At 42.0% G+C, this 142,459-nt stretch overlaps 10 protein-coding genes and 1 long non-coding RNA gene across 12 annotated transcripts; 7 read left to right on the top strand and 4 right to left on the bottom strand.

Moving 5' to 3' along the window:
* The first annotated feature begins 2,544 nt into the window (after positions 1–2,544).
* LOC134455734 (galectin-3-binding protein A-like) lies at positions 2,545–7,520 on the top strand. The gene is made up of 6 exons (XM_063206986.1): positions 2,545–3,159; positions 3,470–3,585; positions 4,074–4,277; positions 4,501–4,632; positions 5,453–5,756; positions 5,872–7,520. Exons 2-6 carry the CDS (start codon positions 3,492–3,494, stop codon positions 6,911–6,913), a joined length of 1,776 nt encoding a protein of 591 aa, XP_063063056.1. The 5' UTR covers positions 2,545–3,159; positions 3,470–3,491; the 3' UTR covers positions 6,914–7,520.
* Positions 7,521–37,041: 29,521 nt separating this feature from the next.
* Positions 37,042–64,663, bottom strand: rbbp8 (retinoblastoma binding protein 8). 2 transcript variants are annotated; one of them, XM_063206983.1, is made up of 19 exons: positions 64,579–64,663; positions 54,713–54,841; positions 53,348–53,390; positions 51,102–51,197; positions 50,511–50,623; positions 50,075–50,147; positions 49,718–49,872; positions 45,939–46,028; positions 45,434–45,498; positions 45,149–45,228; positions 44,012–44,384; positions 43,543–43,654; positions 43,182–43,252; positions 42,684–42,774; positions 42,362–42,583; positions 41,491–41,551; positions 39,380–39,470; positions 38,619–38,760; positions 37,042–37,300 (listed from the first exon to the last, which is right to left on the bottom strand). In XM_063206983.1, exons 2-19 carry the CDS (start codon positions 54,837–54,839, stop codon positions 37,212–37,214), a joined length of 2,094 nt encoding a protein of 697 aa, XP_063063053.1. In that variant the 5' UTR covers positions 54,840–54,841; positions 64,579–64,663; the 3' UTR covers positions 37,042–37,211. The 2 variants fall into 2 exon arrangements, with proteins under 2 accessions (XP_063063053.1, XP_063063054.1); XM_063206984.1 differs by lacking the exon at positions 64,579–64,663 and adding an exon at positions 56,592–56,683.
* Positions 64,664–65,240: 577 nt separating this feature from the next.
* On the top strand, positions 65,241–76,898 carry esco1 (establishment of sister chromatid cohesion N-acetyltransferase 1). The gene is made up of 10 exons (XM_063206975.1): positions 65,241–65,300; positions 66,316–69,946; positions 70,223–70,307; positions 70,565–70,637; positions 71,719–71,824; positions 72,142–72,288; positions 72,531–72,620; positions 72,975–73,118; positions 74,129–74,313; positions 75,346–76,898. The coding sequence occupies exons 2-10, from the start codon at positions 66,317–66,319 to the stop codon at positions 75,491–75,493; spliced, it is 4,608 nt and encodes a 1,535-aa protein (XP_063063045.1). The 5' UTR covers positions 65,241–65,300; position 66,316; the 3' UTR covers positions 75,494–76,898.
* Positions 76,899–76,967: 69 nt separating this feature from the next.
* LOC134455740 (membrane-spanning 4-domains subfamily A member 4A-like) lies at positions 76,968–79,702 on the bottom strand. Its single transcript, XM_063206994.1, has 7 exons — positions 79,647–79,702; positions 79,189–79,326; positions 78,783–78,893; positions 78,572–78,628; positions 78,175–78,309; positions 77,746–77,865; positions 76,968–77,513 (listed from the first exon to the last, which is right to left on the bottom strand). The coding sequence occupies exons 2-7, from the start codon at positions 79,300–79,302 to the stop codon at positions 77,403–77,405; spliced, it is 648 nt and encodes a 215-aa protein (XP_063063064.1). The 5' UTR covers positions 79,303–79,326; positions 79,647–79,702; the 3' UTR covers positions 76,968–77,402.
* An 8,235-nt stretch (positions 79,703–87,937) lies between these two features.
* LOC134455743 (uncharacterized) lies at positions 87,938–91,756 on the bottom strand. Its single transcript, XR_010036152.1, has 5 exons — positions 91,626–91,756; positions 90,898–91,007; positions 90,027–90,109; positions 89,350–89,448; positions 87,938–88,115 (listed from the first exon to the last, which is right to left on the bottom strand). It is a non-coding gene; the product is annotated as an uncharacterized LOC134455743 (long non-coding RNA).
* Positions 91,757–93,953: 2,197 nt separating this feature from the next.
* LOC134455739 (CDK5 and ABL1 enzyme substrate 1-like) lies at positions 93,954–100,911 on the top strand. The gene is made up of 6 exons (XM_063206993.1): positions 93,954–94,165; positions 97,951–98,107; positions 99,112–99,245; positions 99,749–99,855; positions 100,057–100,264; positions 100,722–100,911. Exons 2-6 carry the CDS (start codon positions 97,993–97,995, stop codon positions 100,860–100,862), a joined length of 705 nt encoding a protein of 234 aa, XP_063063063.1. The 5' UTR covers positions 93,954–94,165; positions 97,951–97,992; the 3' UTR covers positions 100,863–100,911.
* A 1,090-nt stretch (positions 100,912–102,001) lies between these two features.
* LOC134455738 (transmembrane protein 241) lies at positions 102,002–109,131 on the bottom strand. The gene is made up of 15 exons (XM_063206992.1): positions 108,906–109,131; positions 108,474–108,520; positions 108,273–108,350; positions 107,703–107,784; positions 106,378–106,455; positions 105,766–105,791; positions 105,533–105,584; positions 105,239–105,287; positions 105,067–105,106; positions 104,882–104,917; positions 104,754–104,788; positions 104,553–104,622; positions 103,961–104,054; positions 103,599–103,663; positions 102,002–103,006 (listed from the first exon to the last, which is right to left on the bottom strand). Exons 1-15 carry the CDS (start codon positions 108,975–108,977, stop codon positions 102,952–102,954), a joined length of 879 nt encoding a protein of 292 aa, XP_063063062.1. The 5' UTR covers positions 108,978–109,131; the 3' UTR covers positions 102,002–102,951.
* Positions 109,132–113,427: 4,296 nt separating this feature from the next.
* On the top strand, positions 113,428–122,462 carry riok3 (RIO kinase 3 (yeast)). Its single transcript, XM_063206987.1, has 13 exons — positions 113,428–113,799; positions 114,179–114,291; positions 115,598–115,740; positions 117,115–117,222; positions 117,521–117,630; positions 118,206–118,349; positions 118,841–118,968; positions 119,167–119,349; positions 119,682–119,841; positions 120,250–120,330; positions 120,549–120,638; positions 120,934–121,041; positions 121,641–122,462. The coding sequence occupies exons 1-13, from the start codon at positions 113,767–113,769 to the stop codon at positions 121,752–121,754; spliced, it is 1,515 nt and encodes a 504-aa protein (XP_063063057.1). The 5' UTR covers positions 113,428–113,766; the 3' UTR covers positions 121,755–122,462.
* A 2,539-nt stretch (positions 122,463–125,001) lies between these two features.
* zgc:163022 (putative ferric-chelate reductase 1) lies at positions 125,002–132,058 on the top strand. Its single transcript, XM_063206286.1, has 15 exons — positions 125,002–125,218; positions 125,443–125,576; positions 125,770–125,867; positions 125,970–126,081; positions 126,748–126,942; positions 127,329–127,430; positions 127,567–127,708; positions 128,174–128,287; positions 128,889–129,004; positions 129,326–129,412; positions 129,988–130,079; positions 130,582–130,640; positions 131,283–131,420; positions 131,561–131,586; positions 131,758–132,058. Exons 1-15 carry the CDS (start codon positions 125,002–125,004, stop codon positions 131,845–131,847), a joined length of 1,722 nt encoding a protein of 573 aa, XP_063062356.1. The 3' UTR covers positions 131,848–132,058.
* A 157-nt stretch (positions 132,059–132,215) lies between these two features.
* Positions 132,216–141,478, top strand: eif1b (eukaryotic translation initiation factor 1B). Its single transcript, XM_063206995.1, has 4 exons — positions 132,216–132,479; positions 133,426–133,589; positions 134,126–134,227; positions 139,472–141,478. Exons 1-4 carry the CDS (start codon positions 132,449–132,451, stop codon positions 139,514–139,516), a joined length of 342 nt encoding a protein of 113 aa, XP_063063065.1. The 5' UTR covers positions 132,216–132,448; the 3' UTR covers positions 139,517–141,478.
* On the top strand, positions 134,234–138,273 carry LOC134455733 (E3 SUMO-protein ligase ZBED1-like). The gene is made up of 2 exons (XM_063206985.1): positions 134,234–135,824; positions 136,555–138,273. The coding sequence occupies exons 1-2, from the start codon at positions 134,592–134,594 to the stop codon at positions 137,116–137,118; spliced, it is 1,797 nt and encodes a 598-aa protein (XP_063063055.1). The 5' UTR covers positions 134,234–134,591; the 3' UTR covers positions 137,119–138,273.
* Positions 141,479–142,459: the final 981 nt, after the last annotated feature.

Here is a 142,459-nt window from a genome sequence, read left to right as displayed (position 1 = left end):
GAAATGAGTTCTCAAACTCAAACCACACCCTGACCAGTCCAATTCCTTGTATTAATGATCTTACCTACCGTTTTGTTGTTCGCCCTCAATACATCTGAGATAGCCACACCTTCATCCCAGAGAATGGTTTAATAATTGCATGTTCTTGCCATTCATAAAACTCTGGTCAATTTACACACTATGCTTCCACATTAACGCCCTAGTCAGGGGTTCTGGGAGGAGATTACTCATGCCATGAGACAACATGACCAATCAGTGAACAGAGGAGGGTGAATGATGACTCATTACATATATGAACACAGATCCATGGAATTCAGGGGTACAGGAAGTCTGTTGGTGACATGATTCACATAGAACTAGAATAATAGTTGTAGACGGAGGCTTTCTTTTTGCTAGAGACTAACACAGAACCACAACAAGCAATGATGACGTAAAAATGTATTAAAATAATTATATTTACCTTTACTGCACTTTCTGTGTTCAACGCTCACTTCCTGGAACTAGTTTGGAACTAGGTCAATGGTGATCCGTGTGTCAAGGGCTCCATTAGCCGCCATCTTTGTGTAAAAATGGAACATGGAGGGCAATGGGATTAGCCCAATTCTTACTTCTATGGCTCTGTTCGAGCAGATCACACGTCACGCTCAAAAGTTATTCCTTGGGTTAATTCAAACTTAAACAGAGTTCACTCCTCCCACCAGTGATCGTTTTTCAATTCAGTCGATCCAGAGTCAGACCCTCTGTGCGAATTAAATACAAACCAGGCTATGGTATGCAAGTCCGGGCTATGTCATAATTCTCAACTTATAAGACCTGTTTGGAACACCAAGGCTGCTTTGGTTTTTAAAAGAAGGTGCTTTTTTATGGTTACCATTGTGAATTGTATTCATTTAACAATTGAATAAACAAATATTTTATAATTGAATAACTATAATTCATAAGTAGGCTACTTATATAGTACACTGAGGAATAAAAAAAAATTGAGGTCTGGTCAATTGGTGGAATTTGGTGGTCTGGTCAATCGGTGGGGAGTAGGGGAATTCAGGATGAGAGTGTTTTTGCTGATATTTTTATACACTGACTTTATTAATCAATCATTTGGACAATAAATTAATTGTTTTATGTTTTAACGTTGTTGATCATATGCTATAATTCTATCAAACACGAGCTATCTATTAAAAATAGTGGGTTGACTATTATTTTGTTTGTAGATACCGGTATTTTGTTGTCCGTTGTCTGTAGATACTTCCCATTATGTACGTTACTTAAACCTTATGGCTGCAAATACTAGTGGGTGGGACTGTATATTGGTACTTATTTCACTCAATTCTTTCTAACTGCAGGTCTGTCTTCCCCAAATCTAGTTTTGTTTGGGGGAATTAATGTGTAATAACTGGTGTTTATTGTCTACAGTGCCAAAGAGCAGAAATCCCTTAAATTCAAACCAACAAACTTTGAAGATATTTACAAAAAATGTACCGTCTTGTACTGTACGTGTTTTCCCCACCCACATAAAATGGAACAAGATAGGCCTACCAAGATTCCTTTAGTGTTTACCTTTCAGGCGGCATGTAGGAGGTCAGTGACACCAACCAGAATCAACAATTTACCATTTGGTCATTACATAAGCCAGGGTATGTACATGGCCGTAGCCAGGAGTTTGGAATAAGCGAGGTCCATAGTGCGCGCGCAGCGCGCCGACATTACATTAGGTGCACTGTGTAGGATGGTGCCCAGAGTATCTACTGCAACTATGCTGCATTGAAAATGTGCTGCCTACTGCCAATTTTGGTCTTTTCATGAATATTTGCTAAATAATTAAGTAATATTATCCCCTTTTTCATGTTTGAAAAGTGCAATTTTCCCAGTCATTATGAATACTTAGAATTTGATGGTGGTGCAAAGTATTCATGAAAAAGGTAACATTTGTGAATGGGTAACATCAATTCTGGAAATAAACTACAAAAAATATTACACAGTACACGCTAAAAGGACTACGGCATTTTTATAATTTACTGTATTTTGAAAATGCTTTCCCATTCACAACTTTGATATTTTCATGATTTTTTACTAGAAGAAACTAACAAAAGTAGAGAAAAGTATGGAAGTATGGAAATTCAGAATGGATTATGGATTATGGCATACTCAGAAATAGATGACGATGATGAATAGAAACGATGACACTTGTGTGTGGGCAGCATACATTCTGGAAATAAACTACTACAACTCTACCTTTAAGTAATATTGATATTGATCAATTGGCATAAAGTCAGTATATGATATAGCCTGTATGCTGCAGGATGGCCGAGGAAATCGATTGTTTACTGATGACCAGTTAATTTTGCAACTACTGTTTGTTGACGTTCATTGCCGAGTCAGGGAAATTCATGTGACATACGCATAGGCTACTGGTGGAAAGTGCAGAAAGAGACCTTTCCAATGGTACCACACACTCACCCATACACAAAAGCTATGTAGCTTGAATAAAAATGTTAATCGAAACGTGTATGCAAAAACTGACATTAAAAAATATATTATTTTCTCTAAAAATTAGGGAGGCCCGGACCTCCCTTACCTCATATGTGGCTACGGCCATGGCTATGTGGATGTTTGGTTTAAAGGTCTTCCCAACATCTGAACTGCTGCCTCTGTGACCTGTAACGTCAAACAAGAAGCTTCCTGCTTTGGCAAACTTAAGTGGGTCATCAATAATCATTTTAAAAATCTTGTTTTTAACAGGCTGAGGAGACATGGAGCTTAGTCTGAAGTGTTTATGTCCGGAATGCAGTTTGTAGTATATTACACTATAAAGGAGGTTAGTAATGGTAGTAACAGAATTAATAGAATATCTTGAAATCATAAAAATTCTAAGAATTCTAAAATTAAAAATTAAGTTTCTGATTGACCCACACAAGGTGACTTATCAGGGCAACATTATGTTTACTTTAGCTTTTAATGTCAGCAGTTTCTGTTCATGTTTGGATTGTGTGGTTTCATTTTCCCAAAGTCTTTGTCCCTGCACAGGTCTTGACACATCCTCTGACACTTGTGGTTTACTAGGAAATGAAACTAAAGGCAAACGCTGGGGATGGGCTTCTCCTTTCCCCTTACTTAAGGAGCAGCACCCACAGTGACTTTAGACTTTGCTGCATTCTGGAGGTAAGCCATCTCGTCTAGATCAGTCATTTAATTTCTATGTCCATACTTTAATTCCATGGAGTGTTACAATTCTGGAATTTGGAATTTCTCCTTCCCTAACAATGTTTTTGTGTTAGCAACTGTATTTTTTATATTACCGTGTTCCATTTTTTATTTAATTATTGGTACCCTTCACATCACATTCACTGCCTTGTGCCACTGACTGACAATGAGATTTCTCAAGTGGCAAGCATGAATATACTGTGGTGTCGCAACATCTGTAGTATATTGCTTTGGTTTTCAGCTGTATGTTTGTGTTTGTTTTGCACAGGGAGTGTACATTGCCATTTAAAATGCCGACTGCACCTAGCCAACTGTTTGGGCTCATAGTGGCTTTCTGCCTGCTGTTTAGTGAGCTGGAGTCAATGAGCCTGGATTGGTTAGACAGTGAGTATTTGCTATTTTTTAAATGGAAAATCATCTTTTTGACAGTTAATCAGATACTGCCTTTTTTCACAGTATATTTAACATCTGACTGACAGTACAAATGTTCCACAGATTAAATCATCCATACTTACTGTCCGTCTGTTTGTCTGTGCTCTTTACCAGCCACAGACATGGCAAAATGAATAGCTTTGTATTGTAAAGTTTGGTTCACATACACACGTGCTCCCTCTCACATGGGAATTGTTTTGCTGCTAAGCTTATATGGGAATGTCAATGCAACTCATAATTACTCGTTTGTTTGTTCTTGTGTCATAGAATTATTTATTTATCTACTATATACTTAGTTTTGTGAAGTTATATATATAATATTTGTTCCTTTCAATTTTTGAGAAGCACATAGAGCTGCCACATGTATGAAATGTGTTATATACTGTAAATAACAATTCCTCGTCTTTCCTCTCCTCTGCTATGACCCGTCTTATCTGCAGTTGGGCGTCGGCCAGCTCAGGAGGGTGATGTGCGTCTGGTGGGGGGTAAGGGGCCATCGGAGGGCCGGGTGGAGGTGTTCCACGCCGGCAGCTGGGGGACAGTGTGTGACGACAACTGGGGCATGGAGGAGGCTCGAGTGGTGTGTGCTCAGCTGGGGTTCCGTGGTGCCCTCTCCGCAGAAGCAGGAGGGAAGTTCCCAGCAGGTTAGTCATTGTTAACAACTTATCATAACTAAGAATTTGCTACTGTGTTTAAAAACACACTCCTAAACCAGCCTACATTTCCAATGACCTTCACCACATCTCTGTATGTGGATTTGTTCAGTTAAACAAGTAGCTACATTTCAGTCACATTTAGAAATGTTATTTTACCTCTTTGGAAGAAGTCTTTGCTAAATAACCTCCGTAATGTGTGTATATTTCTCAGGCTCTGGAAGTGTATGGCTGGATGACCTTGGATGCAAAGGCAGTGAGAAGTCGTTGAGTAGCTGCACGTTCAAGGACTGGGGTGTGACTGACTGCTCCCATGCAGAGGATGCTGGCGTGGTGTGTGACGTCGGTAAGCTCACACTCTCTCACACTCTCTCTCACACTCACTCTCACTCACTCACTCACTCAAGTAGAAAGTAAACAAGAAAAAGTCAATATGTCAGCTATTTACAGCAAATATGTACGTCATGGCATGGATTTATTGAAGACCAAAAGTCAGTAATCATCTATTGTCTTCCAAAAAACTGTTTTGCAAATATAATGTAATAGAGTAGGCATTAGAGCAGCACTAGGTAACATTTTCAAGTCAATTAATCACCTTCACGAGGCAGCCAATGCACCCTTTATAGGGCAAGTGACTATATTTGATCACCTCTGATTACTTGCACACCTATCACAAATGCCCATGCCATGCCGCTCTATAAGGGTGTACACCCAAGTGAGTTATATCAAATTAATCAGGAGAAATCAGGCTTTCGGGCAGATAGTGACATCTTGACCAATCAGCAGTGGCCTGGAGCCTGGCAAACGTTTTTTTCACTCGGGAGCTGAAATTTGTGTGCCCTATAAAGGGTTAAACAAGTCATTAATGGGTGAGCAAAGACTTCCCTGGACACTTACTGTACGTGGTCTGTGGGCTGGCACTTGCAAAATCTTGACTGACATTGCGACCTGATAGAAACATTGTAAAATAAACTTGCCTTGAGAAAATCTAACCTCCAAATGTGTTGTTTCGTTTATAAGAAAATCTGACTTCACACAGCTCAGTATCATCACATTTGCTCACGTAGCCTAGCTCAGTATGATCACATTTGTATTGACTCTCAGGCAGGCACAGCCTAGCCAGTCTTTAACCATGCCATGACACTGTCTCTTGTCTATTCTTACAGATCCGGCTTTAAACACCTCCAAAAGTTACTCAATGGACCACAGCATTGAGCTGTCTGACCAGATGGGAGAGCTGTTTGACAGTGGCACAGGCTGTGATGTCACCCTCACGTTTGGCTACCCAGCAGACGATTCACTAGAACTAGAAACACAGGAGGGACAAAGTCCTGATGAAAACATCAACAAGGAGAGCATGTGTGTTCATAGCCTGGTTCTCTCGCTCTTCCCAAAAATTGTCATTTCAAACTCAAGCCATGACATGCAGATCAGCTCAAAGTGCCAGCATTACGTTCGAGACTTTGTACGGTATGCTCTATCATTTTACGACCAATTGGCACCAAAGTCATTTCTGTTTAAAAAAAATGTTTACAGTTGGAACCATGTTGTCTATTCTGATGAATTTTTACACCACTACCAACAGGTACCTCTACACGCGCAAGATAACGGTCAACTCTGGCTCCATGCAGTGCCTTCATCAACTGGCTTCAGAGTTTGGTGCAGAGCGCCTGATCGAGGACATAGGACGCCTCTTTGTGCCCCTGTTGCCTGAAGATTCCTCTTTTCGCACACAGTTGGCACTGTTCAAGTATGCAGGCTTGGTTGGTGATAATCAGCTTCGTGAAAACGTGTTGCGCTACTTGGGCTGGAACATGGAGCCGCTGGTGTCTTCAGCCCAGTGGAAGAATGCACCACAGGCCCTCGTGAAGGGTCTGCTGGTCCGCTCAGACCTGGTGGTCCCAGATGAGGCCTGGTTGCTGGGGGCACTGGATGCCTGGATGCTGGAACAAGGAGAATCGTTGAAGCTTGAGCATCAAGCAGCTCTGCTGGCCCACCTGCGTTTCCCCATGATGACCACAGAGAAACTCTATGAGCTGCCCTTCATCTCTCGCCTCTACACCAGCCACAAAGATCTCTTCCAAAATGGCATGCTGCTGGGGTTCCAGTTCCATGCTCTGGACTTTTCTACACTGACCAGACACATGGATAACCAGAGTGAGCAGCTTCAGCCTAGAATCTACACTGCCAGTCCCTGGAGCGCCAGCTTCAATATCACCAATCTGTCTCGGTATAACAGATACAACTACCACCATTACAATGGACAATATGAGGAGCATTTTGGGGGGAAAAAGACCTTCAACACTCCACTACCTCTTACATCCACGCTGTCCTCCAAATACATTTCCTGGGTTGCTGAAATCTTTTCAATGGATCGCAAGTGCCGTAACTACGGTTACAAACATTGTGAGGATTTCTCTGTGCGACTGCAAAGGACTGATGGTCGTGGTGGGTCTTTCAAGTTCAGCAACCAACTGCTGCTAGCCTGTGGAGGAAGCCATGTCTTCCACGTGCAAGAGCTAAAAACTGGAGAGGCTACGATCTCAACCAACAGCTCAGGCATTCCTGCGCCTTGTCCCAATGACCTCACCTATCAATTCATTGTTCGCCCTCAGTACGGCGTTTAACCCTAATATCAATCATCTGATTTGCAAATCCTGTGTTGAATAATTTTATGAGCATGAGCATTTTATAATTTTACTACGAGCATTGTATATGTGTATATTTTAAAATCAACAACCAAATAAGGTTTCTTTTTTTACATCTTCAGATAGGCCTAAGTTTTTTTTTCCAGATTATGTTTAGCTTTGGAATAAATTATTTTAATGATTTAATGATTTTAGTGCATTTTTATGATTTGTCAAATTATTTTTACATGCATAGTTAAATACACATGTTGCAGAGTCATTCTTTATGGATTTTATTTTTTTTGCTTTACCTTGTCTTACCATTGACTATAGTATTAATTGGCAAAGTAATAAACCCTGAATATAAACTCTGAATTTTAGTCTTTTTGTTATTGTTATTTGTTTTTGTTGATATCAATTCAATTAATATTGAAGGAAAAATGTGTACCAGTAATGCTTTCAGTAGTTTATTCTAGAAATGTATGCTTCTTGAAAGTATGCTCCAAACACGCTTTTCATGCATTCGTATGGCATTAAGAGTGTGCTTGAGTACACTTCTATAACATTTTATTGTTACTAGAAGTTCAATAAAAGTATATTAACTTCATGCTTCTTTGGACTACATTGGAACACTTTAAGTCTGTAAAAAGTATATCATATTAAGTATTGTAAATATATAACAGGTATGCTTGAAGTATATTTACAGTGCACTCCCAAGTACATAACATGATATAAATGTAATACTACAATCCATGCTGGTCCTCAGAGCTTGTACATTACACACAGCCACAGTGTAGTGTTACAGTATCCATGCCTAGCACGACTGACATTTACAATCATTGCATTGTTACAGAGATTTCAGATACACATTTCACTTTATTTCAATCTTGCTCTATCTTCACTTGAATGGATCATTACTGGTGACTCTTTAATCTTTGTTTGAACAACTAGTTCCAACTTGCCTCCCAACATGGTATCATGGGAAGTGTGAGCCTATATATACCAGAACATATACGTGACCATCATAATGACGGTGGGTACCACTTTAAATTTTAAAAACCCCTACAATAAACACAGAATATAACAATGAGTAATATTTTCATGCAAACCAAAAATATTCCTTCAAGATAAATGGCTTTCTGTTTGAGAAATGTAGCTCCAAGAAGTGCATTGCATGATGGGACATGCATGATGGTGCATGATGGGTAAATGCACTTTGTGTAAGCACACTTTGAAGATATTTGGGTGAAGTACAATCATGGTGCACTTAGAAAAAGTGTACTTGCAATATGTTAAAGCGCACTATTGAAAATCACACTTCAAAGACATTTGGGTGAAGTGTAATCATATTGCACTTTAAAAAAAAGTACAATTGCAATATGTTATTAAAAAATACACTTTAAGTAAGTTCACTATTAGAACACTATTAGTATATTCCTCTAAATACACTTTAGCCAAACATCTTCGAAGTCCACTTGAAGTATGGTTCGCTAAGTGTACTTTCTTTGAGAGCAACTTAATTACATCTAATTTTAAGTACACTTTAAATAAGCATATTGTAAACATACTTTTTCTTAGCACAAAAAGCACGAGTGCACTTTTAACATGCTAAGTACACTTCAGTCATGCTTTTATTGTACTAAATTGAACCACTTTTTCACCTGGGACAATTGCAGAACACATGCATACTCATGTTCCGGCTAGGTGTTGAAATGGAGAGCAGAACAGTAACATGCAAAGTAATGCTCATGCCAAATATATAAAACGATAGTGTTTAAAATGGGTAAATGTGTTGCAAAAGAGCCTCAGCAAACAAGTTGAAAATAAATCCACTCACCATCACTAGAACCCAGAAATTAAAGACAAAGGTGTGTGAGAGGGATTGTGCTCTGCAATGACACATTACGTTTTGTGTGTGAACACAGAAAAGGCCTTCACTGTCTGTATTTTCGCGTCATCAATGGTGGTAAACAAATGTTGTGTGTATAATGAAATACTGTCTTGAAATAATGTTATCATTGGCTATTCTGCTTCCAACCACTGTGTCTCGCTTTAAATGTATGAAAAGTGACAAAATATGTGTAATATGGAAAGTGACAAACTGTTGCACCCAACACTTATTACCCTAGTATGTACACAAATCTATAGTAAAGGGCACTGGGGCTTAAATGTCACAACATTTAAAGGAAGTGAAAGTGAATTGACACTGAAATGGATGAAAACTTTTGTATCCTTCTTGTTTTCCATGTTCAACTTCAGTTGACCAAGACTAAGCAGCCCCCTGCCCCCTTAAAATATCTGGTCAGTTTGGGTGTTTCTTCATGTTTGACTGTTTTTGTCTGACACTGCTTTTTTCACTTCTGTGTGCTTCTTCCTTTTTCTTTGCTACTGTTTTTTCACCTCAGCCAGTTGAACCTGTTGCAACTACATGTTCGCTTTTGTTCTCTAGTTTTGATACATTTCCTCTTCTGTCTGCTGCCTCATTGTAAAGCTGTTTTTAGCAATGTCATTGGCAATTCTGCTTCCAACCAGTGAGTCTAGCTGTAAATGAAATGACAAAACATCTGCTCAACTACAACTGTTGCAACCAACACTTATAACATATTCCTTGTAAGGGGCAATTGCACACCGGGGCTTAAATGTCACAACATTTAAAGGAAGTGAAAGTGAATTGACACTGACATGGACAGTCAAATGGATGAAAGCATTTTTATCTTATCCATGTTTAACTTCACTTAACCCCCCTCTAAGCATCTGGTCAATCTCAAACCGAACTCAAGATTCGGTTCGTATCATAGCTTTTGACCTAAGTGTAACAGTGCCGAGAGGTGGACACTAGTTTAAGCGATCAATTAGATTAACTCAACTTTGATCAAGATACACACAGGTTGGAGGGTATGGAACGACAGAGACGTGGGTTCAGCCATAACCAATATTAGTCTTTATTTTCCTCTGTTTTTCTCAAACATAACTGTTAAAAAGCACAGACACATGCACGCACGCACGCACGCACGCACGCACGCACGCACGCACGCACGCACGCACGCACGCACGCACGCACACACACACACACACACACACACACACACACACACACACACACACCCACACACACACTTCACTGGTGGTACTGCACCCTGGTAGAGGTTTCTTTAAACCAAATACAGATACGCTGATAGAAAACAATAAACTTAACAAAAAGACACAGCAAACCAAAATGAAATCACCGCAAACAAAATTAAATCACAGCAACCCTAAATGAAAACACAAAATCAAAATTACAGCGCACCAAGTTGGATGAGGAAGGCCCAAATTAGCTGGGTGAGTTTTCAGTCACCAAGCCTAAGCACTGCAGTCCCTGGACAGGTGAAGCGCAGCAAGCTGCAGCCAAGTGTCATGCACCTGGCTTCCAACACATAAGCACACAGGATTCAACCAGTCACCACGAACAGCAGAAGGGAACCATGGGGAGGACAAAACGGCAACCTCTGGTTTCAGCATTGGAGGTCACATGGGCCCTAGTGGGAATGAAAATATGAATTTACTTGACCGAAACATCTAACTATTAAAAGTTGGAGGAATAGGAAATGGGAGCCTACCATGTCGCTGGCAACCATAGTCGTGAAGGAGAGGCATCTGCCACCAACAGAACGACTTCACACAGCAAACAGTCTTGCGATACATGCTGTAAGCCAATCACAACATCAAAACAATGCCTCACTACAAATATCGAATGCACGGGTGAGGATTTTGCAAATTCACTTAAGACAAGTAGCGAGCGCATCAGAGGGAATTATGGAGCTCAACTGCTAGGCAGTTAGCAAACAGCCAGGGCTGTAGCAGTGGCCAAACAAATACCTCAGTCTGAGGCACAATGGAGGATTTGGGAGCAGAGCCACGGAGGAGTGTCCTCCGGGACACAGCAAGGAGGACTGAAGCGGCCAGAGCCGCGGCCTTGTATGTTCCTCTCCACCAACCCAGGAGCATGTGCTCACCTGGTTTTATACAGGTGTGGCTCCTAATTGCCCAATCACAACCCAGTTGAGACAGGGCTAAGGGAAAGTCACCAAATTGCCACTTCATTTAAAACACTCAGGAGGAGCAGACACAGTCACAGTAGCCGGGTTAACAGTACTACTGCTACATAAGGTTTGATACACCCCACGTGTAGCGTGCCAATAAATCACACATGCAGCTCCGGTAAATGTACACACTACACTGACTTTATTAACTGTGCCACTCACTCATACAGGTGTCGCCACCTAGTGACGCTTCAAGGAATACAGATAATAAGTGTGATAATGCCACCACTCTATATCCCCCTTCTTCTAGATAAAGTAACTATGCTGCACACAACATATTATATAACCTGAACTAAGGCATGTAACAGATCAGGACTAAAACAGATAAAAAAATCATCTGACCAAGCTGCCTATCTCAGAACATAAGATAACACCTAACATAGACGTTAAGGGCAGTAAGAGCAAGTAAGACAGTTCAGTTAAACAAAAAAACACATGGATAACATTTTCACATTTTCTTTTTTCACTCTAGGGACTGACAATGTCCCCATAGCGTTGATTGGGCTGGCTGACTCTGCCTGCTCGTGTCACACCAACTGTCTTTCAACTGGGCCAGCAGTATTAACCACTGATGTGGTAGGAGGTGGAGGTGGAGTGTTGGTGTCATTCTCTCCATCAGGTGCCGGAGAGGTGGAGGTCAGTGGCACGTCCTCTTCAGGGGTGGGTCCTCATCTACCCGGAGGAGATGTTGCCTGTTCCTGATGTAGCTCTTCCCTTGTGATGCTATCACATAGCTATCAGGCTGCTGGGCTGGGCCTTCCACTCTTGCCACTTGATCAAAACCATGTTCAGTCTGCAATCTGACTGTTTGACCTGGCTTAAGTGCAGGGAGACGGTGAGTATTGCGGTCATGATACATTTTCCCCCTCGTTCTGTGTTTGGTGATGGTGGCAGTCATGTTGACTTGGATGGTGGGTCTGAGCATGGGTCTGGCAGGAAGGTCCTAGTACGCCTAGACATCAGGCGTTGAGCAGAAGATGGGAGTCCCTCACGGGGAATGTTGCGAGTGTGCAGAATGGCTGCTTGAATATCTGAGCCATCACGGTGGCACTTCTCCAACAGGTGCTTGGCAGATCTCACCGCACGCTCAACAAGGCCGTTAGATTGCGGATAGTAGGGACTGCTGCGGATGTGTTTAAAGTCCCATGATTGTGAAAAGTCTGCAAAGTCCCTTCCAGTGAACTGGGTCCCATTATCAGTCATGAGGGTGTGGGGCCCACCATGTGTTGCAAAGTGTCGCTTCAGCTTCCCAATGACAGTGTTGCTGGTCATGTTGGGGAGGTAATCCAGCTCGAACCACCCTGAGTACGAGTTCACTAGGACTAAATGCATTTTGCCACGCCACTCGAATATATCAGCTGCAGTGAATGACCATGGCAGTTCAGGAATGTCATGGAGTTGCATTGGCTCCTTTGCGTGGTGAGCTGTCAAAGCTTTGCATGCAGTACAGAGAGACACTTCCCTTTCGATGTTGGAGTACATTGAGGGCCAGTACATAGACTCTCGAGCTCTGCGTTTGACGGCTTCCATTCCGGGATGGCCTTGGTGTAACTGGCCAATGTAGAACTTTTGCAGTGCTGCAGGTATCAAACCTTTGTCCCCGTAGGAGCAACCCGTCATCCAATGTCAGCTCCTCTTTCATGGAGAAGAATGGTCGCAGCAGCTGTGGCAGTTCCTTGGAGGTGCTGGGCCAGCCGTGTAAGATGACTTCACAGAGCTGTTGACAGGTGATGTCGCTCTTGACTGCATCTCGTAATTAATCTGTGTGACGTGAGGAGAGAACCTGGACCATCATCACCTCTAGTAAGTCATCAGTAAGCGGGGGCTCAGACTCAGGTAAGTGTGCTCGTGACAGCGCGTCTGCCACATACAGCTCTTTGCCTCGCATGTACATCACATCCAGGTCGTAGAGCTGCAATTTTAGCATCATACCCTGCAGGCGTGGTGATGCGGTGTGCAGTGGCTTTCTCAGAATGGTTACAAGGGGCTGGTGATCTGTTTCAGCAGTAACAGGGCGGCCATGTAAGCCATGACATTTTTTAGTTGCAAACTACCAGGGCTAACATTTCCTTTTCAATCTGAGCATACCTAGACTCAGTCGGTGTGAGGGCACGGGATGCGAATGCTACTGGCCGCCCTTGTTGGAGGCACACTGCCCCGAGACCATGTTGGGAGGCGTCTGCTGATATGACTACTGGCTTTGAGGTGTCAAAGAACTGCAGCACAGGGGGATTGGTCAGCGCCTGTTTCAGTTTTCTGAACGCTGCATCATGGGCATCATGCCAGTGCCACTCCACGACGTGGAGTATCAGCTGTCTCAAGGGGCCCGTCACGTCACTGTACTGGGGAATGAATTTGGATAAATAGTTGGTCATGCCCAGAAACTGCTGTAGTGTCTGTTTATCCATCTTGCAGACAGTTTGGACCTTTTCAGGATCTGGCTTAACCCCATCAGCAGTTAACAGGTGGCCAACATACTGCACAGAGTTGCCCCTGAATTTGTATTTCTCAAGATTGAGCTTCAGGTTGATGTTACGAATCCTGTTCATCACCTGTGTCAAGCATTCATTGTGTTCTTGTAATGTGCGTCCCCAGATGAGGATGCCATCTACCACAATCTTGCACGGTTGTCTGGCAAATAGCTGTTCCATCTTGTTCTGGAAGACCTGTGCATATGCCATATGGCATTTCCAGCCATGAAGTGACATGAATGTTGTGAGCTTTGAGAAGGCATGGTCAAGGGGTATTTGCCAAAATCCACATTTGGCATCTAAGATGCTAAATATTTTTGCCTCAGGCATGTCTGCGATGATTTGCTCGATGGATTTGAGGGGATGGCGGGGTCTGAGGAGGGCCTGGTTCAGATGCACTGGGTCTATGCAGATCCGCACTGTGCCGTCTTTTTTCTTTGCTGCAACCATGGCAGACACCCATTCTGTTGCTTCATTTTCTGGTGTAATGACACCAAGAGCAGTCATTCGATCCAGCTCCGCCTTGACCTTATCTTTCATGGCAATGGGGATCCTGCGTGGAGCGCATATTGTGGGGGCAACAGTGTCATCCAGTCTCATGTGATATACCCCAGGCAGTTTGCCTATGACATTGGTGTCAAACAGGTCCTGGTATTGCAGTCTTTCTGGAGCTTCTTGTTGCAGCGTGTGGACATCTGGTCCAAGCTGTATGAGGCCTAGAGCAACACTGTCTTCCAACCCCAGTATGGGTTTCATCACATCACATCCCTGTTCACCACATGAAACTTGAACTGTCCCTGTGTACACTGCAGTGTCACAGTGCCATCTGTTTTGATTGTCTCGCCTCCATAAGCCACGAGATTGACCTTTTCATATGGATCCACACGCACTGTGTGGTCCACAGCATGTGGCATTTTCCTGGGCAGCACATTACATTTGGCGCCAGTGTCCACTTTCACCCTCAGTTCTGCATTTCCATTTTTCATTTCCAGCGTGGCAAAGATTTCCCCCTTCTGTTCGCTTGTGAGTATTGTGTCACAGTAAAAAGTATCAACCACCTGATTGTCTGTCTCGGTGGTCAGTTCAGTTGCTCTTCGCCTGTACTGAGAGGGGGCTGTGTGGCGAGCCGTGCCCTGCACTGGTGCAGAGCGACAACACTTAGCAAAGTGGTTCAGTTTTCCACAGTTATTGCATATCTTATTGAGAGCATAGCATTTACTGCAGTCAGGTGAGTGTTGGCCATTGCCATTGCCACAGAGAGCCTTCTGAATTGAGCACACATCAGTTGTTTCCTTTCGGGGTTCTTTGGAACTTTTTTCGGATTGTTCATGAAGCAAACACATGCTAATGGCCAATTCGAGGGTGAGCTTCTGTTCACGTAACAGTTGTTTGCGGAGGGTATCGTTTTGTATTCCACAGACGATGCGGTCCCTTATCAAGTCATCACGGAGCGCGCCAAACTCGCATTTCTTTGCCAGTATTTTTAACGTGGAGACATATGCCTGTATTGACTCATTTCCCTGGCTAGCAGTGTTAAAAGCGTGTCTGTCCATAATTATGTTTTTTGCTGGTAAGCACAACTCAAGAAACTTTTTCAGTAGATCATCTGGCTTCTCCTGGCTTTCCCCTTCTCCACACACAAAGGATTCCGACTTCTCCGCAGCCTCCGGTCCGGCTAGGTTCAGTAGCGTGTTAGCTTATAGCTTGAACTTTCTTGGACTTGTCCGAGAGTCCTGCGTTGCAGTAGATTGTTCCTTCTCAAATCTGCGCCAGTTGCCGGCAATATGTTCATCAAACACAAGTGGATCGATACGGCGGAGTCCTTGAGCCATAATTAACCGTTTCCGACACCATGTAGCGTGCCAATAAATCACACATGCAGCTCCGGTAAATGTGCACACTAGACTGACTTTATTAACTGTGCCACTCACTCATACAGGTGTCGCCACCTAGTGACGCTTCAAGGAACACAGATACTAAAAGTGATCGTGCCACCACTCTACACCCCAGGATTTTAAAAATGTATCTTTTTGATGATTTTTTATTGATGGAAAGTTACAAGGCTACTATGATTTTTTTTAATGAAGTTTAAGCTTGGAAGCACCATCACATCATATCATGTGGTAGTATAACCAGAGACTGTCTATTATGAATTAAAAGAATCTTTGGTATAACCACTGAAGAGATTGAGCAGTTAGTAAAACCATTTTTGCACGGGACATTAAAAAAGCAGTGTTGACTGTGACATGCTGTCTGTTGGCCGTCAGTGGCATGTTGTGGCACAGACGTTTAAAATAATGAAAATTGCATTTGTGAAAGACTTTTTTATCCTCATCAAAAAATATTGTGTGCAGCTGATGTGTTATCTGATTAGGACAATATACACATAGTTAAGTGCAATGTGTGTTTTATAATGTAATGTGTGTTTTATACAGCATATGCGCGCACGCAGACACACAGTTGATTGTAGCACAGACGTTTAAAAAGGGAAAGTGTGACGACCTACCAAGACAGAGGGGTACAGTTCACGCTCGGGCAGGAGGGGAAGTCATTCACGAGACCCAAACAAATTCCTAATAAAGTGATGAATGACCACCAGTGGGTTACACATGAATGGTTAAAATGCAATGCGAAGTAAGGGGACAGGTGATCAGACCAACCATGCCAAAGGACAGGGGATAGCCAGCGCTTGAAAGGACGCACAACCACAACGTATTTTACGAGTCACACCACGGTGACCAATGCGCACCACGCGCAAATTGCCATATTAAGGCGAAGTGCCAAGTCCTGTGGTTGACTAAAGCTGGCAAACCACCATCTTAACTAAAACGCCAACGCCCCCAGTTAAAGTTTAAAGCTGCAGTATCCATTATTACATTTGGTCATCCTAATCAAAAACATTGTGGGCAATATTGTAGGCTACATATGGAGTCCTATGTAGTAAAATGCAATATGTGTTTCACACTGCATTAAATCATTGCTCTACTGGGCCACCATATATAGCATATCCACACACTATGGGGTGCCGTTTGTAAAGCTAACTGTGCTAAAACTTTCATCAGCATTTTGTCACATTTAGCTTAAAACAGTGTTATAAAAATGGTGTGAATTTTTCAGACTCCCATTTTTACACATTTAGAACAATAAAAGTTAAATCTAAATAATGTATACAAATGTTAAATATAAATCTAAATAATATATAAAAATGTTAAATCTAAATGTCAAATCTATATAATAAATCTAAATCTAAATCTAAATATTACATCTAAATGTTAAATCTAAATGTTATATCTAAATCTAAATGATAAATCTAAATGTTATATCTAAATGTTAAATCTAAATGTTAAATCTAAAAAATCTAAATAATACATATAAATGTTAAATATAAACTTAAATCTAAATATGAAATCTAAATCTAAATGTTAAATCTAAATGTTACATCTAAATATTTAGATTTAGACTTAAAGAAACACTATGCAACTTTTTCATAGTCATGAAATGGCTTGGAACTCAAGGTTTTGCTTGACTGACCCGTTATGGCGAAAATGGCAATATTTCCATCACCGCCTAGTGCTCCTGCTCCGAAACAGCACTTGCAGTTTTGCCTGGCGGCGCCGCGCCTTCTGTTGTTGTGGAGTTTGCGGCCGCTAGGGGCGTCTAGATTTCTATGCTGTATGAGCGGAACGAGACCCATTCGTGTGCTAACAAAGCAGCAGCAGCTCGCTGAAAGCTGGCTACTGGCTAGCTGATTGTAAAATATCACGCCGGCATGCAGCGAAATCAACGAATGGGACTGCAAATAAATCACGAGCTAATTGAGATGAAAGGTTTGGACCGGCAAAAAAAATCGCTTGTGTGAACATTGGAAAAGGGCTTCAAACCGGAGAGAGCCGAATGTCAAAAGAGCAAAGATGTGGATTTTGTCATTCATTCACTGCACTGGGATTTATGCATTAGCATTCTCAAAGCCCACACCACCTCGTTTAGTTTACAAAGTTACACAAATGTATACGAGTTGAAATCTGATGTCGCACATTTTACTTGATGTCAAAGGACACAATCAGTCGGACTCGAGCGAGGCTAAATTAAAAAAAATATATGTAGTTGCCGATCAGGATGAGACAAAACGTGATCTCAAGCCGGCTTATGGATGTCCACTTTCACTTTCAACACCACACAAGATAAAAATGCGTCTTGTCACCTCTAATGTACAGGTAACATATAGTTACTGGAAATGTGAAATAAAGACGGGGATATCTGCCGGGAACAAGTGGATCAAATAATATTAATCTGAAGGAAGTGCAAACATGATTGCAGTTGTGTGAAGTGAATAGACGAAGCGGCGAAATCATAAGGAAGGGGGAGAATCGCACATATGATAAAGCCTCTTAGAAGTGGAGAGAGCTGAATGCAAGGCTAATTACAGAAGACAAAGAAGTTTAATTCGCGCATAATCTCGAAGCCAATGTCTGTCTAATTTAGTTCAATGCAGATTTTCGGCAGAACCACTAGAGGCCGCCATAAGGTTGTTTATATCGGCGTGTTTACATGTCAAAGTTGCATAGGATATCTTTAACATTTAGATAAGTTAAGTAACAAACACAAAAATGTTAAATCTAAATGTTAAATCTAAATGTTAAATCTAAATATCAATATTCAGATTTAACATTTACATTTGACATTTAGATTTAACATTTAGGTTTAGATTTAACATTTAAATTTAGATTTATTATTTAGATTTAACATTTAGATTTAACATTTAGATATATTATTTAAATGTAGATTTAACATTTAGATATAAAACTTAGATTTAAAATTTAGATTTAACATTTAAATTTAGATTTAATATTTAGATTTAACATTTAGATTTAGATTGAACATTTAGATTTAACATTTAGATTCAATATTTAGATTTAATATTTATATTTAATATTTATATTTAACATTTAGATTTATATTTAACATTTAGATTTAACATTTATTGTTCTAAATGTGTAAAAAGGGGAGTCTGAAAAATTCACACCGTTTTAAAAACACTGTTTTAAGCTAAATGTGACAAAATGTTGATGGAATTTCAGCTAAATGTGACAAAATGATGCTGAAATGTTCAGCACAGTCAGCTTTACAAACGGCGCCCCATAATACACGCATGCACACACTTTATTTATTATTATACAGTCTATACTGTATAAAATACACACGAAAGGAAAACTCAAAAGCATAATGTACTGTAATGTACAGTAAAGACTGACGATACAGTAAAGACTCCAGAGGGAGCAATCTATAGAATCAGTAGCTTACTCAGGCGAGACAGCAGCAGAACAGCCTGCAGCAAGAATGCAAAACTGACAAGACTATTATATGGCTGTTGTGTAAAGTACAGTAAGGATGCAAAATATCCTGCTTTTCATATTCCATGACACATCCGCTTACTTATTATCCATACATACAGTAAACAAACAGGTTCTTTCAAAGACATTTAAATATCCATATATGAAATGTTCATAAACACCGCACACTGGATACTGTTCTTTTTTCTCTTTATTTTTATAGCGAACAACTCGTTTTGCCTAGTGCGTCTTCAAGAGCGAACCTGAAGACGCATAGGCGAAACACATTGTTCGCTACAAAAAAATAAAGAGAAAAAAAGAACAGTATCCAGTGTGCTGTGTTAATGAATTTTTCATATTGATCACCTTTTCCTGCACCTGGACAGCTGAAGGGTTGTGCACAAGGACTTTGGCATTTAAATTGCCATATACATACTGTACAGATAATAGGTATCCATCTATCTAATAGCTATCTATCACTGCTGAGTCAACTAAGAAATATATTGTTGACTCTTGAATGTCCTTGACAGATGCAAGGAAACATGGGGGTAGGAAAGCACGCCACAGTGATTTCTGAATATTGATTCATTGATCAAATATTTTGTTGGTACTTCAAAATACAACCAAGGGTGAAAGTTATTTAATTCGTCAATTACGGAAGCCAACATGCAGCACTTCAAGTCAAATCAAGTGAGATTTTATTGTCAGTTTCTTCATATGCACATGCCCACAGATCATACAAGGGAATTAAAATTACGTTTCTCTCTATATACCATGAAAGGACATACATAGACATACACAGGACTGACATTTACAGACTGATAGACCAGTGATGAACCAATAACAGTAAAGTGATGAAGTAATGAATAATACAGTATATCACCAAAGTGAGTAGGCTACATTCCTGCAGTTTTGGCAAATTTGTGAGTATATCTTTTCATAGGAAAGCATAAAAAATGTCATTTTGACACAATGTTTAGTGACCTTTTAACAACATATTTAAAGCGATGGTTCGGAGTAGAATCACCCTAATGCCATTTGAACCGTGACACCCATCCACCTTTACACCCGAAGTGTTTTCTGCCGCAGGCTTACATCAACAGAGTTGCCGTGTTATTCGATGTTTATTCCGAATAATTTGAAACTTTTTTTTTAAAAACTTTTTACATAGTCCAGGAGTTTATTAGTAACAACACACGAGACAATTAGCTTTTCTGCTGCTAAACATCCGTCGACGTCACTTCCTCCAGCTGGGACTTTGTTGATGGAAACAAAGAAAATGGAATCTTGTACGTGAGTCCGGAAGGCGGAAAACTCAAAAAGACAGCTTGCGCTACAACTAGAAATTAACCACTTCGGATTTAAATTTTACCACGTTTAATAAATAGAAGACGATGCCACACTCGTGCATATATCCTGGCTGTGGACTAAAACACAAACCTTACAATAAAGAAAATATTATGCCATGCTGTGGACAGTCCCAGCTGGAGGAAGTGACGTCGACGGATGTTTAGCAGCAGAAAAGCTAATCGTCTCGTGTGTTGTTACTAATAAACTCCTGGACTATGTACAAAGTTTCAAATTCAACTTTTTGTGAGTACAAACCACATTTGTTATACTGTAGAAGTTTGGTGTCATGACATGTTATTTTTGTGGGGAAAGTGTGGAGACGGTGCCCAGGATCCATATGCGCTTGAGTCAAGCTATCCGGAATAAACATCGAATAACACGGCAACTCTGTTGATGTAAGCCTGCGGCAGAAAATACTTCGGGTGTAAAGGTGGATGGGTGTCACGGTTCAAATGGCATTAGGGTGATTCTACTCCGAACCATCGCTTTAACCGCTTAAATTTCTTGTTCACTCAGAAAAAAAACAAAATACAGCCATTAATGTTTGAACATGTACCCACAAAAGTGAGTACACCCCAGATTGAAATCCGGTAGAGAAGGGGCCGTGTTGGCTCGAATCGTCTCGAAATGAAAAGGGATTAAAAGGGAGGTCATCGGTGTGCGTTTCAACCTTTCTTTTCATTGAACTTTTACATTTTGAGTGTGCACCTGGCTTAAATAGATTGATGTGATTGATGAGATTTGAACGCAATCCTATGGAGAATATCATGATCTGCTTCAGTAGTCACAGTGCATGTTGACATGCATGTTTCTTTTAGGTGTATTTCAGATTGCCAATGTTGACAGCATTCATGCATCCCCAAACCATGTCAGTCCCACTACCATGCTTGGCTATTGAGAGGATTCACTTTTTTGTAAAACTCACTTGTTTACCACCACACATGCTTGACACCATCTAAAGCAAATTTGTTTATCTTGGTCTCAAGAGAGATGAACAGACCAAGGATATGGATCACTGGAACCATGTCATGTGATCTGAAGAGACCAAGATTAACAAATTCCCCTTCTCTACCGGATTTTAATCTGGGGTGTACTCACTTTTGTGGGTACATGTTCAAACATTAATGGCTGTATTTTGTTTTTTTCTGAGTGAACAAGAAATTTAAGCGGTTAAATATGTTGTTAAAAGGTCACTAAACATTGTGTCAAAGTGATTTTTTTATGCTTTCCTATGAAAAGATATACTCACAAATCTGCCAAAATTACAGGGGTGTATTCACTCTTGTGATATACTGTAACTGAGCATTTAACATTGATGGACCAGTGAGTGACATTGATGGACAGTGATAAATCAGTAACAATAAGTGATAGAGTATAAATAACAATGTAACATTTAACATATAGGGGAAAGGAATAAAATACATAATAATAACAACAATAATAATAGTAAAACACAAAATAAGTCATTGAACATCTAACAGCTAACTTAACATCTATATTAGTATGTTGTTTGCAACTGTACGGGGTATTTCATTCTGGATTTACGGTACATACTACAACATAGGCTCACAATGTCCCATTGAACCTCATAAAGCCAAGCTCATTCAGGATCTCCATGTTTTAGTTCATTACTTTGTAAATATTAATGAGAAGATCAAATTTGGCAATTTGGCCACAGTTTGAATGAGCAGCATAGTTGCAATACCTACTTTGGCCACCATGCTACACAGTGCACCTTTAAAAAATAATTTAGCTTATTAATAAAAGCAGCACTTGGAATGTTTTTTTTTCTTTTTTCGTTTGTTTTTTTTGACAATTTCTGGTGCAAGAAACCACATGCTGAGGAAGAAAATGGTTTTGTAATTTTGTTACCATATACTGTACCGGTTCAGTTAAGTCAGGAGGGGTGTCATGCCTAATTACTCCAGGCCTTGCCGGTGCATTGGTTCTGGGTATTGTAGAACACTGGATGAGGAAGAGAACTCACACACCTGCATCGGCAACTCTTGGTGTGCGAGTTCTCTCTCTCATTCAGTGTTCTACATATACTGTACCGAAAATATATTACCATACAGTATACTGCGTTGTGACCCCAAAACCGAGTTATGTACCAAACTGCCATTTTTGTATACTGTTAACCAGAGGCGATTCCTCTTTGAGTACAAGGGAGGCGCAGCCTCCTGTCCAAAATCACGGAGAATCGTATGTAAACTAATGCTTTACACGACTTAATAACATTGCTATTTCAAACCCAGGTTCATAGAAAATGCATGTGCTCAACTTAGATATGAAACCAATCTGTGATAGGATCCCGAGACTCGCACGAGTTTTTTTTTCGCTCGTGACAACGCAAGCGAGTCGAGTCTCAATGGACTTCAATGGCATGTTGAATTGTATGCTTTTCCAATGGCAAAATGCTAAACGGTCATTGGCTATTGCCGTGAAATTTTTTTGATTTTGAGACTGAGCCTCACTGGGAGTCAATGGAGAAGAGAGAGGAGGGGGGAGGGACCGGAGACTGGAGCTCCGACTTGTGATTGGGTGGAACCCCGTATCAGTAGGCTACTGTAGTTGATTTCATTTCGAAATGCGGTCGGATATGTTATTAATTTGACTGAGAAGTTTCGTCGTGGTAACTAGTGGGGAAGCTATTCATTGCGGTGTAGGGTCCTACTCCAGTTTTGTGTACATATTTCTTGTAAACTAGTGTTGCGAATAAAGTCTTAATAGTGGCATTATTAGTCCTTATCCTTTTCAATCTCCCAATTCAAAAGTTGAGGTTAACTTGCCTACTTTTCGTTAGGGCTAGCTTGCAAGAAAGCTAAGAAAGCTATGCAAAATGCCAAGCATTGTGGATTAAATTCTGGCGAATTCCAGTCGTCCTTATGAGGAGAAAATGAATATCAAGGAGCAGAGCAGAGCACTGCCTAATATTGACTTGGTGAAAAAGGTAGGGAAGAACAACCGTTTCTTTTGAGCTTTCGTGGTGTCTGATCAACTGGTTAACTGTCCCGTGATAGGCGAGTCCTTGTTTCCTACTGTGTTGGCAATGTCTGGTAAATAATTAAAGATTTTGCGACCTCTTAAGCCGTGCACCCAGTAATGAACAAAGACATCGAAGGCAAACTCAATCACATCATTATGTGGCAGAGGTAGGCCTAATGATGATAATAACAATAATAATAATAATAATAGTAATAATAATAATAATAAAAAAAAAAACATTTCCCTATGAATAGGCTACAAGGGGGATAATGATTAACAAATTTGTTTCAACAAGAGTCCTTTAGTGTGTGAGGCCATATGTGGCTCAGGAGGACAATGTAAGATGTGTGTGTCAAAATTGACCCCCCCCCCCCCCCCCCCCCCCACCCCCCCCCCCTTTTTTTTTTTTTTTTGCGTTCTGGACATATTGTAATTGAACAGCCTCCCCTGTTTGACAGACTACCAGCCGCCACTGCTGTTACACCCCTAATGAACTTAGATCTTTAAAATGCACTCAATCCATAACAGAGGCGATTCCTCTTTGAGTACAAGGGAGGCGCCGCCTCCTGTCCAAAATCACGGAGAATAGTATGTAAACTAATGCTTTACACAACTTAATAACATTGCTACTTCAGACCCAGCTCCATAGAAAATACATGTGCTCAACTTAGAGATGAAACCAATCTGTTATAAGATCCCGAGGCTCGCACGAGTTTTTTTTCCGCTCATGACAACGCAAGCGAGTCGAGTCTCAATGGACTTCAATGGCATGTGGGATTGTACGATTTTTCAATGGCAAAATGCTAAACGGTCATTGGCTATTGCCGTAAATTTTTTTTGATTTTGAGACTGAGCCTCACTGGGAGTGAATGGAGAAGAGAGAGGAGGGGGGAGGGACCGGAGACTGGAGCTCCGACTTGTGATTGGGTGAACCCCGTGTCAGTAGGCTACAGTAGTTGATTTCATTTCGAAATGCGGATATGTTATTAATTTGACTGAGAAGTTTCGTCGTGGTAACCAGTGGGGAAGCTATTCATTGCGGTGTACTCCAGTTTTGTGTACATATTCTTGTAAACCTAGTGACACTAGTGTTGCGAATAAAGTCTTAATAGTGGCATGTCCTTATCCTTTTTAATCTCCCAATTCAAAAGTTGAAGTTGCCTACTTTTCGTTAGGGCTAGCTTGCAAGAAAGCTAGAGAGCTATGCAAAATGCCAAGCATTGTGGATTAAATTCTGGCGAATTCCAGTCGTCCTTATGAGGAGAAAATGAATATCAAGGAGCAGAGCAGAGCACTGCCTAATATTGACTTGGTGAAAAAGGTAGGGAAGAACAACCTTTTCTTTTGAGCTTTCGTGATGTCTTCTCAACTGGTTAACTGCCAAGTCCCGTGAGTGGCGAGTCCTTGTTTCCTACTGTGTTGGCAATGTCTGGTAAATAATTAAAGATTTTGCGACCTCTAGTGGTAAGTTAAACCGTGCACCCAGTAATGAGTAAAGACAACGAAGGCAAACTAAATCACATCATTATGTGGCGGAGGTAGGCCTAATGATAATAATAATAATAATAAAAACATTTCCCTATGAATAGGCTACAAGGGGGATAATGATTAATGATTAACAAATTTGTTTCAACAAGAGTCCTTTAGTGTGTGAGGCCATATGTGGCTCAGGACCGATGTAAGATGTGTGTCAACCCCCCCCCCCCTTATTTTTGCGTTCTGGACATATTGTAATTGAACAGCCTCCCCTGTTTGACAGACTACCAGCCGCCACTGATCCATAACTACTATAACTACAAACTAAAACAAACCGTGGGGACTGGATGGGCTGTCTTAGATGATGTACCTCTTCTGCTGTTGAGCCTAGAGCTCCCCGTGACGCCTCTGATCTCCATGCTTTCTCTTCTTCACTTCCTGGAACACCTGCCCATCCTTCTGCTTCCTCCAGCTCACACGGATGTTCTCCCTCAGTTGCCTCTCCCCCATCCCCTGTTTAAGCCTCCATTTAATCTGTGGGGGAAAGGTACAGTGTAGAGGGACATTTAGATTCTAAACAGGGGCTTTATAAAGCCCCACAGTGTGTGTGTGTGTGTGTGTGTGTGTGTGTGTGTGTGTGTGTGTGTGTGTGTGTGTGTGTGTGTGTGTGTGTGTGTGTGTGTGTGGGGTGCTTGGTTGCCATTGGAGGGCATATTTCCTTTTTTAATACTAAAGGGGGGGGGGCAGGCTTATGATGAGGTCGGTGTTGTTTATTAAAACAAAAATTGAGAACCACTGATTTAGATTGTACTGTATGTACACTGAGGAAGGCTCTTGCAGCCAAAACGTCTGTCAGTCCCTGCAATGTTTGAATAAAAAGAAAAGAAGAAGAAAGAAGAAAAAAACTGAGTGTGATCCATTTCCTAACTACTTGATTACTCCAGAGAGGCACCAACAAGACGGAAGAGCGCAGTGTGTGGAAGATAACATACTGTAATAGCAAATGCTGTTATATACTGTAATTGCAAATGAGATCGTGAGCATTGAATGATCAATGATGTCCAGACTTGCATCACAAGGCCACAAGACAACCCCCCCACCCCCCATGGTTGGGCAGGAGGTGCTCACCTGCTGTAGCATGTCGTCCTGAAACTCTTTGGTGTTGTAAGGCACTCTAGAGTCAAACTCAAGCCGCACTTTCACAATCTTGATGCTCGTCCCTGGCATTTGGAAGAGAGGAGCAAAACGGTTATTTTGCCACAGTCTGACACATTCAAGGCATATGATTGTAAGCAGGTTTTACACATCAGTAGTAGATCTTAATCTCTCCCATGCAAAAGCATGCACGCACATGCGCGTGAGCGCACACACACACACACACACACACACACACACACACACACACACACACACACACACACACACACACACACACACACACACACACACACACACACACCTATTTTTTTTACTGTTGTTTGTTAGCCATTCCACAATGTTTCCAGTATTCACTTCGTTGTTGAACCTGCATAATCATCATACAGTCACAAGCAAAACACAGCAGTGTGTGTGTGTGTGTGTGTGTGTGTGTGTGTGTGTGTGTGTGTGTGTGTGTGTGTGTGTGTGTGTGTGTGTCTGTACATCTATATGCTCAGTAAAAATGTGCCGATTCCTCAAAGAACCCTCCTTAGCATGTTTTTGGGGGACCTCAAAGACTTCCTGAGAAACCCAACGGTTCTCTGAAGAACCCAATAGTTCTTGGATTAACCCCAAGATTCTGCAAAGAACCCACTTCTACAGTGGCAATCGAAGGGGTTCTCCAGATTGCCACGGTGGAGGAGCCCCTAAAGGTTCTCTGAGGAACCTTCTATCTAGAAAAAATGGAGCTTGCGGTAGTTCTTGCCAGGAAGACTCAAGTCACGTGCACATTTTGCGGAGCCAATCAGCGGTCGTCATTTCCTACCTTTGACCTACTCCAAAGACTGTCTACCTCCTGCCAATTTCTATTGTCAACTATATAAACATTAAATCGTTTAAAGATGGCCTCTCAACGTCATTTAATTAATATTGCCGTGTTCCCAATTGTTATTGAATGTGTTACGCGTTGGTCCTGTTTTAAAAAACGTTCTGGTTGCTTTGTTTCAAGACGTTTTTGCAAGCTGGCAAGGTGGCTTGTGGAGAAACGAGAGAGTGTTCCGTGTTTCTCGTGGAAATGCGTCTCTGATTAGCTCACTCCTCCTGCTCTCAAAGAAACGCGTCTCTGATTGGCTCAGTCCTCCTGTTCTTGGAGAGAATGTAATGGAAAACAGAGTCGCCACTTCCCCGGGTGGTACTGCACTATAGGGGCGCCAACGGAGGCGTGCAGGCTCCATTCAGGGCTTTGCTCTTTCGACAGCGACCCCTAGGCGAGCTGCAGGCACGGAGCAACCGGAGTGAGCAGGCTTTATGTATGAGGCTTTGTGCTGTGTGTGCACCTGAGAGTAGCAACCAGCTGATAGCTAAGCTAAGCTATGTTTCGGGCCACCAGACGTTGCTTGTTTTGAAAACAAGCAGAAAAAGATTACTCGACATCATGTTTTTAGATAAATGGGTCGATATAAACCTTTGCGGGCAACGCCTTCTTTCGACGTGACGAAACACAGAAAGGCTTTCGTGATTCGCTCCTTTCTCTGCATTATTTATGTAAATTGGGAAACACCGGGAAACACAGCCAGGAGAGTTGACGCACCGCTATGAGAGCCTTGCAAGTGAGTTTAACTTGGGGTGACCGTCCGATCTTCGAAAGGAGTGAGTAAAACTGAGTTTTATCGGAAGTTGGCCTTTAAAACTAACTCCTCTCTCTGAGTCTTTCTGGCTGAACTTGGGGTTCTTCCAAGCACCATCAGAGAACCGGTAACACTTTACTTGACGCCGGTGTCATATGCATGTCATTACAGTGTCATAACAGTTATGCACGTGTCATAAACATTATGCCCATGTCATAAACATTTTATGACTGTTGGCCTTAAGTGACATTCGGTTATGGCAAAGACAAGGTTGCCATAACCGAATGTCACTTAAGGCCAGGCCAACAGTCATAAAATGTTTGACATGGACATAATGTTTATGACTTATCTATGACTGTGTCATGACACTAGCAAATGATGGTTCTTTAGGTGGGTATGTTGACGTACTGTATCTTTCATTTTTACAATGTGGGGAGGAAAAGCCTACTCACTGGAGAAGCAGAAGGAAGGGAGCCGGTTGGAGCAGTCCTGTGTCTCCCACCCACCGCTGCTCTCCAGAGTCTGCTGGGAAGCCACACACCTCCTCTCTGACCTCAGGTACTGCAGCTTGGGGGACAGCCAGTTGATGTATTGGTGGTCCTGGACCTTGGTACCATCCGCCCACTGCCAGCCTGTCCCGTACGGGTTCATCCACACGTAGGTGGTTCCTATGGATCTCCTCAGGTAGTTCTTCTCCTCCTGGTTCTTCACAGTAGCCAAGAGGCCGTGATTGGCTTGGCAGTGCCTCTGAGCTTCAAGCCAATTGCTGCCATGTCGAATGTAGTCAAAGCCATAGGATTTAGTTTGACTCGCTGTAAAATGGCAAATCATATTAACCCATTTTAGCCTGATGACTCATATACGTATGTTGTTTGCCCTTTGATGCTTGGAGACACATATACGCTGCATTCAGGCTCTTGAGATTTTAGCTTTTTAAATAAAAATGTGGGTATGTTACAGCGAAATGAACACATTCTAATGCAAGATGAGCGTCTTAGGGTTTAAATGCAATCATGTTTCATGTTTTTATGTGCATCAGAGGCTAAGATATGTAGGTTTTTATAGGCTGAGGGCAACTTTCCCAACAAGGGCTTAGTTCAGGTGTTGCAGGTGCTTTAGGCATCAATGGCTTAAAGTGTTTATGAAACGAAAACAAACGGTCATTCCCATTAAAGCCTTGTTTTTTCTGATAGCATCGATGAGACTTTGAACCCAATCATCCCGGAGGAACTTGTGAAAATGGCAACTCAAAGTGTGAATTCTGTGAAATTTGGTGTGACTAATGAGCTGGGCTGTGACATCATAGAGGGGAGTCCCTGGTTTGCTAGTATGGCGATCTGAGAAAAAAACACACATCTGATGGACCCACATCTTATAAAGGAACCAAAATTCTGATACAAACATCAGCGTGTCGAAAAACCACACATCCAACCTCATGAGAAAAAAAAAACAGCAGCACAAATCTATTTCAGAGGCACTGATACATCTGCAGAAAGTGACATGTCTGACAGGCGAAGTGATGATTGTTGACATAGCCTGACAGTTCGTTTTGTTTATGGTTACGGTTGCTAAGGGCGCTTTGCCATGACCCACAGATGACATGGCGTGTGTATTTGTTGACAAATGGGGGGCATTTTGATTCAATTGCGCGATATAGTGTGATTGAAATGCATGTAGGCTACATGCAAAAATATCATCAACTAGAGAAAAAATGGAGGTATTAGGCTGTTGGAAAAACGCCCTATATAGCCTGAGTCCTCAGCATATTTTTAGCGTTTATCATTATTATTATTTTTTGTGCTCAAAGTCACAGGCGTCGCGTGTCCTTCAGCCGGACTCTGAGGACGAGGTGTGTCCAAATGTCAGCCACACATGCACCACAATACTAAAAACAAACAATCAACGCTTCAAAGTAGGCCTACGCTATGTGCATCTCTGTTTTATTCGCTAAGCGCAGTACCCCAATCTGTGAGTTGGCTGTCCTCGACTGAGAGCACCACGCTGATGTGCATGGATATCCTCGCCAAAACCAATTTATTGACCAAGTTGAATGGCAATCAATAGAAAGTGCATATTCCGAGAGCATTCGCATCGGTTTGGCATGTAATGTGCATTACCCTTTCCTGAAAACAACATACAAAGCAGATGGACAAGGTAAAACGAGTAGCCTAAAGCAAAGCAGTGCACACACCTGTCTTCGTGCCCGAGAAGTTACAGGGGCAGTTTCAGTCTGCACGCCGGCGATGTCAATTGTTGGAACTGCTTGAGGCAATAGCATTCTCTTCAGTCCAACCATGCCCGCGACCTCCACATTTGTGGTGAAGCACAAGGGGTGGAAATGTGCCGAGCACAACAGACAGTGTTGGGCAAGCTACTTGTAAAATGTAGTGAGCTAAGCTATCAGCTACTCAACCATAAAATAAGCTTCACTACACTAAAGCTACCACCATCAGAAATGTAGTGAGCTAAGCTTCAAAAATGTGGAAATGTAGTTCACTACACCAGAAGCTACATTTTCCCGACATATTGTCGGCTTGGTTTAAAATAACAGATAGGCCTACCTTCATTAAACAAAACTTTATTGATCTCATTATACTTAATTGATATTTATTATACATTCAGTGTGTTTTAAATATCATTATAGGACACAGGATAGGGTGACCCCAAGTCCAAGGGGGGACATGGATATGTTTTTGAGGGACAGTGTGGGGCACTCCCTGTGTGACTGCCTAGATCTCGGGAAAGAGAGTGTTTTTTTCTTCAAGCAACAAAATGTAGCTTTTGTGGAAGCTACGTCGCTACTTGAGACAAAAGATAGCTTAACTACAGGGAAGTTACTCGATACATAAAGTAGTGACGCTACGACCAAGCTACTGGGGAATGTAGTTAAACTAGTAGCTTGTAGCTTGTAGCGAAGCTACTGCCCATCACTGACAACAGTGACCACGAGCTTGCTTCAAAACCATGCATTGGATCCACAGAGCCCTAGCTTGATTTAGCCTCCTCCTTGTCGGCCACAGTTCCATCATTCTTCACAGAAGGGAACTTGTGCAAAGATATTCCTTCTGTCAAGTAGCCATTTTTGCAGCTGGCACCGTTCGGCCCTCCAGCAACACACTGCTTGACACTGTGCTTTGTTTTGGTACTAGCCGCCATTGATCTGAACAAGGTGGAATGAGGTGAACTCACCCCTTCTATGTCACGCATATCATTTGCATAAAATTTGCATGTCACCAAAAAAACACTTTTTGGGAACGTTTTAACATGACTTTTAGGACAAAATATCACCCAGACAATATCCCATTTTATTCACAAGGCTTAGAACTTTCAGAATCTGTCCTGGAAATGGTCAAATTCCTTTACTTTGTTTTCGTTTCATAAACACTTTAAGGTTGGTACATTGACATTAGAGTTCTCAACGGGCCTGAAAATGTCAACCCGACCCTACCCGGCCCGTGGCTTTTAAAGCCCGAGCCCGATGTTACCCGACACATCACTAGAATTATCTAACCGAACCCGGCTCGAGGCCCGAAGTCGGGGGTCGAGTTTCCCCACGTTATCCTATGGAGAATGACGGGTTGTGGTGGGTCTTTAAGTGCACTTATGTGCAGTAAATTGCATAACCCACTTAAAAACCTAGTGAAAAGATATTTTCCACAATAGAAACATAATATGAAATGGGGAAACGTTCTTGCTATTTAAGCAGAATCATCCACAGCGCGATTTCAATAGCCTCTTCACGGCAACAACAATCTATCCACCTTTTGTTTTGACGTCTAAATGTAGGCTTACTACATTTCCACCCCGTGTATCTGATTAAATGTAGGCTACGTGAAGTTGCCCCTCCCTCCTTGTTTGTTCATATGCGTGGATGAGACGGAAAGCCTGGCTGTGCCAAACATTGTTTAAAACTTTCATAAAATTTTGGTCGGCACACAAGTTTTTGGACATACTAATTTCTAGTGGCACCTGGGCTACGGTTGGTGCATTGATCAGCCATGTAGCAAATAAGACAGATATCCTAGGTGAGAGGATGATCTTCCTCGGCTGGCGAGCGCTCCGCATGTGTGTGCGCGTGTTTCCTGCCCTCCCAAGACCCGACAGTTGGTTACAAGTCAATTTGAGCACGAAAACAGCAAAGACAAGGTGATATTTCATTCACGCTCAAAATAAAACATTTACTGAGGGGATTTTCAACCAGACCGCAGCGCGAGCAGACAGTCAGTGTGAAAAGCCAAGTCTACCGGCACCTTCGCTGCCGCTCGCTTACCTTCGGTGCACGAGCCATTTAAATAGTGAAGTGGCATATCGCAACAGCACATGCGGATTATCCAAATTATATGCAACAAAGTCGCCAACAAAGCGTGGATTTAACGTTTAATACGCATTTGCCAACGTTGTGTGAATACGGGGAAAGGATAACCGAATTGGAAAGCCACTGTCCTTTCTAGTATAGCCTATGTAGAAGACCGCTTCGGTTTCGTTTCACCTCATGGGGAAAACATAATTCCCATGCACTGCATTTGCTGAGACTACTAAGCAATAAAGTTCGCGATCAAACTAAAAATATTGGTTGTTGTCATTACAGCATTTAATATGCTACTATGGCTGTTGTTTAAAATAGTCATTGGATTGCCAACCGTCCCTTGTATTAAGAAACAAAAGTAGGCTATGGTTCCATGAGCTGACATGGGACTCAATATCGTTAAAATTGCATCTAAGAACTTTTTTCCCGTTTTTATTAGTTTGCGTAATTGTAGCCAATGTAGTTTTTCTGTGCGTTCCGGGACCTCTTTCCAACTCATCATCGCTGTGATGTGATGTTTGTTTTGCGTTCTGGTAGTGATTTACAAATTAAGCACTGCGTGCAAGGTTGCATGCAGCAGCCTGCCAGACCTTCGTTACGCAGGCCTACATATATTTAGATAGATAGGTCTAGCTTTACTGACCCATCAAGGGGAAATTCGCCATGATTCACGGTAAACAGCAGAACTGATTTTTTTTTTTTCACTGGGCGGAAAAGATTGAGCCCGCGGACCGAACCGACCCGAGCCATATGCTTATATTTTCGACCCGAACCCGGCCCGAACCCAAAAGGCCCGTCGGGTTTGTCGGGCTGACCCGACCCGTTGAGAACTCTACATGACATTACCTTCACCTGAGCATGCATTTTGTTTAAAATGACAAAATAGGACATATAGCCAACAGATGTCTACAGGCATACAGTGGTTGATATCCCTTACAACATGTGAAACACATTTCCATTAATACTTACGTATGCAGGCAGTGTGTGTGTGTGTGTGTGTGTGTGTGTGTGTGTGTGTATCTGTGTGTGCATTTTTAAATCAAGCTTTAGAACTCACCCTTTCGACAGATAGAATATAGCTGCTTAGAACGGGGTGAGTGACCAACCCAGTCTCCATTCGGCCCATAGATCACCATATTATAGTCACTGTTGTTAATGAAGGAATCAAATTCCTGGGCCCAGTCGTGAGCTTTGTTGTGCAGGCCAATCCAAACCCTGCTACTAATGTTGAGCACAAAGCCAAGCTCGTTCAGGATCTCCATGTCTTCTTCGTCAGTGATGGTGGCGATGTCGGTGTACCTCTCCCTGCAGTAGGCCTTGGCCTCAGACCACGTCATCTCCTCTGGCACATAGTGGAATTTGCACGAGACGAACGTCAAAGCTGTGAAGGACAGACAGATATTTGGAAAGGGAAATTTGTTTAGTTGGTTTATTGCCAATTAACTATGCAATTCTGGCTATTGCAAGGCCAAAAGAGGTGTAATTGCACACACACACCACATTTTCATGTTACAAAAAAAGAAAGAAAACACTTTACAAAATCAAGATTTGTGTCGACAAGGGAAAAAAGTTTTGTCTGTTTTTCTGAAGTTGCCTGGTTATCACCAGACCTAAATCACAGGTGTCTTTCAGATCATAACGATTGTGCAAAGTAGCATGGGATTTCCCAGGCTAATTCTGAAGTAGCCTACATCACAATAACAACAATGCAAACGGTACACCAACTGGTCATGTAAAGTGTTGACACAGTAAGGGGTAGACATATATACAGCGCCGCCAGTTAGTATTGGCACCCCTTAATTTTATTTACAAAATGTGCAATATATCCAGAAATTAATGGAAATATAAACAACTTTTACCAACAGGATCATTTAATTGAAGGTCCAAAGATATAGCAAAGTATTTTTTTCCAAATGAATTTTGTAATTTCAAGCAAAAACATGAAAAAGGGCATTTCCATGAATATTGGCACCCCTCCTTAACGGGTTGGTTTCACACCATTAGACAGCAATAGCAGCCTCCAAAGGTTTTGGTATTCATCTATGATCTTCTTGCACTTCTCTGGTGGCATTTTGATGTGTGCATTTGGGTGTCTGCTTTGGGTTTTTGTCTTGCTGGAGTGAACACGATCTTCACCTCAAACCAAGTGTTCTTGCACATGCTTACACATTTTCCTGTAAATGATGATACCTGTGATGCCTGTCATGATACGTGTGCATCATTGGGGTGACATAATATTATGGATCTGACACCATGCTTGATTTTTGGTAGGGTGTCCTTTTCCTTAAAGACTTGTGCAGAAAATGCAAACTTGCTGTGTGTGCATCACTGAAAAGTTGTACTTTTGCTTCATCTGACCTTAAAATATTCTTAAAAGGGCTGTGCTTTCCCTGTATTATCTTATATAGACTTCAGGTGTTCCCTTTTATGACTTTCATGAAGCAATGTAGTCTACCTTTGCGTCCAACCAAAAACGAATACTTCGTGTAATGTTTAACTTGTGGTGCTTATTGAAAAAAAAAACTACCCAAAACAGTTCAAAGTTGACCTTCAGATCCGTAGATGTTAGACCCTGTGTTTTGTCATTATTTGCACCGACTTCCACAGACTTCTATCATAATTTCTTCCCTTACCCCCACATCCAAGGATGTTCTTTACAGCTCCCTGTTTGGCAGATTTCTGAATAACACAACACAGTGTTGGAAATGGTATACCAGGGTCTTTTGAGATGACCTTTTATTATTTGGAGGTCTTGTTTTTGCAAATAATAGTATTTATGGTGTCCTCAGGCAGCTCGTCTCTATTCACATTTCGCACAAGAATTAACAGGGGGCTATTTAATACACAAATATAAAAATCCTTGCCTAATTCAGGTCTTATGGGCAAAAGCAATTTGTGAAAGGTGATTCCCATTTGTTATCTACCATATTTGAGTCAAATTAGGTTTCCACAATGGTATCCAGTAAAGGGTGCCAATACCAGTGATTCCAGGAGCTTTACCTTCAATTTTTCCCTCTCATAGTTTAGTATTTAATGCTGTTGATCATTTTTACATTTAGTATCAACCACAAGCTAGCTACAGAAAAATCATGGTTGACCTTATTATTTGTTGTCTGGATACATGTCCCCTAATGTGCTTAAACTTCAAGGGTACCAATACTAACTGGCGGCACTGTAAATGTATAAACTACAAACTACTTTATTGCATACATATACATATAGTTCCTGTCCCAAAAAAAATAGAACATCAAAGAGAAAGTAGATTTATTTCCATAATTCCATCAATAATGTTAAACTGTCATAGATAACAGATTCATTGCTCACATTTTGAACTATTCCAATAATTCATTTGTTTATTCTTACATATTTTGGGTTTCCAGCTCACAAAACCATCACAAAATTAGAATAGTGATGAAATCACAATTTTCTTCAGAAAAAAGAAAGAAATTCACATCAAATCAGTTGAAATTTGGTACTGTTTTTTCTTTTTTGAACTGGTGACCCAGTTCCCTCTTGATTACACCCCGTAGATTTCCATGTCACTATTGTGGTGCTTTGGTGTTATGAGCATTCTAAGTCAGCAGTTATAACATCCCATTGATTTTCAATGGGGTTTTATTTATGGTGACAATGCCCATACCACCAAAGCACCAAAACGTGTCGTGGAAATCTAAGCAATATAATCAAGAGGGAGCTGTAGGTCACCAATCAAAAAAGAAAAAACAGCGGACAGCAAAGCATCAAGGATATCTGGGCTTCCATAACTCCCATGCAATTCCACTGCCATTGACTTCAAATGTTAAACGCATCATGACAGTGATTAAGGCAAAGATATTCCTAACCAGGACAGGTGTTGAACATTCACATGTAATTTAGAAAGTACCAAATTTCAACTGATTTGATGGGACACAAATTTCTTTCTTTGGTGATCACAATATTCTAATTTTGTGAAATCCTCAATTTAAGTTTTTTTTTGGAACTGGAAGTCCAAAATATGTAAGAATAAACAAATCAATTATTGGAATAGTTTAATGTCAGCCATGAACCTATACTCGATGAAAGTTAAACACAATTGATGGAATTATGGAAAGAAATAAACTTTTTTATTATACTTAACATTTTTTAAACAGGAATTGTACATGAAGGGTATCAGCAAAGATAGTAAATAACACATTGGGAAACAATCCAGGGATGAATATATGTACAAATAAAAATACAGACAGGTAGACACAGGTGCGCCACTAGACATCTTGGCCCAAATAAAAGACAACAAAATCTATCAAAGAAACTTACTGATAAGAAGGAGGAGATAAATATAACACCTCTTCATAGTCAGCTCACTGAAGGTTTCTGGCCTAAAGGTGCAACAGAAAAAAGGGCAGAATTACCATTTACACCATCTTTTATTGTCGTCCAATGTACAACTTACATTGTTACGTTATTGCAATTTTATAACTTACAAAGGTTTAAATTAAAAGAACATACCCACAAAATGCATTCCTCCACCATACGGCCTATATTCCCATCCTCATTCAAGTCCAAAATAAGAAGCTGACAAAAAAATGAAGAACCAACAAGAAAATCCAAAAAGGTCTCACATACCTGTAGTGAATCCACACTGTGAAATGGTGAGCCGATGTACTGAGTCACTCTCCTGAACTTTGATCCCATGCTGGTGAACTTTTGCATCTTTTCCTGTACATCCCACTAGTGGTGAGAGATCATAACTCTTTATTACTACCACAGCGTGTCAGCAGGAGATTAGTCCATACTCCAAGATGCAAAATCGGTAAGATTTTATTGTTAGGGCTGCAGAATATGCAAAACATGTTGCTTGGCTCAAAACAGATGTCAAACCTGTCCACTGTTTTTTTCAAAGATATTTTTGGACTGTATTCATGTTAGTACCGTGAGATACAGGAAAGTAAGTGGGGAGAGAGAAACGGGAAAAGGCAAACAAAGGACCCGGGCTGGACTCGAACCCGGGATGCCGGTGTAACAATGCAGTGCCCTACTGCTTGAGCCTCAACAGGGCCTCCCGCATTCTTAAAAAGACACTTCCTTCAACAAGAAAATAACATACAGCCAGGAGGTGTGAACAAGTGTGAATATCCTTTTGCAGGCTTTTAAACAATAGTCGACAGGAATTTTGTACCGTTCCCCCTAATGGAACTTATTCATTCATTGCCTAATAGGACTTATTCATTCAATGTCGAGAGACCAGTTGGTCCTTCTGTGACGCACGCACGCACGCACGCACGCACGCACATAAAAGCTCAATAAGCTTTGGCTCGACCAAAACATTTTATAACACGCAGTACTTTGCCAAAAAAAAAAAAAAAAACACTAGCAAAAATGCCAGATTAAATATTCATTCAGTTTATTCAAAAACAACATTTTAATCTACAAAACAGATGAAATTCTTTAGGGAAAAAGTGCAAACTAAACATGAAAGGCATTTGTTCAAGACGGCAAAGTTGAGTGTGTGTCTCGCCTCTGAACCATTTGTGTTCCTTTTTTCCCCTTGCCATCTTCAGTCCTTGGACTTTGGGGAGAACATGGCCACGTAGGGCCTCCGTCTCCTCAGCCGCAGGTCCGGCTCTTTGTCCTCCTTGATGTAGCCTGGAGGAAGCAGTGTGCATTGCATTAAAGTGCTGCCATTTCCAGCAAAACATTTGCTCTTTTTTTTTTCTTTTTTTTTAAAGGCTATTTGCCTTTATTAGGATAGGGCAATTCAAAGAAAGATGGGTTAAGTTGGGAAATGACAGGCTGGATTCGAACCTTGGTCCTCATGGGCAATGATGTGCATACAAGTACGTACATAGAATAGAACAGAATAGAATACACTTTATTGTCATGCCAGCATGAAAATTGCCTTTGGTCTCACTGAATAAAAACACAAATAGACAAAAACACACATACAAATCGTTGCATCCACCCCCTCCAACCATCCACATCATATACTTAAGGACCCTCTCGAAAACGAGATTTTTATCTCAAGAGGCTATCCTCCAATAAAGAAATTTGAAATACAAGTCATGTAGTAGTTCCAGACCCTACACCTCAAGCTTTTCCATTGCTTTTCTATTGACCATGGACATTGCATTAGGTATAAAATAATATTTGTAGAAGTTGTTGATCTGTAGCACCCCCTGAGGGCAGTAGTTCAAATTCAGAGTAAAGAGAATGGGTAGAATCATCTAAAATGTTCAGTTTTCCTGTCAACTGCAGACCCTGTATAGACTGTCCTGTATGTTTTGGGGTCTTCCTATGATCTTTCCTGACATTGTCACCACTCTGGACAGCCTATTCTTATTGAATAGGGTGAGGTGGCCATACCAAACAGAAATGTTATGGGTAAGGACACTCTCTACATATATAATATGTCCTCTCCAAAATGTTGCAGCTTACTCCAAAAAACAACATTTGATTGGCCTTTGATGGAGAAGACGGCAAGATACTTACCTGACTCTTGCCATCTGATAAGCCCAGATGATGTAAATCAGGTTAGCAAGATACAGCTCTAAGTTTGAATTAGGCCAGTGTTTTTCAACGGGGGCGGTACAGCCCCACAGGGGGCGTTGGGGGGCCCTAGGGGGGCGTTGAACAGGATACAGTTGAGAGTGGGCGGTACTTAGTTATCATTGGGGGCATTATCCATTTGTTTTTTTGGATAAGGGGAGCGTTAGCAGGCTTATGATGAATTAGAGGGGGCGTTGGGAGGCTTAGGATGAGGCACAGGGGGCATTAGTTCAAAAAAAGAGAACCAATGAAGGCTATTAGGCTTACATATGTCCTCTCCAAAATGTTGCAGCCGACTCCAAAAAACAACATTTGATTGGCCTTTAAGGGAGAAGAAAGCAATATACAGCTCTAAGTTTGAAATGATCAAACTTAAATACTAAGTGATTATGATCCTCTCAGACTTGCACGTCTTTACCTCGTTCGACACACGTCTGCGTTGACGGGAATCCCACCTCCCAGAAGTTCTCTGGGGTGGAGGGAGGGATGTAGCGGAAGCGGTGGCGGGAGCAGGAGGCCAGCTTCTTCTCCCGCTCCTCTTCAGGGAGATCAGCGTAGTACTGCAACCAACACCACAGAACACGGTCAGATCCATACATACACATACAGTAAGCACGGTGATGGGCTATAAAACCAAGACATTTGGAATAGTATATGGGCCCTGGATTATGGCTTCTGAACCCAGGTTTCCAACCTCTGTACTCAACATTAAAAAGGTACACTGTGTAAGATTTTTAGCTGTTAATTTCTAGAATTCATGCTGCCCATTCACTAATGTTACCTTTTTCATGAATACTTACCACCACCATCAAATTCTAAGTATTCATTATGACTGGAAAAATTGCACGTTTCATACATGAAAAGGGGGATCTTCACCATGGTCCGCCAATTTGAATTTCCAGAAATAGCCATTTTTAGCTGCAAAAATGACTGTACTTGGGCCATATTAGAAAATATTAGTTTATTACTTCGTAAACTTTCATGAAAAGATCAAATGTGGCGATAGGTAACCCAGTTTCCATGCGCAGCATAGTTGCAGTACCTTTTTTGACCATTTCCTGCACAGTGTACCTTTAAAATAAAATTGAGCTTGTTATAAGGTGAAAACAGGATGATGAAGCATTGTCTGACATCTGATAAGCTTATCATGTGTAACTGGACTGGATGAACTGCACTTACGATTTCACACTCTTTACAGGTGTGGCCCTTGAGTTTCCTGCGCTCCTCTCTATTGCGCACCACGTCCACAAATGCATAGCCAGGCTCCCCCCTGCAGATCACAAAGGGAACTGATCAAGACCAAGTCTGGACACTGGACTGACAGACACACAGACTTCAGGAACAAAGATGATAGATTCCAGCTTCACAAAGGAAAAGATGTGCAACATTTCTGCAGGACTCATTCAAAGTCATACCATAGGTTCCAATTACACTACTCTCCAAAAGAGTTGTCGCCTATCCATCTGTTTGGAATAACAGCTAATAACCTGACTTTCAATTAATCACTTGGCTTCAGAAGTCACTCATATGAAAGCTACAACCCTCCCGAATGAAAATGTATGTACAAAAATAAATTTCATGCACCAAAGAAAGATTGACCCTTTATTGAACACAGACAGGGCAGATTTTCACAAGACAAAAGTTTTGTCGCCTATCGAACATAATGTGAAAATGAGCAGTCACTTCAAAACACTTCAAACACGCAGATCGGGTGTCATACTTGATCACTGATTCACTCACACCTCTCCAGAAAATCAACTTTGGCCTTAGGTGTATGTTTAGGGTTATTGTAATCATGGAAAGCAACACAATGAAAATCAATGGAGTTCAATGAGAGATGGTGACAGATTTGCTATTCGTAGAGCAATACATTTTTAACTTCATGATGTAATCAATGATAAAAGCCCTCACACACCAGCAGCATGCATGCAGCTCCACATAAGAGCTGTATCCCTCCCATGTTTGACTTTAGGCACCAAGTATTTTTTTCCAAATTCTTCACCTTTAACACCAAAGAAGTTTCTCCCACTGTCCTGTCTCAAAAAAGCCAGCCAAGAGTATGTCAGGCCTAATTCTGACAAAAATGAAGGCTAATGGGACTCAGACTCATAAGTCAAGATCCCAAGATCAACCATTTTAGAACTGATAGCATCAAAACTATATGGTGTTGGAGATGAAGAATATGAAAAAAGAGAAATGGTGCATAAAGTGAAACATGGTATGGATACAGCTCTTATGAGGAGCTGCATGCATGCTGCAGGTGTTTGAGGGCTTTTATCATTGATTAAATCATGAAGCTAAAAATGTATTGCTCTACGAATAGCGAATATGTCACCATCTCTCATTGAACTCCATTGATTTTCATTGTGTTGCTTTCCATGATTACAATGACCCTAAACATACACCTTAGGCCAAAGTTGATTTTCTGGAGAGGTGTGAGTGAATCAGTGATTAAGTATGACACCCGATCTGCGTGTTTGAAGTGTTTTGAAGTGACTTATCTGCTCATTTTCACATTATGTTCGATACGCGACAAAACGTTTGTCTTGTGAAAATCTGCCCTGTCTGTGTTCAATAAAGGGTCAATCTTTCTTTGGTGCATGAAATTTATTTTTGTACATACATTTTAATTCGGGAGGGTTGTAGCTTTCATATGAGTGACTTCTGAAGCAAAGTGCTTAATTGAAAATCGGGTTATTATGTATCTGGGATGTGTTCCTCAAGACTGGCTGAAAGTGGACAAATACTTAATGAACATTCTGTTGGTGGCCAGCAAAAAAGCTATCACAAGGAAATGGCTACAACCAGAAAGCCCAACACTTGGAATGTGGAGAGACATTGTGGTGGAAATATATAAGATGGAACAAATCACAGCCTATGTTAACCAGAAAATGGAACTCTTCTTAGAGCGATGGTTGAAATGGTATTTCTTTGCTCCAGCCAAGTGGCCTAACAGCCCAATTTTATAACTATGACTTCATAATGTAAAATGTATCCTATTGTATGAATATGTAAGTGACAAACTCCCTGTATGTACATAGTTCTGTTCTCAATGTGTGTTGTTTCCCACTTCCCTTTCCCTAAAAAAAAAACAATAAAATATAAATTAAAAAAAAAAAAAGAAAATCGGGTTATTAGCTGTTATTCCAAACAGATGGATAGGCGACAACTCTTTTGGAGAGTAGTGTAGACTCTATCAAACTGACAAGATTGTTAGTGAAATCACTCGTTTGACAGGTGGAATAAGGCTGAACTTAACCAAACTGTGAGCCTGTGAATGTCCACCTTACCTTTTATGAGGAATTCCTTTAGCATTTGCACCGGCTTCAGTTGCACGTGTACAGTGCTTTTCTGAAAACACACAAACATGAAGATTGTTAGTGGCAATCCTACACAGATTTACCAACTGTAGGCTTTGGCAATAGAACCAAATGGTAAAGGTTCAATTCATCTGTGAAAAGGTATTCATATACCACATCATCATGCAACAACAACAGCCCTCGACGTCGCAAGACAACACTGACAATAGAAGTTTCATTCAATAGCTTGCAAAAGCTAGGTCATTTTCTCGTTTGCAATCGGGATGTTGAATGGGGAAAAGTCAGCAAAAAGGTCGCTCTGCCTAGGCTAGAAAATTTTATTGTTTTCTCCACAGAGAACAGAGACGGGAGTTTGGATAATGAAATGGACCCATAGATAAGCAGGTACCATTGTGTGCAGAAGTGCTGACCGTATAAAAAAAATGAACAACATAATGATGACACAACTACCTCTGGTTATCTACCATCTGTGGACCACCATAATATTACACATATTTTCATGGTAGATTTTGATTTTAACTTTGATTGTTTTAATTTTATTCCATTTTTCATTATATTTTCTCATTTTTTAAATATTTTATTTTTGAACTGCCTCTGTGCATACATGGGTTCTAAATTTTTGTTTTCTCCTGACTGCGCAAAACTAGCTGCGCACAACTCAACCACTGATCGTTGGAAACGCTGTCTGTCAAAAAATTAGCTCACGTGGTTGGCTGCCAGTGTCTTGCCCCTCCTCACAACATCGTGTTTACAAACACTGTGAACCCATGTATAAAATACACTACAAACTGGCCTTGCCTTGTCTGACTGACACCAGAGAGTCATTCTAGTTTAAACTCACCATGTCCACCCATCTCTTCATCATCCTCCTCCTCCTCCTCCTCTTCCTCCAGCTGTTCTTCAGCGTCTTCATCCTCCTGGTGCTTGTGTTTAGAGCCATTGTGCTCCTCCTCCTCTTCCTCCTCTTCCCGGAAGCTGTGGTCCGGGGGACACGACTCGTACTCACCGTAGGCAGTCTTGTCAAAGATCTCCGCCAGGCTGTCATTCGCCTTCAGACCAATACCTGCATTTATATAATACACCAAATTAACAATGCCGTTATAACCAGTTTAAACAAAGAAAGAAAGAAAGATTTTTTTTTAAAAGAAGGGAAGGGTATTCACCCGATTTCTCGTGTCCGTTCCTGGCTCGCATCAGCATGCTGTGACTAAGGAAGGTGCAGTCTGTGTCCACAGTCTCCATCTCCCCTCTCATCTATAAGTGGTTGGACACACACACGCACACGCACGCGCACACACACACACACACATTCTCAATGACAATTCTCAAATGGTACTAGGACAGTCAAAACGGTCACTATTTTTGGTGAGCGGTCGCACCAAGCAACAAGCGATCCTAAGTTAAGGCGCAGACGCCAACTTTCTTTGTTTCCTTACCACAATTCTCAAATGGTGAAACTGATGTTTAAAATGATCAATTGATAACCATGCCATTATTATACTGCTCAATAAAGGGAAGCAAGTGTATAATGTAAACAATGAGTTTACCCCTTAAATCTAAAATTTTCATAATTTTTCTCTCTTTTCTCTTGTTTGTTGTACTACTATGGCTTCGTTGAACAGTATGATTGAATTGAATGTGAGCAATGGGGTCTTGTGTACCTCGTGTGGAGGAGGGCTGTCAGTGTCATACTGAGAGAGTGAGGCTCCAGGGTCTACACTCCAGCTCGGCTCTTTTGAAACAAACATAAACAAACAAACATATAAATCATGTCCATTTACCCATCATAAGCACTGCTTTGACTTTTGGCTTTTAATTAAAAGATACTATACATAGATGTATTCATGTCATACGTGTACACAGCGATATATCATTTAAAACATCATGTATTCATCATGTGTAATGATCGTTTTAATGCAACAATTATTGAGTCAGTAGTACAACATATTCATGTTGAGGGCAACATCATTTTTTGGAAAAAGTTGCATCCTCAAGGCATGCTGCCAGTGTGAGTTGTAGTACCTGTGGCGTCCTGCAGAGGGCTCTTGGAGCGTGCGCAGGGGTTGGGCTGCAGTACTGAGGTCTGCTCTGAGTCAGGATGATGTGCCTCTCGGCTCCTCTTCAACACGGGAGCCTGACAGCACACAGTATAAGATCATATGTGATTTACAGCACCAGGCAAGTAATAACCAGCACTTGTGTGTGAACACACTCTAAATAGGAATACATCTCTATGAGCTGTCAATGACAAATAAAATAAAATAAATATTTTCTAGGTTAAAAGCGCTGTAAAAATCACGTTATTTTCAGCTGATAGCGATCCAATTTTATACAAAACCACCAACAAATCCTAAACTTCCGTAAAGTTAATGTTTTACAAGACACGCATGCACACATTTTATTTACTTCATTTTGATTCCACATTACAAGTAAATATACAAATATCTCTCTCGCACGCACGCACGCGCACACACACAGAGTTACTAAGTACCTGTATGCTGGGCTGTTTGAAGAGGGCGCTGTCGTCCTTCACTTCCCGTGTAGCTCTGCAGGTGGGCTGCCGTGTTGTTGTTGTTGTTGGTGGTGGTGGTGGGGGGGCGAGACGTGGCCTCCTCTCCTGCCTCTCCTCTGGGGACAGGTCCAGTGGACGCTCACCCCCCTCCCCCTCCCCGTCATCTCCCAGGTCCGCCTGCCTGCCGCTGGGGCTCGTCTTAGCCTTCCTCTTGAGGGGTTCAGAGGGGGCGTTGCGGGAGGTTTGGAGAGGGGCGATGCGAGGAATGGCGGCCGATGATGTGTGGTGGTGCCGGTGCGAGAGCGGGATCTTACACAGCAGGGACGGGGAGGTAGTGTCTGGTTTGATAGGGCTGTAGTAGGTAGAGGCACAGAAAACAAGTGCTTTGATGAACTGTAGCACACAGAGTGCATAAACCAATATGAAAAAAACCCATCAAAACATAGTATCTGTAGCTGACGTATGTATTACTAAAATTACATTTGCATCATGGGGCAGCCATGGCTAAGTGGTTAGAGCCTTTAGTTCAGAGAGTTGCAGGTTCAAATCCCACCCTTACCAACACTTTCATCCATGGCTGAACTACCCTTGAGCTGCAAGGTTCCTAACCCCAAATTGCTTCAGGGACTTAAAGTAATACCTTGCACCTGAATATCTGGAAGTTGCTTTGGATAAAAAAACGTAAGCTAAGTGTAATGTAATGTCATTTTATTTCATGTCTGGGCTGAAAGGGCTGTAGTGGTGGCACACAGAACAGGTGCAGCTGGTACACCTGGAGCAAATAAGAGCTGTTCTGTTAACCTACAGTGCACAGTGCATTAAGATAAAACAATTACACGAAACACATGATGAAGACATATCATACAAACAGAGAGATTCAGAAACAATCTATGAGGTTCAGACCGATTGTTTTTGCTATCAGTCTGACTGTAGCAGAGAAGAGGCAATTTCAAAATCTCGCTTTTTTTAGTGGTGATACCGTTTGCTCTACTGTGTCTCAGGTTACATGCGAATATGGGAAAAAAACAAAGTTGTACAACAAATCTGTTGCTGTAATTAAGTATTTATTACTAAAATGACATTTGCATCTTTTTACTGTATGTATTAGACACTTACTGTGTTCGGCCTGATGCTTCTGGAGATGTCTTCTGACTGGAGTCTAAGCCAGAGACACAACTCAGTACACTTTGAGAGTCCTGCACACACACACACACACACACGCACGCACGGACACACACAGGTACACCCACAGGCACACACAAACACATTTTTCAATCCCCAAGCTCCAACTAAACAACGGGAATAATACAACAGAAGCTACAGCAAGGAAGAGTAAAAGTAAGGGGAAATGAAACTGCCCCTTGTTTTTTCCACCCACAGGTTCAGCTGCACTTTACACACCTCTTGGCTGATGTCCATAGCACAGGTCTCTGCAACCACAGCTCTTCCGTTGACCAATGAACCGACTTCTCAACACACACACACACACACACACACACACACACACACACACACACACACACACACACACACACACACACACACACACACACACACACACACACACACACACACACACACACACACACACCAATTAAAATGCAAATCAGTGTTTCCACACCAACCATTGTGAAAATTTTCCACCCTCCATTTCACAATTAATCATTGATCTCCTGACTCACTGTACCCTGAATGCAAACAAAACCCCCGGCTGAGGCTGCACGTGTATGATCAACAATTTTCACACGCTATAAGACACTTACATTCAAATCTTCCACAAAATAAGGAAACAAACATAATGCATGGATTGTATAACCAATAGAACCTAAAAGAACACTTCTAGCACTCTAGGGCACAAAATATGCTCAAGTATGTTAGCCAAAAGGAGGGCTAAAGTGTACTGTACTTGTAGTGGGGTTTACATCCATCTCGCACGTCTCTGGCACCAGGACTCCTTTGCCATAGCTGTGTGGCAGAGGCAGAGAGGACGGCAATCCTACAGCACCGGGACACAAACAAATAACAATGACTGCGGTTACATACTGGAAATATTCAAATCATAAACAGTATATTGGCAGTATTTGGTTTGCGCACCACTCTGAATAAACACTGAATTCATTCCAAATGTGTCTGTTTTCCAGAAATATTGCAACACCAACCACACACATCGCCCCTCCACACATGTAAACAGAATATTCCTTGGTTGAAAAGGAAAACTGAGAGAAGGGGGCACACCTTGCATCAAACTGTTTTCTTTATTTTTGTGCACAGACGCGTTTTGGCGTGTGCCTTCCTCAGTGTGCAACTAGGATTTTATTTGGGCCAGCACCCTCAAAATTAATCAAGAAACCTGAGTGATGCCTGCTACCTGCCATACTTGAAAAGGAAAACTGACAATATTCCTTTTGAATTGAATCCATAACTTAATACTAAATGCATGTAACTGCACTCAGTGATGCATTGTGCTTTCATTGTTAACATTGCATTTGTGTCGCTTTTCTGCAAGAGATACTGATAAATGGTTATGGAAATCATAGGGCAGACATGCGTGTAGCTACATGTCATTTGTATCCACAACACTACTTTGATTAATTCTGGACGGGCGCTCTCTGAAAAGCCTTAATATTCCATGCCGTTTGCCGTTTCTTTCAGTCTCTTTTTTTTTCTTACACCACACCGACCTTATTTACCCAGCTGCCTCACTGCACACACAATACAATATGACCCCATTTTGTGTGTGCCACACTGTTTAAAGCAATACTAAGTAGCTTTTGTTTTGGTCTCCGTCAGTCACGCTTCAGGTTTAGCTCTCCTAGAGAACTACATACAGTATATCACGAAAGTGAATACACCCCTCACAGTTTTGCAGATTTTTGAGTATATCTTTTCATAGGAAAGCATTACAGAAATTTCACTTTGACACAATGATTAGTGACCTTTTAGCAACATATTTAATCGCTTAAATTTCTTGTTCACTCAGAAAAAAACTAAATACAGCCATGAATGTTTGAACATGTACTCACAAAAGTGAGTACACCCCAGATTAAAATCCGGTAGAGAAGGGGCTGTGTTGGCTCGAATCGTCTCGAATTGAAACGAAATGAAAAGGGATGAAAAGGGAGGTCATCAGTGTGCGTTTCAACCTTTCTTTGCATTGAACTTTTACATTTTGAGTCTGCATCTGGCTTAAATAGATTGGTGTGAGATTTGAATGCAATCCTATGGAGAATATCAGGATCTGCTTCAGTAGTCACAGTGCATGTTGACATGCATGTTTCTTTTAGGTGTATTTCAGATTACCAATGTTGACAGCATTCATGCATCCCCAAACCATGTCAGTCCCACTACCATGCTTGGCTTTTGATAGGATAGACTGTTTTTGTAAAACTCACTTGTTTACCACCACACATGCTTGACACCATCTAAAGTATATTTGTTTATCTTGGTCTCTTCAGATCACACGACATGGTTCCAGTCATCCATATCCTTGGTCTGTTCATCTCTCTTGAGACCAAGATAAACAAATTTGCTTTAGATGGTGTCAAGCATGTGTGGTGGTAAACAAGTGAGTTTTACAAAAAAGGTATATCCTCTCCATATCCAAGCATGGTAGTGGGACTGACATGGTTTGGGGATGTATGAATGCTGTCAACATTGGCAATCTGAAATACACCTAAAAGAAACATGCATGTCATCATGCACTGTGACTACTGAAGCAGATCCTGATATTCTCCATAGGATTGCATTCAAATCTCACACCAATCTATTTAAGACAGATGCAGACTCAAAATGTAAAAGTTCAATGCAAAGAAAGGTTGAAATGCACACTGATGACCTCCCTTTTCATTTCGTTTCAATTCGAGACGATTTGAGCCAACACAGCCCCTTCCCTACCGGATTTTAATCTGGGGTGTACTCACTTTTGTGAGTACATGTTCAAACATTCATGGCTGTATTTAGTTTTTTTCTGAGTGAACAAGAAATTTAAGCTGTTAAATATGTTGCTAAAAGGTCACTAATCATTGTGTCAAAGTGACATTTCTGTAATGCTTTCCTATGAAAAGATATACTCAAAAATCTGCAAAACTGTGAGAGGTGTATTCACTTTCGTGATATACTGTAGAGGCTCACTAAACTTGCACTACTACTAATTACTACAGCCCATGTACGGTTACAAAGCCAATTCAGATTTTTTTTTCACTCTTAAAGTTGTATTGAGCCAGCCATATCAGAGACAAAAAAACTCTAGCAAAAGTGGAGATGTTTAAAAAAAAAAAAAAAACCTCCCGTTAGCAGTTAGCAGTTCAGGTAAATTGGGCCGGATAAGCATTGGGTGTCTCATTTCTTTTAATTCTACAGACCAAACTGGGAACACTGATGATGGGCTAGACCCGAAACGTTTGTCACCCGTCTGTCGGTTTTATTTCCTTTTTTTCGGCTTTGTTTAATACAGTTTTTGATTTTGCATTCAGCTCCAGTGTGCGACTCCTTTCTTCCTTTTCATTATACTGCTCTTGGAATTACGCACCGAGCGATACGCACAGGATAAGACATTGGCGCGGACGCCACCCCACCATTACAATTCTACAGACCAACCACCACAAATGTACTGAAATTGTTGCAACATTACTACTCTATCTGTTTAAAGTCATTTGAATAGCATAACACTTTTTTGATGGGCAGGGGGAACCCTCATATGGAGAGTGACAGAAGAAAGTAAATTTTCAGTCTTGTCAAAATAAGAAATCGTCTAGATAAAATAAGGCTGATACCGTTTTCAGATGTGATAAAAACTGGAAAAACAAATATGTTTTTAGGTTTGAATATGTGCCTTAAATCTGGAAAAACATAGTTGTGGCAACATTGTGATGTTTAAATACCTAAAAATGCCAAAAAACCCACCGGCCCATTTTAGCTGAACATGTTAAAAATGCTGAAAATGGGCCGCCCTTTTCAGGTAATTTGGGCCGTTTTTTCTATGGGAATTACCATTCATATTTTTTTCACAAAAACAAAAACAAAGTGTGACCATTATTGAAGATGGAGGTGTCAGGGGAGCTCTTTTAATGAAGTTGTGATATTTTTTTGGAAACAGATGTGTTGAAAACAAAAAAAGGAAAAATATTAAAATCATCACTAATTTTGTTTTTATTTTGTGCAATTCTTAATTTCACCATTGAAATGAATAGGTGGCCCATTTTACCTGAATGCATTTTTTCCATCCAGGATGACACACATGACACTAAAACTTCTGAAAATGTGTAATTTGTACATTAATCACCTTGTTTTCGTTATGATATGGAAAACTATGAGTCACTTTATGCAATCAAACTAAACTTTGGGTAATGTATTGATGTTCTTCCTCAGATTTCATCCGTCTTTCTGAATTTGCCAAAAAGTGGCCCAATTTACCTGAATGCACCCTATATAAACAGAGATAAAAGGAGACTTGAATGGCACTCTCCTTACCGCGCACAGGCTTAACATATTTATGACAGCTGTCAGCAGCATATTTATGCGTATTTGCCTATGATGTGAAGGAAAATATTTTGCTAAGCGTAGAGAAGAAAAAATGTTCGTTTATCAAAATACCCGGGTATGTATAAACAGGCCCCATAGTAAGGCTTAAGGTCTTCCGCTATTGCTTGTTGTATTGAGCCTGCACTACACTTCTTGCTGCCTTACCCTTGGAGCCCTGGGAAAGAGGCCTCTCAGCGTAGCGCACGTGGCTGTGCTCCCTCCTCCTCTTCATCTTGCTGATGGCGGGCAGCGTCACAGAGTGCAGCGGGGAGTCAGGGATCACACCGTCCTCTGCCTCCGACGACAGGGCCTGTGGAGAACTAGACACGCACGCACACACAGACACGCACGCACGCATACACAGACACGCACACACAGACACACAAACACACACACACACACACAGAAGGGGGGGGGGTCAAGTAATCATGAATGATGACATCTCAACAGGGCCCACACCATATTGGGATTGGATACCTGCATTTAACTTTCTTCTATGTGAACAATGACCATCAGACTCACTTGCTTTCCTGAAGACGTTCTAACCGGAGATTAAGCTTCTTGTTTTCTTCCTGAAGGGAGTCTCTCTCCGCTCCTGAGACAGACAGACAGACAGACAGACAGACAGACAGACAGACAGACAGACAGACAGACAGACAGACAGACAGACAGACATTTCAATGTAGACAACTCTGGGAATACAATCTGAAGTGGTCCAATTCAGTACAAGACACTGATACTGAAAGCAGAAAGGAATACCTCAAGTGACTTCACACCAGAGAACGTTTGCATTTCAGTAATCACACTAATCTCTCTCACACACACACACAGACACACACACGGCTATGCTACAAAACTAAAGCAGAAGACAAAACTACTCAGTTTTGCTTTTACTCCATTTTGCTGCGGTCTGATTTGAACTACTTTCTCCACAGCTGAGTCAATGTGAACAGCTCACTGAGTTCTGAGAGGAGCTGCTGGTTCTGTTTGCAGATGGTCTCGAATTCCATCTGCTTCTTCTTCATGTGCTTCTCCGTCACGGCACAACGATCACACAGCCCTGCCCGCAACCTGCAGAAAACACAAGAGGAGAGGACAGAGAGAGAGAGAGGAGAGAGAGAGATAGAGAGAGATAAGAGAGAGAGAGAGCACATGAGAGAGAAAAAGAAAAAACACGAGAGCGCGAGAGAGAGAGAGAGAGAGAGAGAGAGAGAGAGAGAGAGAGAGAGAGAGAGAGAGAGAGAGAGAGAGAGAGAGAGAGCAAGAGAGAGAGCGCGAGAAAGAGAAAAAGAGAATGAGAGAGACAGAATGAGGGAGAATGAGAGAGAGAGAGAGAATGAGGGACAAAGCAAGAGAGAGAGGATGTCAAAGAGATTAGCAGACAATTGCAATAGGGCAGGTGAGGTACAAAAAAGATGGATAGTGTGGCAGCATTAAAAAAAATGTCCGATCACACAGACAATACTGGCTACGGTGACTGAGTCACACAACTACCGTACTCATAGTACTGTCTAAAACCCGTCAAGGTGTTTACTCAGTAAAGTCACACCTGTCCTCCAGGACCTTCACATTGTCCTGCAGTGTCTTCTGCTGCTCTCTCAGCAACTGGTTCTTATTGTAGAACTCTTCCAATCTCTGGGCATCCCTGCAATGGGAACAAGAGCAATCAGACATGGCAACCTGGCGCCCTGGTCATTGCTAGATAGATACACACATGATGTTGTGTGTTTGGCGCCACCCACAGGCAGTGCAAAACACTGCACACAGACAGACAGACGGACAGACAGACTCATTATATCCCCGAAACGCGGAGCGTCGGGGATGTAATGGTTTTGCGTGCGCCGCGTCCGCCGCGTCCGCCGCGTCCGCCGCCGCGTAAGGTCTTTCGTGTTAACGCGATAACTTTTGAACGGATGTTTGGATTTGACCCAGATTTTTTGGGTGTATGCTCTAGGGCAGGTTCATGAACTGATTTGAGTTTGGAGGTCAACACTTTCAAGATGGCTGAATTCAAGATGGCCGAATTTTTGTTTGGTCCATAACTTCTGACCGGGTGGATGGATTTGTCCCAGATTTGGTGTGTGAATGCTCTAGGGTAGGTTCATGAACTGCTTCGAGTTGGGAGGTCAACACTTTCAAGATGGCTGAATTCAAGATGGCCGAATTTTTGTTTGGTCCATAACTTCTGACCGGGTGGATGGATTTGTCCCAGATTTGGTGTGTGAATGCTCTAGGGTAGGTTCATGAACTGATTCGAGTTTGAAGTCAACACTTTCAAGATGGCCGAATTATTGTTTGGCCCATAACTACTGACCGGGTGGATGGATTTGTCCCAGATTTTGTGTGTGAATGCTCTAGGGTAGGTTCATGAACTGATTCGAGTTTGGAAGACAACACTTTCAAAATGGCGGAATTTTCATTTGGCCCATAACTTCTGACTGGGAGGATTGATTTGCCCGGTAACACCTTATTTTAATGGTTCACCATTTCAGTGAATCTACCATATTAGGTACAGTGTAATAACCAATGTAACAATATTTGATACCATGTAATACTAGTGTAATACCAGTGTAACAATATGCAATATCAGGTACAGTGTAATAACGAGTGTAACAGTATGCAATACCATGTAATATAGTGTAATACCAGTGTAACAATATGCAATACCATGTAATACCACGTACACACAAACACATGATGTAAGTTTAAAAAATGGCGGTGTTACACTGGTATTACATTGTATTAAATATTGTTACACTGGTTATTACACTGCACCTAATGTGGTATATCCACTGAACCATTACAACAGTATTACCATTTGCCCCATTTTTTGCTTCATTTTCACAATAGTCGTTTGGTTTTAAGCCTTTGCACGTCATGTCACGTCTGCATGCATCATATACGTTTACAAAATGGTGGACGGGAGTGGTAGGAATGATGGGGGACTGGAAGCGTCGCGTTTCGGGGATATACCTTAAGCAGTCGAAGGCGACTGCACAGGCAGTCTAGTTGGCATTGAAAACATTCACAGGCAAATATCTACTGTATTTACTGCAATGTCAAAACATCGGAAGGCTCTGTCTTTGATCCCAAACAAGGTAAGACCCATGTCCTCCAAAAACAAACTAGTTTGCTAGTTGGACCAATAGGTGCATATGGTCGTTGCATATGACTCAAAATATAAATGTCAATCCTTTTCAGAAAGACAAACAGGAATAGGAGACATATTCTGTTTGACAAAACAGTAAAAACAATATGTTTGTTACAGAAGGTTTCAGAAGAGACAAACAAGGTTGCATGTCTATTTCAAGGAGAAAGACAAAAACAACCCTTAAGGTTAAGCTTTTAAGGTCAGAAGAGATGAGACAGGTAGCTCTTCCACTGAACCGTGGCAGGAGCCCTTTAGCTTCTGCTTGGTGTGAAAGGGGGCCTTTGTCCATGATCCATCCCAGCCCCAGACACCTGAAACCCCAAACAACACACTGGGCTGAGGGGAGTCAGCTGGAACGGTAGACTTCGGACGGAACCAACGAAAAACACTTTGCACAGCCAAGCGGAAAGCTTCGCTCCAAATGGGGTAAACTTAACTATAATGTCAAGGTCTGTGGGAGACATCCAGCCAAAACCTGAATAACACCCACAAGTAATAAGCATATAATTTGATAAAAGAGTGTGTTGGCCTGAGCCAAATGGAGTTGACACCACAGAGAAGTCACACAGCATTACATTTTTGCACATTTTGCCGAGATTCTCTGAGCTACAATGAGGCACTTCAAAAACACTTAGGCAACTTACAAGCATCTCTCTTTCTTCAGTTTGGTCACTTTTGCCTGAAGACCTGTGAAGAGGACAAAACTAGGCAGTTAGAGTACATCGTAGAAACATGTTTATAACAATAAAACATGCCAACATAATAAACCTGCACATGTTCATCATCATTTCTAGATATTTCCCTACATCCCTAGAGCAAGTAATTTCACTAAATACTGTTTTCACAGACAAAAATAGCTCAAAACATCATTGGCAGTCTGCCATTTCCATTCATATTTTGATGTTCTGCTTTGCCTCATACCTCTAGAAGAGGAACAAAGCTTTACTATTTATCTATTAACAAGTCTGTATCTGGCTCCAGTTATGGCCGCAAGCTCACATAGCACAGACTGAAGAAATATTTAATGTGGCAGTTTTGGTAGTTTTTTTTTTTTTAAATACTGTATGTTGTAAAATGTTTTGGAGTGTCTATCACATGTGAGTGAGTGAGTGAGTGAGTGTGCCCCGACTCCCTAGACCTACAGGTGTTGCTGTAATCCAGCAGCAATCCGATTATCCACCTCCACTATTCTGTCCCTATCAATGGCCATGAGTGACCACGGCCACTGCTTGTTGGCCAACCTGCGAGCAGACAGCACTCTGGCTTTGAAAATCTTCGACAACCTCACACAGAAACCAAAATCACATCGGTGAACTACCCTGCCAGCCGTCCTGAATGAGGCGATTGTGAGGGGGGGATGTTTGAATGAGCGACGATATTCAGTAGCCATTTTTTTCCTGTAAAGAACTACGGAGCTGCGGACGAGGCTAAAGAAAGGGGCCTCCTCTTTCACCAAATCCATTAGGGAGCTGCTTGGAGATACCCCCACCCCTCTCAGTCTAAACAATGATCGTTCTGTGCTCTGCAAAAGGGCGGAATTCTGAACCGAGTTGAAGGTTTAGTCAGTTGCGTTATTTTCTGGGTATACACATGTTCCTCTCTATGTTGAGGGGAAAAAAGCTTCTTTTCTACGGTTTCATTTCATTCTACACATACAATATGCTATCTTTTACCAGATGAATTCAGATATCAAATATGGAAACCTCCCTTGCTTTATTGAAGGAACCATCTCAGCGACTATAGACTAAATTGTTATTTGACAATTTTGGCACTGGCATTTTTGTGAGCAGCCAGTCTCATTTTGTCAATTTGGGTGTGCTGAATTCCAATTTTGCTTAATATTGGGGTTGCTGAATTATCATTGTTTAATTTGTGAAACAACACGACCTCTGATAACCTCAATGCAATTAAAAAACTTGGGCCAGTCGTCCTATGCATGTCAATTTTGGTGGACATAATGGAGTGCACAGCAATGCTATGCAGCAATATTGTGTTGATTAAATGGTCACCTTGAAGCGCACTGTCGTGGCACTCCTTCACTCGGGCCCACAGCTCCTGAAACAGATCAGCTGAATCGGAGGAGAGCACTCCACTGCTGCCTGGACTGCCCCCACTCAGGCCCGGACTACTCATCATGTCTAGAGGAGAAGAGAAGGGGGGTTGAGATGGAGAGTAGGAGGAGGAGGAGGAAGAGGAAGAGAAGAAGGAGGAGGGGGAAGTGGAGGAAGAGAAAAGAGAAGGAGAAGATGATGACGAGATGAAGATATGGAATGGCCAGGGTGAAAAAGAAAGACAAGGAAGGTGAAGACAATAAAGTCAAGAGAAGAGAAAGAGAAAGACGAATAATTTACATCAGAACAGATCAGACAGAAATGAGAATTCAAGTCTGAAACTACAATATTGGGAAAAAAGGGTGGACAATACATTTCTAAAATGATCTCCTGGTTAAGGCTACTTAAATACGAGGGGCATTTGAATTTTTGTATCCCGTCATTTATCCAAGAGAATTTCTTTTTTCGTTAATTATTTAACAAAATCAACCACATCTTAACATCTGAATCTGTGACTTCCCTCTCTTTGTCATTTATGGGTTCCCACATACATGGTCGCCCTCTTAACCACACACGCACCTACTGTACACACCAAAATCCCCAATCCAGGATAACCACAGCTCTGGGTCTGCAGATTTAGATCAGCCCTTGGGCTACCAAACCTAGCTCTGCTGTGCTTTCTCTAACACAGTCTTTCTCAAACTTTTACTGAGCAAGGACCACTTTGCCCCCCCCCCCCAAAAAAAAAACTCTTCAGGGACCACCTGTCAACTGCACTGGCACTTGATGGGTGCTAATTTCAATGCAGATCACTCACTTTTTATTCACATTATTGTGGTGAAACTAAGACTTCAGCTATGTCTAGTTTTGTTATAATGTTACAAATATAGCTTACTGCTAGCTTGTCTTGGAAAAGAAGAAATCTCCTCTCAGCTCGGTCGTGGACCACACTTTGAGAATCACTGCTCCATTTATGAGCAATTATGAGAATATACTGCAGAAAAACTAAAAAAATGGTCTTGTCTAGACATGTGCATGTGTTAACACTTCTAAGTTTTACAAATATGCAAATAATATCAAAGAATGCTGAGGCCCAAAAATATGCTCATTTGTTTACTGGCAGAAAAAGAGTATCAGTTTTGATCCAAAAGCCTGATTTGCTGTGTCCCTTTGGGAGAATGCATGGGTTGAAACCTGACTCCTCACCTGTGCCATAAAGCTATATTTTTCACAGCATTCTGACTATTCCATTCCCATCTACAGTATATAGTATCACATCTCACATGCTAGTCTCGATCTTGTCATGGCCTGCCAAACACCAAAATGAGAACAGTTCGCAAAATGACATCCAAATTAATTCATAGCCTGCAGTGGTGGAAAGTGAAAACCTAGATCTGAACCTGCATTAAATCCTCACAATTGTGTTGTACAGAGTTGTTAAGCAACAACTAATCATTCATTCATCTCAGTTCATCAATACTGTTATAAAGATCTTATCGGAGTTAAGTCTGCAGTGCCTCAACTGAGCAGCTAGCCCAGTTAGTACTGAGGACCAAAGCCATGGCTGAGGCTTCCCAGGGACTCTGCTTCTTAAAGCATGTTGGCTGCCTGGCATCCATAGCAGTAAAAAAAAAGGTGGACATGATTGACAACAGAGAACCTGCCTGCGATTCCAGCACCACACAGCTGAGCTGACAGGGCACACCAATCAATGTCCAGTATGTATCGATCCCAAAATGGTGCGTTGTACTACAACTGCCACTAAAAAGCAAGCCCTGAAGGCATCTCCTTTTGCCACCACCCCGAGTCTGACATCCACCACATTCCTGGTACTCACCTATGAGTAGGAGGACTCAGTCAGATGGAGGAGGAGGAAAAACAATCCCAACCGGGTATACAGTAGAGGACAGCAGGCAGTGCAGTGTGTTTCTTTCTGTCTTCAATCCCTCTGCATACCTCTGATCCCATACACTGCAGTGTGTGTCTTTCATCTGACTGGCAGGGCAGGTTATAGCACCCTGCTCACTACTGGGACCTGGGACCATACCACACCACACCACACCGCTCAGGCTGGCTCAGACAACTGGTCCGACGGGTTTCTCTCCCCATCTGAGGGGAAACCGGTCTTGCCGGTCCCTCCCTGTCCTGTTTCAAAGGCCAGGCAGGCAAGCAGGCAGGCAGGCAGGCAGGCAGGCAGGCAGGCACGCAGCAGCAGCATGTCACAGCCTGGTACTGAGGGAGAGGCCTTCAGCATAGCACAGCAGCGCCTATCACTCCTATGGCCCACATTAAAGACAACACGGCCTGTGCAGCACCACATATGCCTTTTGTCTGTCTTCATTTAGGTGCATAGTGGTGAAGAAGAGACATGACACTTTGATGACAAAGCATCTTCCTCAGAGTTCATGAGAATGCTCTCCTTTATTCTATGCTCCTACAGCTTTTCGGACACTTACTCACTCGCGCGCAATCCATTCACTCATCCTTCACGTACCCACTCGTCCCATTTCATTGTCAGACACAGACACAGACACACAAAAGAGGTACCGGTACGTGAAAGGGCCCTATTACCGCACCCGATGATTAAATCTGTTTGGGCTTGTGGATACACACACAGGGCTCATCTATTACAAAGACAAAAGAAAAGAAGAGATTCAGCCCTCAGATTAACAAGTCATAGCCTGAAGGGGTGAAAAATCCCCATTGCCGCTCCTCGTACCTGGAGGGTAAGGAATCAGGAGAAGAGTGGATTGATGACGGGACTGACACTGTCGCCCGCCCCCCTGACGAAAAAATCTATTTATAGTCATTTTTAAGGTGTGTCGCAGGCATCAATCTGCACCCCACTTCTCAGCCAGCACCTGCACCGACACATTGGGACGCTTTCATCCAAAGCAACTTCGTTATTTTACAGGGTATTGGTTACAGTCCCTGGAGCAATGTGGGGTTAGGTCGGTACCTTGCTCAAGGGCACTTCAGCCATGGACGGAGGTGTATGGAGAGGTAAGGGTGGGATTTGAACCTGCAACCACAGAGACTCTGAGACTGAACCCCATTCCACCCCTTAGCCCTTTGCCTTTCCCCTTCCCCTCCGTTTCGCGCTCTCACGCAGGGGTAGTGCTGTCCCAATTCACGCTTAGACAGAGGGGAAGGGGTGAGGAGAAGGGCTTTCTACCCCTTCAAACTGAGATTTTCTGAAGGCACACTTCAAACGGAGGGGTAAGATGATTTCTCCGAATGCATTGCGAATGCATTTAAAAAGATGCGGCATCCACAAAGCACACAAACATAAGTATTTTTCACCGTAATTTATGGCTGTACAGTTGTAATAATTGTTGCAATGTACTAAGTTTAACATTGTCCCAATGTGTAATAGTCATTTTCTCCATGAAACGCACATCTTTAAGGTCCAACTAATGCATGGAAGTTGTGAAGGAATTGCGAGGGTCTTCGGTCTTGCGTTTCAAGCCCTACCCCTTACTGCTTCGTTTTAAGGGACGAGGGGCAAGGGGAAGGGGTAAAAAAATAGAAATGGGATTCTCTGCTGCAATCCTCTGATATTAAGACCACCTCCCTAACCATTAGGCCATGGCTGCCTCCCACCAGGCTTGGTACAGGCTTAAAGCTTAATCATTTCTACCTATTTTCTTAACTGCTCTTTCACTAGCTTTCTCCCATGCCGCTTACTCAAACCTGCTTTCAGACACTATAAGAACGCTACTAGATCATTAGTGAATGATTGATTCTCATGCAAGCGCTGCTTTGAATGCACAAATATCACTTTATGACCAGACACACATTAACGCAGGCAGGTAATGCAAATTTTGTGATGATTGAGAGATCACTCAAGTCAATTCTGTACTGCTCAATATGAGTTCTTTTACACTTGGGAATAGAAACACACACACAAAGCAGCAGGGATTAAAGCAAAAAAAAGTCATCTGACTGAACTTTTTTACCGGTTATGCACCCGATTGAGTATCACTCCGTAACCCAACGAAAACCAGCTCTGCCCTCATAATGAAACATACACTGGTTTTATGCAAGGAATGGTGCCAGAGCCAGCACTAGGCATAGGCAGAAAGGGCAGTCGCCTAGAGCAGAATAGGCCTATGTCTTGAAGGCGTCAGTAATACCAAAAAGTGCCACAAAATCAGAACTTCAACCAACATAAAACTTAACACTTCACATTAACAATGAATATTCATTATACACTCAGTAGGCCTATATACACACTCAGTATGAATGTACCTGTAGGTACTAGATCAGATGTGCTCAATCAGATGTAGGCCTACAATGCTATGTTTACAGATGTCAATTTCTAAAAAAAATTTAGAGATTTTTTTAAGTAAAGAGGGAAAGGGGCAGGCCTATTTTGGTTATTTCCTCTTATTTCTACCCATTGTTTATGAATTGTTCACAACATTGTGCAGAATGGATTCACAATGAGTGTTGCTTCAAAATGGTCTAGCTGATATCACAGAATTAATGACTTGGAATTGCAATGCGTTGATACAGTGATCCCGTTGTGTGTTTTTTTTGTAGTAGTAAGCTATATTTTGTCTTTCACATCAGAATGGGCAAACACTGTTCTGGTGAAAGCACTGGTGCGCATAGCTTGCAGTTGTATTTCTGACATTTAAAGAAATACACTGGTCATAGCAATCAGAGGGACAAACTAGTTGTTCGTTATTTGTATGTTTTTCACTATTCATCCTGTTACAAATAACTTGTTGTTGTTTACAAACAGGGTGCGGTAGTCTACCCCTTGTGTTCTACCGTTTTGAAAACCTATGGCTACCGTCCGGTACTTTTTTTGCTTGTCGATGTGCGGTGCCAGGCAGACGCTTACCAAAACGTCCCCGATTCCTACACGCACTCGTGTTCTCTTCTACAAGCTGACACGACGCAGTCACAGACATACGTCTATTGTTGTTAACAATGTATTGTTAACAAAAGTAACACACTTTCCAAAGCTTGTCGCGCAACTTTCCACTCGAATCAAGACAAATCACCCACCTATCAGTCCTGAGTGCGCAGTGCGCAAATAACTGAACTCAAACGAAGCGGCGTATAGTCCGAGAAGATGGGCACAGACGTTGAGCCACTCAAAAACAAGCACATACACAACTGTTGCTGCACACTATTCCAGTTAGCAAAAATAGCATCACACAGTAGCCTACAACAAGCCTTGAAAGTGAAACAAACACCGAAACGGCATTTATTGACCATGAGTCCACCCATCAGAACACTGCTTCCCAGAACAAGACGTGGCATAAAATATTGGCTCTGCCAGGGATAGCATCCGTGACCCCTGTAAAATGCAACCCATTTTTAACTTATTTCTTAAATATATATCGGCAACAACAAAATTAATATGCTACGATTACAGATGAGACTGTAAATGATCCGTTGTCAGAAAGACAACTAGAGTCAAACGCGCTAAACTTTGAGTATGAAAGCATGGTAGCCTATTACGCATGGTATATCCTAGCTAGCTGCCAATGATAGCCGTCCCATTGACTATGAATAATGTTAGTAAAAGTCACAATGCTTAAAAGGAAAACCCTTCATGAAAAGGACATCATGCGCAGTCGAAGTAAACTATTATTTTTTTCTAACTATCTGCCACGGCAGGTACAATGATGATTGAAACGTACGTCCTACCTTCTTCCAGCTATATTCCATGCATATGCATTATTAGCCCATATTGGAATATCAGTCCAACTCCTTTAATGATTGACATCGCAGTTTAAAGACATAGTATTACACTTATTTTCTTTTCTTTTCTGCCATCAGCAACAATGTTGGCTATTTGTTTTTTTAATCTCTCGCGCTGCGCCGCAACCGAATTGTTGACAGCTCGTGTACTTTTTTTTTTTTGGAACACGGAAGAACAGGGGATGGCTCAAAACTACTGAGTGAATCTGTTATGACACCACCGGTGGTGGAGTGTATAACTAAATCCGTACACCAAGCACCTCTCTCCCCTTCTCATGACCAGGAGTGCTCTCGATTTGAGTTCAGTTGGAAAGTAAAAATTGTAAATTAATTGACATGAATTATAAGGACGGAAATCCGTCCAAACGAAAATCCAGTTGACGGAAATCCGTCATAGCGACGGAAAACTTTAATCCCTGAAGCAGTCACTGTTCTTGCACCAGAGGAGAGACTGTGCTTAAAAGTGAGAGACAAGGGTGAAGCAAGGTAAACAGAATCCCATGGCAGCATATCACGCGAAATGCAAAATCAAAAAGACAGGTGTGCCTGTAAACCACTTCATCTTCAGTCAAGAGTATACCGTGAAATCATGCGCATGGATCCCTTCCAATCGGACACTGGAGACAGTATTCTGGCTAATAATAATCATAATAGGCTAATAAAGTTAAACTAAGATTGAAAATGGAAAAAAAATGTGCCAAAATGAGGGGGTAAAGCTGACAACACGTCAAGTCATTTTCTTTCTATTATTACATGGCATGAATTAACTAAATTGACAAGGTTAACATTCTATTTCACACCATGAAAAGATTTCAAGTTTGCGGATATGTTGACTGGATTGTGTGGCTCATATTTTGCCCTGCTCAACTTGGCTGCAATAATAACTGATTATGGCTAAGCAAGCACGAGTCTTTGATGTTCTGTTATTGTGGCTGATATGATTACCTTTAATCCTTTCTGTGGTAAATAACGGTACCAGATGCAGTGAATATACAAGAGAGATTTCGTGAGGTGAGGTTCTACTTCATGAGGGACACTCCACAGCACGACAAGCGGTGACTTGTTGGGTGGGGCATAACCAAAAACATACTTTTGGGACAAGCCTGTGCCAGCCAAAGGCATTTCAAAAACAGTGGATTCAAGGTTTCATTGTCTTGTCTACATTTCACCCGGATGTGACCAACCTAACAATTAGAACACTGATGCAAAATTATACAGGATGTACACTAGACATTTTTTTCCTATAAACTCACAATTAACAAGACAACAAATATCCTGAAGCATGAACCCAATCTTTCACATGATGGAATACAGTCACATTCATCCATAGATTCTAATATTTTCAGTACAATAGCCTTTCCCCATTTCAGACTAGCACAACAAAGCAAAAGTGGATTTTCAATACTATGGAATCTTCACTCATCTCATGTGATTCTGTGCCTTTTACGTCTATTTTGCTCTTAATATTATATTTAGTGTGACTTTCGCAAACACACACAACACACACACTCACACACACACACACACACACACACACACACACAACATTAAACTGAATGGGGGAATGTATGCTACGTAAATTTAGTCAATATGTTTTCCACAAACATACTGTATTTTATGACAAATATATCCTGACAAACTGGATTTTCTTTCAAAGAAATTCGTGGTATGATTTGACAGCTCATGTCTTGAGAACTCACCTAGTGGTGAACTCCACAAACATTTATCCTCCGTGAGCGTCACCTAGTGTGAAAATTAGGCTACTACAGCAACCCATGTTTGCAGTGAAATTAATGGTTATATGGCTTATCCTTTTGTTGGTTTGGTTTGGTTTGGTTTATTTATGGATATATTCTGCAGTTACAAACGGTCGCAGAAAAGACTAACTTAAATGACAGGCATGACCATACTTATAGCTTGTTGCTGCTAATTCTTAACAGGTAATAACCAAACCAAACAGTCACTCCAAATACCGCAGTACTGTATGTCTTTCTTTATATATATATATATATATATATATATATATATATATATATATATATATATGTGTGTGTGTGTGTGTGTGTGTGTGTGTGTGTGTGTGTGTGTACACACACACACACACACACACACACACACACACACACACACATATTAGAAGAACAAAATGCCTAAAGACACAACCTCTAGTATTACACTATGTAAACAGATCTGTTATCTTGTTGTTACCACAGACCTGTATTAACCTAGACTGGCAATGGGCGGTTCTAGCCAGTGGCAGCTTTTCGGATTGACAGGGCGCAGCCATCTTTGCCTTTTTCGCGCCCTGTGGGCGCCTCCCACAGACGTAGCCCCGCCTAGTGGAGACTATCGCAGCTGTGACCCATAGGAATGCATACGATTTCAAACGGTGATTACAACGTTATCAAAGTGGGTTTCAATCATTTTTTGTAAGATTTTGACAAGTCGTAACGTCTAAATTCTCACTCCACTAATGAAATAACCCTCACTACCTCCAAACGGTTTTTATTAGAGAGAGCCTGAAGCTGAGCGGTCTTGCCAGATCGGGCGGTTTCCCGCCCAATCGGGGCCGTTGAGGAAAGCGGTCTGTGGGTAAAAATGGACGAAAATAATCAGTATTATCTGGCAACCCTGAAGCCGACTGTTTTCGTTGCCGCTTATGCAGGTTTGTGGATATTTGTGACACTGAATCGCGCCATGCTTACGTTGTGTAAAGCTTATTTTATGTACTTAACTCAGATGTAATGACAACTGTGTATATAGGTATGTATATTTCTTAAATAAGCCGTACGTTTTCAGTGAAGCTACCGGTAACTGTGCTATTATTAATACCCCCCCCCAAGGACGCTGAAGGTAACCTAGCAACAACACGGCACAGCACATTGCAGCTGTGAAAATAAGGAGCCACTTGAGAGCGAGACTTTTCTAGAACATTAATCTATACTAGAGCTATTGTTCTAAAGACGTTACACATGGCCTGGCCCAACTTAACTAGTGAACCAGTGTTGCAAAAAAAATATTTTTTTAAAAACCCATCGGTGCATGACGTCATTACGTAATTACGGGAGTCTCCACCAAGATGGCAGACTACGATTCTGAGGCTCTGAGAAATCCGAAAATTTCGAGGGGCATTGGGAGGGAAAGTGGAAAACAGCGATCCTAGCGGTTACGTTCCAAACACCAGGGTAATCCTATTGAAACTCCCATAGACAAGTTTTTTAAAAAATCCCACAAAGATATGACTTGGAACTATAACACCAGACACATTTTTCAGCGTACACAATAGCATGAACTACTACCTGTGAAAATCTTAAGTCATTTTTTGCCCTTTTAAGAAAAATAGAAATTGTGCCAATCTGGTCGGAAACGGACTACAGCTCCCAGCATGCTGTGCTCGCGCCTCGTTGACAACACAGAGAAACAAATGAACGCGAATGAACGCAAGTTCTTCGCATATCTTCACATTCTTGTAATCCTATGAGTTCCACATTGTCTTCTTATTACACATATATACACGCGATCATTTTGGTATGGTTTTAAATTCTCTAGTAGATATGATGGCTTCTGTGGTGACGAGTAACCACCTCTCTGGCTCATGTTTGGCTATGCTAATTTGGCTATGGTAATTACATGGAGTAAACAAGCCACACATGCCAGTCAGTGTAGTTCTGTATTAGCTTTTTAAAGAATATTAAAATCAGCTCAGATCAGTGAAAAACCGAACATTTTACCACCTGATTCGATAAAACGGGCCAACATGCCCATCATATGATTGCCACTACTTCTACTTCGTCGTCAGGGCCGAGATGTAATTTTTCAAAGAAAAAAAACATTTATTTGTTGCAGGGGGTTGGAACGTTGCCAGCAGGGGGCGATGAGATTACTTTCCCTCCCTATTGCCAGTCTAGGTTAATATAGATCTGTTATTGTTACAGCCTCTTCCTCCTCGAAGCTGTTTTGCTACCATGTCAAGCTGAAGAGCTACCAGCCGCTGAACTTCATACAGGATAAAACTAAAGACCAAATAGCCAACTTGAGGTTATACCCAGCCGAAATATACGACACGCATTATTACATGTCAAAATATAAAACGGTTATATTACCTGAATACTGTTAAAGTTTGATAGCTCAGCTACATCTTCACCTTCCACAAAAGTTTCATAGTGCGCGCGCCATAGTGCATTGTGGGAAGCAAACATGACAATATCCGGTTCCTCGAGACTGTTTTAAAGGGCTGAGTGAGGTGTAAACATCAAAATGTACCGTGTCAACAAGTTCTCTCAAGATTTTTTTGTAGATATACTGTAGCAGACTTCGAGCCAGCAGCAGATAATTTACTTTGCAACAAATACATTGGATTGCGGTATACTTTTATTGTCTAACTGCATACAACCACAGATACTCTAGGGCTGTGATACAACTCAGTTGTTACAGAGAGGTTCTATGGTTGTAACGTGCCATTACAGAATATCCCTAATACCTATGATATTTTAGGTGTAATAACTCATGCACGTGTGGCAGTTATTTGCAACAAAAGATTGCAAGTGTATAGGGTGCATAGGGTGCACTAACAGCTTGTTCCGTTTGTTGTAACAATAATAGTGGTGACTGACCACCCAGTCCTCAAGCACAAAAGTAATTCAGTCATTTTTTTGTTGATTACTAGGTGGAATATCTATTATCATCATCCAAAAAAGAGAGAAAGGGAAAAAAACAACGAGCTTTTTTTTCTCTTCACTTCCCTCTGCCTGTCTAGCTCCCGGAAGTACAGCCAAACTTTACAGAAGAAAACAGCTGTGGTTGGGGAGTAGAAGTAATCGATTAAGTGAGTTTCTATTACAAATAATTTGTTTGCCTGCAAATGATGATAATTATGCGAGCTGTAATGTGTACCGCTATACATTGGACATCACCAATAAATCGTAACTGCCAATCGAGTTCCTTATTTCTTCTTTGATATCTGGCTTGCTAGTTGTCTGTTCTCTGCCAAGCTAGCCGATGAACAGTTACGTGGAAAAATCCAGTAGTGATCTGTCAACAACCATACAAAACAGTTGTATGATAAATGCATTTGTTAGATGAGTGTACATATCATATATCATTCAACAGCCCGCAACTGATCATGAATAAATATTCAAGCGTTCTGATTTGTGATGATTGTAGTTTTGAATGATAATTAGCGGATATCTAGCTAGCTAGCAACAAGCGGAGCTAGTCTGCGAAAACGGACCCTTTGAGCAAGATAAGTGGCCGGTGAAAATATTCATAGAAAACAAAGGTGACTGTACACACAGCGTGACATCGATTGTGCATAGTATAACTGTCAAAAGATCAATTGCTCATCATCCCGGCTGACTTGAGTAGCATGTTATTTTTGTCGGATCACACCGCTGCACCAACCAATCAATCAACCGGTCACAACATTCGCTGGCCTGGTATCAACTACATTACATTTCTGTCTGTATAAGTTGAAAGTCGGTATATTTCAGGCAACCTTGATAATGTTTTTTGGTAAGCAAGATTTTGAAAAGCATTTGTAGAGTTAGTAAGAAGACCACTGGCTTTCCAAAGGTTGGGACAGGCCTTCTGTTTACATATGACGTGCGTTTTGGATGCCTTGTTGCAACGATATTTTATCTCCGTGCACTGTCCACTTTTCTTCCAATTTGTCATTGGAAACTTGCTAGTAGTGTAGATTTCACATGTTCAGCTATGCCCCCTAGTTCATAGCTGTCACATCCATGTGTGAATACCCTTGTTCCATGTGAACTGTCTGCTTATAGATGAATAATGAATGCATATATTAACATTTTCTCCCATGCTTTTTTGTCTCGTCACAGAATGCCAGCTTATAAAAGAAGAGTTCAGTCGGCTGAAGACCAAACGAAAAAGATTAAGCTGGATCAGCAGTCAGGAACGGGGACGACAGAGCAGAGCAATGTTCTTGAGACGCCACGCAGGTCGCAGCGAGCAGCAGCATCCCAGAAGAAAAAGACTGAGGATCATCAGCAGCAGCAGTCCACGAAATCACCTGCTGGAGAAGACTGCGGTAATGCAAGCCCCCGTCCACCAGGCAAGCGCAGGGGACCACCAAAGGGTTTCAAAAGGCGGAAACAGTCAAAACCCGTAGCAGCAGAAGAGGAAGAGGGAGGTAAATCAAAACCAGCAAATTCGAAGGACACAGAAACATCTGCACAAAACCGAGAGGCGATCCCACGAAAAAGAACCAGGAGGAAGTCCGGCAAGGAAAAGAAGGACGGCGAGGGCGAAGTGGTAAAGCGCCGTCCGGTGGGTCGCCCTCCATCAAACGGGCTAGCAGCGGGCTACAAGAAAAAGTACAAACCAAAGGAAACAGATATATCCGTCAGGTTGGAATCTACAGGTTTACAGTTGATACTCGACCTCATACAGATAGATCATAATTATGGCAAATCCTCCAAACTGACTGCTTTGAAACCCCAGCCAGTGAAGGCTATAGTCTCTGCACACGAGAGATACGAGAGCGAGGGTATTGGGAAGCCCAAGCAGGAAGCCATATCGGAGCATAAACCAGTGGAGCCTAAGCCGATACAAGGCGATACAACAGCCGTAACAGACGCGCCACGGCCCAGTAAATATGAACCAGAAACTAAAGAGCCAGCTGCTGTGGCTTGTGGTGAGAATGGCGAGAAGGTGGAACATCCTGAAAAGGTGGGTGGTGAAAAGGACACAAAACTGATTGCAGTTAGTGATAAGACTGTGGTTGCACATCCAGAAGAGTATCAAGTTGAAAAGATGGATGTTGCAAAAGATGAACAGCCGACTGCTGTTAGTGATAATGTAAAGGTTCCACATCCTGAAGAAGATAAAGTTGAAAAGCTGGATGATGCAAAGGATAATCACTCAACTTCTATTAGTGACAAGACAGAGGTTTCACATCTGGAAGAAGGTCATATTGAACAGTTGGATGCTACAAAGTTGGATGAACAGCAGACAGCGGTCAATGACAAAGCAGAGGTGTTACATGCAGAGGACGGCTTAGATGAAAAGGACCATAAGGGTGAAAAAGAAGCACTTCCTGCTGTAGGTGACAATGCTGAGATTACGCTACAATCAGAGGAAGTGTCACATTCAGAAGGACTTACACATCCACAAGAAGCTCCACATCTAGAAGTTGCACATTCAACTGAGATTCCACATCCAGTACTAGAACAAAATAAAGAGAATGCTGGTGTAAAGAAAGAACCACCGCGCACTGCTGTAGCTGACAAAGTGCAGATATTTCATCAAATATATGCAGTCCATATGAGTAAGACTGCAGACTTACTGAAGGCCTTCCCATTGTCTACCACAAAGGTGACAGAGCAGAGTGGAGATAACCAGCAAAGGCAAGATGCAGTCCCTCCTCTCGCTACTATAGAGCACAGTGAAGGTGTTCAAGAAAAGCATGAGGAGATACCCCCTGTCCCTACCAACGAACATGGTGAAGATAACCACCAGGAAATTCCTCCTCTCCCCACCAGTGAGCACAGTGAAGATAACGGACAAAAGGCAGAGGAAGCTCCTCCTCCGCACTCCACCAGTGAACACAGTGAAGATATCAAGAGAATATATGAGGACATCTCCCCTGCGGCTAGCCCTGTTGCTGAATCGGATGGAGTGGATCAGGGCAACTTTACTCCCCTTTGCTATACCTCTTCTGTCACTACCAGTGAGCACCTTCAGGATAGCCAAGAAAAGCATGAGGAAGCCCCTCCTGCCGCTGTCGGCGAATCAGACGGACCATTACAAGACAGTATATGCATCGCAGAACACTCAGAAACAGTCCTCGAAGAGTCTACTGTGTGTATTGACCCTCCCAGTTCAGCTGAGGTGACAGCCGTCAGCACATGCAGTGTTGCTGATCTTCCTCCAATGGAAACAGATAACAAGTCCCCCTCGCAAGAGCTGGAGTGTCACCCAGACAGACAGCAAGGGATGCTGGACAGTGACAACATGGACGTCGATCATCCTCCAATGGAAACCGATAGCCATTCCCCCTCGCCGGAACTGGAGTGTCAGCCGGACGCACAACAAGTGATGCTGGTCAGCGACTTCATGGAGATCGAGATCGAGAACTGCGTGGTGGAGGTGGAGAGCGAGAACCAGCCAGAGAGCTCGGCCGATAGCCAGCTGGACGCACAGGACAAGGTGGCGCTCGGACTGCTGAGCTCTGCGACAGCTTCCCAGGCCGTGGCGGCGGCCGGCTCGGGGAGCTCAGTCAGCGGACTCAGCCTGGTGGCTAAGAAGCAGGCCATGAATCCCCAGGCCCGGACCAAAGCCCGGCTAGCCGCACAGGCAGAGGCCAAGGCGGCCGCCTCCAAGAGGGCTTCACACAAGCAGCTGAACCTGCTGGCCTTGTGCGAGGAGATAGCCGACGATATTGCGTCGGACGAGGCGCTCATCAAAGAGAAGAAAGAGAAAGAAAGGGAAAGGTTAAAGGGAGGAGATGCTGTCCAGACCCCAGTTACAGCAGCACTGCCAGCGCCAGCACCATCACCATCACCATGCTCAGCAGCGGCTCCAGGAGATGGTACCGGAAAGACCATCACGTCGCCTGCAACGCCGAAAGATAATGAGCCCGAGATCAAGAACGGAGAAGCGGTTAAGTTCCCGGTCGCCTCCGTGGAGCCAACACGGACTCCCGCTACCGCTGAACCAGACCAGAAGCTCCCAGAGCCAGTGAGTCAGCCTCAGTCTCAGCCTCAACCTCCGCCTCCACCTCAGCCTCAATCTCAATCTCAGCCTCAGCCTCCGCCAGAGCCAGAGACGCCCAAGAGGAGGTTCTTCCTGAGCCAGGTGTCCGTGCCGCTGAAGATCCACGAGAAGAAGAAGCTGTCGCGGTACCAGCGCTTACGACAGGTGGAGCTGCAGAGGGACAAGCTCACCTGGACGCGGATGAAGGCGCTCAAGTCCGAGCAGGCCGGTCACAACCTCCAGTCTCCTGGAGAGGAGGTACCCAGCAGGGTGTCTCCAGGCTCCCTCTCTACTACTACTACTACTACTACTACTACTACTCCTACTCCTGTTTCTCCCATCTCTGCTGTTACTTCTTCTCCTCTTCGTACCACTCCTCCTGTTCATACCCCGACGCCTTCTCCTACTGCTGTTGCCGCCGCCACCACCTCTGTGGGTACCCTTCCAACCAAAGCTGCCTCTTCAGCTGCGACTAAACCTGACCAGACCCCAAAACGCCCTGTCCCTGTCGTGAACCAGAGTACCCCGAAACCCCCCGGCAGCAGCAGACTGGACCCCAAGAGAGTCCTCCCGCCCGTTCCCCCTCGGCGACCCAACGGGGTGACTGCCCCTGCGAAGACACGTCCCCCGGTGGAGTACAAGCCGTACCGGCCGAGGCCCAAGTACTCTGCTGATGACTTTGTGCTGGATGGTATGGACGATGAGATTCCTCCTCCTAAGCCAGCGCCAGCGGCATCCAGCAATGGGAAGCACGAGGTAATGAGTCAACATTTCATGATTTCTGTAACACTGCTGTAGTGAATGCGTGTTAAGGTATTCATGTGCATGACATCGTATTGAAATGTATGGCCTGGCGCATTTTGTTAGCTTTCATATTAAATTTCAAATGCACCATAGTTATAACATTGCCACAGGTGACTGCACAAAGGCAATACATATTCATCATGTCAACATGTTACCATTTAGCCAGACAAAAGATCATGCTCATTTTAACACAGATGTCCTTTTTTTCCTTGTGATCAAATCTTACAGGGTAATGTAGGACAGACGTCAATACAGCCCAAAGCACCGCCGATTACTGTTGCAGCAAAGCAGCAATGTCCGAAGCCACCCACAGGTAAAGCTATTTTAAAATCCTGTGATATAATACAGGATATCTGTATGCTATATCCGTAGCATGTCATGAGTCTGCACTCAACATATCTGTAGTAATTCTGTATCTGTCATGTTGGTTATTATAAAGCTAATAACAGTGTTATCCCTAACCTTCTTCACTGTGTTGATTCTAACCAAAGCAAGTAATGTTACAGCTGTATACTCAAATTTTGTGTCTTATTGTTCAAGTTTAGAGCATGACACGAGTCTTTTTTTTAGCTCCTGTAGTGAAAGAGGTGAAATCACCAGCTGAAACGAATCAGATGAAGTCACCAGCCACAGAGACTGTCCAGTAAGATATAACAAATTCATTCATTCATTCATTCATTCATTCATTCATTCATGTTCCCACTCAGTCTCACCATCATCCGAAAGAATACATTCTTTAAGGTTTTTGTTTTTCATTGTCATTATTTGTGGTGTTCTTCTTGTTGTAACTGAAAAGTTCAGGTTTTCTGTTCAGATCACTGAAGTGTGCTGTGTTACGGCCCAGGCGTGGCTTAGTCGGCTGGGCACTGGACTGCTACGAGGGCGACCCGGGTTCGATTCCCGACCTGGGTCATTTCCATATCCTCCCCCGTCTCTCTTTCCCACTCATTTCCTGTCCCATTCTTCACTGTCCTATTTAAATAAAGTTGAAACCCCCCATAAGATATATTTAAAAAGTGTGCTGTGTTACATGACCATGCAACTAGCCATTTGGCTGCCCCAATACAGACATACAGTAACATGCGTGCCGTGCATACCGTACATAAGTGGTTCTTAACCTTTTTTTCTCAAAGTACCCCCTAACCCTGCCCAAGAAGACAAACCTTAATGACTTTAAATGGGGGCTAAAACATGTTTGGTTTTGATTTGATATAATGTAATGTTCGCAAGCAGAATTTTGGTCACAACCTCAACAAAAAAAAAATTCTTTGCGCCTCCTGCAATCTGTAGCGCACCCCCAGGGGGTGCCTGCACCCCAGGTTAAAAGCCACTGCAGCGGGGGGCACTGGTGCTGGGCCCCCCACATTTGGGCTTGCATGCCCACCCACAGGGACCCCGGTTTGAGTCCAGACTTCTCGGTCCTCCCCTGTCTCTGTCCCGTTTGCTTCCTGTTGCCATCTTCGGCTGTCCTGTTAGCTGGGGGCATGGACGCCCCTAAAAATGATTAAAGGAAGGGGGGAGCCACTGCAGTACATAATATAAAATGCCCCCCTCTCTCTCTTTGTCCACTAAGCTTATTCCCTGACTTCATGTTATGAGGATGACAGGGTTTTTTGTTGTTGGTTTTTTTTGTTTTTTTGTTTCGTGTTTGTGTTTACTAAAAAACGAATAAAAAGTTAATCACAAAAAATATATATCTAAAATGCCCTGTGTGTGTGTTGCAGGTCTAACTGTGCTCCTCAGTCGGACACTAAGCTCCAGGAGGAGGCGGGTAAGGAGGACAGCAAAGGAGGCCAAGCCCAAGCCCAAGCGAGCGGCACTACCACCACCGTGAGTCTTAATATAGCAGCAACACTCAGCCTACACTTCTGCTAATGCACCGGTTCCCAATGCTGGTATTGCGTGTTCACAGAGAAGAAATGGAATTCACTCATTTTAAATTTCAGCTGCATTGTTAGTTTAAAAGCAAACAAACAGACAGACAAAACATTTTTATTTTAAATTGACTACAGGAAAACTGAAAGTACATCTACACTGACCATACAAGTGAATAATGTTTCCAACAATTTGTGGAATGATTATATGTAATGAAAGCATACCAAGATTTTATGAAACAAAACATGTGTCTGTTTATGTGTGCACTGTAGGAGTCTGGCCAGAAGGAGTCTGGCCAGAAGAAGTCTGGCGCGGTGGTGTGTGGTGTGTGTGGGATGCTCTATACCGCATCCAGCCAAGAAGACGAGTCCCAGCACTTGCTGTTCCACAACCTGTTCATCAGCGCAGTCAAATATGTGGTGAGCAGAAGCCCACATCACATGCACACAAAATAATAACTTTGCCCAGCTGTGGCTTAGTCGGCTGGGCACTGAACCGGGTCATTTCCCGATCCTCCCCCGTCTCTCTCTCTCTCTCACTCATTTCCTGTCCCACTCTTCACTGTTAAACAAGGCCGGCAAGATATTAGTCATATGTACATAGTAGCTTTGGGATTTTGTTTTTTTGTATTCATACTAAATCTTTCCTTTGACAACTTCAGGGATGGAAGAAGGAGAGGATTCTCGGGGAGTACCCAGATGGCAAAATCATTTTAGTCCTTCCCGATGACCCCAAATATGCACTGAAAAAGGTATGTTCCTTTTTGTTGAATTAACAACATCTTCTGTTATTGAGGTTTATTTACCCGGAATGGATACAGGGTGTTAAGATTTTGAAGATGCTCTTGCACATCCCACTTTTATTTTGACATTGTAACGCTGGTGAATTGCAGATTCACAATTGAAATTAAAAAAAGAAAATCATAGTACACACTATTCATCGTTTTAAAATTGTGTATCCTGGTTTGCTTAGACGCAAGCATGTTGCTCAATTATAAAAAGTGGAATGATGTGCCGTAGTTATTCTCCTTTCTAATGTATGATACAAAAAGGGCTTTGAGTAACCAACAATGTAATCCCTCTTATATGTTTGATCCTGTGTGAAGGTGGAGGAAATTAGGGAGATGGTGGACAATGACCTGGGCTTTCACCAGGCGGAGACCAAGTGCCCCTCCCAGACCAAAACCTTCCTGTTCATCTCTAATGACAAGAAGGTGGCAGGCTGCCTCATCGCAGAGCATATTCAGGAGGTTTGTTTTGTTTTGTTTTTATTAGATCCCCATTAGCTTTTGCTTTTAGCATGAGCTATTCTTCCCGGGGTCTTTTCAACTGAGGGTCTCAACTCAACTGAGGGTCTTTTCAACTGAGACTCCCCCAGTTATTACCTGCTGAGGTGTCAAAACTAAAAGCGAAAGTAAATTCATGATGGAAGTAAGTACAACACCAGTACGTGAGATATCACATAGCTGTTACACCATGTACGCCATTGTACCTAATGAGATGGACTGTGTTGTTACTGAGAAACACTGAAAACCTAAAAAGGACCCACCAGGAACTTGCAAAGTCAGCTGACTGTAAGACGAGTACATAGGTCTACTGATTACTCAGATAATTATTTATTAATAAATCATTTATATTACCTGTTTTGGAAGGAAACAGTGTTCCTTTTTTACTTTTTACTTTTGCTTTTGAAACCTCTGATTGCCAGACCCCTCAGAGGCATTGCGATGACCCTTAATGTCTTTCTGTTGGTCCACCCGCCGTGTTTTTCAGTTGTCAGCGTTAACTGTCCCCTGTCCTTCGCACGACCCCCCCCCCCCTCATGTCCTGTGAGGTTCTTAGAGTAACTGTCCCTGTCCCCCTCTCCTCCATTAGGGCTACCAGGTTGTGGTGGAAGAGCTCATGACCAGCATTCACACCCACATTCTTTATTTTAATATCTGGCCTACTTTTTTTTTAACCCTTTACTGTGCTCACCCTAACTTAGGACAGGATAGTATTTTGGAGTTTCTGTAATGAGGCCTCTTGTCGACTGTCCCCTGTTTCCTCTGTCCTCTCCACTGTCTCCTCTCCTCTCCTCTGTCCTCTCCACTGTCCCCTCTCCTCACGCCTCTCCCCTCACCCCTCTCTCCTCTCCCCTTTCTTGTCTCCTCTCCACTCTTCTCTCCACTGTCTCCTCTCCTCTCTCTCCTCTCCTGTCCTCTCTCCTCTCCACTGCCCCCTCTCTCCTCTCTCCTTTCTCCCCCTCTCCTCTCCACAGGGCTACCGGGTGATCGAGGAGCCAGTGCCTCAGGGCTCGGAGGGGGAGAAGGTGATGTTCGAGCGGCAGCGCGCCTGGTGCTGCTCCACCAACCCCGAGCCGGCCCTCTGTGGCATCAGCCGCATCTGGGTCTTCAGCCTCATGCGGAGGAAGGGCATCGCCTCGCGCATGATCGAGTGCCTCAGGTGAGCTCAGTGACGTTTGCGGTGGTCAACTGTACCCAACAAATTTCTGGAGTCGCCGTGCCAGGTTTTTTGAGCACCAGTCATGTATTGGTCGAAAAGCGTTGAACCGGTGCTGAGTCCGACACCAGCTCGGCACCAGCACCGGGGCTGGCCCTGGTCGAAAAGAGTAGAAAAGGGGGACAGTATTCAGGCTCGGTGCCTGATTTAATGCTTCACGGTTTGTTTGCAAGAAAAAGGTATATGATAGGTCTATACTGAGAATATTTAGTCATTAAGATTTTCTCATTTCATTTCAAAAAGTGTTCAGCCTCAGGATTTTCTTCTACTATCAGGCCTAGCTCCGGCCAGCCTTGTTTTACTGTCACAGGCCGGCTTTGATTAAGGAAGTAGAAGAGGAATTTTCGAAGTGCAAGAAAGCCCTTGTGCACAACCCTTCAGCTGTCCAGGTGCAGGTGTTAGGCAGGAAAAGGTGATCAATGTAAAAAAATAAAGAGAAAAAAAGAACAGTATCTAGTGTGCGGTGTTTATGAACTTTTCACATAGAAGAGGAATTCATTTATTCGGCCTGTGCCGACCAACCATTTTTGTTGGTTTTTCAGGGAGTTCAGATCAAGCCAACTGTTTAAATGTGGACAGAGACTGGTTATATACAGTATGGATATATCCAGTATGTTGTGTTGCAGTTTACAGTATTGTGAATGTGAAACCCAGTGAATGTGCATAATTGGTAGCCTGGCTCTCGCGAGACCCCTAGTGCTTCGTGCATCTTCGTTACACTTCGTGATCCATCTGCGTGAGAACCAGGTTACATAATTGGGCCCTGCCGCGGCTGACCCGGGTTCGATTCCCGGCCCAGGTCCTTTGCCGTCCCCTTCCGGTCTCTCTCCCAATTCGCTTCCTGTCCACCTCTCACACTGTCCTATGGAATAAAGTTGAAAAATACCATTAAAAAAAAGAATGTGCATAATTGATCGGTGCAAAGCAACTGTTTTTTTTTTTTTTTTAAACACACTTCTCTGCATCCCATTGTAGGAACAACTTCATCTACGGTTCCCACCTGAGCAAAGAGGAGATCGCCTTCTCAGACCCGACGCCCGACGGAAAGCTCTTCGCCACCCGCTACTGCGGCACCTCCCAATTCCTGGTCTACAATTTCGTCAGCAGAAATCACTCGACTTGACCCTAACTGCCCCCTCCCCCCAAACCCCATCTTGACTCACCACACCCCAAACACCCAGCCGGTCGCCCCGTGTCGGCCTGACCGCCTCTATTGTTCACTGACTGAATCATGTTATGAGGTGAGAAGAAAATCATGGCCTGGATTGTAAAACAAATGGCAATTATGTCTCGAGCTCATTCTGAATGGGCTTGAACATAAAGAGGCCTTGCAGAGAAGCCTTAGCACACGTGTGCGTGTGCATGTGTGTGTGTGTGTGTTTATTGGAACAGCCTGTGGTTTGACCTGGGAAAGCCAATCATGAACAATTAGTGGGCGCCTTCTGTCCTCCTGACTGAAACAGAGAGACTCACACAAACTGCATGTTCAGGCCGAGAACAGCTAGAGCTACCATAGCGACAGAAGTCACGGTTTTCCAACATGATCTCCAAAAGAGACAACACTTCCGATGATGGAAGCAGCAGCTTTGTAAGCGTAGCTTCTTGGGCGACCAGGGACATTCAAATCTAGTAGACCTCATGGCAGTGCGCTGTGTTGTCCAACTGGATTGTGCAAAATGATGCACATACATGAACTATAATTGAACTTTTTTTTTTTTTTTTTCAAATCATGAGCTACCAAGAGTGTTGTGTTTTGACGTCAGTTGCTTTATTGCTTTAGTAGCTGCCGGTCTGAATACCCAGTTAGTGTTTTTCACCACTAAGTCTGGATAGCGAAATGAAGCCAGACAACCATTTCATGTTATGTGTTGTATGTATCCACTTTCCTTTATGAAGATGGTCTGACGATGACGTCCACTCAAGTTCAGGTGTTTTTGAGTGGATCATAAACATTCACTTCTTCACTGGGACCTCCTCTCCCAAAACGTGTCATTCTTCTCCCTGAAGCACATCAGCAAACCCCCCCCCCCCCCCCACCCAAAACGTGTCTCCTCTTTCCAAAGTTCAGTGGCGAGACCTTGTGCTCGCAGTTTGAAAGCATTAAGCTGTAAGCCTGTAAGCCATCTGACGGGGAGAGAACACCCTCACAACTGCTTATAGAATCTCAGGTTCCAAAACCTCAATGAGTGATCTGTTTTTTTCTCTCTGCCTCTCTGTTAATTAGGTAAGTTTCCCTTTAAAACTGTACTGTTAAAAGACATTTTAAAAGAGAAATATTTTCTTGGTATTTTTCTTTTTATGATGATCAACTTTTGGTGTTTTGAAGTTAAAAAAAACAGTTTACACAAATGAAATTGACAGCAATAGAGACATTTGATAAGGGTGATATTGCGTAACTGACATGTAGTGTTGAACTTGGAGATTAGATGGCTGAGCTTCACAAATAGTTGTAAAATGTAACCTGTTAAAATGTTCTAATAAAAGGCCTCATGTAAACACGGGAGGAAAGACATTGTTTTTTTATGGCACCAGTCCAAAGATGTGGTCTCCTTTTACACATTAATACTAAGCCACACAGTCACTAACACACCCATTCATTCATGTTGTCCATAAAGCCGTTTTTTATTTTTCACTTCAGATACAGTAAGTGCAATTGTGGCATGCAGACTGATGAATTACAAGAGCATATTGGATTAATTAGAGAAAGTGCCATTTTGGCACTTGAAATATATTTCATTACCATTTATTTAAGTAGATTTATGCTGACGTTTGTAATTTATAGCTGTGTAACTAAAGAGTTTTTTTTATAATTTTAACTAATATGTATTCAGTACCATGGACTCTATTTTGTCATCAAATAAACATCACTTGGCAGAAACTACAACAAGTTAAAAAAAAAAAACAATCCACACATAATCATAATAATCCAATGATCAGAATCATAAAAAAAAACTCCAAAGAAACTTGGATCCAAAAATGTTGTTCCTTCCATTGCAGTATCCAGGCACCTGCCTGCCTGTGTGGGTCCCGAATTACAGCTCCTCATGAGGATGGTCATTGACCATTACCAGCGAGCCTTGGGCTTGGGTGGAGTTCTCAGTAGTAGAAGAGGTTTGGCCACACGGGTCTGAAACAAACTGAATCTGCATACATACACACAGTTGAATCTTTGGCAGCCTGAATACTAATAGAGCAAGATGTCTTTATTTGGCCAAAATGATGTGAAGAAGACTAATATCAAACAAACATGAATGACCTGATGATGTCATGTAATGTAATGTCATGTGGTGGTACTTCTATGTCATTGCTAACACATCAATTGGTTATTACACCTCACATCGCTACATTATACTACACATTTATTACATGCCTCACCTTCGGAAGGTGGCGTGAGGAGCAGGTAGCTTTGAAGGCCCACACACAGAGATAAAGGGCAATCAGCAGCTCCCCCAGGGTCAGAATGAGCAGGATTACAGTGACTGACACAGATCTTGTCTAGAGGAGAGACAGAAAAAACAGGGACGATCTTTATCAAGAGCAACCAGAGTTGGCAACCAACCTGGCCCCCTTGCTGATGATGCATGTGATCAGGGCCGCTGACAGCTTTTGCTGGGTCCGGGACAAAGTCATCTGAAAGGGGCCCCGTACCCAATACATACAATATAATGGGGACCCAATTCTGGGCCCCCGCCCTATCTCCCTGGGCCCGGGACAACATACGATCAAAAGAGCAATACGTACCACAGAATAATATTTGCATAACGTACTGTAGGTATAGTACTGTAATGGATTGGTCACACATACCGCAAACGATGGAAAATCCATATGCGCAAAGTGAATACATTGTTTCACAAAGTATGAGAGGTCCAGAGACAGGAGAACAATGCCAATCACTGCACTATGCATGCAGAGGATATGCATTCCCATTGAGGCTTTCACCTGAACAGAGTAAACCATCATGAATATAACATATAGCCGCATAAATTAAATTAAAAAAAGACTGGACATAATAAAAGCATGAGGGCTGTGTTTTTCAGTCTGTGCCGACATGTGCACATTCAGTGCTTTCTCTCATTGATATTTTCTTGTATAGGCATAAAGATAAATTATGTAGATGGAGAAATGCAAGTAATTTAAGAAGATGAATTACAGATTTAGGAGGACGTAATCATACATTCATTGTCTTCTCTCTCTTACTCACCAAAATCTCAGTAAGCTTTGTGTTAGCTGCAATGGAGAGGGCTCCAGCACTCACAAACTGATGAAAGAGGAATTCATATTTCGCTTAATTTATGAATTTGTGAAGTAATTTGTGCTTCAAAACTTCATCAGTGTTACCATACCAAAGGTCAAGAGCTGCATTCATAGAGAAGTGCATCATAGAACACCCAAGTTATTCACCAAAATCTTACCATTAGGCCTCCCCAGAAATTAAAGCCTGATTGAGCGGACAGTGTGTGAGGCTGAATCGTCATCTCCACACCAAACATGAACAAGACTCCTCCAATGAACAATTCAATAGCCTGTATGGGGTGTGACAAACATGGCATTTGATGGTGGTTTTCAGACTCAAAAGGTTCAGTAAAAAAAAAATTAACCATTAATGATTTGTGGAATTAAATTTTTTATAGAAAATGTTGTATCTAGGTCTTAAGAAAGATGAACATTTTTATTTGAATGATGTTGTAAAAGAACTTAAGCCGAACTTGAAGTTTTGAAATAAAGTAAGCATTAAAAAATAATCTCATGTGCATTTTAGAAATGTTGAACGACGTTAGTTACTTAAGACCTATTAGAAAATAAGTGTGGTATTCCAACCCCTAATGTTTTGGGATGTCCTCTCAGAAAGGTCTGAAGCAAGGCAACCTCCTGGACACCTTGGTCATCATCATTTGACAGTTCCTCCAACACCACTTCCCCATTGACAGCCATCCCTGCAATATGCTATATAATATGCTATGCCAAAACATGAAAACCTCTTTTAAAAGCATGTTGTTTTAAAGCTATGTACAAATCCCTTAATATTTACATACGGTATCTATTTTATGTCTGATAAAATGACACAATATTCACCCATATTCAGGTTTGATTATAGAAATGATCAGCTAATGCAATTCTCCATATTATTGAATTTGTAACCTGTAATACCGAATTCCATGACAACAGGGCAAGAGTCCACAGTATGGGTGAATAATACAATAAACAACACTTACTGCCAGATCACGGATACAAATACATTGATTTTTACAAAAAGAATGATCGAATTAGGTTTTTACCTCATAGACCAGTGAAGTGTCTGTGGTCAAAGGGAGTTCCCATGGGAAATGTCGGTCAATGCTGCTATTGTAATATTCCACAAACTGTTGCCACATATTCATTCTCAAGGTGAAGCAAAATTGCTACAAAATCGAGCTGTGACACACATGGGGTGCTACATGTTTTTGTTGTTGTTGTTTTTTTTAAACATGTATGACCACTCCAATTATATAATAACGTTTGGCTGAAGGAATGGCTTCCCATTTACATTAACTATACTGGTTAAATTCCTTACAACCATTTTCCTTGCTATTGTTTTCAGACATCTATGCAATGTTGCAATTTGGCTCCCATGTCGCAGCAAGTTAATACAAGAATGTGTCAGATTTTCAAGGGCAACATTCCCCCTCATTCTTTTTCAGCTGGATCTTGTTAGGATGGTGTTGCCATATGAAGTTCATTTTTTTACATACAATTTTACTTTTTAATATTATCCATCTCCCATATTATCATTTCATTAGATAAATTGAAGGTCACATGGTGTTAACTGGCTCTACCAGTTCCTACCTGTGCAGTGCAAGGTTTTGTGTTGACACAATGAATCTCTCAATTATGTCCCACTCCCAGAATGACCCCTTGGCCATTGATGATCACAGGCAAGACAGGGGGATCTGAAGCTCTGTGAGTATTTTTTGTATGATGGCGGAGGACATCCAGATTATACATTCACATATCCTTTTACTTTTAATAAGACGAAGTACTGTTAGATGAAAACCTTACAAATGCCATGTTGACTCAGTGGGCTGAGGAGCTGTACCATTACGCCGGGGAACTGGGTTCAACTGTTGCACAAGGGTGATTCCCAATCCTCCTTCCCCTAGCCAGGCCGTGCCCTCCTAGTGACGCAACACTTTCAGCGTTGCAACTAGTCAGGTCAAGAGCAATGCAAGTACTTTCTGAGTCCTCCCACTTAGTCAGTAAGCAAACAACCATAAGCAAACCAAGGGAGGCGGGTCAACCATGCCGTTTGGGAAATGTTAATTGTTATGCTCCTGGTCAGACCAAGTCTCGAAAAGATTTGAACATCGATGATAATCAGGCTACCTTCCCCATCTCTCTCTCCCAACTAATTTCTTGGCTCTCTTTCTAACTGTTCTGTGGTGTAAAAGTTCAAGTTTAAAGAATGTCATGTTACTGTTACAGCCTCAGCGTGCTCTGACATGAAGGGTCTCTGACCAGGGCCGGATTAAGATGGCCTGGGGCCCCTAAGCTACAGGTTGCTGTGGGGCCCTCCGGAGGGCAAAATTCACGACAAATGTACATACAGTGTTATAATTACGTGCTAGGAATTAAGGATAACATGTCTACCAACTCTACTCAAAATTACAGGTGATTTTTTTCAATATGAAATTTATCATTTCACAATTTTTCACTTCTGACCAATCAGCGGGGCCCTTGCAGGTGGGGACCCCCTAGGCTGCAGCCATATCTAGCCTGTGTGTTAATCCGGCCCTCTCTCTGACCATTCTGCCTCTGATGGCTCTGAGGAGGACTCTTGAGCAGCTCAAGACCTGCCACACACAGCTGTGCATCCTAAGCAGCCTGCTACAGCTATCCTCAAGCATCCCTGGTTATAGAGAATAGGATTCAAAACACATGAAGCCATGGACCAGCGAAAGAGGCGGGCTGCTCTACATTTCCTGAGGAACATCTCCCTGGATGGTCACCCACCGCCACAGGGCTATGTGCAGGGTGCTTCACATGCTGGCATGGGGGGCAAGGTTGTTGCCACGTCGACATGGCAGCATCACAGCTGTACCACAACAGCACCTGTTCACAGTTCTGGCGGAGATGATCAGACTTCCGGCAGTGATGTGCCAACGCCTCTGCCAGTTACTAATAAGAAGGTGTGTGACTCTGAAGTGCAGGCTGCAATCGGCACAAGAAGTCATCCTCATGTCACCCCTTGTCTGTCTGACACTGCTGTCACGGGACGGGCCACCACCCCAGCACCTCTGAGACAGAGAAGTCTGTCTGATGCCAGCGGTGCCCAGAAGAAGCAAACGCACAACTCAGCAGACAGCCAGAGCTGCAGCACTTCCCTGGAGCATCAGAGGACAAGGTAACTTTCATATACAGTATATAGGTTTTTTGTTTACAAACATTCATGTTGTGAGATGGGGTAAGGAGGGGCTTATACTGTACTACAAAGCTGGTTCAGGAGTAAACCAGGTGAAGTTAAGAGGTAAATCATCTAATAGAAGAGCCTGGAGTCCTCACTATTAGATGATTTACCTCTTAAGTTAACCTGGTTTACTCTTGAACCAGCTTTGTAGTATAGGCCCATGGTAAGCAGCCAACCAGCTTCCAACAATCAGGGGTTGAACAGTGCGCAAGGATTGTTTACAAATGGTAAACCCATTTATAGAGTGGGACAAGGTTCGCACAATGTGTAGCAAAGTGTGAGTATAGTTGTCCTCCCGAGGCCAACTGGGGTACCAAACTGGTGGGGTGATCAGAGTCCCAGTTTGGTACCTGAGCAATAATGGTTACAAGTCCTAGTAGGCATATCTACTCCTCTTCGCTACACAATGTTTTTGGTGCAAGAACGTTGTTTATTTGTAAATAAAAAACGGTAATATTGCCATCATCCAGAATATCAGATCCAGTCTTCATCAAGGAAAAAAGTGGTTGATTGTTCACTTTTTTGTTCTGTTGTTGTTGTTCTGAACAACACTGTAATACAACTATAACCAATCTGTATGTTTCAGACGCAGACTTGCGTTTCAACGGCTTAACACCCTGCAGGACATTGATGAAAACACTGCCCTCAGCAGGTACATAATTCAGGTGCTGCGTTTGCATTGTACAGTACTAAATGTATACTTTATAGGTCTACAACTGTATGTTGTATGGCAGCATGTGGCATGGCATGCACATCTTAGATCTAATTTTGTGGGCTAGATTTGTGATAGGTCACCGCCCATCTGTTTAGAAGGTGCAGGATTCAGTAGAAATTTCTGTATAAAAAGGAGACAATCTGCAGTCTTCAGGTCTGCCTGATGAAGGTCTAAGGACCGAAAGCTTGCAAGTCAAGTAAAGCTTCTTTGCACAAAAAAGACCTGAAGTGTGCGGATTGTCTCCTTTTTATACAGATCTAATTTTGTGACCATTCTGTTTCCTGTTCAGCGTCTCATCTCCTCGACCAAAAAGCTCTAAAAGAGTTCATTTCATTAGAAACATGCGCCAATACGACACAAGTGATGGCAGGTGTGTATTTTGCAACCAAGACACATGTACAACCAGGACTTTGTATTTTAATTGACCTCACCTGGCCTTTTATAGATGGTTTGTGACTGATGACCCTGATTATCTCTTACAGAATAATACTGATAAGTTTCCGACGGGCTATTTGTTTTGCCTTTTCTCTGATACCTTATCAAGAACACAGCCACACAGGGTACGTTTTATTCAGCTTATTCCTGCTGTATACTATCCAGTGGCAAAATGAATCTGTGTGTGTGTGTGTGTGTGTGTGTGTGTGTGTGTGTGTGTGTGTGTGTGTGTGTGTGTGTGTGTGTGTGTGTGTGTGTGTGTGTGTCTAGGTACAAACACATAGCCTACAGTACCAATATACTAATCCTACTGTATGTATAGGAATATCACCCCAGAGAATGGATACCAGCATGTATCTGGGGCTACTCCTGCAAGAGAGATGGCGATCTGCGTGGAGGGTGTTGAGCTTGGTACTCATGGCAAGGTCAGTGTTAAAGAAAAAGAAAAGAATGCCGCACACTCTGCTCCATGTTTTAATGGTGAAGTGACGTTTCGGCCGTCTGGCCTTCTTCAAACTTACCACATCCACAGTGCCTTTATATAAACCCCAATTAGTGAACACCTGGTCCCCCTAGAGCATAGAGCTCCCCCATTGGTTGGTTGCCTTAAATGCTTCCGAGCACAAGGCTCACTCGTTAGCAAATCAGTCTTAATTAGAGGTAACCAAGAGTATTTACAGCTATTTACACAGGTTAACAGATTGAAATTAAAACATCAGTTCATCAAAACATCACAAATAATACAATCTGAAAACACAAAAACACATTTTACAGGAAACTCTTCAGAGAAAACATTTAAGGTCATATTCAACATTCAAACCATAAGGTGTTAAGGTTTTTAAATGGTATATCCAGTAGTGTTCTCTTCTGGAGAGTAAGTTGTCTAATCACCTCCTCTAGGGGGCAAAACCACTTTCTCAATACCAATGTATTTAAGGGATGAAATGGGGTGATTGAATTCAACAAAATGAGCAGCAAGCTGGATAATTCAAATTTTTTGCATCTAATCGTGCTGCGGTGTTCAGCTATACGTGTCTTCAAAGATCTACTCGTTTTACCAACATAAGATTTACCACATGGACAAGTTATTAAATATATCACAATGTTGTACTGCAAGAAATTTTACCTTTGATTTTAATTTCCTTTCCTGTGTGTGGGTGTTTAAAACTATTACACCTGTATGTGTAATTGCATTGAGCACAATTGCCACAGCGTCTATTCCCATCAGGGATCGGTGCTAGAATGGTTTGGGACACAACAGGGTCAGGAGACAGATATGAATGCACAAGTTGGTCTCTTAAATTTCGACCTCTTTTGTAAACAATTAGTGGTCGTTCATTGAAGACATTTTTTAATTGATCATCAGATTCCAAAATGTGCCAGTGTTTCATAATTATATTTTTAAACTGTCCACCATTTCTGCAATACTCAGTCGTTAATATTACCCGTCTATTAGATTTCTTTTTTGGTTTATCTTTTAATAAATCTGTTCTTGGTATATCGTTGATTTTATTAGCCGCTTCATTCAAAACAGAGTTTATGTAGCCCCTCTTTGTAAAGTTATTTTTCATGGTTGTCATGTTCTTATTTAGGTCATCAGGTTTTTTACAGATACGTTTTAACGACAGAATTGGCTAAAGGGTAGGCTGTTCTTTAGTGGTAGAGGATGGTCAGAATCAGCCCTTAAGAGGCAGTTTCTCGCTGTGGGCTTTGTGTAGAGATCAGTGTTATAATTTCTCCCCATCTCGAATGATCCAACAAATCTAAAAAACTCAGCTTTGTGTCGTTGTAATCCATGCTAAAGGATATAAATTCAGAACATGAATTGAGGTAGGTAAGCAAAAAAATCTGTTAATTCAGTCACCGAACCTTTAAAGAGGCAAAAAATATCATCCAAATATCTCTTCCAAATAAAGATATTGTCTTTTAAAATATGGTTAGAATAAATATAGTTTTCCTCAAATAGACCCATATATAGATTTGAGAAAGAAGGTGAAAAAGAACTCCCCATAGGAACTCCATGTCTCTGAATGTAAAATGTGTTTTTGAAATACCCAGTAATTATGTCTTAAAAATTAATTTTGGACAATTCCAAAATGCAAGTTTTCGAAGGATTACACATAGAATCAAGTAAGTAATGGTCTAGTGCTTCCATACCTCCATCATGTGGTATGGATGTATACATTGCATTGATATCAAAAGACACTAAATACATCTCTTCGTCTCCAAGAGAGTTAATGGACTCAATGATGTTTACAATATGACCTGTATCTTTAGTGAAAGAAGGCAAAGCTTCTGTCAAAGGTCTGATAAAGTGGTCCACATAGGTTGACAGATTGGATGTAATAGAACCGATACTGGCCACTATTGGTCGGCCTGGCGGTTGATCAAGATTCTTGTGTATCTTGGGTAAAGTATAAAAAGTTGGAATAACCGGGTGTTCAATGCGTAAAAAGTCATGTTCTTTTCTGGAGATGTCTCCTTTTTCAAACAGTTCATCAATGGTTTCAAAAATAATATTTTTAAAACGTTGTGTTGGATCTTGTGGTATTTCTTCATAAAACATTTTGTCAGCTAACTGTCTTAAGCATTCTTGTACATAGTCAGTTTTGTTCATTACCACTGTAGCTCCACCCTTATCTGCTGATTTTATAACAATAGACTCATCTTCTTTTAGATCTTTCAAAGCATTTCGTTCCTCTTTTGTCAGGTTTTTGTATTGTAATCTCTGTTTTTCTTTGAGATATTTATCAACATCCTGTTCAACTAGTCTACAGTCAGCAGATAAGGGTGGAGCTACAGTGGTAATGAACAAAACTGACTATGTACAAGAATGCTTAAGACAGTTAGCTGACAAAATGTTTTATGAAGAAATACCACAAGATCCAACACAACGTTTTAAAAATATTATTTTTGAAACCATTGATGAACTGTTTGAAAAAGGAGACATCTCCAGAAAAGAACATGACTTTTTACGCATTGAACACCCGGTTATTCCAACTTTTTATACTTTACCCAAGATACACAAGAATCTTGATCAACCGCCAGGCCGACCAATAGTGGCCAGTATCGGTTCTATTACATCCAATCTGTCAACCTATGTGTATGGAGCTATTTTAAGGTCTTAAATCTTACAGCTCCACAAAACGCATTTCAAATGTGTAAGCTGCACCTTGTACTTGCAGGGTTATTTTCACATCTGTACATTTGTTTTGTAACTGTGTGGGTTTTTTTTGCACATGTGTGTGGGGGAAAACGTATGTGTAAAATATTAAAATGTATGTGTAGAAATGTTTTGAAGTTGTGGCAAGAGAAATGCTTTACCAACTTCTTCCTGTTCGGAGCTGCGAGCACACGGCTGTGAAACTTTTTTCACAGATGTACGAATTTTGAGCCGGTTTTCACGTGGGGGTGGGGTCACAGGGTGAGAGCCAATCAAAACATCGCTTATTGCCAAGCCATCGATTTCAATGGGGTGCGTTTACATCCCAGTGCAGTAGGTGGCGATAATGAATATTCACCTCTAAACATCACTTGCATTGCGCCAAATGAATACAGACTACCGGCACGTTAAGTTTATATAGGCAGCGAAATATTTTACATCTGTAAGTTAATACAGTAGACTATTTTACATCTATAATATATCTATAGCCTACTATTTCCACGATCTGCTTACCTTGATCCCAACAGATACCACGCAAAATACCATGCACTCATTGACTGAATATTGTGACACTATGACAGACGCAAGTGACCAACAAATTGCATTACATTAACTAGCTTTTCGTTTTTACCTGGTAACAATTATATAATAATTATATTCTCTGTAACATAACAACGTTAAAATGCAACTAAGTAGAAGCGTGCAGTATTGGCAGGCAGTAGCCTATTTAAACAGTCTCAGCCATGCAACTGAGAAGAGGATGAATATGCTACAAAGATTATAAAAGACCCCCCCCCCCCCATGTATAAGAGCCAAATAAAAGGGACACCAGTGTTTTATTTCACCTTTATTTTGGAATTCCCAGATGCCATTTTAAATAATCTGAAATAACTTAGGCCTACAGTATAAAGTAATGTGCCATTTATATAACAAAAACACTGCATACCCCTAGACACGATGCATACTTGAATAAAAATAACATTTTGTTAAACAGGTGCATGAGTAAGGGACAGCTCTTCCACATACCCATGTCATTGTAATGGGGACAAACGTTTGTTTACATTTCAAAAAAACATCTTCATTTATTCCCAATAACATTCAAAAGGTTATGCAACATCAGCAGACAACTAGCAAACAGACAGTGATACCTTTTGGGATAGTATTTGGATTAGACCTATGTTAAGAAGGTTTTTAATGCAATCAAAGTCTGCCCCTATTAGAATAGCTCAAATCTCAGAAAGAGCTGAGTCAAAAAAATGCCAGCATCACCGGGTACTGACAAGTCAAGGGTAGCATGAGGTATACAACAGCATATTGAAATTGGCAGAAGCTATCTTTTAAGAGGCAAATGGTTGAGTAATCCAGTGCCACTTTGATGTTATGGGCATTCTAATTTGCCAGAAATCACCAGACATAACCCTCCATTCATTTTCATTTTTTTCTTTTTTCTGGTGAGTTAGAATGTCCGTACCACCAAAGCACCAAAACGTGGTATGGAAATCTATAGGACATAATGAAGAGGGAAGTGTGGGTGACCAGATAAAAAAAAACAAAAAAAAAACAGCTGGCACCAAAGCATCAAGGATATCTGGACTTCTATATCCCTCATGCAATGCCACTGCCCATTGACTTCAATGGTGCGACACCTTCCATTCTGACACACACAGAGACACACTGCCATACAAAGCAAGAAAGAGTGTGGGGAGATATAATCACAAATAGTAGCTACATTTCTGTCCTGATGCATCTGCCAGATGGCAATCTAGCAAAGAACTTGTGCCGAGGGTGCAGTAACACATGGAGAACCATGATGTGATGTAGTATGTGATGGTTTATTAGCAGTTTTGTGGTTGTAGTGTCTTCTAGAGGGTTCACAAGAAGTGCAGATTTTGCAGAGGTGTTGGTGGCCCATGACTGGTCCTGGATGGTGCACCACCTTCACCGACTCTCCTCCCCTGATGCTGATGAGTTGGACATGCTGGAAAGGTCATCTAAAGTTTGGCAAAGAGAGAAGATTAGAGGAGAGTGCATGTGTGTGTGTGTGTGTGTGTGTGTGTGTGTGTGTGTGTGTGTGTGTGTGTGTGTGTGTGTGTGTGTGTGTGTGTGTGTGTGTGTGTGTGTGTGTGTGTGTGTGTGTGTTATTAACCCATTTTAGCCTGATGCTGCATACACGATGCATTGTCCAAGGCGCCTGAAGTGACATGGGTGCATTCCAATATGCAGACTGTCCATTCTCATGCAAGATGATGGTCTTGGCTTTTAAATGCAACTAATTTCACATTTTTATGTGCCTCAGAGGCTGAGCAAGTTAGGTTTTTACCGCCCCCAAAGGTTGCTGGTTCATCTCCCGCCAGGTTGGTGGGGGGAGCAATTAACCAGTGCTCTCTCCTCCATCCTCCATGACTGAGGTACCCCACGCATGGTACCTTCCCGCCACACTGCAACATACTGCTCCCTTGGGATGCCAATGTAGGCTGCACCCTTGCACAGGTGAGGCATAAAATGCAATTTTGTTGTGTGCAGTGTATACTTCTATGGGCAGTCATGGGTGAGCGGTTAGGGCGTCAGACTTGCATCCCAGAGGTTGCCGGTTCGACTCCCGACCCGCTAGGTTGGTGGGGGAGTACTCAACCAGTGCTCTTCCCCATCCTCCTCCATGACTGAGGTACCCTGAGCATGGTACCGTCCCACCGCACTGCTCCCCATGGGGCGCCACTGAGGGCTGCCCCCTTGCACGGGTGAGGCATAAATGCAATTTCGCAGTGTGCAGTGTTCACTTGTGTGCGGTGGAGTGCTGTGTCACAATGACAATGGGAGTTGGAGTTTCCCAATGGGCTTTCACTTTTTTCACTACTTGTGTGCTGTGTCACAATGGTAAAGGTGGGCTTTCACTTATATACACCTAGAGATTTTTTCCCCTGAGTCCAATGTTTTTAAACAGTTGAAACATGAACATTTCCAGTCAATATTTACAATGGAATAGTAGACCTCTGTGTCATATTCCCAAGGAATGGTAGCATCGCATCTGCTGTGCTGTGCTGAGTCAAAGTAATTCATAAGCCTACTGGTTGTGTTTTCCCTGCCCATTCACAACTTTGATGGCCTGCAATTTATTCAGATGTGTTCTACAACTTTTTGATGAAACTTCCATTTTACATTTGATACAACAAACTAGGCTTACTTGTTGTGCTGTGTGGATTTTTGTTGAGCAGGGATCTCACTTACCAATTAGCATGTTTTCCTCTTGTTACCAGCATCAGTCTGAACCTGACTGGACACCTGTGCACTTCACCATATGTGAACTCTGAGGGCAAGTGTAGAAGCCTGGCAAATAAAGACAGGAATAAGTCGGTCTCAGTATCACTGTGCAACTACATTCACAATGTAATATGTTGGTTTAGTTGAATTCTGTCCATCACAATTTAATATTATGGTTTACATTTAGGCATACAACTTTCACAATGCCATATTAGTTACATTTAGCTAGCTAGTGTCCTATTTGGTAAGGACATGTACAAGTGATGTAGGCTGTACAGCAGGGGTGGGCAACTTTCATTATAAGGTGGGCCAACATTTTTAATTACCACAATCAGTGGGCCACATCACCACGCACTTGAGAGAATTTACAAAAGGATACTTCACTTTTTCTTTATTTTTACATGAATGCTTACACTATTGATTTATAGGGGGTTAAAAACTGTCCTTTTTCTTTTTTTAAAAGTGAGAAGTTGGGCTGCATGTGGCGCCCGAGCCTCCAGTTGCCCATCCCTGCTGTACAGTTTCCTAACAGAAAGGCTCTCATAGTATTTCAAATAATGGTCTATATAAAAACTGGTTATAATAGGTACAGTGCAGCATAAACAGGGTTGAGGGGGTGGTTTCTTTTATTTCGTTGTACCTACCGAGTAGTTTAGCCAATGTCTGTGTGACACGTTCATGCTGCCACCTCCACAGCATCCTCTTCACAACCGCAGGGGCAAAACACCTGAAAACATAATAATGTAATCCTTTTTCAGTCCAAGATATAGACTAGAAAATGAGTGACAGCATCACAATCAGGTATGCAAGTGTAGTGGACCCCCCATTTTCGGCTTTTTGTTATTCCCTTATTCTCACTCCCTGTCTTTTTGTTGTCCTGTCAGAAGTTGTCTTTTAGTTTAATTATGCTGTTGCACGTTTTCGCCAATAGATGGCATTATAGGACCAGCAATGAGTGCAGAGACCCTCTCTGGTGCAGTAGCCAGTGACTTCGGTCACATAAAGAACGAAACGTGGAAGTGACAGGCTTTGTTATGATACAGAAGTAGGCCAGTGACAATGGCCTCAAAATTTGGAGACACCCCAACCGGAGGTAGAACAAAACCCAAGAGAAGTCACATTTTGGGTGCTTTTTTTGTTTGGAGGTGCATATGAAAATGTGTAAAATGTTTAGGCTTAGCATTAAAATCACTTTGGCCAAGAATCATTTTCATGTATGGGACACCCTAGAGATGAGGAAAAACATTATTGGGTTTTGTTCTACCTCCGGTTGGGGTATCTCGAAAACGAAGGCCTTTTTGGGCCCATTGTCACTAGCCTAAAGGCAGCGGTGTCAGCTGTACAGTTATGCTGAGGAAAATGTAAATAAACAACGAACTCAGCAAAACTCTACACACTTGAGGACCTTATTCATTAAGTGTGCAACATAAGCATTCACGCAATAATGCCACCAGGTCACATTTAAGATTTAATTAGGAGTATTTTGTTATGGATCTTATGTAGTGATAGACTTACCATTTCTTGTTATGGCATATCTGGCCTATTCCCAAGAGAAGGCTGATGTCCCTGTCTGTTGATCTGATTTTGACGTCGGCAAGATGCTTCGTGCTGTCTGGGTTTCAAACCTAGTGGTGAAATGACAAGGGATTTTATGTAAACAAAATGCTTATTTCAGTAAGTGTACATACAGTAAACAGATCTAAGAAGTTCCCAGAGCACCCTACGATAGCTGGCATGGTTGGCACAAAGACCCAAAGAGCAAAATTGTCCCAAGATTGTCTTCCAAACAATTCCACTCCAAACATTTTCCTTCTGAAATAAACAATGTCCATATCCAATCAAACCTCAGTAGGCAGCTATCTCGTCAGGTCGGCCTTACCATAGACACATCTGTGGCCCGTAAATTTACAATCTCAAACGTCATCACCATGTAAGCCATGGCACAACACAAGCGTTTATTTTTATAATAAACAAGATATCTCGGCACGTTTGCGCTAGTTATCTGAACACTGATTGTTAACGAATGCCCGAAATAGTGTAGAGCTAGCTGCCATTTATGTTATGCTAGCTAGGGTCAAGTCATCTCATCCAAACTAGCCACAGTAAGGGGGAAATTACGCTTCAAATGAACGGGAATGACTCAAAACTTTAGAAATATATTGTTAGAATGTACCGTATACAAGGTTAGTCTATGAGGTTAAATAGTTTTCTTACATATATATTTTTATATCCCAGTTACGTACCATATCTTCTGCATGAATCGAGGCCTCCTGTTTCATTGGCACGAATGAATGAAAAATCCTGTCAGGGAGCGGAGCAGTTAACCACAGCCTTTTGTTTACAGTTGTTACCAGGGCAACGCAGCTAGGACCCCAAAGCGACAGATAAGGCAGAAGCGACAGATAAGGCGCCGACAGTTTCCATCGAAGTCCTCGCGAAACACTGATTGGTTGGCAGTAAGAGATGTTTTGATTGGCTCTCGCCATATGACCCCACCCCCACGTGAAAACCGGCTCAAAATTCGTACATCTGTGAAAAAAGTTTCACAGCCGTTTGCTCGCAGCTCCGAACAGGAAGAAGTTGGTAAAGCATGGCACAAGCCGTACGCACTTCTCTTGCCACAACTTCAAAACATTTCTACACATACATTTTAATATTTTACACATACATTTTACACACACATGTGCAAAAAAAACCCACACAGTTACAAAACAAATGTACAGATGTGAAAATAACCCTGCAAGTACAAGGTGCAGCTTACACATTTGAAATGCGTTTTGTGGAGCTGTAAGACTTATGACCTTAAAATAGCTCCATATATGTGGACCACTTTATCAGACCTTTGACAGAAGCTTTGCCTTCTTTCACTAAAGATACAGGTCATATTGTAAACATCATTGAGTCCATTAACTCTCTTGGAGACGAAGAGATGTATTTAGTGTCTTTTGATATCAATGCAATGTATACATCCATACCACATGATGGAGGTATGGAAGCACTAGACCATTACTTACTTGATTCTATGTGTAATCCTTCGAAAACTTGCATTTTGGAATTGTCCAAATTAATTTTAAGACATAATTACTGGGTATTTCAAAACACATTTTACATTCAGAGACATGGAGTTCCTATGGGGAGTTCTTTTTCACCTTCTTTCTCAAATCTATATATGGGTCTATTTGAGGAAAACTATATTTATTCTAACCATATTTTTAAAGACAATATCTTTATTTGGAAGAGATATTTGGATGATATTTTTTGCCTCTTTAAAGGTTCGGTGACTGAATTAACAGATTTTTTTGCTTACCTCAATTCATGTTCTGAATTTATATCCTTTAGCATGGATTACAACGACACAAAGCTGAGTTTTTTAGATTTGTGGATCATTCGAGATGGGGAGAAATTATACACTGATCTCTACACAAAGCCCACAGCGAGAAACTGCCTCTTAAGGGCTGATTCTGACCATCCTCTACCACTAAAGAACAGCCTACCTTTTAGCCAATTCTGTCGTTTAAAACGTATCTGTAAAAAACCTGAAGACCTAAATAAGAACATGACAACCATGAAAAATAACTTTACAAAGAGGGGCTACATAAACTCTGTTTTGAATGAAGCGGCTAATAAAATCAACGATATACCAAGAACAGATTTATTAAAAGATAAACCAAAAAAGAAATCTAATAGACGGGTAATATTAACGACTGAGTATTGCAGAAATGGTGGACAGTTTAAAAATATAATTATGAAACACTGGCACATTTTGGAATCTGATGATCAATTAAAAAATGTCTTCAATGAACGACCACTAATTGTTTACAAAAGAGGTCGAAATTTAAGAGACCAACTTGTGCATTCATATCTGTCTCCTGACCCTGTTGTGTCCCAAACCATTCTAGCACCGATCCCTGATGGGAATAGACGCTGTGGCAATTGTGCTCAATGCAATTACACATACAGGTGTAATAGTTTTAAACACCCACACACAGGAAAGGAAATTAAAATCAAAGGTAAAATTTCTTGCAGTACAACATTTGTGATATATTTAATAACTTGTCCATGTGGTAAATCTTATGTTGGTAAAACGAGTAGATCCTTGAAGACACGTATAGCTGAACACGGCAGCACGATTAGATGCAAAAATTTGAATTATCCAGTTGCTGCTCATTTTGTTGAATTCAATCACCCCATTTCATCCCTTAAATACATTGGTATTGAGAAAGTGGTTTTGCCCCCTAGAGGAGGTGATTTAGACAACTTACTCTCCAGAAGAGAACACTACTGGATATACCATTTAAAAACCTTAACACCTTATGGTTTGAATGTTGAATATGACCTTAAATGTTTTCTCTGAAGAGTTTCCTGTAAAATGTGTTTTTGTGTTTTCAGATTGTATTATTTGTGATGTTTTGATGAACTGATGTTTTAATTTCAATCTGTTAACCTGTGTAAATAGCTGTAAATACTCTTGGTTACCTCTAATTAAGACTGATTTGCTAACGAGTGAGCCTTGTGCTCGGAAGCATTTAAGGCAACCAACCAATGGGGGAGCTCTATGCTCTAGGGGGACCAGGTGTTCACTAATTGGGGTTTATATAAAGGCACTGTGGATGTGGTTGTTTTGTAAGTTTGAAGAAGGCCAGACGGCCGAAACGTCACTTCACCATTAAAACATGGAGCAGAGTGTGCGGCATTCTTTTCTTTTTCTTTAACATTTATATGCTCAGGAAGCCAGCACCTCAAGAAAGACTTTATTGGTGTGCGATACCTCTTTTTTTCTAAGGTCAGTGTTAAAAACACCAAATTTATATTTACATTCTTTATTTACATCCATATCAAGGTATCAACACACCCATCAAACAAATAGGCACTCTCTCCAGTGTCGCCTAAGTTTGGAGAACCTCACAGAACACTTTGCTGGACTCACTAGGGTTTGAATAATGCTGTTTTGATAGCAGTCCAATCTGCACATGAACTTATAAATAACATTTCTCAAGACTGCATCACACCCAGGCACATTGGAGTATACAAAGAGGTAGCTAGCACTGGTCCATCCTGGTAGTTTCATCAACAGTCTCATAGTGTCATTATATGCTACTGTCAGCTTCTGGTAGCTGCTTTTCTTATACCTACACCATAAGTGAGCAGTATACATGGGTGTACAGAAGGCTCTAAACGGAGAGCATTTGACATTGACTGAGCACATGGTAAACTTGCGAAGTAACATGTTGGCCTGGGCATATAATTTACGTCGTTGACGATATACAGTGAGTCCAATATGTATTTGATCCCTTGCTGATTTTGCCGGTTTTCCCACTAATAAAGACATGATCAGTCTATAAATTTATGATAATGTGTATTCAAACATGGAGAGACAGAATATCAAAAAGAAATTCCAGAAAATAACTTAAAATAATATATTTTAATTTATTTGTATTTAATTTAGGCAAATAAGTATTTGACCCCTCTAGCTAAAGAGGATAAAATGCTTTGTGGCAAAGCCCTAGTTGTCTAGCACTGAGGGCAGATGCTTCTTTTAGTTGATGACAATGTTTGTGCATATAGTAGAAAATATTTGTTTGCCATTTTTCTTTGCAAATTATCTCTAAAATATTAATAGTTTGTGACTGTAGCTTGGCAAATGGGAGGTTCAGTTCCCTCCATAGAATTACTATAAGGTTAATATTTGGAGACTGTCTAGGCCACTTCGTGACTTCATGACACTCCTTCGTTGCTTTGACTGTATGTTGTGTATTATTGTCATGTTGGGAGATGCAAAAATGGCCCACCCTTCAGTGTAGTGGTGGAGGGAAGGACGTTTGCACTCAGGATTGCACATTACATGTCTACCTCCATCCATTCGTTGACGATGTGAAGTTGTCCTGTGCCTTAGCCAGACAAACACCCTCAAACCATAATGATACCACTTTCATGCATGATGGTGAGGAGGGTGTTCTTGGGATCATAGACAGCAGTTCTCTTTCTCAAAACACATTGAATTGTGTTAATGCCAAACAGCTTGATTTTGGTTTCATCTGACTACAGCACCTCCTTATCATATCCTAAACCAGTCTGATGTCCGTTGGCAAACCTCAGGTGGGACTGCACAGGTTCCTTTTGATGTAGAGGTACCGTGTGTGCACTACAGGATTTTAAACCTCTGTGGCATTAAGTGTTACCAGTAGTTTTCTCAGTGATTTTGGTCCCAGTAGCTTTGATATCATTGCCTAGTTCATCCCGTACAGGTCTAGGGTGCTTTTTGTCTGTTCTCATGATTATGAAATCCCTAAAAAAGGTAAAATCCTGTATAGAACCCCAGACAGGCTGACGGATTGTCATTTTGTATTCCTCACATTATGGAAGAAATGCATCAACAGTTGGGTCATTAAGTAAGGGTTAACGTTCGGCGAAAAGGTCGCTACCGTGGAATAGCAGCACGACAGAGAGAATATTTAGACCCCGACGCGGAGCGGAGGGGTCTTGTTCTCTCTGAAGTGCTGCTATTCCACAAAGCGACCGACTCGCCGAAAGTTAACCCGCTTATTATATGGATATACTTAAATGATTCACACATGCGGGGACATTTCTTTAGACCTATTTAATGTTAAGATTGTTGCTGCGCAAAACAAAACAGTGCCGTTGTGGAACACCGCTAGGCAACAGCTAGGCTAGCCAGGACAGGTGTTGTCTATCACAGCAGCTGATTAGAGTGACATAAGACCGGACCCCCTGCGGAGTGATATGAAACATTCGCTTTAGCCACTGACTTGTATACAAGCCAGTGGCTTTAGCAGTGAACGTCTTGTTGCCATTGACAGCGGTAGCCAGGACAACGGGTGCTGTCTATCACAGCAGCTGATTAGAGTCTTGTTGAAAAGTCGCTTTAGCAGTGAAAAGTCTTGTTGCCATTGACAGCGGTCTGTTATAGACCAACCCGTCCGTTATCGAAAAATAACAGACGTCCGAACGTTGGGGAGCCCCATTGAAATGAATGGAGCATCCGACCGATGACATCACACCATATAATAATAAGTCATTAACACCCAGTCTCTTTCTTGTGGCTTTGCAGCCCATTTAGTCTTTGTTCAGTTCTAAAATCTTGTCCCTGATATCATTTGACCGCTCTTTGATCTTTCCAATGCTGGTGAGGTAGGAGTGTGACTGATTCACTCATACTATGGACTGATTCTTCTGATTCAATGTGTCGTTAGTATGTACAGGTGTCTTTAATTCAGATGACAAGTTGATCAGAAGTGCCCATCTGGTCTGTGGGCCCGGAACTGTTATCAGTTGGCAGGGGATCAAATACTTATTTTGCTTGATGAAATGGAAATAAATTAATATATATTCTCTTAAGTTAATTTCTGGATTTTCTTTTTGATATTCTGTCTCTCCATATCAGAATACATATTATCATAACATTTATTGACTGATCATGTCTTTGTTAGTAGGCAAACCAACAAAATCAGCAAAGGATCAAATACTTATTGGACTCACTGTATATCACGATCATCACTGAGATCATCTGAAATTATATGACCAAGGTACTTAACTTCTTTACACACCATAAGTGGGCTATCACACATATAGAAAACAGGGAATGTCGTCTTCTTATCTTCTTTACTTCTCACTATCATGACATTGCTTTTCTTTTCATTACATTTAATATCATACACAAGCCCACTGAGTGCATACCTTAAGTAATTGTTGCAACCCAGCACTACATGGGCTCACAATGGCCAGGTCATCTGCATACATAAGGGGATTAACCAAAGAATTACCAATAAAACAGCCTGTGGAACACATATTCAGCTGGACAGATAAATCATTCATGTAAACATTAAACAAGGCAGGAGATAAAAGCCCACCTTGGCGGACACCATTAGATACATGAAATGGGGTGGATATTCCACACCCCCATTTAACACGCATCATCTGTTGGCTGTACCAGTACACAAGGATCCTGATGATGACCTTTGGGACCCCCCTCTGTAACAATTTCATAAATAATTTATGATTTATACGGTCAAAAGCCTTCGAGGAAACACATAAAAACAGCAGAGTTCTGGTTCACATATTTAGCTACCATTTCCTTTACGCAAAAATACACATATCAGTGCCACATTTCTTCTTAAAACCAAACTGGTTGTCTGATATTAATAGAAAAACATCAAGCCTTTTAATGAGGACCTGTTCTAAAACTTTGTAGGGAATACTAGACAGTGCTATAGGTCTAGTTGTCAATACTATTCAGTTTTCCTGCTTTGTCCTTTAGGACAGGAACAAGCAATATGGCCAAAAGAGACTCAGGTAGCACTCCGTGGGTGAGGAGGCCAGTAAAACACATTGCTAAAAGAGGGCAAAGTTTCTTGCTGCCATACTTCAGGTGCTCAGCACAGATTTGATCCATACCACACACCTTATTATTGTCAAGTTCTGGTATTGCCTCAAGAATTTCATCAGATCTTATTAGGTGTACAATATTATTGTACACCTCTCTCAAAGGCTCTGTGTGTGTTCTCTGATGATGTTTTCATTTTTATAGTGTGCTTTGGCATATCTCCACAGGTTGTTTCATACACCCAGCTGTTGTACCCAACCTATGCCCTGATGAAGGGGCGCACGCATATCATCCAACAGAGATCCGCGGAGCTGTTCTACCCTGCTGCCCCACGTGGCTTCCACCCCATGAGGACCATTAGCCCCCACTATAGCGGACACACAGGTCAGCGGCACCAAAGAGGCTTGAGACAAGAGGGCTTACTCACGTCATAACAGCGTAGTACGAAATGATGGCGAGGGGAGTACGGAAATGTTATTCACTGTGGAACAGGTCATAGGACAGCGTGAATGTCTGTCAGCTGTCCTTAATTACCCCCAGCAATTACTGCTGACCAACAGCTGCCGTTAATTGGCCACAAATTATCCATCATGGTGTCGCCCCCACTGACCATGTGCAAGGGAGTACGAAAATTGTATCCATCGCACCCACTGACCAATGACCATGCGCAAGGGAGTTAATTTTCCATCCACTCGTGTCCTCAGGCAACGCCCCCGTACTACACCGTGGCCAATGCATTTCCCCCCGAGAGATTGTTCTTCTGTTGAGTTTCTTTGGCGGCACACTCTGAGGAGCCGTTTCCAGGTAGCAGGATGTTTTTTTCTCCTGGTTATTGGTTTTGGCCTTCCGTTTTCACGTAAGCAGATTTTTAAAACCCACATATCAAAAATCCTGCTTTAAAAAATATCGCAGTTGGGGGGCTAAAATGCCCACATATAAAAAAATATCCTGAAACTCTAGCTTCTGGGTCCTTTTAGACAGGTGTGCACTGTAATGAACGGATCCTTGAAGAACCATCAGTTTATTGCGGGGGAGAAGCGTTCTCTGAAGTACCTATAGGTGGCAAATTAGTGCTTGGGAGGACCCCACGTTTCTTTTGAACGTTCTTCAGAGAACATATTAAGCTTCTTTGGAGAATTTTTATTTAGGAGTGTGGGGGAACCTCTTAAAGTTCTCACTGGGGCTCTTCCAACAACCAAATTGTCACCTTTAGGTTCCTCAGTGAACCTTCAGATTTCCCCACAGTGGATAACTGAAGAACCTTTTACAGTGTGTCCTTAGAAATAATTAGCCCCTTGAAAGAAATTCTTTTAGACCCGCAAGGATATCATAGATCATTGTGGGCCCTTGTGAGGACTGACTGTTGTATTCACCTTGTAATGATCTAGGCCTACTGTCTACGGCCTACTGTTCGGACACACAGGATTGCAGACACAGCACTGCGTATGATCCCAATCTCCTGGAGGATCCCCACTGGCCATGTGGAAAACACAAATGTGTGCTGGTATTCCCTTCATACATGGTAGTATACATTCTTTTTAAAAATATTTATATTTTTTGGTCTTTTGCCTTTGTTATGACAGGACAGTGAAGGGAAATTACTGGAAAGTACTGTAGTGGGAGAGAGAGTGATGGGGAAAATGCCCCAGGTCCGATTCAAGGTGAAAAAAAGGCACAACATTTCGACCAGCAAGGTCTTCGTCCTTGCTGGTCGAAACGTTGTGCCTTTTTTCACATTAAATCATGATAAGGAGCTTTTGCGGTGTGCGAATATCTATTCTCCTTTTCTCCTTATGCGTTTTTTGATATTCTGCACCCGCAGCAATTTGGGATGTGCATGCACCTTACACTTTTTGACCAGGTCGGAGTCAAACCTGTGTCCCAAGGGCAATGCACCGCAACACAGCACCCTCATATGGTCCATTTTGGGTGTTTCACTAACATCCTGATGCATCAAGGACACACTGAAAAGACATGACTGACTGACGAAGATGCAACTCCACCTCCCTCTCTTTCTGTCTTTAGACTACCGTCATTGAGTATACCAAACCCAGTGAACTGAAGAGGGACATGAACCAAACCTTCAGGGAGAAGTTTCCTCACATTCGACTGACCCTCAGCAAAATCCGAAGGTGCTTTTTTTTGCACTCTGGTGCTTTAACTTTGTTTTAATGCTGTGAACACCTCCTGGGGTTTGTGGAATAAGTAAATCAATTTTAAAATATATATATATATTTATTTCTTGAACTTTTGCGCATTTCATCTACTACCCCTACTGTATTCCTATCCTTTTGCCATGTTTTACAAATGTATTCAATTCATTATGGGCTCAGTTTGAAGAGGGAGATCCGCAAGCTGGCTCAAGAGGACTGTGGCTATGAGGTGCCCACAGTGGCCATGGCTCTGGTGTATTTTGAGAAGCTGGCTCTCCGGGGCAAACTGGACAAGCAGAACCGCAAGCTGTGCGCAGGGGCCTGCATCCTCCTGGCGGCCAAGATCGGCAGTGACATGAAGAGACACGACGTCAAACAGCTCATCGATGTGAGTAGGGACTCACTAGTTTCATGCCCGGTCGGCCGGACGTCTTACGTCATTTGGTTCGTCGCCATGACAGCCCATCCTAACCCTAACCCTACACCTTAACCCTAAATCGCGTGTTTGAAATGTTTGATTACCTAATGACGTAAGATGTAAGTACAACCCCCGACCGCATACAGTGCTCACTAGTGGCTACACAGACTGAAATTACATTTATGCCTCATCCATGCAAGGGGGCAGCCCCAAACGGTGGCCCAAGGGAGCAGTGCTCAGGGTACCAGTTGTGTTGCACAGGTACTCTTAAAAGGAAAAGGGCAGGAAGCTTACACGTGGAATAAAAGGTCTGCTAAAAAGATGGATGTGCTCAACTCTTAAACTAACAAAATCTTTTGGGTGTAAAACAATACGAAAAAATCAAATGAATACTGAATGATTACTGTGAACTGTGTTTGTGTTGTAGAGGCTGGAGGAGCGTTTGAGGCTGAACAGGAGGGAGCTGCTGGTGTTTGAGCTCACAGTGTTTGTTGCACTGGAGTTCAACCTGCATCTGCCAGACCACGAGCTGATGCCACACTACAGGCGCCTGATGCTGACCACCTGACACTTCATACTACCACACTACCTGATTTATTTTACAAACCCAGGGACAGCCTAACGGTTAAGAGTTGATTTTTTTTTTTGGGGGGGGGGGACTTTATTAGGACAGGACAGTGAAGAGTAGGACAGGAAATGAGTGGAAGAGAGATGGGGAGGTGTCGGCAAAGGACCCGGGCCGGGAATTGAACCCGGGTCATCCACATGGCAGCCAAGCGCCCCACTGGATGGCCACGGCAGGGCCTAGGGAGTTGATCTTGTGATGGGAAGGTTGCATCAGAAACGTCCCAAATGGACTAGAACCAAGAAAGTCTTTGGTTGCAGGATGCAGGTTCAATTCCCATGTCGTCCATCCAATCATCCATCTATCCATCTCCATGTCGTGTCATCCATCCAATCAATTGACGAGGCGATACACACATACAACACACATCTCCTGTCCTCCTGGCCTCGTGATGACATCATTGACGACAGAAGTTTAATTCAAGATCTAATTTTCTCATTTGCAATCAGAATGTTGAATGGTGGGAAAAGTCCCCCAAAAGTTGTTGTAGCTAGGCTGACAGCAGGGAAACTTTAGAGTCTTCTCCACAGAGGCGCGCCATCAGTGAAGCACAAGGCCACAAGCACAGATCGAGGACGGGAGTTGGGATAATGGATTGCACTCAATATCTTCGCCAATAGTGTGAAAAACACAGCAACCCCGCACCATGATGGAGGCACCTTAGGCTGGCCATGCCAAAAAGCTGAACACGCCATCTAGTGTTCTGTATCTGTGGCCACAACTTAGAAACCCCTAGTAACAACAAACCTATAGGGAACTCTTCCATGCACTAATCTTAGACAATCAGTCAGTCAGGACTGAAGCAGTCGGGGGACAACATGTGTCCCATTAACAAATGAACATGCAATGTATTGTGTTGAGCTGAGCTCAGCATTATTGTCATAACATCTGACATAAGGCTAGACTCAGTGCATTATTTGATTTTAATGGCTTTCATGAATAAACAATCAAGATCTTAAGCAATGAACATTTCCAATACAATGTTTATAAATTAATACATTATGAAGGCACATATGAAATGTGTATATATATATATATCTATATATATCTATATATATCTATATATATCTATATATATCTATATATCTATATCTCAGTCAATTTATATTTATAAAAATATTTTGCTGTGGTGGTTGTGTTTGATGGTGCGACTACTTATCTCGCGCTCATTCTGCATTCTCATTCTGCAAACTACAGCATACTGCAGCATCTTCGAACTACAGCTTAATAATTTTGTTCAGAGAGAAAGAGTCTGTGCAAGAGCTACAAATAAGTGCATGGCTACGCCTAAGGTTCAGAGTATTAAGACACCTACAATATGTAAACAGATATAAAAGGTAGCAAAGCTGACAATAACCAGGTATTTTTACAAACACAATAATCACCTACTGTAGACAAGGTGATTTCTGAAATGATCTGTAGCTCAGCTTGAAAACAAAGGACTTAAGACGTGAACATTTTACAATTACTAAGTATACTTTGTTAAATGTACACTAGGTACATGTAAATATGGACCATATCAAAGCATTCAGTATTCCTTAGCAGATAAATAGAAGAATCTCTTAAAGTGCAGCATTTGACTAAAAGGTAGAGTATGTTTTCAGTGTTTTCTTTTCCAGAACGTATGTTGCCCATTCACAAATGTTACGCTGTTCGTGTATATTATATTTAGCATCACCATCAATGTTTCTAAGTTTTCATTATACTGTAACCTGGAAATATGTCCCTTTCATACATAAGAAGATGGATCTTCTCCGTGTCCACCATTTTGAATTCTCAGTAATAGACATACTGCATTTGGTTGCAAACCGTTTTGCACTTTGGTGACACTTCTGCATGTTAGTTTATTGCTTAATAAATATTCATAAAAAGATCACATTTGTGAATGGGCAGGACACATTTTGAAATTAAACTACCAAAAGTACATACTCTAAGACTGGCCTGTAAACGGACGGCATAGCAGATGGTGTGATGGTCATCTGTTTGGTTCCATGTACCAAGGTGAAGCACATTAGAAATCTCCAATGGACAGTCAGGCTTTCTCAGCGTACACAGACAAGGCCTCACCACCAAGACTGCACAGGATGCTGAAGGGTGGGAAATGTATACAGACAAGTTTAAACATCATTCAGTTTCAATCTGTTTATGTATTTATCCCTAAATCCAAAAATGTTGGGACACTTGATAAGAAATTTAAGCTTTTTTTTTTCTTCTCAGATTTAACAGTGGATATGCTGTCTTTGCACTATTCTCCATCTCATGTATGAACTGAAAATGCTGAGGTCAGGTTATCAAAACTTAGCCTGGCTCTCGCGAGACCCCTAGTGCTTCGTGCATCTTCGTTACACTTCGTGAGCTCGTAACAACCATCGAGTGAGAACCAGGTTATCAAAACTCACATAGATGCCCAATTCTAAAGCAGTATGTACTCCATGTGTTAAGGTGAGTAGAGTAGAGTAGAGTAGAGTAGAGTAGAGTAGAGTAGAGTAGAGTTACTTAAATGATCCCCGGGGGGAAATTTAGGTGTCAAGTAGCTCACATAAATACACATAATGCCCACATGGACATGAACATTTCAAGACACATGTAACACAGGTAATAGTCAGGGAGGGAAAAAATAAAGACTACATAAAAATAAAGGTGGTCTTGAAATGAGCCATATCAAATACCAAAACTCACCAACAGAGGGTTTCTGGGTTAACCTCAAATTTAAACACTAGAGGAGAAAGCCCTGATGTCAACACCTGCATTTTTTTTACATGGGGAAAAAAAGTGAGACAATATTGTGTCAGTCATATTCGTAAGTGATTTGCAAAAGGAACTTGTATACAAATGCTCAAGGGGGCTACATACAGTGTAGTTTTACAAATGTAGCTACCGGTATCTGCATATCTCCAATTTCCACTACATGCTGATCATACAGCTTTATTGATCATTTTGAGCACCATACCCTGAGGTGACCCGTTAATATAATATAATATAATATAATATAATATCATATAATATAATATAATATAATATAATATAATATAATATAATACCTTGGCTAGGAAGACCCAGGCTCCACAGTGCTCCAGTGGTAAGGCACTCCTCAGTTTGACTGTAGCCAGCAGGAGGAAGAAGCCAAGCAAGGCACTGTTGGCAGGGGACAAGGAGGAAGCACATCACAGTGGCTGTAAATCACTATTGTGGTGTGTGCCTGTAGGTAACTGCAATAACAGCTCAAATGGGTTATATTGTAAGACAGGGGTTCTCAAACTGTTTTTGCGAAGGAGACCCCTAATGGACCCACCCCCCCCACAAGAAACTTCATAACCATATCTAGTTTTGACAGCTTGACATCATTTGTCAAGACAGTGTGCCATTGCTCAGTGTTAAAAAGGCAGGAATAAGGATCAGAGTATGATTGGATCACTGTAGCTAAATATCACTATCTTTTTCACAGACCCGTTGGCAATGTACCATGGATGGACCTCCAAGGGTTCCTAGACCCCATTTTGAGAACCACTGCTTTAAGCAACTGGAATGGAGTCCAACGCTTCGACCTGGATGGTTGAGAATAGATACTACTTCAATAACAAACAGCCTACTTAAAAGCCCTTGGCTTGAACACCAGCTGATATTCAAACTCACCTTGCACAGCACCCACTGTGGAACTGATAGGACATGAGGAAGGGGAAGTCCAGTGCAGCAAAGAGGTCACCTAGAGACGTTGGCCACAACACAGCGAGAGTACATCAGACCAAATCAATTATAGACATAACTTAAATAATAATAATAATTAAGTTAAACAGCTGATGTGTATTAGTCTTTCTAGTATTGCCTATGAGTTACCAGTAGGATGTGCAGCAAAGGCCAACAGCAAAACACTGCAGGATTTCAAAACACGACAATCAAAACAGTTAATGTCATAACAAATTGGCATATTTAACTCAATCTACTGTAATGTCAATGTAACTGACCTGAACACATAGTTGATATACTGTTGTTCCAGGTCACTGAAATGTAAATACAGCACAGCATTAGAGGTCTAGGACAGTTTTGTACAGTGTGCATGAACAATTGATTGACATTAACAGTAACAATTAATTGCCCATTTTAATTTGTAGAAATAACTTATTTACTGAAGTCCTGAGTTGAAAGATACCTTAGATGGCTGGCCTTTTTCTGGAACACTCGGTAACCCCCTGATTGAAAACAAGTTTAAGGTCAAATATTTAAATGTTCACATGAAACATTTACTTATTTATACAGTATATAGAACATCACAAGCTAATGATCACATGCATGAGAGAATCAACCAGATTAAACCAACTTACCAACACATAATATGTGAACTAAAGCCCAAATATATCCACCTGCATCAAACTTAGAAGAGAAATAGACATTCAAAGAGTAATTACACAGTAATTATCTTTGCCAAGATGTTTTTCATACAGCCATGGTAACCTAGAGAAGTACTATAATCACCCCTCCCTTGTTTGTATTGCTCGAGCAAACCAAACATAATTAGTGGCATCAGTCCAACAGTTTGTTTGCAAATACTGTGCGGCACTGATATGTGTGAGAGACCAAGAGTTAAAGATAGCGAGCACATGTGTTTGTGTACTGACCTGTGGATCGTGGATTGGGAGGTTGATTGCTGATGCAAGCAATAGATTCACACTGTCAATACGGAAAAATGTCATTTTAACATATTAATATGAGAAGTGGGGGGAAAAAACAACTTATTTTTAGATCTTCTGCAAACTTTGTGTTTACTAACTGAATTGGCAAATGTTTCATAAAATTGGATACATTACATACTGTACGAGTTTATTTGTATATTAAGCAATGATTATAATACCTGAAAATCTTCATCCATGACATTCGCTGTTAAACAAATTAAAAACTTGTTATGGAGTGCTGTGCTTACAGCATGCAGCCTTATCTCTGCCTGATTGGCATTGCGGTAAGATTACATAACTTCACTGAGTACAAAAAAACCTCTTTTTTATCAGAATATACTTCAGCATGCACACTGTGTGTGCAGCAGAAAAGGCAAGGAAGCAAAATAGCAAGGAGAAACTGCAACGGATTGAATGGATAGCCATATGCCACGGATTGAATGATAGCCATTCAATTTTGAATAGGCTATATTTTAAATACTTCATTACAGTTTTCAATAAGTCCAATCATCATGACTCTTCATTTCTGAACACATTTGACTATCTTTTCTCCATTTTTGTACAGTATAGTCCACCATTGTCAACCGTGGAAAATAATTACAAATAAATAACACTGAATAATTTTGCTATTAAGTCCCACACACACACACACACATATACATATATATATATATATATATATATATATATATATATATATATATATATATATATATATATATATATATATATATATAAGATTCGTGTTCATGTGTATTTTCATTGATTCGTCCATCATATCCAATACGCACCTCTCTGTGAGTCACTTTCTGAATAAGGAGTGAGATGACCTCGGAGGCGTTGTGGAGTGTGAAGAAGAATGGAATGGGCTGCAAACACAGCAGGTACACAAGTCAATCACCACTGCCTCACATTCAGTGAGTTACACACTATTAAAGGAGAATCCCTGTCAATTTCAACATGCCGTTGTATTCAGTGCAATTAACCTTTTTCATCACCAGCCAAAATGGCTAGTAGATGTTAATCTAGCTAGCCAAACACATACTCACTAATGGGTCAAATTGGCTACTAAGTTGGTATTTTCTACCAGCCAAACTGAATTTCCCCCAGCTTTTGGATGGTTGGCTGGTGTTAATTTAGAGCCCTGGTTGTATTGCTCACGCTACCCTGAGAGTAGCTTATGACTCTGCATATTTATGGGCAGCCCTTACTGAGATCCTGGCCACTGTAAGTGGGGCATGATATTTGTAGTATGTCAAGATTTTTTTTTAAAAGAAAGGTAAACAAACCACACCCCCAGTAGAATGGCCAGTATATCAGAAACGGCCGAACAAAAAATGCCTCTTCAATTCAAGGATTCAAGGATATTTATTTGTCATGTACATAGAGACACTTTCGTGTCACTTGTAATGAAATGCATGTCCGTTGCAAAACAAGTGTGCAGAAGAAGGGTGAAGAAGAAATAAAATAAAAATAAAAATAAAAGGTGTGTGTGTGTGTGTGTGTGTGTGTGTGTGTGTGTGTGTGTTCAATCAAAGTAATTAGGAGGAATTCAGTAAGCAAATGGCATGAGGAAAAAAGCTCTTTCTCAGTCTCTCAGTTCTAGCTCTGTGACAGCACAGTCGCCTTCCAGATCTCAGTTTTTTAAATAGTCCATATCCTGGGTGTGACTGGTCTTTGAGAATGTTATGGGCCCTAGATAGCACTCTCTTTGTGTATATGTCTTTCACGGCAGGCAGAGGTTGACGAATACAGCGCTCAGCAGAGCGCACTATCCTTTGTAGTTCTTTCTGTTCACGCACTGTGGCGTTTCCGTACCAGGCGATGATGGACCCTGTTAAGATGCTCTCCACTGCTGAGGAGTAAAAGGCTTTTAGGATGGGTGTGGAAACTTTGAACTTTTTCAACAGGCGCAGAAAGTACAGTCTCTGCCTGGATTTCTTAATGATATTGTGTGTGTTGTTTGTCCATGTTAAGTAATTTGTGATGTGAACACCAAGGTATTTAAAGCACTCTTCCCTCTCAACTGGTTGTTTGCAGATGGAAAGTGGGATGAGTACTGAGCAGTGTGAGCAATACAACTGCATTTTGAAGGTATAATGTGCAACATTCTTACCAGGCGAGAGAGGGCTCTGGAACCGGCATAGATGTTCCCCACAAACATCACTGACCCGGGGAGCCACGCCAGAGCTGCAGCCCTGTAAACACAAAGGACCCAGTGTAGACCTCGGACGACCAATCATACGTTTCTGTGATGCATACAGCACCTCCATTCTGCAATAAAAACCATCCTCCTGGATCCCTCCCACCCACTCCATCCTTGAGCTGCTTTTTAAGCAGAAGACACAGAGTGCCTTTGTCCAAAAAGGCAATTTATGGATTTATGGACAATCTTTCATTACAAATGCAATACAAAGAACATTCTCTCTCTCTCTCACACACACACACACACACACACACACACACACACACACACACACACACACACACACACACACACACACACACACACACACACACACACACACACACACACACCAAGGAGTATTATCATGGCAAGCACAAGTGCCATGAGATAAACTGGGTCCACATGTTATAAAGTAGCCTAACACTCAAAGCAACAAATTCAAAGTAGGCTGGGTGCAATAGAAAGTCAGCCTAAGGTTGGGTGTGAAAGGTGGCTTACCTGGGGAAACTGCTGATTTCCAGCCATCCTAGTTTCCCAGAAACCAACAGCAGTAGAGCCCCAATGAAGGTCTGCCACCTAGATCAATACAAAAGAACGCACGTAGAGGAGAAGAATGACCTTTCAATATTTGGAATATAAAATACATGCTTTGAAGAGATTGGCAACATGAAACGAGGATATGCATTGTTACTTACTTACCCCTGAAACAAGGTCGGATACGTGAATTTCAAAACAGACAGAACATACTGCAAGACAAGCACCAACGTTAGTCAGTTCTATTTGCAGACAAAACGAAAACCGCTTTCGTGTTAATAAAGGGCACAACATGGCAGGCAAATTGCTCGTTTACAAGAAAATAAGATAGCGTAGCTGAACACAAATATCTCAGTTCTTGTGATCAGAAGAAGAAATGCGGAAGCAATGAAGTTGATGGTCCGTGTCGTGTGCACAGCACAACAAAAAGGGTAACCCTTAACTGAGAGCGCGTCTATTGCTAAAATAACAAGCAAAACAGACATGTCACGGAACCTGTGTTCCTGAGGTTAGTAGCCTACTTGTCATGATGCTGGTGACAAGGAGTGCATAGCCCAATTCAAAGGAAAAGAATGAGTTAAACGATGCCAACATTACCTTATTTACGAAATACGACACCACGAAAAATGCGCAGAATACTGAACCAAGAAAAAGTCTGGACAGATTCATCTGTTTACGCGCCTTTCAGAGACATTTGATTTACTGATAGAATCGTCAGTCATGGTGGAGAATCTCTCATCCATGCAAATACCCACATAGCTACTGCAGATAACGTTTTTTGAATTGTAGAAAACCACTATGACGGATGTGACACGTTGCCAGCATTTCCACCCAATGAACGACTGTAGAGGGCCAAGGAAACAGTGGCTCCTTAAAGGTGTAGAGTGCTAGAACTAGGGTGATTTCCAATATGTGACCTTGCGTCCTCCACTTGTGCTTGTTTCCTCGTACCAGGAAGTATGTCATGATGACATCACTGACAACAGCATTATATTTCAATATCTTGCAAAAGCTTAATTGTAGAGTCCTTTTCTCATTTGCAATTGGGATGGTGAATGAAAAGCAGTCCCTCAAAAGTTGTTGTGGCTATTAGGCTGACGGCTGGGAAACTTGATCGTTTTCTCCACAGAAGAGAGGCCAGGAGGTGGGGCGAGGAGACAAGCACAAGTGGAGGAGGCAAGATTGCATATTGGAACGCACACTTAGTGAATAATCTCCATTAAGGGACTGTTGTGTTTGACCTACAAGTTGTGCATTGCACACGTCGGGAAAGGGAAAGTGAGATTAACAGGCAAGGAGGCGGAATTGCCTTGTTATCACCAGACCTAATCACAAGTATTTCCCCGGCTAGAGGAAAAGTTAAACCCATTTGCTCTGATTGCCTGCGTTATATGTGAGTGAGCCACAAAGACTTAAGGCCGCTGACAGCTTTGGTTGGCCCAGGACAGAAAGGGCCCCCCAACAAATACATTCAATGTTATGAGGACCAAATTCTGGGGCCCCTCTCTCCCTGGCCCCGGGGCAACCGACCGCTTTGTCCCACCTTGTCGGCTTCGTTGCAAAGAGTAGACACATGACTTTGCAAAATGAGGATTTTTAACAGACAATAACAAATCTACATGATGAATGAAATATTCAGCCACTCAACAACAAGGTGTATATTTTTGTTCAACATTTGTAGGCTATTAGGCCAGAAGCCTGATAATGGTGCAGTTGTAAGGGAGAGATGGCAAAGTAGGCCTAAGCAATTAGGCTCATTGTTCTGTACCCCTCTTCTACTTCTTGTCACTTCATGTTTGTAGATACGCTACTCAGTTCTCACTGAGATATTCTTTATGGGTAGGTGTGGGGCAGCCGTAGCTTAATGGATAAGGAGATGGGCTTTAGGTCAGAGGGTTGCGGGTTTGAATCCCACACTCCATGGCTGGCTGAGGTGCCCTTGAGCAAGACACCTATCTATCCCCTGGGCATGAATGGCTATAATTTGCTTTGGATGAAATTGTCCGCTAAGTGTAATGTAATAAAATGTAATGTAGGCCTAAAGGTATGTACAGTCCATTCCCAACCAATAACTTAGGTTGAGCACAAGTGTCTTCAGGAAACACAACAGCTTAGCCAGCCCTGAACACCAAAGATGATATAAATGATATTGGCCTTCTGATAACCACAGGGGGACCATCAACCAATCACCATAGCCGGGGCTAGTGTACAAAACTTCAGCTTCTTGGAGTGCACACCAGCCAGGAACTAGCCTGGGCGAAAGCGACTGTTGACTGCATCAAACAGTCTGGCAAAAGCCAAGAGAAATCGGTCTCTGTGAAGGGTGGGATATACTCTGCCATTAAAATTAATTGGAGTTCCGAATTCAAATTAAACCCCATATTGTGCTTTATTAGCATGACTGTTACGATATAGCGTCGCAAAAGCATACAAATAACAAAACAAAAGTATGAATATAGTTACCTTAACCAATCAGTGACGGACTTCACGGGTGAGTTCTACGCCACCACTCTCAACTGTTTGCTGATTGGCTAAACACTGAGAGAACCGAGCTTGAGGCTTTTGGATAGAATTTCACCCTTCTGGTTTTGATATCTCCACTTTTTCCATGTGATTTTAACCTTGGTTTAATGTAACTAATACAACACTGATGTTTTCAGCAAATTGCAGGTGCTATCACATCATGGATTTGTTTATACTACAATTAAGTTAGTCCCCTGAGTCTGACAATGAGCGCGGGGGCTACACACTCTTCCCATGCAGCAGATGCCTCAGGGCACTGCCAACATTCATAACCTGCTTCAGGCCAGGTTATGAAAGGAGCTGTTCACGCACGCGGTGCTGAAACCAGCGATGTAGGCTGTGAAGAGCTGAATCTCAAATGGTGCACTTGTGCACTTTAGGGTTCATGTTTCAGTGCGCATGCCGTATTAGTTACGCACTGAAACATAGTGCCGGAAGTGCACAAGTGCGCCAATTGAGATCCAGCGAAGGTGTCAGAATAGCGCCATGTCGGAATAGCGGCACATCGGTACAGTTGGATGTCGGAATAGCACCTGCTCCACGGAGTTAAATGCTGTTCAACAAGAGTTGGCAGCCCATAGTGGGTAGCTGTGGCCTAGTGGTTAAGGAGATGGTCTTTAGAGCAGAGAATTGCAGGTTTGAATCTCACCCTTCCACTCCCTATGGCTAAGGTGCCCTTGAACATGGCACCTAACTCCACACTGCTCCAGGGACTATAACCAATACCTTGTACTTAAAAAACAACCGTATAAGTCACTTTGGATAAAAAGTGTCAGCGACGTGTAATGTAATGGTGATCTTAAACAAACAGTCTGGGAAACACGGGAAGGACAAGGGAGTGGCGAATGATGACACAATTACAGTATATGAGCCCCACCTATTATTGTATCCCTGAAACAAAGTTGGAGCATGTTATGGGTTTGCCCCAAACGCTGCTGCGCCCACCACCACATATTTTGTGTTGATGCAATACCCTGTAGATGGATTAGAACCAAATCTTCTGTGCTAACATTCAGGTGTAATGGGTAGAGTAGAGTAGAGTAGAGTAGAGTAGAGTAGAGTAGAGTAGAGTAAAGTAGAGTAGAGTAACTTTTACATTTACGAGACTTAACTTTTACATTTTACATGACACAGGTAATAGTCATGGAGGGGAAAAATAAAAAACGAAAGAAATAATAAAAAGACAATGTGCAAAAACATATTCTATGTAGACAAATGTGCAAAAAGGGCCAAATGTGCAAAAAGGGTGGGGAAGTTCTAATAGGCCTAGGTGCAATGGGTTGGTAATTTGGAGGCCTAAAACGGTTAAGATGACTAGCTTTGCATGCTAACCTTAGGTGTGAGTTTGGACGTGACTTCATAGGCCTAACAACACCATAACAAACTAAGCCATAGGCCTCATTGCATCAACAGGCCTTGTGCAATGTTCAGCTATCACCTAATATTTATTTTTCTTCAAAATGCTACTATTACCATGTCAGAACGCTATAAAGGACTTTTTTAGGAAAAGCACAAAAGCACAACAAATACCTCTTAATGTATGTCCTCTACAAGTCTTCTGTTGTCCAGTCTTGCACTTTAAATGTCTGTATGAGCACTGTCTATGTCCATACTGTCTTAAGTCCATGTATAAGTACTGTGTATGTCTATACTGTCTATGTCCTTACCTAGATTAGTCTATGTCTGTATGGGAAAGCAAGAAATGTAATTTCAAATTCTTTGTATGACCAGTGCATGTAAAGAAATTGACAATAAACCTACTTGACTTGACTTACACTGACTGGATCTCAATAGCCCAGTGGTTTTCAAACTGGGGGCCGCGAGGTCATGCTAGGGGGGCCGAGGCAGGTTGGCAGGGAAAATATTGCGAAATACACTCAATAATTTAATAAATGAAATAACTTATTTAGCCAAAACAAACCAAAAAAAAGTAAGCTTAACAATCCCAGTGGAATCATTTTATTCATTACGAATATGCTTTCTGTAGTACTTGAATGGCTTTAGGAATGCACCAACTTCATCGAGTTGTGAAACTGGGTGCACAAAAAGTAGTGTGGCACGGCTCATATCAGGGGGCCTTAGCTGGAATCTACTTCTACCAGGGTGGCCTCGTCATGGTGAAGTTTGGGAACCCCTGCAATAGCCTACTCTGTAAAACTGTTGTGCAATAACTACTGTTATGTATTCAATACATTGTGCAATATGACTTTCATGCACACCGTTTTTGTTTCTGTGCATACTTTGACAGTGAAGTATTAGCCTAGTTCTACACTCTCAATGCGTAGAACACCAACAATTTGCATATTCTTCCCAGTCATTGAGCACAAGGGCATTGCTCTGTTTTCCAGATGAAACAGTGAATGTCAGATACTGGTTTGTAACAACATTTAAAGGGATGAAGAGTATGGAAAGTACAACTGACCTGCAGACCATGGGAGGACAACCTTACAGGCAGTAAACATTGCACCCTTTATGATCAGTAGCAAAAAATGCCCTACTTATTCCATACCAGCAGATGGCGGTATGCATACTTTGTTTCACAATATGCCACTGACCGACAACCTCCCCCAATCCCCATTTTACTTTCCTACGACTTCAGCCACTGAAGATAGCTACTCGTTCGACCGTATCGGTGGTGTTTTAGTATCATTTATACTGTTTTTAACAGTGTCATTCATATATATTTATACTATATCACGTGTCGTGATTGTTTTGTCGCATTTATCCTATTGAGGGATCAACTCTGCCTTTTAATAACTCAAACATCCGTGTTACGCTAGCGATAGTCGTCCTGTTCTTTTTGCTATCATCACAAGCTAACATCAATTATATCGTTGCAGTCAACGTCTAACAACGTGCCAACTAAACGTGTATATATTTTTTACATTATTAGACTGCAATTACCTCGTAAACAACCTGCCTGTCTAGAGCAAATATGGATCAAATTGAAGTGGCCAAAGGAGTAAAGGTAAGTCATCCGCGTGAGCTATTGACCGAAAGACAAGATAAGCGTTGTTAGCTGGTTGCCAGCGACTACGTTTGTCAACGCAAATATCATGTTTAGCTATTGTGAAAGGTAGGCAGTAGTAGCCTACATACTTGTGTTTGGACTTTCAGATTTCTTCACCACGGTGACAGTAAATTATTGTTCGTTTGTTAGCACAAAGATGGAAAACCTAGGGAGGCCTTATTGCTAACTTCCTGGCTGGTTACCACTTCCATCTTGGTTCATTGACCTTAGACTTGTTCTGCTGTTTGTGTTGTTTTATTACATAGAACTAGCTCAAGTGTCGATGTAACCAAGCAGAGTGTTAACCACTTTCCCCCTTTTCTTCCTCCTGAACCAGAGTCCTTGGGGGGCTGCGAGGCCAGTGCCAGCCCCCTGCTCTCTGGCTGACGTTATGAGTGAGCAACTGGCCAAGCAACTGGATGAGGAAAATACTTTCCCAACTTGTCCAGAGTGAGTGAGTCACGCAAGAGCTTTGTATGGAGGTCAAATTTCAAAAAAGAGACCCTGCCCGTTTATAGCCACCAGAAAGAAACCATTCAGAGACATGCCCAGACTAGTTTACAGCAATGTAAGGCTGTAGATTGGCACTTATTTTTCAATATAAGGCTGTAGATTGGCACTAAAAATATGTGTTTATAGTCTTCACTAAAATGTGTGTATTAGAAATTGGTCCTGCTTACTTTGGAAGTGACAGATAATGAAAAGGGTTAGGTGATGTTCAATGCATCAACATTCAAAGAATAGGGAATTCTGAGATGAGGTCTGTATCCTCTACAGAATGTGACAATATTGCTATGACTGGATATAATACTGTAATGGTAATGGTAACTAGTGGTCCTAGCTTTATTCTGGTTATGTTTCTGTATTCCTTCACACATTTGTAGGTGTTTATGTCCTCTTTTTGTAAGTTACTCTTGATAAAAGTTATATAGTGTAAAACACTGTATGATTGTTATAATATAAGCTACTAGTAGTGCACAGTAACTTAATTGTTCCCGAAGGATATGAAGGTGTCAAGCAGCATACACAAGTACACATGATATACATTACATAACAGATTAAACATATCGCACACACCTGTGTACGTTCAGACATTAGGCCAGGGGTGGGCAACCTTTTTCATTCGAAGGGTCACTTCAAATTCATCTGAGGGCCGTAAAAGTCCTCCGAGGGCCGTACTATGAACACAAACCAGGATTTTCCCCTTCACTTTAGGCCTATATTGAAGGCAGCCACCTTTTAAACAAACACCACCTTCTCTAGGTTCCCTGAATATAACTCAATTGTATTGCAAATGCATTTTCTCAGATTCCTTTACAAAATATGTCATATTTCATGTGAGGCTAAATAACATTAAAATTATATCGGGGGCTGGATAAAACGGCCTCAAGGGCTGCGAACGGCCCTCGAGACATAGGTTCCCCACCCTTGCATTAGGCAAATCAAACGTATATCATCACCCTCGAACAAACATTACTAAGAGCAGTGGTTCCCAACCTTTTTTGGTTCAGGACCCCATTTTGACATCCCAAATTTCTGGGGTCCCCATGCACATTTTCTTTTCAATTCACGACCAAAAAAAAAACACCAAGCAAAAAATGGCTAGTAGGTGTTAATCTTACTAGCCAAACATACACTCAGTAATGGGTCTAAGTGGCTAGTAAGTCTTCCTTTCTACCAGTCAAGCTGAAATTTCACCAGCATTTGGCTGGTGTTAATTTAGCGCCCTGATTGTAACTATTTGTTGTGTCGTCAGGGTGGACGCGGAGCTGCTGGCGTCTCCAGAGGGTGACACAGACAGCGACTTGATGCTGGCTCAGATGCTGCAGATGCAGTTTGACAGGGAGTTTGACTCACAGCTGCGCAGAGAAGAGAAGAAGTTCAATGGCGACAGCAAAGGTGAGTGCATGTAGAACAGTGGAAACGTATCCACAAAGCTTTCTAGGAATCGATTTGGATTTCTTGGTTCGCTCCAAAATGATCGTGGATGCTCAAAAATGTGACGGTGACATGTTTAACTCTTTAAATCCTACAAGGGATCATGCGTATCTCACTGACTTGACTGTATGTGCTGTTAATTCCATAGGACATGTAACACACCTGAAACAGTCTCAAAACAGAGCATCAGTTACACAAGATTGCTAGCCAGGCCGTGCCCTCCTAGTGACGCAACAGCTTCAGCGTTGCTACCAGTCAGGTCATGAGTCAATGCAAGTACTTTCTGAGTTCCCTGATTCCTACCACTTTGTTGGAAAGCAAACAATCATTAGCAAACCAAGGGAGGCCATTTGGGAAATGCTGTTTGGGAAATGTTAATTGTTATGCTCTTGGTCACACCAAGGTTGTGTCTCAAATGCCGCACTTGTGCACTTCGGGCACTGTTTGTCAGTGCCTAGGGCGCTCGTGCTGAAAATTTCACTTGAGCCAGTGCACTGAAAGTGCCAGGATGATCCCCTAACAATGGCGGAAAAATGCAGTGCTTGAATGATGGACACTGCACGCACTAAACGGCGGCCATGTTGACAATGACTAGGAGGAAATGTGGCATTCAGTTCAGTAGAAGAGTTTGGTCAACAGTCTCCAAATTCTGTAAGTAATGTTGATGGGACACCAACCTTTTCATGCCAACCAAAGTATTGTATGTGTGATTGTTGTCCTTTGGGGTGAAGGACATGGAAATACAAGCACCAGACGCTGTGCATTGTAAACAGTAGCCAACTCATATTTTGGCGAGCTAATACCATGCTCAGCTGTCACTTCCAGCGAGGGCACAGTGCATAGTGCTCACATTTTTCCACGTCACTATGCACTAAAGACCTCAGTGCACTGTGTGCACTGTGCACTGACTGTCAGTGCACTGACAAAAGTGCGTCATTTGAGACATAGCCCAAGTCTCGAAGAGAATTGAAAGTCGATGATAATCAGACTACACGATTGCACTATTTAACCCCTTAAGTAGTGTATAGTGGCAGAACACAGTAAGCTCATGTATACAGAACATAGAGTGAAATGATTTAATCCCTTAAGACACTGCCCCTTAATAAATTAGCTGTTACCAGAATGGCAATGACCAAGTCGTAATGTATTACTAAAGGCCCTGTCCACTGTCATAATGGTATAGCACTAGTTCAGTTTTTCAGTGACTATTACAAGGTCCCAGTGGCGGGACGGTGTCTGGTAAGGGGCTGCAAGGATCATGCACTGATGTAGGTTGCACTGATGCACTGATGAGGTTTTCGTCACAATCTCCATCTTTTCATCTTCTATCAACAGTGTCCATATCATTTGAAAACTACCGTATGGTTCACCCCTATGAGGAAAGTGACAGCTCTGAGGACGAGGTGGACTGGCAGGACACTTGCAATGATCCCTATCGCGCTGGTAAGGACGCTTGTTTCCCTTTCAATTCACACCACATCCTACATTTTGTCAGTATATCTGGGTGTGTGTAGACATTTATTGTCTTGTTGATCATTCTGTCTAGTTTAACAGTTCAACCACCACTTCACGCCCTTCAACCTAAATAAATTTTGTCCTCTTAGTTGTGAAAACAAAGTAGTTTTCCTGATCTTTAATAAATGTAAACGTTTGATATTTGTATATTCTGCGTATACTGCTGGCCACTGCAATTTCCATCCAGCTTACTAAAGATTCTGTACTGTACTGTTCCACTTTGAAGACAAGCCAACTACCACTCCACGAAAAGGTTTCACTGGCAAGGGCAAGAACATCACCACCAAGCACGATGAGGTGGTTTGCGGAAGGAAGAACACGGCACGCATGGAACATGTGAGTCCTTCAGATCTATATTTTAATAGTGTGTGTGTGTGTTGAGTGCCCCAGTATGCGTCTGCTATTCATGCTTGAGTTTAAAGACAGTATTTTCTTGTCTTGGGCTGCTTTAGTGTATGTTTTTATGCTTATATAACTGACAACTACTGTGTTTGTGTAGCACAATTCATACAAACATGCAGCTCAATGTGCTTTAAGATGTAAACGAAACACAGGGTTAGGTAATTGAGAGACAAGTAGCTAGGTACAAATCAAAAAAGAAAATACACATGTATAAAGTATTAGTGCTGTTACAGATGTAATTACAACATTAGTAGTGTGATATTACATAACTGCAGATTTTTAATTTGAGGCGAATTCTATTACCTGTACTGGCCATGAAATAGCCACAGTTGCATATTTGGCCATAAATGTAAACAAACAAACAAACAATTACATAACTGCAACTATCTAATTTCACACTGCTAGTGTTGTAATTACATCTACTTCTACTTCATACATCTCTGAAAACACAACATATAAAATATAAATGTATCTAATACACCTTTTCCCCTCTATTTTGTTTTTACCAGTTTGCCCCAGAGGTGCAGGTGGGAGACGGTCTCGGCATGGACCTGAAGCTGTCCAACCAGGTGTACAACGCCCTGAAGCAGCACTGCTACAGTGAGCAGCGCCGCAGCGCCCGGCTGCATGAGAAGAAGGAACACTCTACTGCCGTGAGTATTAGTGCTGCCTGCTACTAACACACCAGGGGGGCCTTCCAAGAAGCTGGATCAGTAGTAAACCAGGTTAAGTTCACCTTGATGTAGTGGTAAATCATGTAATAGAAGAGCCTGGGGTCCAGAACTAAATGACACCTGTCGTGTATCTATTATTAGTGTACCACATCTTATACGCCAGGTTTATCACTTCACCATGGTCTTACAATTACCCCCCCGGTAGGACAAGGATGAATGTTGCATATGAGCGTTTCACAGAGTTGCAAGAGCTCCTTTTAGACAGCAGGGGGAGTAAGTGGTGACGTTACCGATCCTACTTCTGTATCCCTTGTTAGATTCCCAGATGTTTTAGGGGTGTTTTAATGCTGCTTTGCAAGCCACTGTACTTCTCCAAAGATTGATAGATAGGCCATCAAGGTCAGCATTGTATAAACAGTTTTCTGTTTATTTAACTATAGTCAATACCAGTAATATTGTATTTTTTTCAGGAGCAAGCAGTAGATCCGAAGACCAGGCTGCTTATGTACAAGATGGTGAATGCTGGTATCCTGGACAACATCAATGGCTGCATCAGCACAGGGAAGGAGTCTGTGGTGTTCCATGCTGATGGTGGAAGGTAATTAAAAGGGTATAGAGCTACACATTAAAAGGGAACACCTCTGACAGAATGGGTTTACACACTGCTGTTAGCTTCAGAAAGGCTATTGCCATTTAGCTGAGTAAAATCAAGACAAATTACAAGACCATGAACGGTCAAAGGCTTTGGGCGATTTTTTTGACTGGAATGGTTTTGTTTTCCGATTGTTTCCCTCAGCATGGAGGAGAAAGAAGTTCCAAAGGAATGCGTGCTGAAGGTTTTCAAGACCACACTCAATGAGTTCAAGAACCGCGATAAGTACATCAAGGATGACTACCGCTTCAAGGACCGCTTCAGCAAACTGAACCCCCGCAAGGTCATCCGCCTGTGGGCAGAAAAAGAGATGCACAACTTGGCCAGGTATCGTGCCACAAAAGAAGTTGTTTTACCTTACTATATGACATTTGACCGAAACCAGAACGGTTTCTTTTTTAGTTCCGCTGCAGTAATATTTACAATTGACATTTGGGGTTAACAGTTTAATTTTGACACCAATCACAATCAATTTTTAATTCTTAGGAGCAAATATTTGAAGTCCTGCCTGAAAAGATGACCCTTGCTTTTGTCAATTTGGATAAATCTATCCCTTCAAGTTGTCTGCGTGCGTGTGTTGCGTGTAAATGTATGCTGATGGATTGAACTGCACTACTGTACATTTTTTTTTACAATGTGCCCATCCTCGCCCCTTTCAGAATGAAGAAGGCGGGCATCCTGTGCCCTGAGGTGGTGATCCTGAGAAAACACATCCTGGTGATGTCCTTCATCGGCCAGGAGCACGTTCCCGCTCCCAAGCTCAAGGATGCCATGCTCAGCAGTGACGACATGAGGCTGGCCTACTACCAAGTCCTGGATGTGAGTTGCTAGGTCACACAAGGTAGCTTGTGCTTGTGGCCTTGTGATGACATCGCAAGACGTCATGGACTGTAGAAGTGCAATGCAATATCTCAAAAGCACACATTCAAAGGTCCTTCCTTTGTAATCAGGATGATGAATGGGGGGAAAGTCCCTCAAAAGTTGTGCCTTGGCTGACAGTGGGGAAACTTGATTGTTTTCTCCACGGAGGCAGGGGGTCAGCGAAACGCAAGGCCACAAGCACAAGTAGAGGACAGGAGTTAAGATTATGGAATGTAGTCTAGCATCTTGCATCTTCTCTCCCTTCATCTTCATTACTGTCACACAGTACACTGTAAAGAAACACGTGAAAAAACACTGTTTCAACAACTTTTTTAAACATCTGTCTTTTCCTCCAATATTTGTTAGATGATGCAGCAGCTGTATCGTGAATGCAAACTCATCCACGCTGATCTGAGTGAATACAACATGCTCTGGCATGATCGAAAGGTTAGTCTGTCTTGTTGTTCATTTCACTTAGCAGATGCTTTCATTTGATCATTACTCTAATCCACAACTTGAGGTTGAGTCTTGAGCCTGTAATAAAAAATAACCGGAATGTGTCATGTTTGATTCTTATGTTGCATGCCGTTTGTGTTAGTGAGTTCTTTGATTAGTACGATTCTCTGTTTCTTAATGTGCTAATTGGAATTCATCATGTTTGACAGGTGTGGCTGATAGATGTGAGCCAGTCTGTGGAGCCCACTCATCCCCACGGGCTGGAGTTCCTCTTCCGAGACTGCAGGAACGTCTCCACTGTAAGTACCAGAGGCGACATTTCCTTTTCCTCCTCATACCCCTTGCCCTACAGTGTAGAGAGATAACTTATTGAATGGGTAATGAGTGTATTTTTAAATATTTGGCTATGGATAATGGATAGAGGTAGCAGCAGTAACAAATTCTGCAATACGAAAGTTGATTAGCAACCGATGCCGTAAATCAACTTGACTAAAACCTAGAAATCGAATGGAATTGAAGGATTTTGAATACATCTGAACAATATTTGGAATAGTAAAGGCCTGTGTATTAACATGCTTCTGTTTTGCTGTGCAGTTCTTTGAGAAGGCTGGTGTGGCGGATGTCATGAACGTCTATGAGCTCTTCAATGCCGTGTCTGGACTCGAGATCAGTGGGGACAATGAAGCCGACTTCTTGGCTCAGGTTTGAAACGAAATTTGTATTTTGCTCTTCTCTTTTGAGTGGTTTTCTCAGCCAAAAAAACAGTGTTGATTAATCGTTATAACCTGCAGCGTAACCTATGCGGTGTAATATCGGGCCATATTATTTCCTGTGGTTTGTAGATTAAAAGTTATTTAAAATGTGATGATAAAACTTCATCAAAATGGTGAAATCAGTCCATGGTGTAAGAGCATGTAGTGTCATTGGGGATTCTGGTAAGTTGGGAGAAATAAGAGTAGGTTAAAGTCCGTACGTCTTAGCGTCTGACCTAGGAGCAGGGCAAGCAAATTACCAGATAAAAAGAGAAAAAGCCCGCTTCAACCAGGATATTCTGCTCCCACTTATTTTATTTTTCGTTACGTTTTGGGTAAACACCCTTCTCACTTCTCACACACACACACAAGAGGGTTGAGTACCCGAAATGTCACGGAAAAATAAAATCAGTGGAAGCAGAAAATCCTGGTTGAACGACTTTTTTGGTAAAGTGGGAGAAATACACATTCTCTCCGTTCTCAGTTCTCCACTTGGGACAGTGACTATTTCGTTATACATTGTTGTTTCTGTTCCCGTGTTTCTGACAGATCGAATCCTTGGAGAAGATGAACGAGGACCACGTGCAGAAGCGCAGTAAGAAAACCTTCCCGACGAGTGACGAAGGGCCTCCCCTGTTACAGAGGGACTACGAGGACATCTAGCCACAGGTCCCGTCTTTGGTACCCGGGTGGCGAAACAGTGACGCCATGTTGTTGTCACTTATGTTGAAATGAGTCAATAAGCAGGCCGCTTATGAGTGAGTGGCCTTCACCCTCTCCTGCATCGCCAGACGGCTGCGGCTGCTGCCTCTGGACTCGGTTGGGGTGGGGAAAAGTCATCATCGTAACAGCAGTCATACAAACAATAATGTATGCACATTAATCCGACCGATGGTGGATTGATGGGTGCACATAATTTGTTTGTAATTCCGCAATTCCATTGTTGCTGCTGCATCACGTGGGTTGGGTGAAACCAATAATGATGGCTTTATTGTTATGGTGTGGATTTAGAATACAATGATATAACCAATTATGTAATTGTTAGGCATCATAGAGTGGCAGTCAAAATCCAAACTTTCAATAAGTTGGCTTAGCCGCAGCTAATACCATTTCCTGCCCCCTATTGCTATTGTTAATGCACAGTCTTGGTAGAGCATAGCTGGGATAGCTTTGGATTTCATCAAGGTGACTGAAATGTCATACTCACCCAGTCATGATTTGTTGTTTTTTCTGTATCAATGTGGTGTGTGGGGAAATAACCATTGCAACGGCTTTTACTACTGGTGGGCCAAACGCTTGCATCTGCATGTGTGCAGTCTGATGATCTGTCAACTCTGAGACTAAAGAAATCAATAAATTCCTAAATGTTTACTCAAATGTCACACTGTGTCGAATTTCAGGATTCTCTGGCCCCTTTTTTGCTGGTTGCATAGTTCCCCTCTGGGTTTATGAATATGACTCATGGAATGAGTGTAGAGACGAATAAATACAGCGTTGGTTGTTTTTTGCACCACATTGTGAGGAAAATGTAATATGTCACCATTTAGGACATTGTGTTTCAGTGTAATCGCTGTTCACTCAGCTGATGAAATGAAAACATTTCGAAATCACTGTTATGGCATGCTCTTTCGTACAACCAACCAACTTGTGGGTCTTTTGTGATGCCGCTTATTGGTCCGTGTTGAAAGGGCACGCCTTTATCTTTTTCTCTAGTATGCCATGTGAAGGCAGGGACACCTGTGGGATATCCTGTGGAATAATCCATTCTTTCACGCTGAACAGGTGTGGGCGGAGGTAGGAGAGCTTCAGACCACAATCCTGGCCGTAACCCAAAACTGTTCGGACATTATGTAGTTTCTCTGTGACCAACGTAATCCGGTGCAGGCAATGGTGAATCTGGTCGTACAGTGGGTGCGTGTTTGCCAAATTACCAAGTAGTGAAGGTAAACACAACACATGCCTTTGTGTAGATGCACTGGCAGCCAACAAGGTGCTTCTTTGCGTGTCATGTTTCACAGGTTTTAGTTTTCACTCCATTGTGCTAACAAAGAACTGAACATTACATTCAGCACAACACCATTAAGCCGAGTGTTTTTCAGACATTCCTGTAAGACTTAATAAAGAATATGTGGCAGGCACTGTCACATTTGCAATTGGGTGAAAAATACTGAGCAATACATTGCTTCACAGTGGTTAAAATGGGCCTCTCCTCATTTCCAGTCACTCGCATCATCATTGATCCTTACCAGTTCTCACCGACAGGGTCGCTGATGGCTTTGGCCGGCCTTGTACAAAGTCCTCTGAAAGGCCCCCCAACTCAATGCATTCAGTGTGGACCCAGTTTAGTTCTAGGCTTCGCCACTTCTTGGGACCGGGACAACTGACCCCTTTGTCCCCCTTGTCGGCTTTCATGATCACTGGATATGTAAAGTATTGTAGGTGTACTTAGTGTTGACGTAGCCCATGTTCCAGAAAGAAAAGGGTCTTTTGCTTGCTATCAAATATCACCTACCATTTACCTCTTGAAACACTACCCTGCTGCTTTGTGAGTGCTACCAACCAACTTCCTAGTTTTTTTGGCTGGGGGAGCCTGGATTAGTTCCTTGTGTATTTGTTTTTATGGACCACTTACCCATCGTCCAATGGAACCAGCTTTAGGTGGAAAAAGTACAGTAAAATTGTACTCAAGTAAAAGTATATTTTACTTTTATAAAGTATACTTTTAATTCGCCTTTCTCTCAAGAATTCTATGTTTGTTTTTCTTGAATATCGCCCTCCATGATCTCGCTATCTTGCTTGTTACCAGCCGTCATCCAATATTGATCCAAGATAAGTGGGACAATTAAGAGAGTGGAAATGCTGTGTGCAATCCTGCATAGGCCTAATCTTAAATTTAACTACTTGGGTCAAAATGTTATCAAGTAAAAGCACTCATTTTAAGTACTCATAAAAGCTACTCATTTAGGCCTACACTACTTGAGTAATCTGACAGCTTTGGCGAGGTTTGGGACAGTCATTTGAAAGGCACCTGTCGTACCGAAAAGCGAGTCCCTGCATGCCAGAACACGAGTGCCCTCATTGAAAGCAATGGAAACCAATGACCAATTTTTCAGATTTTTTTTTTACCCATTTTTGCAGGCAAATCCGACACAATTTAAGATGGAAAGCCTATCAATAAAGCATCTAGGCCTACATTCCTACTGGAAGTAGGCTATTAAAGAGCTGGTTACAATTTCAGTATTAATTCCATAAAATAATCGAAGAATTGTCATAACAAATGTTACGGTTTCATTCAAATAGCTCAGTGGAGGACGAGTAATGTTTCATAAGCATATGTTTAGTTCATAAATTATGTAATTAATTCTGCAAAAAAATGTATAATTTTCTCTCAAAAAATGTAATTGGTTTCAATGAGGGCACTCGTGTTCTGGCAGGGACTCGCTTTTCGGCACGACACCCCCCCATTACTCAATATTTACAATCTAATGGGGAGGCAATTATTGAGCCCCCTCTTTGTCTAGGCCCGACACAATTGACCCCCTTATCACCCCGTCGCCTGCCCTGAATGGAACACCCGTGTGGTCGAGACGAGGCGTTCCACGATCTTACACTTTACGTTTCATGTTGTTGTGTTAAGAATAGCCTACAACCACGTCGACACTGTATGCTAAATCGACTGTATCAAATACCTTTTGATAGAGGAAGGGTACATTGTTTTCATCCTCCTATCTGGGCGTGCGAATTTCCTTAGCTCCACCCTCAACAGAAGTTCTGTTCATTTGGAAACGAGCGCCCTAGACGTCGCTGGAACCCAACGAAGGTAGACTTCTAATTTTTTATTAACACCTGGATGATTTGTGTATCAACTTTTTGTCATATGCTCTTTTTAGATGAGCGATGAAAAACTAACATGTTGCGCACCTACTTTAGCCTACAGATGCACCTCACCTTATTCGTCATCCTTACCTGTGCAAGTGCACCTGTTCAAGGGTTCAGTTCAGGACTAGTGATGGCGAGCTGCGGTGATCTGACGCCACAACACTCTGGCATTGCGGCATCATCGAGCCCCCCGCCGTTTATAATTTACACCGACCGCACTGAATACAGTGAAGGGGACGAAATCATAGGTGATTGTGTGCTCTTATGTCACGTAAATAGAATGGATTTGACCCAGAAGAGACTCATGTGAACCTCAACATTGCAGGCTAAATGCACCATCTTCACAATATAATCAAAAATAATCTGAAGTCATTTCCTCGTGTATTTAGTTTCAGAATGCAAATGGAAATGTCCTCGTGTAGTGTAGGCCTAAGTATTTCCCTGTTCTAACAGAAACCGTACTATATTTTAGTGACCCTCCAGGCAAACTCCACACAATTCCAAGGCTTTCTGATGCAAGCCAGAGAGGTTGGAGGAAGTCAGCCTGTTGGATCCTTTTCTTTGATGGGCAACGACAGTAGACTCCTGGAATGCAATGGACAGTCTGTATGTGCACTTGGTATCATTCAGACACTAATCTTCTTTTAATTGAATGTGCCCCCCAACACACACACACACACACACACACACACACACCTTGAAAAGACTAACCTTTATCTAAAGAGCAACTCTAGTTGTTGGACCACTGGTAATAGCCTGCACTCTAAATAAGAAAGTGTTCCCCTTTTGTCATCTGTAGGACTCCGCTGTTTCTCAGGTATCGGGTGAAAGCAAACAGACAGTGCAAAACAAATGGACGGCTCCTCAGTCGGGACAACTCAAAGACATAGAGTTCAGGTGACGGCAACTCATTCAAATTGTTGATTCCTTGAAATGAAACAAATCAGCTGCTGGTCATCTATGTCAAAAGGTATAAAAAAAATGTCTCTTGTTTTCCAGGGTTACATTTGTGCAGAACTATCCTAACTTTTGGGTTGGTGTCAAAAGCCCCGTGGTTGTCTACAACAGTACCAGCACTACATCTCCAGCCACGCCTGGTCCATTTGTAAATGTAAGTTATGGATCTATGTGCTGAGATATTTTTTGTAATCTAGTTGCAGCCATCCAACAGCCAACATAGAGGCTTCCAAAAAAACACATTGTGTGGTGTGTGCACTATGCCTTCATTGCATAATATGTGGTCATAAGTTTTATTATGTTTGTTCAATTAAAGTCGTTTTAGATACCCGAAAACATCCTTTCGGCCTGTCTGCCCGTCTGTATGTCTGTCTGCCTGCCCGCCTGTATGTCTGTCTGCCTGCCCGTCTGTATGTCTGTCTGCCTGTATGTCTGGACCTGTCTGCAGGGCTGCTCCTAGACATAAGCAGAGTGCTTAGGGCACCAACCAGTGCTTGGGGCACCAACCACTTTGGCTCCAAAATTGGGGCCTTTTAAATTGAGATTGACCAGAAAACACCATGAAAAAAGTATTGAATTATGTTACACAACATTTGTTTATTATTAATTAGTAGTATTACTAGTATTATTATTATTATTATTATTATTATTATTATTATTATTATTATTTCATTATGAGGGGGCCCTCCTGACTTGTTTTGCTTAGGGCCTCCAAAAACTTAACAGCGGCCCTGTCTGTCTGTCTGTCTGTCTGTCTGTCTGTCTGTCTGTCTCTTTGTCTCTTTCTCTCTCTCTCTCTCTCTGCTGGTCTCTGGAATAGGAAGCAATCTCCAGTGTCGGATGTGGGAAAAGTAAAGTCTGCTTCAGCATACCAGATAACTGTGACCCCGCCGGGGGAAGCTCTGACTGCTACTTCATGTCTGCCACGGCAACGCAGGCCGGCTCCATACAGTTTGAGTTATACGGCTCATCCCAAGGGTACATCTCCGTTGGCTTCTCCGATGATCAGCTCATGGTACAGTATGATCATAACTGCCAGTCATTATGTTTGTGTGTGCATACACTAGGTGTTTGTCCTTGACTGTTTGCAGACTGTTTTTAAATTAAAGCGCTCCGTTGTCTGTGTCATTATGTCATGTTGTCAAGAGATAAACCTGTATACCAGGAACCATAGTGATTTCCCAGGAATTCTTGACTGCCAAATATAACATTGAAAAGTGACAGATGCCTAATAGTTGGAAGCATTATTTTGTTTTTGCGGTCCAGTCCATGATTTGGATTATGTAACCTCCAGATGTAATAACACAAGTTGAGTGGTGGTAATCACATTCAAGATATAAAGGTTTTTTTTATATAAAGGCTTAGTGATGTACAATGTGTAGCCTTTGTTTTTTGTTGCAGGGGCAAGATGACATATACATATGTAGGAAGGACAGTGCTGGTGAAATCTTAGTGGAGCATGCCTATTCAACAGGACGCAGTACTCCACAAGTCCTTCCACTGGTACCATGTGTCTTTAGTTCCCTGTGATGAATTCTTTTAAGACATTGCATTAGTGATGAATGTTATTGCAAACTCTGTATGCTGTTGTGTGGTCTGTCCAAACTGAATTCTGGTGTGTTTGCCTCTCTCTTCACAGGGAGATGTGTCAGATATTAAAACATCATTTGTGGATGGGGTTATCAGCTGCACCTTTGTATCCAAGAATGCTATTTCTACCCAGAGGAGTGCAGCTGGGCTCGTCTACCATATCATGTTCGCCTATGGCCTGACTAATAATGGTATGGCAGCAGATACTTGGCCATCCATCAGCTGTTAGCTATGTTACAGCAGGAATGCTATCATGCTTTTTTAATATATAGATTTCTTTGCATATTTTTAAAGGAGTACATTGAGTCATTCCTCATGATATCAATGATATGGCAGCAGATATTTATGTCAGTCAGCTGTTATCTGTGCTCCAGCAGGACAAATATATTAATACATTATTTTTTTTAAATAATAATAATCTTTGCCCATTTTAAAGGGAAACTAAGGCAGGCCTTAATGTTTGCCTGTGACCACACTAATGATGTTATGGCAGCAGATATTTGGCTGTTGGTCAGCCGTTGGTATGGCTCAACTTCACTTCAACAAGAAAACTACCAGAATGTGTTTAATAATGTTAACGTCTTTGTAAAGCTCTATTTGCACAGTTCAAATAGAAACTTGAGTCATGCCAAAATATTTCTCTCTGATCCCAATAGGTAAGATTATGCGACATGCAGCAAGTGCAAGATTTGTCAGTCCGCAAAAAATTGACATCTCTGCACCTCAAGTCATCACTACGACAGGTCAACCTCAAATTATCAAAGCACATGGTGAGTGAATGAAATCTGCACTACGCAAGACTGTTCATTTTGGACTTTGGGCCTGCGCGTTGACAATCCTTGGGGCAGCCAGTTGTGGCCTAATGGTTAGAGAGGTGGTCTTTGGATCGGAGGGTTGCTGGTTTGACACCCATCCACATTAGTTGAAAAATATGTGTCCTAAACCATTCATAGCTGAAGTGTCCCTCAGCAAGGCAACTTCATCTTGCTTTAGGCATTGTGAACCAATTCCCTTGTAATAACTGTGAGTTACTTCATATAAAGATGACAGTTAAGTATAATGTAATGTATAAGAAGGAGTTTTTAATCCTGGACCTGGCCTTTAGACCCGCTCGCAAATTGGAGTTTGGGGATTTCTGATTTGAACTGAGTTTGTGGGTCCGTAGACATGGAAAATTATTGAATTGATCATCCATCATGGTGCCACGATCTGCACCATATGGCCACCAAATAAGGCCGCCATCATCTAAGACAAAAATCTATATTTAAATCTTATTTTTTGAATGTTAATACATATTATACAACAATTCTGATCGTGTGGAATTTCTGACAATTCCATGAGCATAAGGGGTGGCATTTCATTTTCATTCAGGTGCTTTGATGCTAATTGCCTGGATGACAACGGGAAGCCTTGGGATGCTGATTGCACGCTTTCTCAAGGAAGCCACAAAGGGAAGAAAGTGTTTGGGCAAACACCTGTGGTTTTTGGTGAGCTAAATAATTACTCTCTTTATGAAGTATTTATTAATGCATTTATAAACCCTATAACACTTGGTTCATTGGTAACTGCTGAGAAATAGTGGAAGAGTAATAGCTTTCAAATTAAGTGTTAAAAGTCTAAATGTTACATGCAAATATATTAAATTTGTAAATAAATGATGAAATGACATTAAGTAATTATTTTATCTTCTGCTAATACAATTACAACAGCCGGAAAATGTACATGGTAATGGTAATGGGTAATACAGTACTAGTGCACTGATATACGGTACTAATGCTTGTTTGCCATTTGTCTGTATGTGTCTCCAGGCTCATGTGTTTCTGATGGTGTTGACCGTGGCCATGACCATCATAGCTTTCATCTTGTCCTTCTCCCATGTGAAGGGCTGGAGTGGGGTACGAATATTTACCCTAGGACTATATGCCCCTATACTGTCAATTAGTTAAATGACTCTCAAACCAAAAGAATGACCTCTGTACATGAACATGTACTCGTGTTTTTGAATGTTTATATTTTTCATGTACAGTAACACTAATTTCAGTATTTGCACGTTTTTCTGTTACTATTTCATCTTTGTATTGCTTTATTACACCAAGACAAATCTCTAGTATGTTGCATAGATAGATTCGAGCTGGCATAGATAGATTCGATGGCGAGCACTGAGAGCACTGATGATGGCAACAGCCTGAAACGTCTGCTCTACCCTGCTCTAATAAAAAAACTCCTTGTGCTTGACCTTTGTGTCTTGTTTAGTGTGCGAACCTGCTCCTACGTTTATAGATAGATTCGACCATAAACATGATCGGTGTACCTGCCAACATATAGTACCAGTTTTTTTTTAACTGGAGGGGAAATAAACAGGACAATCCCAGGAGATTGCTGGGTATAGGGCTGTGAGATGGGTCTAAAACATACAGTGTTGGCAGCTTTGAAAATGTTGGTGATTGTGATCCTGAATGTGCTTCCACAGGGATCTCATCCAGTGCTTGGCTGTCTGGTCATGATCCTGGCCTTCTTTCAGCCCCTGGCTGCCCTCTTTCGTTGTGGACCAGAACACCACTGGTAGGCTCGCAAATATGCTTGGCTGTGTGTGTGTGTGTGTGTGTGTGTGTGTGTGTGTGTGTGTGTGTGTGTGTGTGTCTGTGTGTGTGTGTGTGTGTGTGTGTCTGTGTGTCTGTGTGTGTGTGTGTGTGTGTGTGTGTGCAGGACTGGACTGGGACCAACAAAAATGTTCAAGCAGTTTTGCGTGGCCCCCTCTGGTTTGCGTGGCCCCCTCTGAGAGAGAGAGAGAGAGAGAGAGAGAGAGAGAGAGAGAGAGAGAGAGAGAGAGAGAGAGAGAGAGAGATAGTGTGCACTCCTCTGTTGGTCATGGTCACAGATTCAATCTGACAATATACTGTATGTGTATGGAGATTTCAACTTAATATAATATTACTGAATGTCCCATGCATGCTATATTGTATGAAACTCTATTCCATCACACAAATATGATGTAATTTTATGATAGTAACTTGATTTTGATGGCTTTGCCTGTGTTGTGTCTCTTTGTGGTGTTGAAATACAGGAGATTCATATTTAACACGATGCACACTTTGACTGCTGTAGCCATCAAAGGCCTGGCAGGTAAATACTATTATTTTATAAATATTGAACATTTATTATACACTGTTCCGTCTGTGGAACAATTTCCTTTCGCACTAGCGGACTGAAAGATGCTTTAGCACAGTAAAATACAGTAAAATATCCTAGATGGGAAATGTATGTTGAGCAGTGTGTGAGTGAGGGACATTAGAGTGGGTGAATTGTTCGGGTCTGCTTCCCAAAAGAGGAAGGCAGTGTAATGGAATCACCATCGGTAGTGTTGCAGGTAACCCCAATGAGCATTGCTCTGTGGTGTGGTGTGAAGCAGAGCAGACGCCCGGTTTGGTACACCAGGAGGTGTGGGTTTGAGTCCCGGTGGGACAACTCTACACCCCTTTGCTACATGCCCACAGTGTCAAAACATATCTGCACCACTGCTTGTGTGCAAGTTAAACTGCTGTGAGTTATTGCCTCTTGCCTCCATGTCACCTCTGTGGAGAAAACTTAACCCGCTGTCAACCAAAGCAGAGCAATTAAGAGAACATCCTTTCTATTGTGCTTTTACAAGATATTGAACAAACACTTTTTATGATATTGAGGTAGAGCCTTGTCTCACAAGGCTGGGGATCCAGAGGAAAGGACAGGAGGAAGGAGTTTAACTTTCACCCCCTTGTCTCCTGTCAGTGGCAGCCATATTTACCGGCCTGTACCTGGTGGAGCATTCAGAGGGGCGTTGGTTGCAGAAGGTGATGGGTGGCTTCGTGGCCTGGGAAGCACTACTCTTCGCCATGCAGGACCTACAAATGAGATGGAGGCAGAAAAGTGAGAAAAGTCACACTACTACACATGCACAGTGTATTGTAGAGGTGATTGAAATATAGGTCTACACTGTACATAGTTTTATTTTTACATTGTCATTCTGTTCATACTGGTAACGTGTATTTCATGTATTTAATTTTTAGGTGATGATGAAGAGGTCTTTCAAACTGTGAGTACTTATTGGAAAGGAATGTTGCAATTGTGTGTGTGTGTGTGTGTGTGTGCGTGCATGTGTGTGTGTGTGTGCGTGCGTGCGTGCGTGTGTGTGTGTGTGTGTGTGTGTGTGTGCGCGTCCACTCTCAAATAAACTGGGCTGACACATTTCTTCTTTTCCCTCCAGTATCACACAGAAGTCATTCTTTTCCTTGTCTTTTTCCTGGGAAATCTGGCCTTTCTTGTAGCCCTGTTGGTTGGTATTGGAATGACGTAGGCCGCACCACCAAAACCAGACGTGTGTTGAAGCCATTGACACTCCTCTTGTACATTATGTTGTTGCCAAATTATATGTTAAGGAAATAACTGATTAAAACTTTGTTATATTGTCTTTCTATTCGTATTATATTGTTGTGCAAATGTTTTTTATTCCACTGTTTTTTAGACAAAAACAAATTGTTAAATGAAATGGTTTGACAATAAATACTTTTGACTGTATTGTTTTTATATTCTTGATGTCGTTATTTATGACTATTTTTAGTAGTTGCTAGTTAGTTATCATTAGGCCTAGTAGTTTTAGGAGTCTGGTTCAATGAGATTAATCTCGAGGCCTAAAAGTGGGACAACTGCACATGCTGAAGGAGAACGTCCACGTGGTTGTTCCACTCCTTCACTGTAGGAGGCGATGTTGCATAGCAACGCCGAATAAGCATTCTACGCTAGCAGCATTCCAAACGATAGGATCAAGCTGTTGTTTCGCTGCCGTTTGTAAGCTTCGTTTTTATCATTTGCCAACCTACACCCCTGTTTCTAAAGCCAAGAAAGCGGCTAATATCGCCGAGACTTTCATATCCACAAAGTAATCGTCCTAATATCGCATGTCCTCTATCCAGAATCTCCAAACTTTCGGTATGTATGCCTCAAAACGTCGTCTACAAAGAACCTTGTTTTGTTTCGCACTCAGGCTATGTTAGGGATGCTTAGCTAATTGTGGCAGGAGGTAAAAAGATTTATTTGTTTCCGCCTAGACTAAACTAGACTTGTTAAACGTTCGATCTGTTTTGGTTTTTAATCTGATGTAGAACATTGTTATACATTAATCACCTGCTTAAAGAGGTCATATGTTTTATTGATTAGCCTAGCTGTATGCGCGGTATCGTGCAAGTCATCCGGTTAGCTAGCAAGGGATGTTTCGTTGCCTTTGTCAACAAGGGTTGACATGGGAACACTTATCTAACTCTATCCAGCTAACCATTTCGACGAAAGCATGTAGTTCTATCCTGCAAAACAAGTTGTTTGACAGACTGGGGGTTGACTTGGGTTTTGTAGTTATTATTTTCAAGGAGGGCCTTCTCCACGACCGCCGTCACAACACCCCCTCCCTGACTAGGAGGTCCCCTGAAAAGATTTTGTAGCTCTTCCTAGCGTAATTTCTGAAGTTACCCAACGTGTTTCTGATACATTATTAACTTATTAGAACTAGACCTCTGCCCCCTACATACCCTGACAAAAAGTTCAGTGTGGAACTCCCATATTCTGTTCTATGGTATGTGCTAGCGACATTACTAAGCTTAATTACCAAGAACTAGGTATTAGCTGTAGTTGTAATTTTGTTAGCGTCATTAGCCCATGTTCTTCAATGTGCGCAACAACGTTGCTGTGTTGTGATTCGGGTGGGGCGGGTTTTACTAAGAGATACAAACAATATATAAAGTGATCGGATATTTCCAGCCAAACTTGCCCACCAGTTCAGTTCGTGTAGGCTACCATCTAGCATGCAGTGCTAGCACGAGTTGCGAAGGCCGTCTTTGTTCGTCTTGATAATCAGTTGTGCTTGGTGTTTTTGTCCCACAAGATCCCTTTGCTGATGCAACCAAGGGTGACGACAAAATCCCGGCAGGGACAGAGGATAAAATCCACATAAGGATTCAGCAGCGGAACGGGCGGAAAACCCTTACCACTGTGCAGGGTATCGCACATGATTACGACAAGAAGAAGCTGGTGAAGGCCTTCAAAAAGGTAGATTCCCTCCTGCAAGCCAACTTGGAACTGGGGCCAATGAGTCACCTAGGTTTACCTGTTGTTAATGCCTCGTATTTTTCACTAGAGCTCTATTTGCACAAATTAACAAATGTGATTCCTTAGTGATATAATACCACTAATAATAATAATAATAATACTTATTAGTATGAGGCATCAAACACTTACAAGCAACTGAACTTAAGCTGTGTCGCACAGAACTACTTGCGTGTGTGAGGAGAGTAACTAAACATTTTATTTAGGTGTTTAAAAGCTCTCTTATATCAATGGCTGTAAATATAGCTCTTAAATGTATGTGCTGTAAGGCCACATATTCTAGACGAGAGAAAGGTGAGGCAAAGAATTACTACAGCACTATAATGTAATTGTAAGAGCTTCTACCAGAGCAGACCTTTGTTATTTGTTTTTACTGTAAAGGTTTTGGTCCAGCACTTGTCTGATATGCACACATTCTCTCTCTCTCTCTCTCTCTCTCTCTCTCTCTCTCTCTCTCTCTCTCTCTCTCTCTCTGAAAGAAATTTGCCTGCAATGGCACTGTGATTGAGCACCCTGAGTACGGGGAGGTGATCCAACTGCAGGGAGACCAGAGGAAAAACATCTGCCAGTTCCTCCTGGAGGTGAGACCCTAGTGCCCCCTCAGTGCCCGTGTGTGTGTATTATCGCACACTGCTGCAGCTTAAGTATTTTACTGTGAAAACACGTGTGCTGACGGTCGTTTTCAATATTGCATCTTCTTCCCCTTCATACATGCCCCACGTCCCCATTTCCTCTGCTGCTGGACAATCTGTTTGAGTCTACTCTTAACTTTTATGTGTTTGGGATGTTAGCCGGTGACCGTTTGTTCTTGTTTTGTACCTAATAAACCATTAAAGACATTTGGAGGGTGGTCACAGCAAATAGGACTTGTGAGCTCCGAACATTTTGGATGAGTAAAGACTATTGGCCAAAACACTTGAGGTTAGAACCAAGGCTGACGGCAGCATGGAGCGTATGAAGAAAAGTAGCGTTTGGGACCATTTCATTAAAATCAATGACACTGACGTGCGTTGCACTGTCTGCGATAGAGTGCTGAAATACAATAGCAGCACATCATCTATGTTATATCACCTGAAAGCGCGACACTTTAAAGGCTTCACAGGTGAGAATAGTCGCCAAAGCCAGCCTGCCGCATCTACCGACATGCTGGATGGTAGGAAATGTGGCAAACGGCGCTCACAGGCCATCACCCAAAAGATTTACAGAATGATCGAAAAGGATATGCTGCCTGTTGATTTTGTAAATGCAGAGGGCTTTGTAGAGCTTCTTGAGTTCATTGAACCCAACTACAAAGTGCCATCTCACCAGACCATAGCCTCATGCATCGAAGAGCATTTTGTCGAGAAAAAAGATGAGCTCAAAGCATGCCTTTCTGGCGTTGAATGTGTAACCATTGCGACAGACTGCTGGACAGCACTACCTACAGAGAATCATGTGACGGTGACCTGCCATTGGACTGATAAGGACTGGCAGGTTAAATCAGCAGTACTCCAGACAAAGACTTTGCCGGGCAGACACAGCGCTGACAACCTGGCTGCAACACTAAAGGAAGTGGTAGATGACTGGGGGTTGACGGGGAGGGTGCTCGCATGTGTCTATGACAATGCCAGTAACATCATGTCTGCCAAAGTTCCTGTGTGGGTAGCGGTGACGTGTTTTGCCCATGCTCTGCAACTGGTGATCAATGATGCATTCAAGCCGTTCGTGTACAAAGTAATATCTGCGGCCGGCAAGCTAGTTTGGTATTTTAGCCACAACACCATAGCCGCGATTGCACTCGAGGCCAAACAGGAGCAGTTGCAGCTCCCCAAACACAAGCTCATCCAGTCCAGCAAAACCAGGTGGACCTCTGTGTTCGACATGTTTGAGAGGCTTCTTGAACAACGGTGGGCAGTGACGGCCATCTTGTCTGACCACACCATCACAGCACCTCAGGATGCCGAAACACTTGAGATTACGGACGAATTCTGGGCAATAATGGCTGATCTTAAACCGGTCCTGGAAACCCTGAAATGTGCAACTACAGTCATGTCCTCTGAGAAGACTGTGGCGATCTCCTACATCTATCCCATCACCTTCAGCATCATCAACAAGCACATGGCCAATGCTGCCGGCGACAGGCCGCAGGTAGCAGAGTTCAAGGCAGCAGTTCGACAGTCATTAAGTGAACGCATGGAGGTAGGTTATTGTTTTGTCCTTTTATTTATTTATTTATTTATTTATTTAAAATATTTAATTCATTGTACACTACAAAATAAGAGGAAAAGCTCACACTATGCATACACTTTTTAACATTTTAACACATTCATTGTATACACCACTCATAGTCAGACTACAGGCTACAATTCTGAATATCCTGAGTGGTGAATTCAAGGGAAGATTCGTTGTGAAATGAAAATTGACTCATTAAAAGATTATGCCAAGTTTGTATGTTTGGAGCAATAGTGAGCTAGCCTGTTGCGTTTTTGTAGTTGATTATTTTTAACATTTTGCATAAAAGGTCCTGATATTCAAAACAAGGCATGGAGTATGTCGTCGTAACACCTTGTTTACTGCAATACAAGTAGTGATCCTGTATCTGTCTGTCCATCTTTTTGTCATCCATTTTGTCCCGCAGCTGTCTTTGACGTCTGCAGGGGATGCCAAACACACTCCCAATCACACACGCTTTTAGGGGAAACAGGGGCCAGGTTACCAACTCTGGGCTTTTAGGGGCCAGGTTACCAACTCTGATTTTTCTTATCAGAAGTGTTTTTAAAGCAAGCACATTTCATCATTTCATGCCGGCGCCATGTGAAGCTCACCAAACATACAAACACGTGACCTTTTAATGTGGCAATGTTCACTTCTACACCAAAACTTCCCTTTTGAATTATAGGCATTAATTCAGCCGTGTTGTTTTTCACAGGTTGAGTGCAACGAACGCTTGGTTTCTATGCCAGCGATGATCGCCTCTGCCCTGGACCCTCGCCACAAACACCTCCCGTTTCTGTCAAGAGAGAAAAGGCAGGCGGTTCTCTGCAAACTTAAGGACCTGTGCACTGAGCTGGAGAGTGCCCCTATTGAGGAGGACATGGACGGAGACGAAGAGCCAGGTGCTGCAGATGGAGAAGGGGGTGATGCTGTAATGGCGGGCCCATCCAATGGAGCCAGCCTCAACGAGAGCGCCATGAGCATGCTGCTGGGAGACGATTACAGCATGACTGATGTCAAAGACCCGCAGTGCGAGGTGGATACGTACGCGAAGGACAGCCGGCCCTCGCTTCAAAGCAACCCGCTCGATTGGTGGAGGGCGAACCAGACGCGCTTCCCCAGACTGGCGAGCTTGGCAGGACGCTTCCTTTGCGTCCCAGCCACGGCCGTGCCACCAGAGGAGGCTTTCTCTGCTGCAGGCCTCGAAACTGATCGGCTGCGTACTCGCCTGACCCCGGAGCACGTAGACATGCTTGTGTTCTTGAACAGAAATAAATGATCGGTTGCCGAGTGCGGTAGGCCGATACCTACAGAGAACACGAGAACGTTTCATTTGAAATTTTCACAGTATGTTCGTATGCATCATGACTCTAGGCCATTCTTCTTTGATGACGCTCTGAGCTTCCTTGAACTTAATTTTAGTGGACTACACTGCGTTTTGGACTCATTTGGAGCAACACATTCTCGCAAGAGCAGGGTGTAGAGATGAGTCTCGTATATACATTTCACATATTCTTGTTCAGACAGCCTACACGACACTCCTCACGACAACTTGCACGGTGAAAATGGACGGGTAAATAAATATAGGACTGGCTTTGTTTTGCTTGCTTGTGGACTCTAAAACTTGAAAGGAATGTTTGGTGTTGTGGTGCTCTACAACTCCTTTATAACTCTAAACACATTTCTCTCTGATCATGCTTATATATCCTCCACAGCAACTTGTCATCAAGTGCGGTACCCACTAGCTTTGTCCCTTTATAGTCAATGTCTCAAAGGAACATTTCTGGGAATTTCCCACCCACCTCAAGTTAAATTATTTGAGTTTTCCTTTTCTCATGCTCTTCCAGACGTTCTCTCTGAGTCTGGTGTGATTACTTCTGGTCCCAAGCTAGCATGGTGTCTTTGAACCAAGTAGCACCATTAGCTGCTGCGGGGTTCGGGACTAATGATGAATTGTTCCCCAAGTTGAAGTTCACTGACAATCCCTTGTCACTCTGCCAAAAAATGGGGCCGCTAACCCAAATGCTGTTGCACTTTAATTGCCTGTTCATTTGAGCTACTTAAGGAAGAGGAGTTGACTTCAAAAGCTGAAAACACAAGTGGCCTAAGCAACACTTTACTAGGGTATTGGTTTTGTTGCATGTTCTGACCAATTTAGCATGTACGCAATGATATGTGCATGTTGGATGCGTAAATTACATGTTGATATTTTTGATTTGATATGAGATATTATAAAAATGTTATCATTTTATTTTGTTTCCATTTATAGTAACATAACATTGTTAAAAGAAAGACGCTGTATAGCCTAAAATGTCCTTTATAGGAAATTGTAACCTATGATATTAGCAGACTTCACCTGCCTACCTACAGGCATCTCTGAGAACATTTTCACTTCCTGGCTGGTCTACAGTATGTATTGCAAGTGTGTGTGTGTACTGTGTTTTTTTAAATATATATAATAAATTCTTTTAAAAAAAATGTTTGTATTGGTTGTCCCTATTTCTGTTTGCCATGACCGTTGGATGAATTGGTTGGATAATATGTATGCAAATCCTGTACGAGTAGGCTAGAATAATGTTGATTTTTACAGTCTGAAAATTATTTGACGGTTCAATTGGCTGGAATGTGACTTAAGTTGGAGCCTTATTTTCATCAAAGGCCTCTGTGAAAATGAGCTACATTTAGCCCACATGTATTGATATAGCTACGTGAATAATTGTTCGAAAATCGATGTATATTTTTTTCAGCAGAAGAATATCATTTCTGAAGCGGGCTGTCAGAATATGTGCTTATTTTAATGGGAATCTTACTTCTTCTGTCGAGGAGGTTACATTATGTTTAAGCAGATTCTTCTTTGATGAAATCCGAGCCACCTTGGCAGAGGCCTGTGCTCTATACGTTTTCTAGTTTTTGTTCTATAACAGCGGTTGGGCCAGGCCCTTGACACCTGAGAAAGGGTTAGTCGTCAGAGCGGTTTAGCACTGTTACTAGTCGTGTCAACAATGATCGATTCGGCGATCCAATCCGATGCGGGGCATGGACGATCCAGGATCGATGCGGCAATTTTTTTAAGTTTCCATTACTTCTGTGGATATTTCGAGAGCAAATGAATGTTAAATTAAATAAAAGTACTTCAAAGCATTGCCAGACTGATACAGACTGATCCAGACTGATACAGAAAACAGCCAATAAATTGTTGCTCAGTATCTGACTACTTGTATTGCCTCATCATGACTGATGAAACATTTGCTTTGCTTTCAGTAGAAATGTAATGCATTGCAATGCATTGTAGAATTGGATCGAATCGGATCGCTACCTCCCAAATCTTGATCGAATCGGATCGTGAGGGCAGTGCCAATCCATACCACTAACTGTTACCACCACACGACTCTGCTGTGGTGGTGGTGGTGTTGCTGCATGTTGTTGAGCAGTTTGAATGGCAACCAGCTTTCAGCTTTGCCTGTTGCTTTGTGTTGACCTCAGACTATTAATTTAATTTTGTCTGGCCTGCCAGGCTCAAATAATTACATAATAAAATATAATTACTGGATGCTCTCTCAACTGACTCAGCTCTCTCTCCCTCTCTCTCTCTCTCTCTCTCTCTCTCTCCCTCTCTTGCTCTCTGTCTGCAGATAAACATTGTGAAGGAGGAGCAGCTGAAGGTGCACGGCTTCTAGAGGGATGCCATGGGCGTCAGGACCCAGGGCACTGCGGCCACCACTAACACCAACACCACCGTTGGGCTGCTTCCCTCCCCCTCCCTCTGCTTCAACACCCACAATGCCGTGATCACCTAAGTTAAGCAACGTGTCTGATGCACAGCAATAAAGGTTTTATGGGTTTTGTGTTAAAATGCAAAAAAAAAACAAAACAAAAAACAAGTCTGGTCAGGTTCTTGTCCTCGCCCCATTCCATCCCCTCTCCTCCATTGTTAGCTCATGAAGGAGAGGGCATGGGAGGTCGGTTATGGTGCTGCTTTTCTCTAGCTGCTACTACACTATGGTGGCTTGACAGTAGTTAACGTTTCAAAGTATCTTTTTTCCCCCCACTTACTGTAAATGTCCGCAGAGCTTGAGGTAAAGTCTTTTAATTTTTTTTAACGAGCCTTCTGTTAAAGAGGCTGACTGTTCATAGCAAATTTTTTGCTGCTGCGTTCATTGACACGATAGTGAAGTATACCGCACGTGCGTAATGCGCAGCATTTTAATAATTCACCTTTGGTGTCGGTTCAGGTGATCAGTTTACTTTTAGATTTATAATTTGGCTTTTTACTGAAACGGGTAAACTTGAAAGGAATTGGAAACCGGTGTGCATATTGAATCATCTTATCTATGCAATGTTTACCATCATTTGCTAGCTGCCTTTTATATACCATTAGTAACATCTAAGCACTGAGCGCTTGGCTGTCCTTTTGTCAGAAGTCCTCCTATGCTTCTCTGCCAACACTCCAAGGGTGTGCTCACTCGACAGAAGTCACAGGCTAATGAGATTGAGCTGAGCTTTAGCCTGCCTGAGCAGTGATGGGAGAGAAAGTGATGGGAGATCTTCCAGGGGATATCCTCAGTCAGCTCAGAGTGAAACTACACATGCCCATGCCACACTCCATTTGATGGCTGATGGTTTTTGCAAAGCTTACCAGACATGATGGAAACGGCCATGACTTCTTGTTCTTCTCCCATGCTGAACAAGAAAGACAAAACACGCCCCCTCCCCCTCGGGTAGACTTGGTTGTTAGGATGGATCTGCTGTAGAGAACTAATGCCAGCCTGAGGGAGTGAGCCCCCTGTGTATTTTGTAATGGCAGGGAATAACACAAGGCTCATCTCCTGTGTCTGTGCAAAGATGCCATTTAGATGTTCATCACCAACGTGTGCAATATTCTTGTCATCTGGTAATACTGATAAATGGCTGTGCAATACGTATGACTGATTCCTTCCAAAAAAAAACAAAAAAAGATAGTAAGATAAACCACTAATACTATTAGTCTGCTTCCTTGGTGACATCATGGCTGATCTTGTGGTAGGTTTTGGCTTAGTTGATAGCGGCATTCCAGGGGAGGAGTCAAGAGTATTCTACAGCCTTGCTGACTTTAATGTTGTGCCTACAGTCTTATCAGCAGGCCATGCCACCTACCATAGTTAGTGATCGAATCATTTCTGAGGACTGTTACGCGAAGGTGAAATCAGCGGGAGCGGTTTAATAGTGCTCAAATGTCAACATTTTAGGTCATATTTTTTATTGCCCCTCCTCCACAAAGTTTTACGTACTCATCGAGTCTTTCTGTACTTTATACAATGCAAAAAAAAAAAAAAAAAACCTTTTTGTGAACCAAAATTAGAAGATTTTGCTTCAAAGTTTTGTGGTATGTTTACATTGCATATTAACATTTGTTACAGCTGTTACAGTTGAGCAATAACTTGGATTATGTTTTGACATCTACAGTTTCTCTCAGACAGTGGTTGCTGAACTTATGTTGTGCTTTGTTTTTAAAAAATTCAAATAACAGAATCAATGTGAACTCCCTGATTTGAAGTGCATGAGGATGCATTGTGTATTTGTCTACGACTCGGCAGTTTAATACTTGAGCATCATGTTGAAACATTATTATTACGGAATAAAAATTAAGAAAAGACGGTTAATTTGTTCTTGTGTTCATTTTTGGAACTCACCCACACACACCTCTTATGGCATAAAGTTTGTTTGCCAACTGAACGCAGGTGTCCTCGGTTTCACCTGAAACCAGACGGGTCTGTAAGCAGTGCCTGAGATGCCGCTCATGGTCACCCTGCCTCCAACTGTCTGGCGCTGGCCACCTCCAATGTCCTGTCTAACCCTAACCGCTAATCCCCTTAGTTTTGACCTTATGCTCACGGTAGAAATGTGACCAGGAATCCTCTTAGCAACACGGGGCGAGCAGCATAGGTGGGATGGGCCTTAGCTGCAGTGAGGTTGACCTGTGAGGGATAGTTTGTTTCTCATCTCAACTAGGATAAGCAGTATTTGGGTGGGGGTGGGGGGTTAAATGTCCAGTATATGTGATAATTATAATATGCATCGGTAAAACACATGGTGGATCAACAATCTTTTCACAACATCAACATAGTTGAAGATGTTCAGCCACTTTTATCAGGGAAATGCTGTCCATACACAGATGTTGGCTCACAGAGCATGATTTACTGGTCACTCCAGGCTGCATATGTTTCATGAAAACAACACAAGTGCTCAAATATACACAGAAATGCTCATAATGATAAGTTTCTTTAAAAAGGTGAGTAAATGTTGAATTCTTCAAATAAATTGTACTTTAAAGCTGCACTATGTAGGATGGTGGTCAGAGTAGGTTTTGCAACTATGCTGTTCATTGAAACTGCTGCATATTGCCAATATTTACTAATAAACAAATTTTCAGAGGTATGACTAAAGTACAATAGCCTAAATATTAAAGTGAAAATGTATTTCTATAAATTCAAAATGGTAGATAATGGAAAAAGTCCCCCTTTTCATGTATGAAAAATGCAAATTTGAGCAATGAATGCTTAGAATTAGTAGCCTGGTTCACACCAGACGGCGTATGTGTAGCTTCGGCGCCCCCTGGCGGAGCAGAGCTACACACACAACGT

This window comes from Engraulis encrasicolus, chromosome 9 (genome assembly GCF_034702125.1).
Source record: "Engraulis encrasicolus isolate BLACKSEA-1 chromosome 9, IST_EnEncr_1.0, whole genome shotgun sequence".
NCBI classification, from domain to species: domain Eukaryota; kingdom Metazoa; phylum Chordata; class Actinopteri; order Clupeiformes; family Engraulidae; genus Engraulis; species Engraulis encrasicolus.
Note: the sequence above shows the minus strand (reverse complement) of the source record. Positions and strands in the feature narration are given on the sequence as shown.

Coding starts and splice junctions, on each gene's coding strand:
- LOC134455734 (XM_063206986.1), top strand. CDS start 3,492: ATGCCGACTGCACCTAGCCAACTGTTTGGGCTCATAGTGGCTTTCTGC. Junction 3,586..4,073: donor GAGCCTGGATTGGTTAGACA/GTGAGTATTTGC, acceptor TCTTATCTGCAG/TTGGGCGTCGGCCAGCTCAG. Junction 4,633..5,452: donor TGGCGTGGTGTGTGACGTCG/GTAAGCTCACAC, acceptor CTATTCTTACAG/ATCCGGCTTTAAACACCTCC.
- LOC134455738 (XM_063206992.1), bottom strand. CDS start 108,977: ATGAATCTGTCCAGACTTTTTCTTGGTTCAGTATTCTGCGCATTTTTC. Junction 106,456..107,702: donor CCAGAGCCCTCTCTCGCCTG/GTAAGAATGTTG, acceptor CTGTGTTTGCAG/CCCATTCCATTCTTCTTCAC. Junction 104,789..104,881: donor TATATCAACTATGTGTTCAG/GTCAGTTACATT, acceptor GAAATCCTGCAG/TGTTTTGCTGTTGGCCTTTG.
- eif1b (XM_063206995.1), top strand. CDS start 132,449: ATGTCCTCTATCCAGAATCTCCAAACTTTCG. Junction 132,480..133,425: donor CCAGAATCTCCAAACTTTCG/GTATGTATGCCT, acceptor TTGTCCCACAAG/ATCCCTTTGCTGATGCAACC. Junction 134,228..139,471: donor TCTGCCAGTTCCTCCTGGAG/GTGAGACCCTAG, acceptor CTCTGTCTGCAG/ATAAACATTGTGAAGGAGGA.
- LOC134455733 (XM_063206985.1), top strand. CDS start 134,592: ATGGAGCGTATGAAGAAAAGTAGCGTTTGGGACCATTTCATTAAAATC. Junction 135,825..136,554: donor CATTAAGTGAACGCATGGAG/GTAGGTTATTGT, acceptor TGTTTTTCACAG/GTTGAGTGCAACGAACGCTT.
- LOC134455739 (XM_063206993.1), top strand. CDS start 97,993: ATGAAGGGGCGCACGCATATCATCCAACAGAGATCCGCGGAGCTGTTC. Junction 98,108..99,111: donor CCACTATAGCGGACACACAG/GTCAGCGGCACC, acceptor GTAATGATCTAG/GCCTACTGTCTACGGCCTAC. Junction 99,856..100,056: donor ACCCTCAGCAAAATCCGAAG/GTGCTTTTTTTT, acceptor TTATGGGCTCAG/TTTGAAGAGGGAGATCCGCA.
- esco1 (XM_063206975.1), top strand. CDS start 66,317: ATGCCAGCTTATAAAAGAAGAGTTCAGTCGGCTGAAGACCAAACGAAA. Junction 70,638..71,718: donor CCAGCCACAGAGACTGTCCA/GTAAGATATAAC, acceptor TGTGTGTTGCAG/GTCTAACTGTGCTCCTCAGT. Junction 73,119..74,128: donor TCGCAGAGCATATTCAGGAG/GTTTGTTTTGTT, acceptor TCCTCTCCACAG/GGCTACCGGGTGATCGAGGA.
- zgc:163022 (XM_063206286.1), top strand. CDS start 125,002: ATGTTGCGCACCTACTTTAGCCTACAGATGCACCTCACCTTATTCGTC. Junction 129,413..129,987: donor ATGTGAAGGGCTGGAGTGGG/GTACGAATATTT, acceptor GTGCTTCCACAG/GGATCTCATCCAGTGCTTGG. Junction 130,080..130,581: donor TGTGGACCAGAACACCACTG/GTAGGCTCGCAA, acceptor GTTGAAATACAG/GAGATTCATATTTAACACGA.
- LOC134455740 (XM_063206994.1), bottom strand. CDS start 79,302: ATGGCTGTCAATGGGGAAGTGGTGTTGGAGGAACTGTCAAATGATGAT. Junction 77,866..78,174: donor TGGATTTTCCATCGTTTGCG/GTATGTGTGACC, acceptor TCTCTCCTCTAG/ACAAGATCTGTGTCAGTCAC. Junction 77,514..77,745: donor CCTCACGCCACCTTCCGAAG/GTGAGGCATGTA, acceptor GTATGTATGCAG/ATTCAGTTTGTTTCAGACCC.
- rbbp8 (XM_063206983.1), bottom strand. CDS start 54,839: ATGATGAGTAGTCCGGGCCTGAGTGGGGGCAGTCCAGGCAGCAGTGGA. Junction 45,229..45,433: donor CTATGGACATCAGCCAAGAG/GTGTGTAAAGTG, acceptor GTGTGTGTGCAG/GACTCTCAAAGTGTACTGAG. Junction 43,253..43,542: donor CCCTCTGCAGGACGCCACAG/GTACTACAACTC, acceptor TTGTTTCAAAAG/AGCCGAGCTGGAGTGTAGAC.
- riok3 (XM_063206987.1), top strand. CDS start 113,767: ATGGATCAAATTGAAGTGGCCAAAGGAGTAAAG. Junction 117,631..118,205: donor ACACGGCACGCATGGAACAT/GTGAGTCCTTCA, acceptor TGTTTTTACCAG/TTTGCCCCAGAGGTGCAGGT. Junction 121,042..121,640: donor AAGCCGACTTCTTGGCTCAG/GTTTGAAACGAA, acceptor TGTTTCTGACAG/ATCGAATCCTTGGAGAAGAT.